Source organism: Tiliqua scincoides, chromosome 6 (genome assembly GCF_035046505.1).
Source record: "Tiliqua scincoides isolate rTilSci1 chromosome 6, rTilSci1.hap2, whole genome shotgun sequence".
NCBI classification, from domain to species: Eukaryota; Metazoa; Chordata; class Lepidosauria; order Squamata; family Scincidae; genus Tiliqua; species Tiliqua scincoides.
The window spans coordinates 10,616,674-10,751,911 of NC_089826.1; the positions used below are offsets into that span (position 1 = coordinate 10,616,674).

A 135,238-nucleotide genomic window follows, 5' to 3' on the forward strand; every position below is an offset into this window, starting at 1 on the left:
GCCCTACAGGTAGACCACAGCTGCAATACAAGGACATCTGCAAGAGGGATCTGAAGGCCTTAGGAGTGGACCTCAACAAGTGGGAAACCCTGGCCTCTGAGCGGCCTGCTTGGAGGCAGGCTGTGCAGCATGGCCTTTCCCAGTTTGAAGAGACACTTGGCCAACAGACTGAGGCAAAGAGGCAAAGAAGGAAGGCCTGTAGCCAGGGAAACAGAGCAGGGAGAGACTGCACTTGCTCCCAGTGTGGAAGGGATTGTCACTCCCGAATTGGCCTTTTCAGCCACACTAGACGCTGTTCCAGAACCACCATTCAGAGCGCGATACCAAAGTCTTTCGAGACTGAAAGTTGCCAGCAACACAACCACCAGCATTCATTCATTCATTCATAGTATGTATATCTCTCCATTCCCCCTAAAACAGAGGGTGCTCAAGGCAGTTCTTGGTATAGGGAATTCATGGATCAGCTTTGTCAGGTTGGCTGTCTGCTGAACTTGGGTATTCAGTCAATGCCTAACCTGGCCTGACCTCTGACATCACCCCTGGAACAGAGGTTTTGTTATGTCAGTCCTAACAGAATGAGTGCCTCAAAAGATTGGCCCTTGTCTTTTCTTCCTCCTTCTCTGATCTCAGTCTTCAAGCCTTTGAGTTGTTTGTCATCCCTGTATTTCTTTCTCCACCTTTCATCCACTTTCCTCCTAGTCTCCTCTCATCTGCCTTCCTTTCCCCTTTTGAATTCTCAGCCTCCACCTTTCCTCCTGCTCCTCAGATTTGCCATTGTACAGCTGCCAGTGTTCCAGCCTAGATTGCTTAGTGATGATTTAGATTTCTCTCAATGGGCTATTCCCAAGTCTTGAATTGAGCTGCTGTCTAGTATCTCAGTTTTTTTCAGACTTTCCTTACTGGATCAAAGATTTAATGTGCCAGTATCAAAATACCACCACAAGAGTTTGTGAGAAAGGAAAGCAATTCCAGTGGTTACTGGACTGCAACTTGTCTTTCTAATGGCCCAGTCCAATCAGGGCCTAACACCACCGGAACAACTGTGGTCAGGAAGGGTATTGGCAGGACTGGCGCATACTGACATCCTATTCATTCCCAGCCCAATCCCCTGACCCAGGTCCACACAGACTTGTGCTAGCAATATAGCTGGCGCAGGTACAAGTAGGCCCAGTAGGCCAGCACAGGCTTACCCTAAGGCAAGGGAACAAATGTTCCCTTACCCCAAGGAGGCCTCCAGGCACTGAAACTCCCTCATGGGATAGAGCACACATGGTATGGCTGCATCGCTGTGCAGGGGATTGCATTGGATCAGGCTGTTGGGCTTGAAAATGACACACATGAAAGTTCTAGTCTTTGCTTATCCTCATTCGAAGACCCCATTCAATTCATTTGAGACACTGCTGTTTGCAGTATAGGCTGCCCTGATGGAAAAGAGACGCCCATTGCATATTTCAGTAGGAAGCCAATCTTGCACCATGAAGAGAGAATTCTTGGTCGTTGTGAAGTCCAGAGGCCCCTTCCACTGTTACTTACTTGGGAGGAAGTTGTGGTGAGAGCAGTTCATTGCTGCTTGCAATGGGTACTGCGGTTAAAATGCTCTGATGACAGGTAAGTAGCCAGCTGGTTGCAAAAGTCACAAGAAAAGGACTTTGGCACACACAGGCCAGGGGTAGGGCCTGGAAATTGTCCAGCTATGCCTGTAAGACAGTTGATTCATAGCCAGGAGCCCAAACAGTTGAAAGAGTCTGGCCACTGAGTTGCAGAAGTCCTACATGTGACTCTGTAGCATTTGACTGTGAACAACTGAGAGATTTCTAGAAGTAGGTTCACCCTGATTTCAAAACCAGGAATTGATCCACAAACTCAGCCATACCATAAGAAATGGTTATGCCACAGTGAAAGCTTTCTGGTCTCAGTGGGAGAGGATAGAGATAAAGCATGATATATTGTACAGAAAATTAGTAGAAAGTGGAAGGGTTTAAAAAGTGGCACCTGCCAAAATGCCCTCTTCTGTACAATGGTTAAATGTAGAGGCACACTGTCCTCCATTGTATCTGGTAATCCTAAGTAATAAAGTTTAGGACTGCAACATAAGGGGAGGTCCCCACCACCGCTAGCCCAGAATGGAAGTCCCCTAATAGCAAGCTTTGGGAGGGGGACAAAATATTTTTGTCCAGGCCACAGCGCAGAGGAACAGCGTTCAATAATCTCCTCTCCATGCACTACTGTCTCATTTCTGATCACTGGCCCATCCCACTTTGGAGGTGCTTTTAAACTTTCAGGGCCGAATTAAATGTCTACCTAATAGTGCCATGTGGCCAGATAAAGAGTTGTGTTTTCTTTTTTGAAAACGGGACTACAAATCATGTCAAATTCATGATGGAGGTATAGGGGGCTTTGTGTCTGGCATGGTTTTGATTCTTATTATTGTCCACCACTCTATTTTTGGAAAAAAATGTTTTTTTCCCAACAAAAAACAGTGTATGGGGGCAATCAGAATCAATACTGTGGCCCTATCTCCTTGCTGTTGCTTCACATGGGGGGCACTTGCTAGTTATATATAATGCTACTGCCATTATATAATTGCCATCACATCTGGTGATGTGGTGCAATTCGACTCTCCTCCAGTTTGGCCCTTTAAAAATGCAGGGCCAAACTAAGATGTTGTACGTCATGTAGCCTTCAGCATAGCCAGGTTGCCAACAATTGGTCCACAAAATATAATGCTTACTTGTAGAGAAGGGTTCCCCTACACACGGACCAGGATGGGGAATGCATTATAACTGAGGTCAGCGGTCACTCCTGAAGCATCAGATGTGTTACAAATCGGTTTTTGTTTTTGTTTTTTTTTACTTTCTCTTACTTTCTGGCTCTGTCATGTACTGGCCTTATGATAAAGGACAATACAAACCTTGCTTCCAGACAACTTCTCACTTCTCACTTAATTAAGGACTGTAAATCCAGGAGTGGAAAACAACCCCTGTGTTCTGGCAAAGGAGGAGGGGTCCATTTAACAGTAACTGAAATGCCTAAAGACTGTGTTGATAACTTTGTTGTGGACAGTGGGGCCACTGTAAATATTTGCAATGCTAAGAGACTGTTCAAATCCTTTCAGCCCATACAGAACCAGTACATCACACTGGCAGATGGGGTCACAGCAAGTGTTAAAGGGAAAGGTGATGTCTTTCTGCCTATGCTCAAAAGAACTCTTGAAATGGTTTTTGTCCCAAATCTCACCTACAATCTCCTTTCTGTTGCTGCACTAACAAAGGAGGGTTATACCCTGCATTTCTCTGCTGAGGAATGCCAGATCAAACAAGCTGCTGGGCATGTGGCCACTGCTCAGTTGCAGGGAGATCTATATGTGTTGCAAACCCCCAAAGGAACGGTGGGGTCTGTTTTTGCAAATAAACTGGTCATTTGGACTGCATACATAAGCTACATCGGAAACTGGGTCATGCTTGTTTCCCAGCCCTCAGGAGAACTGTTGAACACTCTGAAGGGATTAAGTTGAAACCATGTGGCTTATATTTGGACTGTGAGGTGTGCAGAGCAATTAAGTCAAAGGCTACTCCCACCAGGAAGCCTGGGAATTATCATACAAATGACATACTTGATTTAGTGTTCATGGACTTGATTGTGTTGTCCATAGAAGACCATCATTCGCGTTATGGATTCTGTTATTTGCTGCAAACAAAGGGTGAAACCTGCCAGAATGTGGAAGGCTGGTTGAAATTTGTGCATAGAAAGACAGGGAAATTGCCTAAATGCATTATTACTGATCATGGGGGAGAATTTGTGAACCAAAGATTTGAAAGGCTGCTCAAAGACAAAGGGATTGAGCACCGCAAATCAGCCCCATATAGACCCCAGCATAATGCACACTGTGAGAGGCGTGGACAGACACTGCAGAACATGGCGTTTTGCATGCTGAAGGACAGTGGATTACCATTCAAGTATTGGGGTGAGGCAATGATGTGCGCGTCACACAATCTGAACGCTATTTGGCATTCTGCAACCGGCCAAATACCGTATAAACTCTGGCATGGGAGAATACCATCTTTAGACTACTTGCATGTGTTTGGTGTACCTGCATTCGTACACATCCCCAAGGGGCTGCGACGGAAGGGGCAGCAGAAAAGTAGGAAGATGTACTTCCTGGGGTACGAATCAAACCATAAAGCATTCCGGTTTGGTTACTTGCACTCAAAGGACATTGTCATTAGTGCGAGTGCAAAATTCCTAGAAGATACCACGGGCTGGGATCGCTTGGGTCCCTGTGTCACATCCTCATTCCCAGTGGTAGACAGAGGTGAAGTGCAACGATCTACCATCCCTACCCGGGAGAAATCGCCAAAGAAATTGCTTCCCCAACTGAAGGAGGAGCACACTGATAGTGAAGCATCACAGGAGTGGGCATCAAGAGGAACCTACACCAATTGACAGTGCACCGCAACCCAAGGATGAGGACAGCTTTATACCTCGTAGGTCCACCAGGGAAAGGAGAGAACCTGACAGGTTCAAGCCTGGAACAGTTTGTTAGGCATCCATTGAACCCGTGTCATTTGACTCCATAAAAGACATGTCCAGCAATGAACAAGCAGCCTGGAGAGAGGCCATTGACTCTGAACTGAAGTCCATGAGTGAGTTAAAGGTGTACGAGGAAACTGACCTCCCACCTGGAGAAAAGGCAATTGGTTGCAAGTGGGTATTCAAAGTAAAAAGAGATGCCAATGGTCATCCAAAGTGCAAGGCAAGGTTGGTTGCACAAGGATTTGGCCAAGATGCCAATGACTATGATGAACTTTTCGCACCCACGCTCAGAAATTGTTCGTTGTACAGTGCTCTAGTGCTAGCTGCAAAGGAAAATTTCGTAACAAAACATTTAGATATAAAAACTGCATATTTGCATGCGCCCTTGCAACATACCATTTTCATGAGGAAACCACCAGGTGCCTCTGAGAACGGAAAGAATTATTGGTTGCTGAAAAAGAGCCTGTATGGACTCAAGCAGGCAGGGTATGAGTGGAACAAATGCCTATCCAATGTACTGAAGGGTGAGGGATTCCGCCAAGGGATAGCGGATCCATGTGTTTTTACCAGGGGAAAAGGCCTGCAAAAATGTATAATACTTTGTTTTGTTGATGACTTAGCCATACTGTGTAAAAGTGATGAACGAGCCAATGATGTGGTAAAGATGTTAAGGGAAAAGTTTACTCTGCATGATCTGGGTAAACTGCGTAAGTATTTGGGACTAGAAATAACTAAGGTGTCACAAGGGTATAAAATATCACAAAGGGAGAAAATAACCCAGTTGCTCCAAAGGTTTAACATGGTGCAATGCAATGGAGTAAAAACCCCTATGACTCCAGACTTTGAAAAGGATGAAACACCCAGTCCCATATTTGACCCTAACATGTACAAATCCCTACTGGGAAGTCTTATGTACATCAGTCAGTGGAGCAGGCCTGACACTGCGATGGCATGTAATTTACTGGCCAGAGCAGCAAGCCAACCCACTCAGAAACACTGGTTGGCAGCAAAAAGGGTTCTGAGGTATCTGAAACAAACCATAGACATGGCGTTATACCTCGAGCCAATAGGCGAACTTCAACTCACAGCGTATGTTGACGCCAGTTTCGCCTCAGATACGGAGACTAGAAAGTCTACGTCAGGAGTACTAGTATTCCTAGCAGGATTGTTGATAGGATGGAAGACTGTAAGGCAAAGTCACTATCAACCTGCGAATCTGAATTCGCGGCATTAAGTCTGATGTGCTCAGAACTTGTTTGGTACAAACAGTTAATGATAGATCTTGGGGTACAAATGTCAAAACCAATAACTGTAATGGAAGACAACCAGGCCGCCATTCAAATGGCATCAGCTCCTGGTGTCCGGGCCAGATCTAAACACACGGATGTACGTTTCCAGAATGTGAAACAGTGTGTGACAGATGGGTTAATCACCCTGACTTATTGTGAGTTGAGCCAGAACGTGGCGGACGCACTGACAAAAGCGCAAGGAACCACAAGGCATCATGAGAACTGTAAGATGCTGGGACTAAGGGTCTAGATATAGTAGAGGACCTGAACCAAGGAGGAGAATGTCAGCTTGTGTTCTGAGTAAATGCAGAACCAAGGCTTACATGTTGGTTCAGGGAGCAGGTGTGGACTGATGATTCAGCTGGAATCAGCAAGCACCTGGGACAGGCACACCCTGGGTGTGACCAAGGCCAGTACTGATTGGCTGAGCTGACTATATGAGGATAGTCAGAAGGAGCCTCAAGTGCAGCAGTAGGAGAGTTGATGGTGATTACTGTTAGGCTGCCGCCAGTGACTGAAGAGGCTGGATACTGTATGTATATGATGTTACTGACTATGGACTGAACTTTGACTGTGTATTGTGGAAAGCTGATTTGGATTTGTTGCTACTGAACTGACTGCTCCAAGTATATGACTTGGACTGTTTGCTGACTACTCTACTTGTAAAAACCCTTGCTCTATAATACAACTGCTGCATTGAAAGGACTCTGCTGTATATGCTGTGTTTGTGCACCCTGCTCACACCTGGGGAAAGCCAAGGTTCCATCTCTTACAACTTTAAAAACCATCACCAGTTTTGTACACCAATATCAACAGATGTCAGTATCAACAGATGCCAGTTCTGTGTAATGGACGGTTTAGCAAAATGGGCATGCCCTTGGAGCCCACCAAAACTACTGTCCTCAGAAAAAAATGGGCAAGATCCTAAGCTAGTAAAGCCTTAGGAAGAAACTGATGCCATACTCAGAAAAACAACTGAAGTGGTGTACCAGATTCAGCTGTGCCCTGCATATGGTCATTCATAAGGATCATTGAAGGAGATTGGCTCCACCAAATTTCATCACACTAAGTTCTGAAGCCAGAATGTAGAAGAGTCACACTCTGCTTGCATTTGTAAATGCAGTGGCGTCGCTAGGTGGGTGGGTGCAGGGGGTGCGGGCCGCACTAGGTGACGTGCCCTGGGGGGGTGAGGCACTAAAATCGCGCCTTTACGAGCTACTACATCACGCCATACATCGTTGGATGCTGAATGGCCTGTTGAGATCGCTCCTTTCATTCAAAAGTTATGGCCAAAAAACTGGAAGGAAAAAATGCATGGAGCCCTATGGAAAGTGAGCCGTATCACGTGTTTACTCATGGGTGGGCAAACCTTCCTTAGTGCATCGGAAAGGGTAGGCTGAGAGGAATCCAACGACACCAGAATGGTCCCAATCCAGTAAATGCAGCCCCAAAAAACATCGGAGAAGGAGGTCCCTATTCAGCCCTATGGAAAGCAAGCGAAACCACGTGGCTGCATTTACTTGTGAGTAGGCACACTTGAAGGGGCAGGCTGAGAGGACTCCAAGGATGTCAGAATGGTCCTGGTCCAATGATCAGGACCCAAAAAACACCCGAGAAGGAGGTTCCTCCTCCCAGCTGCCAGTGCATTCAGCTCTATGGGAATGGAAGGGAAGCCACATGGCTGCGTTTACTCACGAGTAGGCAACCTTGCTTAGCTCCATCCAAAAGGGCAGACTGAGAGGACTACAACATCAGAATGGTCCTGATCCAATGAATGCAGCCCCAAAAACACCTGAGGAGGAGGTCCCTCCCCCCCAACTGCGAGTATAGGGAGCCCTATGGGAAGTGAAGCAGCCTCACGTAGCATTTACTTGTGAGTAGCCAGACATGCCTTGGCTGGTGGTCAGGCCAGGCAAAGAATGTGAGGACACCAGAATGGTCCCGATCCAATGGAGCTGGAGTGCAACAAAAGCCCCAGAAGGCAGCCTCCCCCCCACTAGAAAGGACCAACAAAGAGGCTTGAACTGAGAAGGGGAAAGTTTTCTTTTTTGCACTTGCAAAGTTTCCCTCACAGCCCAATCCGACCCACACTTTCCTGGGAGTAAGCCCAACTGACTCTAATGGGACTTACTTCTGAGTAGACATGCATAGAATTGGGCTCTGAGGCTGGACTCCTATCCCCACTTTCCTGGGAGTAAGCCCCATTGACTCTAATAGGACTTACTTCTGAGTAGACAGGCATAGGATTGGGCTCTGAGACTTGTAAAGTCAGGTGGGTCTTTGTATTGATGTGCTTGAAATAGAAGGACTTTCAACTGGGAGGGCTGAAGATCTCACTGATTCTTGGGGGGGGGGTTACTTCAGGCAGACTACAGAGAAAATTCACTTGGTGGAACAGGCCTGGCTTCCCCTTTAATTTCTTTTATTTTAATTTGCTTGATGATGTCACTCTGGCCATGACATCACTTCCAATGGGTCCTGGACAGACTGTCATTCTAAAAAGTGGGTCCCAGTGCTAAAAGTATGAGAACTGCTGCAATAAGATGTTAGTAAGTTGACATGGGTGAGAGAGAGAGAGAGAGAGAGAGAAACTCCACAAGTTTTCAAAATCACTAAAATCAGAATTGGAGGAATAATTCCATTATGTTATATATCAATCAATGCGTAATTTCATGCAGAATACAATGAAACAAACCACATTTAAATATCTGTGTTCTATCAAAAGGTACTGCCAAAAAACCAGTGGGGGCGGGGCAATGGTACATCATCATTCCTACCATCTGGGGTGTTGCCCCACCCACTGCATGGGGTGACACGCAGGCCTCCCGCACCGGGTGACGCGAATCCTAGTGACACCACTGTGTAAATGACAAGGGACCCAATCCTATCCAATTTTCCAGCACTGGTGCAGCCACAATGCAGTCCCAAGGTAAAGGAACAAATGTTCCCATATCTTAAGGGACCCTCTGTGACTCTTGCCCCACAACAAGATGCAGTGCGTGCCCCATTGGCACAGTTGCATTGGAAAATTGGATAGGATTGGGTCCAAAGTCATCTTAAGCAGCAATCCTATCCTCACTTTCATGGGAGTAAGCCCATTGACTATTATGGAACTTACTTCTCAGTAGACATGTGTAGGATTGGGCTCTAAATTGTCCAATGTTCTCTCATGGAGAGGAAACTGAACCTGTTAGCATTGACTCTGGAACTTCTCACCATTTGGGGAAGTGGGGAATGGGAGAGGCATCTCAATATTATTTCATATGTCCAACTTCCTTAAACTGAAGTTTCAGGCGCATCTTTACAAGGTCAATTTTCTTTTGAGGTGAAAGTCCTGAAGATTTCTGATGGCTTTGCAACACCTATTTACAAACGCTCTGTGTGTGTAAGCAGGAAGACAGATGTGTGCAACATGTCCAACATAGGTTGGCATTACTAATCTGAATGTATCATTATTCCCTAAAGCAGCCATTTTCAACAACTGTGCCGTGCCACATTGGTGTGGCCGTGAATGGCCCACAGGCATGCCACGGGAATTTGGAAGAGGGTCATTTATTAGTAGGAGCATTGGAGATGTGAGCCCCCCCCCCCCCCACTGGCAGTACAGTATGCCTTGTCAATTGTCAAAAAACCGATGGTGTGCCTTGTCCATTTTAGTGCCTTGCCAGTGTGCCGTGAGATGAAAAAGGTTGAAAATCACTGCCCTAAAAGCAACAGCAAACCCTTGCAGTATACTCCTTTGAACTGCTTCTTGTCAGCCAGCTTCAGGAACCCAGGCCATTTCTCTTAACACAGCTAGATGGAATATTTCCCCCTCCTCTTTTCACAGGAAATATTCCCAGGCAAAACACAGGTCTCAGCCCCACTCTGCACTAGTGTGCATTTCAGGTAGTTGGAACAACTGACTGTGACTGCTCATTTAACAAGCCATTGGATAAAACCTAAAGAGACTGTTAAAAATATATCTCATCTCCTGTATAAATATGTTGCACAAGGCTACTCTGATTGCATGGCAAAAATAATGGTTGCAGCTTCTCATGATGCAGCATAATATCTACATTGAGGGCATATCCTCAGGATTTTACATGCAAATGCATTTTCCAGCCACAGCCGACCCATTTCCAGCAAGTATTATATCAACTACAGACCTTGTGTTATCACAGTGGTACAAAAATGCACCCGAGGATGTCGATATCTATGCATTCTTGTATGCAGGTCCATCAGCCAATTTGGGAATCTGCATGTAAAAATCAGGCATCCAGGAGCATCTGTGCCCTAATTCTAGGTTTACGTACCTAGATCCATGCTTTCTGTCATGTAACATCAGAGTAACTACATGCAAATATTTTAGAGGATGATTTCATGTGGCTTTGATTAAAAGGTTGCCAAGATTCAGGGAAAGGCTTTTTTTTCTGAAAAGGAATACACAAAACAAACATCAGAAGAGAGTCCCTTACCCTTTATGCTTAGCCAGGTGCTACTTTGATGTGCAGAAGGAACAACTGAGTCGCTCTTGCAGGAGGGATGGCTATTTGGCAGATTGGCTTTTCCACTCCACCTCTTTAAACTTTTATCATTTTCATCTTCCTCAAACGTGTTTCCTAATATGGACAAGAGTCTAGACCCCCACACTCAGACAGAAAGAGAAAGCAAACTTGTTTTTTTTTTCCAGAAAACAGGTACTGACTCTCTTCAGTGTGCTGCCTATAATGAAGGGAGATTCAACAAGTAAGAATCATTATCTGTTCTTGTTTCAATTCCATTTAGACTAGAGGTTCCCAAACTTTATAGCACCAGGACCCACTTTTTAAAATGATAGTCTATTGGAATCCCTCTCAGTTTACTTTAAAAAAAGGAGATCTCAAAAGAAATAATACAAGTCCAGCCTATTTATACACAGATTTTTTATACACGGATTTGACTCAACACAAATGGCCCCTGCAAATGAGAAGGAATGTGCTCATCCCTGGAAAAGGGGAAAATGCACCCCTTTAAAATCAGTTTAAAACTGAACAGTCCTTTAACAATAGCCTCCTTAATGAGAGGGGGGGGGGCAGCTGGCTGACAATCCATCAATCCTTCTCTCCCCAGTGGACCCCTCCCTTCCCCCTGTGAAAGCAGTGAAAGAAAGGTGTTCATTTTGCATTGGTGAAGGGAGGGGCTGAGTGAAGCGCCTTTGTAAGCTCTTGCAGGAGGACTGATTGATGGATGACAAAGTCTTCTTAATGACTCTTATCTTACATCACAAAGGTCAGCAAGGCTGTTTTTAAATCACTGGAGCAAAGAAACTTTGTTTTTTAAATAGATTTGCTATAGTGCATTTTTAGTGTTATAAATAGTGTTATAGTTCCATCTAGGTGAGTGCTTGGAACGGAACCCACATGAATAATTAGTCTCTACCTGTATTTATTTATTTATAATAACCAGAAAAAAGACCCTCAAACATTCATCTCCCTTTATTTACACAGGCTTGCAAACTGTAGGAGCTCAGCTCCTTGCAGGAGTATTAGCAGCCATCTTTTTTTTTTTTGAAATGGTCATCCCTTGTTCATTCATTGCAAAGGATTTGGATGAAGACATTGAGAAATAATTAACATACAGTGTTTTTTGTGTCATATTTCTGTGTCTTTTCTGTCCTGATTTGCACCAGTTTCTTTGCAATGAAATGCAATTTCCTCACCATTAGGTTGGACAATCAAAGCAATATTGCGACTTGAAGATCTGCTCTGCCTTCATTTAAAAGATCCGTGTTTGCAGGTTCAGTTCCTTCTATTTCTTCCTCTGTATTTTGGCTGAGGAATCAATTGTGAATTGGACCTTAACTGGCATTCAATTAGTTAACTTCTGTTCTCCAAAGGGAGTCTTTAACTACTGGTTTCCTTGCATTATTTTTTCTTTTTTTTGTAAAATGGTACTATATTTCATTGTTTTAAAAAGGAAAGGACAAAAAAGAAAGGAGAACAGAAATCAACTTCTTATTGGAAACAGGGAAGTGCTTTGTCCACAGAATCTAGTGGCGAAGCTATATGCGATGGTGCAGCCACATTTTGTAGTCCTGTGAGATGCTGGGAGTCCCAAAACTGAGACTCCAGCAGCAAAACCAAAGTAAGCACCCCAGTCCCTCCACCACAAAGCCAATTCACAGGCTGAAGGAAACTGGAATTATCAATTTATTCTCTGCTGAGCTGCAGCACCACCCATTCAATAGCCTGGTATTGCTGCTTTTTTGGGGGGGGGGGGCATTGGATCAATTGACTGGAGAAACCAGTAGTGACCCAGTTGGCCTTTATAATCCCTGCTTTAGTCTTCTATCCCTCAATCTGAGCAACTGGTCTCTCTCTCTCCCTCTCTCTCTCTCTCTCTCCCCCCCCCCTTGCTTCAGAAAACCTGGCTGCAGCAGTGGCTGCGGGGAGGGGACAGCTCTGAATATTTGTGGGTGCTCTTGCAAGGCACATCTGGCTGACAGGGAGAGAGGTGGCCCTGCTCCATCAGTAGAAGCAATGGCTTGATGGAGCAATGGCCAGCGATGCTTTTGACTGCTGCCCACTCCCAGCTATCCTACCAATAGCTAGACAAGCAGCAGCTGGCTGTTGGGGGGCTGGGCTCATGAAAGGGCTTCTCTAGGAGGCAGGCAGGGAGTTGGGAGCTTCCCAAACACACAGCTGATTTATAAGGAAAACCCAAGTCTATGGGCTTTCTGCATCAGTGGGGTCTTGCGATCCACTGAAGCAAAAGGCCCAGCAGCATTGGGAACATTGGGTCACCATCCGGTCACCAGTGGTGGAACCACTGGAACTGGCGGAATCAATGGAACCACTGGTGGAAACGGCCAGTGGCTCTGCACCCACTCTGGACTCAACTGGATGCTTTACTGGTGATGATACGTTGGTGGTGGGGGTGGGCCATGAGCAGCGAGGGGGAGGATTGGGGTGTTTCAGAACAGGAACTGGGGGCATGTCAGGGTCGGAGGGGTGGATCTGACAGCAGTCACACATGCCAGATCCCATCCCCATAGCCCTGTCCAGAATGCCCCCTGATTCTCCTTGGACTTACACCAGCTTCATAGTGTGGGTCTGAGACCCATAGACAGCCAGAAGTCTACATGGAGGTAAGTAAAAAAGTTTTTGATTGACCTCCAGTTTGCCTTCTGGCAGGGCTGCAGGGATAGGACAAAACTCAAGAGAAAGGGATGAGCCAGTATTTACTTCCACAATGAAACTAGAGACAATTCTGCTTGGAGGATTTTTTTTAAAGTCACATTGAGACTGCTGACAACCATTCCTGTACTCCACGTGGGGGTTGCAACATCTGTCACCCTCTCCCTGGGTGCAGCAACCTTGTTGTCACATGGACTGTCTCCCTGCACGCCAAATGACTCCTTCAGAGGTTGCTGGGATTGGGCGAGAGACCTGCCCATGCAGCTGCACCTGTTTGCAGAGGTCAAGAATTTTTAAATAATAGTCAGGTATTTGAAGCATTCATTTATTAGAACAGTAACAAAGAACCGAGATAATTGGGCTGGTTACAAAAAAACAACCGGAAGACTCCAGGATGCGGCCCCTTCCAGAAGCATTTCTTTTCAGGATACACAGAAGCCCCTCTTCACCACAGCAAATGCCAAGGACTCAGGGGTAGACTTCACTCCTGAGTATTTGTGACGTAGCTCGCTGTGATGATGAAAGGTGCATGATTGCTTGAACCTGTTCCTCCGGTTCAGCAACGCCAATAAGAGAAACTTCACTGTGTGCTTTAATTGAGAACGTGGAAGCTTTAGAAGGAGCAGCTGGATGGGGTGCCTGAACTTAAATGAAGGGTGTGTGCTTGAAACTAATCCAGCGGTGTAGGCAAGCAAGACGCCAGTGTTTTAAGATGATTCCATGATGATGCAATTAAAAAAAGATCAGCTGCAAAGGACACAAGGACGTCCTTGACTTTGGGGATTATTGGCTCATGGTGGTCAGTCCTGGCATCTCAGTCTTGCCTGTAGGTCATCTCAACAATTGATACAATAGCTACAACAATGCATACAGCAAGCAACTGCTTGCCTCGTAGGGGCCTTCTTTAATGCTCTGAACTCATGCAAAGCTCAACCTATGACTGAGGCTTTGCAGGCAATCTGGCCACTGGTATCACTGCTTGACATTTACTCTATCAATTCTGGTTTTGCTACAATAATTCTGGCAATTCGATCTCCAAAATTAGGCTTTTACTCAAAAGATTCTGATTGTAAAGAGAGCCAAGAAACCGTCTGGGCCAGATTTTTTTTTCCCCCCCGTGGTTGGATGGCAACCCTAGTATTACAGCGTGATTGGAGGACTCAGCTTATGATACTGGAATGACTGAAATGGTTGATGCCGGGACACCTGAAATGGGAAAGAAGTGACAAAAGTTGCTCGTAATTCTGCTAGGGAAGTGACTAGTCAAATAGTACATTGCTAAGCACTTGGGCAAGCTCCTTTTTTCTCTAAATGTGGCAATCTTTTCCTGGCAATGGAAAGTGAAGCTCTGCTGTAAGGCTCAGTGGATGGTAGCAGTTCCCTCCTGGGACATGGAGCAATGCAAAAGCAATGTGGGAGCTGTGCTTCGTGGCTGTGTCTGCCTGCAGTGGCTGTTAGAACTGGATGCCACTATAAGGTTTGCCAGCTTTTTACTGAAGCTATTCTTGGAGAAGTTTTTTTCTTTCCAACATGAGGGACAGTAGCATAGTTAGAGGAGGTGACAAAATGGTAAGTACTGCAGATGCTGCAGAGTTCTGTCTAAATGGCCTTCCCATTTGCATGTCGCTGCCTGGAATGGCTCCAACAGCAGGTGGGGGGGCATTTAAATGGCACATCATGGTTCCTGCAGTACTTACCATTTTGCCCCCTCCTCTAGCTACGCTACTGATCAGGGAATGTCACTTTGCTGGGGAGGCCCTGTTAAAATCTCCGTCACTGCTTTCAATAGTCACCTGGAGATTGATCCTGATTCCTGGAAGTTCTAGGCCAACCCTAAAGGATTGGAACCCTAGATCACTATAGTATGAATGCAAGCATGCCCGTAGTTATGTATGGTAGCATTTCTATGCCAATTTTATATCAGTATCGCCCCAAAGCAGTTCAGAGTAATTTAACATAAAACTCAGTTAAAATCAGACCAGCTCAGCTCCAAACATAGAAACTAAAATATGGAGGGAGGGGAGAAAATAAACTCCTTTATGACGGTCACACATGGACCAGCTCTTAGCCTCCATATTCCCCAGCTGTAAAATGGGACTAACAAGAGTTTGTTGCATTTCCCCTTAGAATGGTGTTTTAACCAAACACACATATAACTGCTTGTGTGCAGAAGGCCTTAAGGCTCAGCTTGCTACAGAAAGAGTGATGGGGTTGCTGTTCAATTTGGATTTTTTGTTTGATGCCCATGAGGCTGGCTTACTGGCTAAAAGCTGTTCTCTCCAAAGGAGCCAAAGAGCAGAGAGGATGAATGGCTTGGATTTCAGTGAGCTTATCAAGCTTCCCCAGGCCAGAGCATGTTAACCAGTTTTTCTATGAGTGCCTTGTTTAAGGCTTTGATTAACCTGGCTGATTAGCCGGCCAACCCTTTTATCAGCTGGACCGCAGGTATATTGCATTGTAGCATCATATAGATAGGTAAGACACGCATCCAAAGAAATGCTCAAAAAGGTATGTGGAACTAAATTCTGTCTCATTTCATAGTGAAAGAAGAGCCGTTGGTATTTTGAGGAAGTAGGAGTATACTGCTGATGGGTCAAATTATTTAGAGATCTTTTGGGGCATCATGAAACCGATGATGAACTTGTAACCAGTTTGTTCTTTTGACCTACAAAAGGTTTTGTTTTCAGGAGAGTAATAGAGCTGTTCCTTGAAGGTTGTGGGTAGGGTGTGTGTCCAGGGCAACTCAACCGATGTGGGCCCCCCTATTATGGCCATATATTGGTCATGAAAGTGCGAGGCCCAGGGCAGCCACCCCAGTTGCCCTACCCAAGGGACGACTATGAGTGGAAAAAATATCTAAATCTAAGGCCAACCATCATGCATGATTTAGATATCATGCAAACTGATGTAGGAGGGCAACTGGCAGGCAGCAAATTGGTAGGAGGGTGTCTGTCTATCCATTCACCTCTTCTTTCTCCCACTCTCTGAATTAGAAAAAGAAAAGAGGGCAGAGTCGCTCTAGCCTGCCATTCTTTTCTCCTTCTCTCTTCCTCATCCACTTTGCCCTCCTCTTCCATTTCCAGTTCTGGGAGTGGGCGGAGCAGAGGCTAGTACCGCACCAGGTAAGGGGGGCGGTATTTGACATAACCCTCACTCATCGGGAGATCTTGGGCCAGCCCTATCCTAATCTGATCGCCAGAAACTGTCCAAACATTCCTATCTCTAAGGGTGAAATGTTCCAGGCCACCCTAACCCTGGAGAACACTCCCAAGAGTACAGACACAGTTGATTACCTACTGGGGGCTCTTGCTATGCAGAAGTCTGAGACGGGCATTTTGGGGTTCAGGGAAGTTAAGATCCTCCTTAACTTCTCCCCTGTGGGATAATCACACCTAAGAGACTGCACTGGAAAACGTCTCCGTTTTACCGACACACAGCAGCTCAGCAGTAGTACATAAATGATTACAAACCTTTCTAGAATATCCCCAGTTCTTGCCGCCTGATTATATCTCTCTGGAGCTGACAAATATTACACGGAGCACAGAAGGTCACCGCGAGGCAGTCTGAGCAGATGCTTCCCTGTTTGGCAAAAGAAAATAAAAAATTTAAAAATTTAAAAAGCAAAATATAAGAGATCTGCATGTCTGGTTGATGCCACTTCAAACTATGTCTTCCATACAGGAGGGGGAATTTCAGGTGAGTCTGTACACAAGGCAGATGTCTGCACTCCTGTTGGGCTACTATTGTGCTAATTCAACAGGGCATGGATGTCTCTGGAACAGGCCGTTTCCCTGACACTCCATGCTCAAAACTGGGAACCAGTTTTGCAAAGGGGAGCTGTGGCTCAGTGACAGAGCACCTGCTTTGCATGTAGGGGGTTCCTGGCTCAATCCTTGGCATTGTCACATAGGGCAAGAAACTAGGGCAAGTGTTGACAACGCTAAATTTGATGGATGAATTGACTGACTTCAATTCATCCATCCATCATTCATAGGAGGAGCCATCTTCCTATGTTCAAAGTGCGCAGTCCATGCTGGCTTCATCAAACCGAGGACAAAGGACATGTACACAGCATGGAACAGCTACCCCGAAGTAGGTTTCAACCACCAAAATGTCTGAAGCAGCCCCGAAACACAAAAGCCGGACATGCTGCAACATCGTTAAAATCACATGGGAACAGCATGGATTGGATGCTAAGGCCACCCACCCTGGATCGCCACCTTGCATTGGATTTGGCACAGCAGGAATTGAACAGGTTAAAATATATATAGAACCACCCAAGTGCTTAAAATCTGTGCATGCGTACAGTAAGGGCTGGACGTCTTGAAACATATTTAAAACCAGACAGGTGGACACATTACGCTCAGCGAATGCTCTTTAGCAGGAATGACCAGCTTCTGCCTTGTCAAACATCAGTCTTATTCTCCAGTTGCTGGTCCAGGTATTTTGCCATACAACCTACCTCCTCAACAATTCTGGCTATGGACAACCAGATGGCCGTTCTTAGTATTTCCCTGGCCCTGGGATTAAGCCTTATAGCAGGGGTGCCCAAACCCTGGCCCTGGGGCCACTTGCAGCCCTCGAGGCCTCTCAATACGGCCCTCAGGGAGCCCCCAGTATCCAATGAGCCTCTGGCCCTCCAGAGCCCACACTGGCCCGATGCAACTGCTCTCAGTGAGGGCGACTGCTTGACCTCTTGCGTGAGCTATGGGATGAGGGCTCCCTCCATGCTTGTTGTTTCACGTCTGTGATGCAGTAGCGGCAGCAAAGGAAAGGCCAGCCTTGCTTTGTACAAGGCCTTTTATAGGCCTTGAGCTATTGCAAGACCTTCATTCATTCATGCAAGTTCATCTTTAGTATATTCATTTATGTAAATTTATGTAAATTTATTCAAATTTTAAATGTAAATTAATTATTTTCTTCCCCTGACACAGTGTCAGAGAGACAATGTGGCCCTCCTGCCAAAAACTTTGGACACCCCTGCCTTATAGCATTGCTCAAAAGCACCTTCATCAGCTCAGCAAAAGGAATCAAAACAAAACATGACATAACCTGAGTTCTCAAGGAAATACACTCTGTAGTTTCAAAGGAGCTCCCTGAGAAATGCAAACAAAAACAATTGAATAATTTACCGGGATCCTATATAGGGTCCGGTAGCGGGTCCTCATGGCAACACTTGTGCCACAGCAGCAGCACTCATTCATTTCCTCGGCAACTTTGCACCCCAGGCAAAAAAAACAGCATGCTCCACACCAACCTGGAGGGGGGAAAGTGAGAAGTAATAAAGGGTTATTCTTTCTCTAATTCAAACAAACTGAAATTTCACTGCTAGCTTTTAGGAGAAAATGTTTAGAGGAGTGGGAGACTCTAATGTCAAATGCTGTTCAGTCGTTGCATGTGGTTTGACCCTCAGAGAAAAGGGAAGGAGCCCTCAGATTTGCTCAGGGATCGTGCCAGGCCTCAACATCTTTTGAGTCAAGAGATGTTTCCTCAGGGCCAACTGAAGCCATTTCTTCAGAGGTATTGCTTAAACTGTCTCGAGTTCACTCTGATAAAGTAACATGGAGTTTCCCTCTTGTCTTCATTTCCTGTCCTTGATCCTGAAAGTGCTCAGTGCTTACCCACAGCATGGCAGTTGAGGGCTGGGTGGGGCAGTTGCGCAGCGCTAAACTTCGGGTACTTCCTTGCATCTGCCTGCCTGCAGGATTCTCTCCTGTTCTTCCCCACTGAGCACCCCTCAAGATCTCTTTCAGCACACCCAACACCCTCTCTCCGAAGCAGATACCCAACTATCGAAGAACTTGGGCATTGTCCCATCCTGGGCTCAGCTTGTGTGATGGAATGCTGGGAACTGCCTTTCACTGATATCGATTTAATAGTGGTTCAAAGTATACACAAAGCATGGCTGCAGTTCAGAACTTCCAGGGATATTTCACATCAAAAATCAACACTCCACTCACAGATACAGCAGTTGCTGCCGCAGTCGCAGAGTCCAGTCTGCCACTCAAAACTCCGCGTGGTTGTGTGGCACTGTGGCTGATTGACGATAGGTGCCATTTCCATTCCTTTCAAGTCTGGCCTGATGTTGTAATCTAACAGAAATAAACACATCAATCCATTACTTAATTTCAAAAGAGGCAACTATTTGCATGGTGCCACTCAGGTGACATTATTCAAGATGTCGTTGAGATAGTCTGATCGTTGGAAAGGGATTCCCTTAGGTGAGATTGGAAAGGTCATACTGTCCTAAACATGTAATGAGTGGCTTGGATTACTTGCTTAAACAATTCAAATCTTTATGGACCTCCCTGTGGCCCTTCAGCCTTTGGTTGGCAACCTTCAGTCTCGAAAGGCTATGGTATAAGCCTATAGCACCCGGTATTCCCAGGCGGTCTCCCATCCAAGTACTAACCAGGCCTGGCCCTGCTTAGCTTCCGAGATCAGACGAGATTGGGCATGGAAAGACTATGGTATAAGCCTATGGTATGGTATTCAGCCTTTACTATGAAGTTAAGTCACCACTTCTCAGTCCTCAGCGACCTATCTCAGTGTGGGGGGGGGATGCTTTCCAAATTGCTTTGACTGTTGAGGAGTTTCTGAGCATCTATGTGTTGAGAGGTGTTCTTGGGCACCTCTCATTCAGTTCATGCTTGGAGTTGTGAAGCCTATTCAGCATCTCTGTTGCTCCACATGAACTGAGAGTGCTCCATCATGCTTACTTGCACATTGCTGGGGAAGACTATGAGTAGAAAGCTGTCTTTAAGGGACATTGTCCACCATCACTGATCTTCTTATTGAAGATAAACTTCCAGTGAACCTCAGTGTTTCTCAGGACACAGTCTAAAAACTCACAGTCAAAAAACTCAGCATGGGCTAGGAGTAGTCTCATGAGATTATTGTTAGGATGACTACAAAGATGTATTTACTTATTAAAACATGTCTATTCTGCATTTTGACCCCCTAAAAGGGCCCACGATAACAAACATTATACTACAGTCAAAAATATAAAGGAGTAAAGAACTGCAGAGAAGCAAGAAAGACTAAAAAGTCTCAAACCAGATTTCAAACCATTACAACTCGGGGACTGTAAATTTTCCCCCCTCTGACTGTAAAGTTTGTGAGCCTGTAACTCACTGCACATGAAAAGTGCTTTGCAGTAGTATTTGTCACACTGGCACCTAGGTTTGTGAATATTTGCACCATTGACTGGAAGCCTGGAAGAACTTCATGGTTTCCTTGCGTGGCTCCTTGGAGGGAAAGCAGCCCCACAAGGCCAGTTCCTGCACTGGCTGGCTCCTTAAAAGGGCACACAACTTTGTTTCTCAAGAATGCACAATCACATGACGGTGCACTGCAGATTTTCCTTCTGTAGTTTTTTTTTTTCCTGCAAAATGGTCAGTTTTCTGTTCTCTTTGAAGCATGGCTGTGGTTATCACCAGCACCCCAGAAAACTAAAAGTGCTACTGCTGGAATGTCACACAGAAACCTTGGTTCCATTTTGATAACCAAATTCATCTACAGCTTCTTGTTTCTACCAGTGTTTGTGTGAATAAAATAATGTTTGTGTTCAGTGATGCTCAGCCGTATGCAAAGGCAGCCAGTCAACCAGTTCCTGCGCATTGCTCCAATAACAGCAGGTGCTTGGGCTTGGAGGTCAACTGAAACTGAAACGAGGGCGTTAAGTACATTCTGTTCTGCCCTCTCTTTAGGTTGCCTGCTAAGGACAGGACACCAAAAGTCCAGCTCCTCTGGAAACATCACCTCGCCATGTGTTTTGATTTCTGATTCTGATATCCTTTTTACAGTAGAAATGACAATTATGTTTTGTTTTGTTTTTGGTCCAGCAACAATATCTGTTTTTCCCAGATCAAGCATGAAAAATGTTAGATGTTAAAGTAGATGTTAAAAAATGTTAAAGTAAAAATGTTAACATTTTAAAAAATGTTTAAAATGTAAAGTAAATGTTAAATGTTAAAGTTAAACACTTGCGACTGGGCTTTGCAAACTGGGGCGTCGTGATGCCCCAGCCTGCGGGCCCTGGCCCCTGCCCCCTTAAGGGGTGGGGGCAGCCTGAAGGCAGAGAGGAGGCATTGGCGTGATCCTGGGGATCACACCGCTGCCTTCCCCCGCCCCTGCTGCCTCCCGCCTCCTGCCCACGCAAGAACTTAGTAGCTCTCAAACTCTCCCAGAGAACCACTGACTTGGGACATGCTCTAATTGGCTGCAGGTCCCTGGCACGTATTGATTGCATACCCAAGAATACACATTTGGCTCTTGCTATGTACTTGATCGCACTGGGGGGAGGAGCTCTGTGCAACAACTGGTCCAAAATGGTTTGGTGCGTCGGATAGAAAAGCCGAATGGTCCCCTTTGGTGACAAAATACAGTAACTAACATCACATAATACTAAAACAGGGATCACAGGAATTTCTCTCCTATGGGGTCAGGGCAGGCTGTAGGAACTGTGGGGCCCAACTGGAAACAATTTTTGCAGGCCCCAGGCGCACAGCTCAAGTCTGTTGAATCTTAGAGATATGAATACAATTTATTACAGACCTTATATCTCTACGGTAGAATGGAAAGCCATCAAAATATGCACTTAATAAGTGCTTGTGAGTTAATGGACCAAATGGATCTACACACATTTTAATAGAAAATCACATACACAGAAGCCTGCAAGTAAACAAACAATATGTGTCGATTACTTTAATAGTTAACGTCTTTGTCTTTTTAACTTTTTCAGAGAAACAAATTTTTACTCGATTCTATAATTAACATATTATGTAATTCAAGTATGGTAAAAATATTAGAAAATATAAACAGTATAAGACCAACATTAGTAATTTTTTAAGAATTCAGAAGAAAATTAAAATTGTTGCTGTTCTCTGTGACAATCAGGTGTCTGCTGCAATTCGTTGTTGTGTATTTGACAAGACTAAATTATGACAGCTCAGAGGATCCTTAGATGCAAGATCAAGTTGGGAGCAATTGGTCCAACTGACTTTAAGCTAGCCCTATATGGATAATCGTTGATTTCCCCCACTATTGTAATGTAAATGTGATAGATGTACAAACAGTGAATCAAATGCTGGATCGGTCCCCTGCCCTTTCTGCACTCTTCACAGGATACCTTTCATTATTTTTTTTTCATGTTGCAAGTGCATTAATTAATTTAAACATTTGATCGCTGCCATTTTTTTTTTTCAAGCACACACAATTTCAAAAGAGTTGCAAAAATATTCTGGGCATGAGCAATGTCAGGTTTGTCACTTCTCAGGTGCTGGGCAGTCAGTGCTGTTTGAAACTGGCCTCTCTGTCTCTCTCGGTCTCTGTTTTTTTCCAGTGTTTTCAATCCTGGACACAATGCACTCTGGCATGTCCAGAGCAGCCCTACTGCTCAAACAAATTAACTTTCTACAACATACAACAAACCTTTATTAGGCATATAGTTTTACAACTAATATCTCCAAACAGTCATGTATGAAGGTATATATTAAAAGAGAGATAGGAAATAAGAGTTAAAACACACCAGTTTGCTTACACAGTTACTCCAAGTTGCTTAGAACCAGCAACTTAGCCCGCTTCAAGTTGCTCACATGTAGAAATTTAGCAACTGGAAGGGTCACAGATTCACAATTTTTTGTTTCCAGATAATGAGGGGAGATACTGGTCTCTGAGCACCTGATTAAAAGCACAATGCAGAACAATGTGTGGAAGAGAGTCTACCTCTCTGAGGCCACAATTGCAAAATCATTCTTCCTTCGGGGGCATTTCTAAACCTACCAAGTAGGTCATTAGAAGGCAACACTGTTGCATCGGGCTAATGTAAAAGCCCTCCTTTCAAAGGGGCACTCTAAGAAGGACAAATTAACTTTCTACTAGAGAATGTTTCGCATTTACAAAGAAAAGCAACTGAGTAGCAAATATGAGGTCCTGAAACAGGATTACATTTGTGGGGAAGATGATGGTGATTACAAGCACAGAGCTTTCAAAGGCACAGTATGCAAGTCAGTTTCAGGGGGTTATAAGTGGCGCAGAGCCCAAATAATTGACTGGTTGCTGCCCTTAAATAGTCTCCTGCCTACTAAAACCAGCGCTGGCTCTGTGTCTTTGATGGAGATCACCTACATCAGTGTCAAACTTTTTCTTCATGAACATGCAGCTACCAAGATACTGTTACCATAGTCCTCAGCTACCAAAATAGCTGTGGTGCTACCTTCTACCCCAAAGGGAAGATTTTAACACAATATGGGCACAATCCTAACCCCTTATGTCAGTGCTTTCCAGCACTGACATAAGGGCAATGCAGCTATGAGGTAAACATTTGAGGTAAACAAACATTCCCTTACTTTGAGGAGGCCTCCTTGAGTGACACCCAACTGCAGGATGCACCACACGTCCCGTTGGAAGCGCTATGCCAGCACTGGAAAGCACTGACATAAGGGGTTAGGATTGTGCCCTAAGTATCTAACACCCTGTGGCTGCAGATCCCATTGGACCACTAGCAAAGAATTTGTTGAGCCAACATTCCACAGTGGAAATCAATTTGATGGGATATAGTAATGGTCAGCAGTGTCACAGAGGATGCAATACAGCCATAATTAAGCCATTTTGGCCCATATATGCAACAGGGACCAAATGTGGCCAGGCAAAATGAGTTAAACACTTTTCTGCCCCACTGATTTCAATGTGAGAAAGTTAAGCAAATGCTTTGATCTGGTTGAAATTGGTGGGAATTCAAGCACTTAATTGGTTGGATCACACCTGCAATTTTGTTTTTAAGGTGTAGACAGATTCATGAGGGACAGGGCCCAACTTGTGAGATTTCACTTTGTGAGATTTCAACTTGTGAGGTTTTAGGCCAAGCACACATAGCTGGGAGATCTCAAGAAGCCAACGATGATTCACAGATAATGAAATGCTAGTTAGTGCTCTGTGCTTTCATTAATTTCATCTGAAGTTTCCTCATCTAGAGACTGCCTAGCATTCAGGAATACTACTTTTGTAGGGAGATGCTTCTTTAATTAAAACAGAGCCTGCCACCTTTCAAACATGCCACCCCTTTCACTTCCCTCCCCAGCACAAAGTTATACAATCCCGGGTTTCCCTATTGATTCTACTGAATGTGTCAGCATCAGAGGTGGAAATCCTTGTGCTGCTGACAAGGACTCCCACTTCCAGTTGTCAGTCCATTCCCAACCCCCTCCCCCCGGCCATAACTTTTCTAGAGATGAAATGATTCTCTCAGCTGAGAGAGCCGTCCCTTGTCTCTCACATTCCACCCGCAAATGGGAGCTTTCCTTCCAGAGGATCCCATGACAGTGTAAGAACCTCAGGAGAATAGGTGGGGGTTATAGATGGTGGCTGTAGATGGGGGTTGTCTGGAGGGTTGTGGTGATGGAGCTCTGTCATTGCTTTCTCAAAATCCACCAGACCCCCAGTTAGTGATGTATTCAAGTTCCTAACCCCAATCAAGTCTCTACCCTCAAGTCTCAAGTCCTTGCTCAAAGTTTCAAGCCAGGTCTGAGTCTCAAGTCACGACTCAAGTCTGAGACAAATGTAAAGAAACAAGGGAGGTGGTGGTGGGGTGTAAACACCTCTCCGAAGACAGGCACTTCTGGGAGCTTGCTCCCTAGAAGCAACGGCAGTGCAGCAGGCAGCCTAGAGCTACTGGCCTGCAGTGGGTAGGTGCCTTGCCTGGGTGATTGTGCTCACTCCTGGATTGCCCAGGAGGTCTTATGGCACTATGCAGAAGTGCTGGTAAAGTACATTAGCAAGAATACCTACACACACAGCAACTCAAATGGAAAAAATGGCTTCCAGTCCCAAGTCGAGTTCAATCCCAAGTCGAGTCCAAGTCAGTGATGGATGGGTCTGACTTGGGAGTAAGTTGTGGGACTTGAGTCTACATCACTGCCCCCAGCGATGCCAAGGGAAATTTCCCACAAGTCTTGGGGGAAGGGAGTACCCAGGTAGGTACCCAGGACAGGTTCGTGGAGGACCCTTTCCCATAAAAGAACTAGCCCTGCATGGACTATGAAAGAGAGTGGGCACAATCCAGCGAATAGTGATTATAACTAAATCCCATTCATTTAAGGGACATGTGGCTGGACTCCTATGCACACTTAAGAATATAAGCACTTTGGAAGAGAAGGAGCCCTGCTCGAGAAGGCCAAGTCCATTATGACCAGCATCCTGTTTCAACAGTGGCCAGTCATGTGGCTCCAGGAAGCTACCAAGCAGGGCACACCAGCAGTAGCACCTCCGACTGTTGCTTCCCCATAATTGTTATTCCGGGACATATAGTCTTGGAACACAGAGATTCCTTCTAGTCATCATTACTCATTGCTGTTGATAGACTTGTCCTCAATAAATTTGTGTAATCTTTTAAAATCATTGAGGCTGGCAGCCATCACCATCAGACCAAGTGGCTATTGTCACCTCTTCTGGCAGCAAAGTCCATAAATGAATAGCACATCATGTGAAGAAGCCCGTCTTTTACCCATGCTGAATCTCCTGCTAATCAGTTCCATTGCATGAGACTGTGTTCAAGGATTATGAGAGAGGGGAGGAAAAGCATTTCTCTACACCACTTGGAAGTAAGCCCCATTAAACACAAGGGAACTGACACCTGCGTAAACATGCATTAGGACTGGGCTGTTTGCGTGGACTTACTTCTCTTGAAATGTACCCACTGTTTGTTCTTGTAATTAGTTTGCTAATGTGAACATTAAATATCATCCTTCCCAGAATATACACAGATCAAAAGCTTTCAGACTAGTCAGAACAAAACTGTACACGTACCTCTTGCTGAATTATCATAGAAGGCAAATTTTCTTTTCCTAGATTAAATTCAACAGACACGTCTCATGTATGGATAGCATCCAGCGAGTGGTGGATTCTTCTATTGTGGGTGCTATTTATATTAAGGGAAGTGAATTGTTGGTTACCATAATTGATCTTAATCTGATAATCTGTGAACACAGTCATTAATCCTTCATGACAAAGCAGTCAATGAGATGGTTAGGATGTTCTTCTTGCACAATGGGGGAACATGTAAAGGTTGGGTCCCACAGTCACTGCTGCCTTGCACACACCTCCAGAGTTTGGAGTTTCTATATTTAAAGATGTTTAACCGGCTTCTCTTCTGTTGTGGGAAATCCAAGTTGGAGGAATCCAATATTAAAAAAATTAATTAGCATGACTAATTTTTCATTTAGCCAGTGACAAAGGATTTCCCATTCAGCCTTAAAAAAAAAGGAGTGACAATATAAATATAAAGGGCCGGATAAATATAAAAGAAGAAAAAACTCAATGTCAGGGAGACCAAGAACTAGATTGTTGCAGTGGGCAGAGGGATAATAATAATAATAATAATAATAATAATAATAATAATAATAATAATAGTGATGATGATGATGATGATGATGATGATGATGATGATGATGATACAGCATTCATATTTATATGGCATTTCGTACCTGATAGCTACAACAGCAACTATCAGGTTGGTCCCTGTTATGGTGATTTCATGGATAATAATTGAATGGAGGTATAGACCACTTGGGCTAGAAAGTTAGCTTTAGAGCAGGGGTGGCCAACTTCTCATCTTTAGGGCTCCTGGACCTTTAATGATGTCATCTGTGAGATGACAAGCTGCACCTGCTGAAATTCCCTCTCCTGCACAATTGTTGAAGGTCTAGGAGCCCTAAAGTTGAATGCTTGGCCACCTCTGCTTTACAGAAACCAGTCATCATGTAAAGGGTAGTCATTCAGACCTTCTTAGCACACAGACTGGTGTATCCTTACTTGGGAATAAGTTTTGCTTAAACCCAACTGAACTTACTGAGACTTCCTTAAGAGCCATTAAACTCAGTGGGTTCTATATAGATATTCTATGTATGTATGCATAGGATTGAACTGTCACCTGTTACACTACACCAGCTCCAGAAGACCCATATTCTAGTTTCTGTTCAGTTGAGGATGCTCAACACTTCTATAAACAATGCTTGAGATGATCTCAAGTTTCATCAGGAAGACATTCAATACAAAGAGATGAGTGCAACAAAACCACAGAACCAAACATCAAGGCAGGCATTGGAGACCACATCCATGGCAACTTCCCCTCTTCTCCCTCTAGCATTACTACAGCTGTTCTGCAAGGAAGGGAAGTAAAAAAGGATCCCCCCTCTCCTCTCCATCTTCCCCCTTTATTTGAAGGGAGTTGGGTGTTTCGCCATACTGAATGGGAGGCCTTTGTGCCCCACCTCAAAGGGTACTTGGGCTCAGGCCTCACTTGACTGCACCCTAGAGTACTGAATGATCCTGCTGATGTACAAATCTGGGAGCCACTTTTGGTCATCTTTGAGAGCTTCTGGAGAACAGGTGATGTGCCTGAGGACTGGAGACAAGCAAACATTATTCTATCTTTAAAAAGAGATGGGAAACAGCAGACAGATCAGGTTGATGTTAGTGCAGTACTTGGAAAATGTCTTTCACCACTAAGAAAATGATGGGGTGGTTTCTAGGAGCCAGTGTGGGTTGTCAAGGACAAGTTATGCGGACAAACTTCATCACCTTCTTTGATAAAGTGTCTAGTCTGGTAGACTGTGGGAACACTGTGGACAGAGTGTACCAAGATGTCATCAAAATATTTGGCAGGCCTCCTATGATATCCTGGCGGAGAACATGGTAAAATGTGGGCTAGATTGTACTGCTATTAGGCAAATTCACAGTCGGTTAAACAACCATTCCCAGTAAGGGCAACTAAATGATGTCACATCAGTCTAGACCATGGGTGCCCAAACCCCGGCCCTGGGGCCACTTGCGGCCCTCGAGGCCTCTCAATGCGGCCCTTAGGGAGCCCCCAGTCTCCAATGAGCCACTGGCCCTCTGGAGATTTGTTGGAGCCCACACTGGTCCAACACAACTGCTGTCAGCGTGAGGGCGACTGTTTGAACTCTCGCATGAGCTGTGGGATGAGGGCTCCCTCCACTGCTTGTTGTTTCATGTCTGTGATGCAGTAGCAGCAGCAAAGGAAAGACTGGCCTTGCTTTGTGCAAGGCCTTTTATGGGCCTTGAGCTATTGCAAGACCTTCATTCATTCATATAAGTTCATCTTTAATATATTCATTTATAAAACTTATGTAAATTTATTCAAATTTTAAATGTAAATTAATTCTTTTTTTCCCCTGGCCCCCGACACAGTGTCAGAGAGACGATGTGGCCCTCCTGCCAAAAACTTTGGACGCCCCTGGTCTAGAATCTAGCAGGAAATACTGTATTGAGAGGAGCGCCAAAGCACTCTGTCTTGGACTCTGCAAAATGTCTACACTGGATGAGGGCATAGAGGGGATCCTTATCAAACCTGCAGAAAATACACAGCTGGAAGGAAAACCTAATACCCTGGATAGACTGAATCAGGATTCAAAATGATCTTGATGGGCTCAGTCGTTGGGCCCGTACCAACAAGCTGAAGTTCAGCTGAGACAAATGTGATGTCCTGCATACAGGAACAAAAAAATCAGAGTAACATACGGGGTGGGGAAAACCTGTCTTGGCAGCAAAATGATAAAAAATTATAGGTCTCAGGCAGCCAAATCCAATCCTACCTGGTGCCTGGAGGAACAGCAGCACCAAAATGGTGCCCACTGCATCCCACATGTGCTGGGAAGCTGCTGGAGGTCTTCTCAGGGGAAGGGGACTTTCATTTCCTGTCCCAGAGGGGCTCATAATCTGAAAACAAACGCAAGAATGGTGCCATCAAACAACCTCTGGGATGAATTTTAGCTTAACTGCTATCCAGACATGTATGTGACTGGTAAGAACATAAGAAGAGCCACACTGGATCAGGCCAAAACACGTCTAGTCCAGCTTCCTGTATCTCAGTGGCCCACCAGATGCTTCAGGGAGCACAAAAGACAACAAGGGTACCTGCATTCTTTTGCAACTCCCTTGCATTCTGAGGTAGCCTACTTCTAAAACCAGGAGGTTGCATATACCCATCATGGCTTGTAACCTGTGCTGGACTTTTCCTCCTTAAATTTACCCTAGCCTCATTAAAGGCATCTAGGCCAGGTGCCGTCACCACATGCTGTGGTAAGGAGTTACACAGATTAATGACACAATCTAATTAATTAATTAATTAATTACATCACCACTGCTGGTGGTGGTGCTTCAAAATGTACGTGTGGGATAGCTGAAGTCTGTGTGAAATGATTTCTTTGTTTGTTTGCCAGCCAGCAGAGGCCCCTGCAAGCATTAAACAGGCCAGAAGCGTCTCAAAATACGGCAGGCATACCAATGGAAGGACCACTCTAGGGGAAGCTCTTCTCTGAGTTCTCCCAACATCTGGTTTGCACATGGCTTTGTTGGGCCTGGAGTTGGAATAACCCACTACCACTCTCATTTGGCATAAAACATAGACTGTGACATCCTTTATCCAAGGGTGGCAAAGGCCAGTGGCATGGTGACAGCCTCAAACTTGTGCTCCGGTGTGGTGTCCCCAGGAGATCCACTGTGGATGTGATCAGACAGCCAGTGCTGCGCTGTGATGAGGGCAGCGGGAGCTTCTGAACTGCTGTGTGAAAAATGAAAACTTATGGCCAAAGGAGACACGATAAGGTAGTTGCAGATTAGGCATGACAGATAAGACATGCAGTTGATAAGGGATGGTAACCATTTGCCTCCATACATGACTAGCACATGCACACAGATCTGAATTTTTTAGAGTTCAAACCTAGGCATGTCTATTCAGAAGTAAGACCCATTATAGTCAATGGCACTTACTCCCAGGTAAGTGTGGATAGGATTGCAGCTCTCTTTATGAATGTGGAAAGATGGCTCAAATTGTGCCCAGAGGTTTTTACCCCCACAGTTAATACCAATTTCAGGGGACAATTTAGATCAAGCCTACAATTCCCCGTCCCTCTAGCTCTTTATTTAAAAAAGATATTGGGCATTTCCATCTTCATGTTGCATCTGACTCGGCCTTTATTTTTCATGGTTCTTTCGCTTCTAGAAAGGCATTTTTTAGTTATATATAAAGTAGGCTCCCATGACCCTCTCCCAAGACCACTCTCTTCACTTGAACCAGCTGTAAACAGAGTGCTACTAAGCCTAGCAGTGTTGCTTTCCCCTCCCCCACATGAGGGCTCTCTGTCTTTAACAGCGCAGTCAGAAATTCTACAGGTGCAGCTTCTCAAAATAGGTACCATGCATACTTGCATATAAGTCTATCTCGCTTATAATTTAAGGGCAAGTTTTGCATCCAAAATCATGGAATTTGCTCTGACCGGTGTTGTTCAGTTGTTAAGTCATGTTTGACTCTTCGTGATCCCATGGACCTCAGCATGCCAGGCCCCCCGTCTATCCCCTGTATGACTGGCACATGAGTGTAAAACTTAAGGACTTATGAAATGCTTTGAATGAGATAATTTTGTCTGATTTTACCAGAGGCCAGATCCTGGAAAAGCTGTCAGTCACTCTTGCACATCAGACAACTTACCAGTAATTGTTACTTAAGAACTCTACAATCAAATTGACTGAATAGTGGTAAAAAAGTGAAATCATAAGGCACACAGACACTATTACAAATTGGCACTTAATACCATAGTGCCACCACTATGGGTGTTAAGTGCCACTTTGTAAGTGTGTTTTAAATGAAGACTAAAATTAATAAAATTAATGAAAATATACCTTATGATTTCACCATCCAGGGTTTCCCCAGCCCTCCCAATGCCTTATAAGGCATGAAAAACATCACTTCCGGTTTCATGGAGAAACCAGAAGTGATGTTTTTTTAAGCTCTAGGGCTCCATCTAAGCCCAATAGAGGTCGGTCATCCATGGCCTCTGCTGGGCTCAGAGGACCCTCTAGAGGGGAGGACCCTCCACAGCTCCCCTAGGCTCCGTAGGATGAGGGGCAGGCGTTCACCCATATCCACAGTTCCACTTGACCCATGGGGGGGGGCACGCCTGTATACGGTAAATAAATTTGTCACCATTCAAAGTGCCCAAGACCAGCTACAGCATGAGACAGAGATAAAGCTATGGCCTTGTGCAGTTGAAGAGCTCCAGAATTTGCTTCCCTTTTAAAGGGGTTGTTTTTGACAACATCAAACTGCTTTCAAAGTGGAATAGGGATGGGAAATGTTGACATACCAATTGTGCATGCATATAACCTGGAGAAGCCATGTGCCCATAAGCATCACACCCCTCGCAAACAGGAGATCAAACTGATGAGTCCTACAAGGGTAGCTATGCTAGAAGCGGTCATCAAATGCTCCTGCCACAGGTGCATAACAGTACCAGTGACTATGAACAGAATTTCAGAGGCGAAAGCTCCAAATCAAGTATTTAAATTTGGGACAAACAAATGTGCCAATTAATGGATTACTGCTTTTAGCCCATGTTGCTACTAATTCTTTTCTAGTAGTCTGGCTCCTGCAGGAAGCAATTTAAGCTGCTGTAAACCAGCCAGCTTTAACCTGGCCTAGCAAGTTGACTGCAGGAGCTTGTTGTTCACATCCAATTAACAGATAATTGCATTAACCTTATTGCTCCAAGTGGCTTAGAAGTAGCTTGATCTTCAACTTGTAAAAGAGCTCTACTTCTGTATAGTAAGTTGCCAATATTTCATGGACCGGCACAGTGCAGAGCGGTGGGTCTCAAGTGACTAAATGTATGTGTCATTTAGTGTTCGATGCAGATGGCTATTTTTTAAAGCTAAACTACTAACCTGAGCTCCCCGTACCACCAAGAAAAAGAAGATATTGCACAATCAGTCTTGGAAACAATTTCTTGGAAGGGTGCAGCACTCCTTTCAAGTACAGCAATAAGGTCACTTGCACGATAGTATCTCATTTGGGTTTGGAATTTCCTGCTGCGATGCAACTACCCAATTTCATTACCGAAGATGAATAGGGCTGGGTGTGGTGTCATAAAAATGACACAATTTCCACCAAAACATGGTTTTCACATGGGAAACCTGGATTTAGCCGATCCAGAAATGGCTAAAGCATTAACAACTGTAAAATATTTCTGGCTCTTTACCCTTGAAATTTCATCCCATCTGCCTTTGTTTCAAGGGGACTAGAATTTTGGCTGCTGTTTTGAGATCTGACGCATCCCCAAGCACATGCATATGCAGTAAGTGGGTGATGATGAAAGGGATGATTTCACTGCCTTTCACAATGTTTCACGTATCAGGATCAAGTTACTCATCCCACACAGCGAATTGTAGGCATAAAACAGCAAGGTGATGCCATCTTCTATAGGAAAGGCACATTTTACAAGCAATAAACAACTGATCAACACATTGAGACAAAGTATAAACCAAATTGTATTTCGATCAGTCATAAGCTCTTACTAAACCATTTCCATCTTTCAGGATTTTTCTCTTCCTAAAGGTTTTGACACAGGCCTTGTCATCTTTGGAGCACAAATGAGTATGTTTCGAAGCATTAAAATACAGAAAACTGGACCTGACTCCAGTTGTAGCAGTACCTGGGCCCACATGGAAATGAGAATCTCCATTTGCATCAAAAGATGTGTCCAGTCAGTTCAATAAAGCTGACAGGAGTAGCACATCAAAACCCACATCTACATGAAAAGCTGCTGCTGGCCTCAGTGCTTCCTTCTCAAGTAGTTGCCTTAAAGGGCTTCATGGCAGTGTTTTCTGTAGCCCAGGGAGAAAACAGGTATCTCGGGTTGTGATTTTTCTCTTAATTTTTTGAGCACTACAGTTTCTAAAGGAGTGTTAAAAAAATTAAATATAAATGTGCTATAGGCTGATGTGGCAAGGGAATATGGGGGATCAAAGAATTGTATCGTTCTTCCTCATGTGGCATCAGCAGCACTAGCCACTGGGCACTCATAAAACTTGTGCAAACACAGACCAAACCTTGCACATTGTTCCATTTTAAGTGCTAGCAGGTGGTCTGTTTTCCCAACACCAAATGAATGTTTGGAAAGTGCTACAGAATGTACATTTCCAGGCACAATCCAAAGTGCTAGCAATGACCTTTAAAGCACTTAACAATCCAGGACTTAAAGGACCATCTGCACCCACATGAAGTGATCTAGGAAGAAGGGTCTCTTACAAGTGCCGTCACTACTGACAATAGAGGTGGTGACAACTCGCAACAGGGCTTTTTCTGTCTAAACAGACAGCCCTCAACATTCTATACCAGCAGAGATCAGGACCACCCCCTCCTTTTTGGTGTTTAGGAGAACTACTCAATTTTAGCCAGCCTCCCCTGATTTAGCTTATTTCTGTTCTAAATATCTTGGCTTTTGCTGGTTGTTTTTGCTCCTCTGACTTCTTTGTGGTCATTAGCTGGCTTGATGATGTTTTATAAAATGTAAGAAATCAGTAAAGAACAAGCTTGCCTTGAGCTTTCCATTCTGGTTAGGAAAGGCAAGATTAAGATCTTTTTTTTTTACGAAGGAAAAAAGGGTGTATTACACTGAAACGCTACAGAGGAGAACATGACAAAACATTACCATATCAAAAGTCATTTTATAATTTGCAATTCTGAACAGCTCTGAAGACATAACATAGAACAGGGGTGGCCAACCTGTGGCATGCGTACCAACTAGTGACACATGGACACTTACCAAGTGGCACGTGCAAGTCACCTGTCATGACTATGACAGCCAATGCAGAGCTCCATGGCCACAAGTGCATGGCGCTTTTCCCAGCGAAAAGCCCATAAAGGAAGAGACAAGGCCCAAGGTGGGGTGAAGACAGCCAAGGCTCAGCAGATCACATGGGCTGGCAAAACCAACCGAGCAGGTCTGGAGAGGGCCAAAATATGGTGGAATGGCATGCTCAAGACTCCGTATATTAAAAAGTGGCATGTGGCAGACTGGGTTGGCCACCCCGGCATAGAATGTAACAAAAAATATGATTCTTTTACACAAACTCAGAATATTAATTCATAACATGATTGCAAAAGCTATTTGTCATGGTATATTCTCTCACACAGTTACAATTTTATAATGTTTAAGCTAAGGTGTAGACTTTTCCCCAAGGTTGCAACAAAGACATCTTAAATACAGCCGCTATATTTCCAAGACCATATACCAACTGTAAGAAATTTATACATAAATATACAATGTTTGAAAAATGGCCACTTCAACCACACAATCAAAATACAAAGACAGTACTAGCTGAGTTTCTTTCATACTCCTGTTTTCATTTCCTTTCTACTCAATGTTTATTGCTTCCACACTACTTGGTGTCTGAAGGTTTCTTCCTTTCTTCTGGATTTTTCCTTTTCCATAAGTTTCCAAATACAATCCCTATGAAGAGCAAAAGTCCTACTGTATGGTTGGAAGCAAACTTTTGCCAGCAACTGTTGGGACTGTTTATGTCCAAAGTATAGATCTATGAAAGAAGACAATATTTGTCAATACTGCAGATATTCAGTTTTTATTTTTTGTCAAATCAACACCCTCTCCCCCAAATTGTTTTTGTGAAAAGTTCTCCCTGAGACCACAATAAATGTACCTGTTGCTGTTCCATCCTCTACTCAGTGTTTTCCCACTGTTTTTCAAGAGTGACCTTTTCCTTTATCTCCCCCCCCCCCGTCAAAACAATCAATTCTACACATGGAAATAGCACAGCTAACTTATGGCAACATAAGCCACAGCAGGAGCTTCACTTAGCTGCAACAGCAAAACCCTTACAAATTCAAGTCAAATTAATATAGTGTCCATCCATTTAAAGCATCTACTTGCAAAACAATATGAAAGTGGATCTAACCTGATGAGCCAAGTGGAGGCCTACAGCACTCACAGCTGCATAGTATGGGAACGTCTGAGCACAATTTGCTCCCGTCACAGTAAGCCCCAGAAGCATCATAATGTTGAAAGCACTGAGCCACTGCTTTGTGTTTTCCTGGAACCGGAGGGCTGTTGATTTCACACCTATAATGAGATCGTCTCTTTTGTCCTACAGTGAAAGGTTGCAAAGTTTTTAAGAATTCTAACAGCAGACTGATGTAAGGAGGAATGGTGCTTTTAGGAATCAAATCAGGCTTTGTAGCCACAGAAAGGAAGAAGGCCAATATAAAAATGTAATTTTATACCAAACACATTTTGAATTAATAGAAACTTATTCAAGACAAAAGTAGGTGCAAAACAGGAAAGAATAAGGAAGATGGAGAGCCATGGTCATGGTTAGGAGCATAAATAAAAAAACCCAGCTCAAAGTTTAGAACTGAACTCACTGGGGAGCTATAAGACAAGCAATTAAGGCAATCTCAGCCTCCCTTCTGTAATAAGGGGATAATAAGCTTGATTTGCAAGCTTGTTATCCAGCTGCCTGAGAAGAGACATGTAAATATTTTGACAACTGAAGAAATTACATAAATATTTATGAATGCCCAGAGCAACTAATGGACTTTTGAGTCATCATTCCCAAATCATTCAACAATATTCCCGAATGTTCATCATTCCCAAATCATTCAACTGTTTTTATAGCTTTCAACTGCTCATGTATTGTTTTAATTTTTTTAAGTGTTTTATTTAAATAGTTTTTACTTCTTGTATTTTCATTATTGTACACTGTTTTGTGCATAGGAAAAGTGGTATAAAAATCTTTTAAACAAGCTGTGGGGACAGAGGCAAGCATCTGAAGGCTCACATCATCAAGAAAAAGCAAGGAAACTAAGATAAATATTTATATATCTGCTTATGAGTTACTTATTCTTTCATGTATGGCCTTAAAAAAAGCTAAGATTATTTACACAAATAAAAGCACTTCAATAAAACAAAAACCATCTATATCCACTTTCCAATTCAGCAGGACTGTAGCACTGCTCATAAAAAAAAAAAAAATCACACAGTGCCAGTCCCTCATCTCAAAGGATTCCTTAAGTACTAAGCAAGTAATATACCTGATGGGCATAAATTGTGTCATAGATCAATGTCCACATAATTCCCGAAAAATATAGGGGCAAGCACACAGACCAGTCACAGGAGCCTCTGATGGCTGACCATCCAAGTAAGGCACCCCAGTTGAAGGCCAGGCCTAAGAGAGACAACGAAGAAAAACAGAATGCAACAACTAATTTTTCAAGGACATTTCACACCTTCCATCCCAAAGAGATCCAATGGAGCAATCAGCAAGGTAGCGAAACATGACTTGAGCATCAAAATGTTTTGCTGCTTTCTGAAGCAACTGTGGCTGTTTTTATAAGCCCCAGAGGACCAGTTATGTTTGTCTGGAGCAAGAAAGTACCACTAAGTTGTGTGGCAGTGTAGACAAGCTGTCTTACTGTGGCATGAGATTTGCTAAGAACTACTTTGGCTTTTGCGATAAAAAAACTAGTTGATCACAGTTCTATTTCTACTCCATGTTCCCAGCACAAAAAAAAGTCAAGTGCTACAATATGCACAGGACAACAGTAACATGAGGGGGAAAGACCATGTCCTGTGTTGTGCAGTTCTTCTGAAGTGGCTGTCAGGGGGCTCAGGGAACTATAACAGGGAGGAGGAAGAACCCTTGTGCAATTTTGCTCTCTATGTAAAAATTTGGATATCTCCGGCATAAGCTTCCACACTTGTTTGGAGAACGTAAGCCAAGAACCATAAGAAAAGGACTCCAGTTCATGCAAACAGAATGTTCCCATTGTTCCATTCTGAACAAGTGTGCCTTTGTCGAAGGATGGCTAAAGTCGAAGGATGGCTAAATTTCTTTCACTATATTCTAAGGAAGTGAGTCAGGACTGCGCAACCAGGTAAATCTTTCTCAGCAGAGCAGTACTGCTCCATTTCTGCCCCTCCCATTTATGAGCCTTACTTGTGTTTGCTTAAGGAACATAAATGGATTCTATCTGATCTACTCACCCCATGGGGTGACAAGATACTAAAAGAGGGCAGGGTATATTCATTGGTTATGCAGGTAGTTTTGGCAAGTGGAGCCCTATGACTGAATAGGCTGCACCCTCCCACTGGCACGGACAGTAACTGCAGCCTTCTTTTGCATCTAGTTGGCAGGAAGTGTACTCAAGAGAACAGGATTCTATCTTCAAAATATCTTGTCCTCTTGAGTACACTTCCTCCCAAACAGATTCAAAAAAATACCAGCATTGCTGTCCCTGCCAGAGGGAGGGTGTGACCTATTCTGTCATAGGGCTCCACTTGCCAAAATTTGACTTGCCAAACAAAGAGGAAAATCGCATCTGAAGGATGGCTAGGTTTGAAAATTCCTTGGCCAGTGTGGTGTCATGTCAGGCAAGGTGTAGGTAGACCAGAGTTCAAGTTCTCCCATGAAGCCATGAAGTCAAACAGGTCAGTCACTTTCTCTCAGTCTAACCTACCCAGAGGCTGTTATGAGAATGAAATAACAGGAAGAGAGAAAGGTAACACAGCTAAACACACACCACCAGGTTCCCCTTAGAATGTTCTTTTTACATTTAATACCTTTGTGGCCATGTATAAGGCTTAAGCTCTTTGTTGATTTGAACAAATAAGCTGGGTAAATAGAACAGATCTATGATAGGTAAATAGAATGCTATGGTATCGTAGGTGAATTCATCATAGGAGAAGCAAGCATTGCAACATTTCTGACTCAAGTTCCAAGAAAAGTCTCGCATAGTTCTGGATGCCCCAGGGAGGTTTCTCAAACTGTGGATCAGAAGGTGGGTCGCAAACCAACTTCAGGTGGGTCCCCATTCATTTCAATATTTTATTTTTAATCTCTTAGACTTGATGCTACCATGGTATATGACTGCATTTGGGGAAATGTTACAGATATGTACCTTTAACAGGCTACTATGTATACGCTTTTAACAATGATAGTAAACGGGCTTACTCCTGGATAAGTGTGGGTATGACTGCAGCCTAGGATTGTTAAAACATTTTCTGCCTGATGATGTCACTTCCAGTCACAATGTCACTTCTGGTGGGTCCTGACAGATTCTCATTCTAAAAAGTGGGTCCCATTGCTAAAGGCTTGAGAACTGCTGCCCTACGGCACTGCCATGCTGCAGGGCAAACTGCTATTCAGAAAGGAAGAGGGTGTCAATAGCAATGTATAGTGTGACAGAGCCGTCTATTGCCCAAAGAAGAAAAAAAATAACAAAATCCAACTGGATGCATGCACACTTTGGGGGGTGGCTCAATAGCTCTTTGGAACTCAGTTTATTAAATCAAACAAAGGTGGAGAAACAAGAGACTAAGGGCCCAATTCTATTCAACGTCCTAGTGCTGATGCAGCCATGCCAATGTGGCATGCCCTGCTTCCAGTGCTGGGGGGACAATCACAGAAGCCTCCTCAAGGTAAAGGAACATTTTTTCCCTTATCTTGAGGCTGCACTGAGGCTGCAGAAGTACTGGAAAGTTGGATACGATAGGGCCCTAATTCAATGTTAATTAAAATAAAATGAATTCACATCATAGCTTCAGGTGTTGCCAGTGCTCACTGGAGCTCAATTGCCAATCCTATCAAATTTATTTCATACATGAATTTGATTTTTGTTAGCATGTTTGCAATATGCTAGCCTCCCTCCCCAAAGAACGCAATGGAGGATACTGCAGATGCAGCAGCTCCAATTATGAAAGAAGGCCCTGTGGTTTTGCATAGTTGCCAGAGTTTGATAATTTCCCCACTGACTGTTTGTTCACACCAGCTTTATGTGGCACTCCAATGTACACTTGCCTGGAAATGAGTTCCACTGACCACAGTGGGTCTTATTTCTCCAGAAAAACCCACAGAGTTGCTTTATTACAACTTTACCCAGAGGAGGGAAAAAAACAACTCCATAATAAGCTGGTGTTCTGAGAATGACACATTAACTCTTGTGACACCAAAGAAAGAAATAAAGAATTCTTTGTCAAATTAAGGGCACAATCCTTACCAGGTCTATTCAGAAGTAAGTCCTATCTTGTTCAATGGGGCTTACTCTTAGGAAAGTGTGGTTAGGATTGCAGCCTAAGCGTACCAGTGATCAACCTGTGCGAAGAATGCCCCACACCAAACTGTCTGGCCTTAAGTCAGCAAGAACAACTCATTTGAAAAAAGAAAAATGCTATACTCACCCAAGACCAACTGTGGCCAGTAGGTTATTCTCTTCATAAAAGGATAAATCACCACAAGAGATAAAGAGGCTGCTCCTAAAATAATACTAGAAAAGAAGGTGGGGGTGCATTACAGATTTTTAAATATAATTTATGTTGCATATTTTATTTAACAACTGCTATTTTAATGGTTGTATTTGTGCCCAGGAGATTCAGGATGACAATGATGCATTCCACAACATCATGATAGCACCTGTTTGGATGCAGCCCCCAGACTTTGGAGTTCCCTCAAAGGGAAGGCTGCCTGCCTGCCTGGACCCTCTCACAGGCATCATATTACTGTCTGCCTAGTGAAGACCTTTTTCTTCAAGCAGGCTTTTGGTTAAAATGCAGCACCCCTGCCCCCACATATTTGTTTTTCCTCTACTTGTTATCTTCTTCACGTACTTGGTAACTTTGGTCTGGGAACTGTTTTTATGTATTTTGCTGATTTTTATCATCATACTTGTATATATTTTTAAAATTGCTATAAACTGCTTTGAGGACCTCTTCAGAGGCAGAAAATTGAGGTGTAAATCAATTTATATATTCAGTTTCAAAAATGAATATAAAACAACGTAAAATCCACCAAGCTAGAATCCGTGTGCTCTTGCGGATGAAGGACAGGATATAAACCTCTTAACCCACCCACAACTTCTCTTTATAATTTCAAGAGTCTGCATCTGAAATATGTTTCATATCTGAAATAGGCTTCACTACACTATAATTAATTTACAGTGTAGTGAAACATACCTGTTGTACACAGCTTTCGTTCAGCAAAATTATTTAGGACGGAAGATTTATCATCCCTTATGTAGAGCTTAGTGACAAAAGGTTGCATCCCTTCCGAGGCTTGCCTCTAGGCAGGGCCTGCAGCTATTATTATATCTGAATTGGTTGATCATGTGGATTGTTAGAATGTTGTAACACAACACTGGATTCTTGTCAACACCTGCCTCACACATCTTTCATTTAATAATCCATATCTGAGCAATTCTAATGTAGTGTTTCTTATATTTAAGAGCTCACAATAATATCAACATGTATACCCAGAAGATTAGCGAAATCACTAATCGTGTCTAACCTACCTGTAATAGTTTAAACATAAAAGGACACAAAGAGCCAAGCTAAGCTGTCCTCCAAGAAAAACAAGAGACTGAAAGCTTGAAATTTCTCCAGCAGCCAGGGGTCGACTTGCTGTTCTTGTAACCTGAGCACAGACAATTATTTCAGGCATGCTACTATATCATTGAAAATGAAATCAGACTGTACACAAATGTGAACACACAAGCTACAGAATTAAAATTTCATGCATCAGAATAATTCAGTGTCACAGAATTATGCATTTTTAAAATGATTCTAGACTCTTGATGTGCTGCACCCCTGATTCCACTAGAGGGCAGGCACACATCATAAGAGTCAATAGGATCCAAACAGAAAAAAAGGCAATGGGATCCTATATAAAACCATTACAAACAGCTACAATCAAGAACCAGAGTTATGCCACACACACATCCACATTCCTTCCCCCCCATAGCTCCTCGATAACAGCTTGTCAAGCATCACACTACTTAGAGATGGCTCCAGCTTTATGGGGGCCTTGGACAAAACACCCTTTAGGGAGCCCACAGTGGCATACTAACTCAGTGTTTTAAAAAGCGTGTGCATACACCAGCTACTTCCTCACAATGCCAGGAATCAGGCAGCAAACAGTCACAAGTCCTCCATGCCAGCACCTACAACTACAGCAATGGTGCAACGAAGAGTCCTTCCTTGCCTGCTGCCCAGTTCCCAGTTACTTCTCTCTTGCTTTGTTTTTCTTAACTTGCTTTAGGAGACCAGTTTACTTACTTATCAAACATTATGAGCTTGCCTGCTCTTTTCAAGTCCATGGAGTTCTCTCTACCTTTTTGTCATAGTCCTGATCCCACATGTCATTAATCGTACAGCCTGCTCCACGCATCAGGAGCGCTCCAGTACCAAAGAGTAACAGCATGTCCCAGGCTGGCAAACAACCTGGTTCTGCTGCAAGACCTATACTCCAGGTGCATGGGAGATACAGCAGCCAGGTTCCTAAAAATATAAATTGCAAAAGGATTTAGGGAATGAGAAATACAGGTTAAAAAAAAACAAAACTGTAATATAAGCATGTCAATTCCTTCATGTCATGATTTTCACTACTTTGCTTTTTTTAAGCTGGTAAATATCAAATATATAGTTAAGAAAAATACTTTCTTAGTGAGGAAGAAATAGAAAACTGAAACACTGAAGAGTTTAACTTTAAAGTGTGACTAGTGTAAGAAACCAGGCATAACCTACAGCAAGGACAAAGAGAAAAAAAACTCTTAATTGCCACAGATAGCTTTGCCTAAAACATACCTTTCATAGATTTCTTTTTTTTAAATTTTTAAATATTTTTCAAAAACAAATATAAGCAAACACACAACACATAACATAAAAAACATACTTCTCTACACAAAACAAAAAAGGGTGCAGGAAATCATATATCATTATCATATATCACTAAAAACTAAAACTATCTTAATCAATTTCCTCTTCTAAATTTAGAAAATTCATTTTTCATTCATCATTCATCTATCATATCATATCAAGTTATATATGTAATACAATCATCTAAATGCCCTATCATATATTTCTAAAACTTCATTTTCAACCAAAAGTTTCCATTGTTCAATTTGTGTCGATTTTCATTTGTGATTCAAAATTTCTGAAAGTCTGCCCATTTCTGCCACATTCATTATTTTCTCTTTCTCTTCTTCCTCACTCTCCATGGAACATATCTCAAAATTTTGACTTTATTATCATCCTCTAACCATTCCTTTTCCTGTGAGGCCTTCAGTAATTTATCTCTGTAAAGGGTTCTGATGAATTTCACACAAATTTCTCTTGGTAATTCATGTTTTCTCAGATAAAAAGTGCTCACTCTTCTCACTGAATCCAATTCTTTAGATATCTCCTCCATTGGTGTATCAATCCATTCTGATATTAATCTGACAATCCGTCGCAACGTATCTTCCCCTTTCTCTTCTGGTATATTTTGTATCCTCACCACTCGAGCTGCACTATCCATCTGAATTTCCATTGACGTTGTCTGTGTGTCTTGCTGATTTTCTTCTGTCTCCAGTATTTCATTTTGATCTTTTCTTATCTTTTTTCCCAATCTCTCAATCTTTTGTTTATTTTCTTCTGATCTAATTTTCACATCCATCAGTTGTCCACTAAGCTCATCTAATTGTTTAGTTAAAGCATCTACACTGGCATGGGTCTGTACAGATTGGTTTATTTGTTACTGTACCATTGCCAACAGTTTTTCCATGTTATCTTGCATACACTGTTTCCAGTCTTTCCCTTTCGTTTCCTCATGTATTAATTTTCCAAGTCCCATCTCCGATGCTGGCGAGCTTCGAACCTGCTGGCGAGCTTCGTTTACCCACCATCTTCGTTCTTCCTTCCTGTAAATCTCAAATATCTGTTATCAAACAAATCACTTTCACTTTCCGTTATCTATACATCACATCAACAATCAATCCTCTAATCACTCATCAACAATAACAAAATAAAATTAAAAAGTCAAATAAAACCTTTTGCTTGCAATGTTCTTTTAAACCACTAGATGTCCTCAGCATATTATCTTCTTTGTGCCACTTATAAATAAAAATCCAGTTCTTGCAATGTCTTTTTAAATCCACTAGATGACACTGGTGCACTGTTCTTGTTATTTCATTTAAGAACATAAGAACAGCCCCACTGGATCAGGCCATAGGCCCATCTAATCCAGCTTCCTGTATCTCACAGCAGCCCACCAAATGCCCCAGGGAGCACACCAGATAACAAGAGACCTCATCCTGGTGCCCTCCCTTGCATCTGGCATTCTGACATAACCCATTTCTAAAACCAGGAGGTTGCACATACACATCATGGCTTGTACCCCGTAATGGACTTTTCCTCCAGAAACTTGTCCTATCCCCTTTTAAAGGCGTCCAGGCTAGACGCCATCACCACATCCTGTGGCAAGGAGTTCCACAGACCAACCACATGCTCAGTAAATAAATATTTTCTTTTCTCTGTTCTAACTCTCCCAACACTCAATTTTAGTGGATGTCCCCTGGTTCTGGTGTTATGTGAGATATATATTGGCAACCTTCAGTCTCGAAAGACTATCGCGCTCTAAAAAGGTGGTTCTGGCACAGCGTCTAGTGTGGCTGAAAAGGCCAATCCGGGAGTGACAATCCCTTCCACACCAGGAGCAAGTGCAGTCTGTCCCTGGTCTGTCTCCCTGGCTATGGGCCTTCCTTCTTTGCCTCTTTGCCTCAGTCTGTTGGCCAAGTGTCTCTTCAAACTGGGAAAGGCCATGCTGCACAGCCTGCCTCCAAGCAGGCCGCTCAGAGGCCAGGGTTTCCCACCTGTTGAGGTCCACTCCTAAGGCCTTCAGATCCCTCTTGCAGATGTCCTTGTATCGCAGCTGTGGTCTACCTGTAGGGTGCTTTCCTTGCACGAGTTCTCCATAGAGGAGATCCTTTGGGATCCGCCCATCATCCATTCTCACGACATGACCGAGCCAACGCAGGCGTCTCTGTTTCAGCAGTGCTTACATGCTAGGGATTCCAGCACGTTCCAGGACTGTGCTGTTAGGAGCTTTGTCCTGCCAGGTGATGCCGAGAATGCGTCGGAGGCAGCGCATGTGGAAAGCGTTCAGTTTCCTCTCCTGCTGTGAGCGGAGAGTCCATGACTCGCTGCAGTACAGAAGTGTACTCAGGACGCAAGCTCTGTAGACCTGGATCTTGGTATGTTCCATCAGCTTCTTGTTGGACCAGACTCTCTTTGTGAGTCTGGAAAACGTGGTAGCTGCTTTACCGACGCGTTTGTTTAGCTCGGTATCAAGAGAAAGAGTGTCGGAGATCGTTGAGCCAAGGTACACAAAGTCATGGATAACCTCCAGTTCATGCGCAGAGATTGTAATGCAGGGAGGTGAGTCCACATCCTGAACCATGACCTGTGTTTTCTTTAAGCTGATCGTCAGTCCAAAATCTTGGCAGGCCTTGCTAAAACGATCCATGAGCTGCTGGAGATCTTTGGCAGAGTGGGCAGTGACAGCTGCATCGTCGGCAAAGAGGAAGTCACGCAGACATTTCAGCTGGACTTTGGACTTTGCTCTCAGTCTGGAGAGGTTGAAGAGCTTTGTGAGAGTGTAAAGAGCATCTCCCTATCCACTCTGTCCATCCCCTGCATAATTTTGTATGTTTCAATCAGGTCGCCCCTCAGGCATCTCTTTTCTAGGCTGAAGAGGCCCAAACGCCGTAGCCTTTCCTCGAAAGGAAAGTGCCCCAGCCCCATAATCATCTTACTCACGCTCTTTTGCACCTTTTCCATTTCCACTATGTCTTTTTTGAGATGCAGTGACCAGTACTGGACACAATACTCCAGGTGTGGCCTTACCATCGATTTGTACAACGGCATTACAATATTAGCCGTTTTGTTCTCAATACCCTTCCTAATGATCCCAAGCATAGAATTGGCCTTCTTCACTGCTGCCGCACATTGGGTCGACACTTTCATCGACCTGTCCACCACCACCCCAAGATCTTTCTCCTGATCTGTCACAGACAGCTCAGAACCCATCAGCCTATATCTAAAGTTTTGATTTTTTGCCCCAATGTGCATGACTTTACACTTACTGACATTGAAGTGCATCTGCCATTTTGCTGCCCATTCTGCCATTTCTCTTTTACTTATCTGTTTATACTTGTAACCTTGACAACCAAATTCCTCCTCAAGAATGTCAACACATCCAGCTGCTCTTTGAGGCAATCCCAAACAACAGCAACCAACCAAGGCAATAAATGCTCCAATACACAAACTTTATCCAAGGACAGTTAATTTGTAATCCACCGAAATTCAAAGTTGTAAAGTTATAGTTATATTTTCATATATCCATAACAAGCTTGGTAAATCTCTTCTACGATTTCTCCTCACACTGATAAACAGCTGGGAGGGGAACCTTCCCCCCCCCTCTTTTCATGGCAAGAAAACAAATCAGGCAATCAAATTACTCAGTCCACGCCAGGCATACACAAACAGAACAACACTTATTTACGTCTTTAAACGTCTTTCCCTGCTGGGGCCTTCAGCTTGATTCAACCTGAATTCTTCACCATTGCTGCCAAGATGGTGGAATCTCCTGGGAAAGCCCCCTTGGCCAGGCCTTATCTCCTCAGGGATCAGCCATCACATGGAGGAGTTTGTCTCTCCTGACAAACAATCCTTGGATCTCCTCAGATCCACAGTTTTTGGGGAAAAACAGCTTGAGAAAGCTGGCTACTCAGTTGCTGGCTAGCCCCTTCCCCCTCTTTAATATATTTCTGATGGCAATTTATTCCAACAGGAAGTCAAAGTTCAAAAAAAAGGGTACAGAAGAACTAAGCATAGCAACAGAGGAGCACAAGATAGAAAGAAATAATGAGTAGGAAAAGGCCAGCTATGCAACATAGATAAAGCATGTGAATAAAGAATTAGAGAAATAAGATAGAAAGAATACTGTTTTCTCCCACCCACTGTTTCTCCCATGGACAACTCAGTGTTGACAGTGTTTTCAGAAGTAATTACGTGACCTCTCCTGCCTTATTTCCTTCAGATCTCTTCTTAAAATGTATCATTTCTGCAAAGACTTCAGAACAACCTCCCAGTCCCCCATCCTACTGAGACCAAGTGTAAGGACCTGTAACTGAAATGCTTGTATGTTTTTACCCATCTTTGTTTTTACTTTGTGTTTACTTCATCTCTCACCCCTTCCTTTTTTGTCTCCCTTGAACCAACCATAGATCCTTGGGGTAAGTTCCTGTCTTTCCATCTTATCTAAAGTGCCATGTACATGGATGGGACAAAGTCATGTTGCAACTTATTTTGTATGTTTGCAATATCATTTAATACAACAAAAAAGTAAACTTTTTGGATCACTCTCTCTTACACCTTCACCCATACTGAGACATCTACTGTTACTAACAGTGAGCACCTGTGCTTTCTAGAACACCTCCTGCTATAAATGACAGTTTGGAACAGTTTGAATACTTTACTTGGAGGCAAGTTTCAATGAACTGAATGAGACAGCCCAATCCTATCCAACTTTCCAGTGCCAATGCAGCTGCAATGCAGCCCCGAGGTAAGGGAACATTCCCTTACCTTGAGAATGACTCTACCCTCCCCTGATTGCTAGATGCAGCATGCACCCTATTGCCCAGCGGCATTGACACTGGTAAATTGGTTAGGATTGGCTGTCAGTTACCCCAGCCCATAGCATCATGAGAAAATACGCACATTTAAACATGAGTGGGTTTTCCCATTCATTTTGTTTCTTAAAAGAAATGGGTAAAACACTGAGGAAGGAACTCAAAGGTCAAGTTCAAGAAAAAAGGGCTTATCAGTCTAGAACAGGGGTGTCCAAACTTTTTGGCAAGAGAGTCACAACATCTCTCTGACACTAAGTCGGGGGCCAGAAAAAAAAGAATCAATTTACATTTCAAATTGAATAAATTTGCATAAATGAATATATTAGAGATGGAACTTAGAGATGGAATGAAGAGAACATTAGAGATGGAATGAATGAAGATCTTGCAATAGCTCATGGCCTATAAAAGGCCTTGCACAAAGCAAGGCCGGCCTTTCCTTTGCTGCCACTGCTGTATCAGACATGAAACAGTAAGCAGTGGAGAAGCCCTCGTCCCACAGCTCATCCGAGAGATTGAACTGTTGGCCGTCACTCTGAGAGCAGTTGTGTCAGGCCAGTGTGGGCTCCAGCAAGTCTTCGGAGGACCAGAGACTCATTAGAGACTGGGGGCTCCCCACAGGCCAGACTGGGAGTCCTCGAGGGCCGCAAGTGGCCCTAGGGCCGGGGTATGGGCATCCCTGGTCTAGAGAAAAGGTGCCTGAGGGGGGACCATGATTGAGGCATACAAAATTATGGATGGGATAGATAGAGGGATGTTCTTTTTCCTCTAACACAATCCCAAAACCAGGGAACAACCACTAAAATTCAAAGTCGGGAGAATTAGAACAGACAAAAGGAAATATTTTTTTAGCCAGCATGTGATTAGTGTGTGGAACACCTTGCCACAGGATGGAATCTGGACTAGATGCCTTTAAAACGGGATTGGATGGATGGATGGAGAGAAGGCCTATCAAGAATTACAAGCCACAATGGGTATATGCAATCTTCTGGTATAGAAGTAGGCTACTACTTCTATAGTGGTGCCTCGCATAACGAATGCCTCGCGCACCGAAAAACCTGCATAACGAAAGCGGTTCGCGAAGTTTGGTAACTCGCATAACGAATTTTTGTGACTTATGCTTCGCATAACGAATTTTTTTTTATTGTCCTGGTTTGTCTTAAGGGGGGGGGATCTTCATGTCCCTTTATGATCCCGTTTACCCTAGTAAGGGGCGGATCTTCATGTCAGCTTGCTCCCAGGAAAGTGTGCACAGGATTACAGCCTTCAAACTTCCCACTCAGCATCCCCCCATCGCTCATTCACCCTCTCACTGCCCCATTTCCTTCACCTTTCCCCCCATGATCACGGCAAAAGCAAGCAATTGAATGCAGCTGCTGTGTCCTCCCCAGCTTAGAGCACAATCCTGTGCGTGTCTCCTCAGAAGTAAGTCCCATTGCGCTTACTCCCAGGAAAGTGTGCACAGGATTACAGCCTTCAAGCTCCCCACTCAGCACCCCCCCCCCCGGTTTTTGAAATCCTCTGTACAGTATGTATGCCTTTAAAGAACACTTAATAAACACTTTGTAAACCAAATTTGACTTTGTTTTGACTTTTCTTGCCCATAGGAACGGATTAATTAAATTTCAATGCGAATGCATTTCCTATGGGAAAACGCGCTTCGCAAAACAAAAAACTTGCATAACGAAAGGACTCGCGGAACGGATTAATTTCGTTATGCGAGGCACCACTGTATTTAGAAAAATGCCAGATGCAAGGGAGTGGCAAAAGGATTCATATCTCCTGTTGTCTTGTGAGCCCCCTGAGGCATTTGGTGGGCCACTGTGAGATACAGGAAGCAGGACTAGACAGGCCTTTGGCCTGACCCTGCGGGGTCCCTCTTACGTTTGTAAGAACTTGACTGCAGAAAGCTTCCAGTTCAATTCCTGACATTTCCAGTTCACAAACGGGGACTCATGTAAGAGGTGTGAGGACACAGCTCTGTTTAAAACCTTGGACAGCTGCTTTAAGTGTAAACTCCTGCAAAAGCAATAGAATTTACACCCAAGCAAATGTGACACCATACTTACAGGGAAGAAACCCTAACTGGGTTCAATGTGAGCCTTAGGCTGCAATCCTATCCACACTTACCTGGGAGTAAGCCCCAATGACTATAATAGGACTTCCTTCTGAGTAGGTGTGCATAGCATTGGGTTCATAGGCTACAGTCCTATCCACACTTACCTGGGAGTAAGCCCCACTGACTGTAGTGGGACTTGCTTACTTCTGAGTACACATACAGAGGATTGGGCTCATAGGCTACAGTCCTATCCACACTTACCTGAGAGTAAGCCCCACTGACTGTAGTGGGGCTTGCTTACTTCTGAGTAGACATGCAGAGGATTGGGCTCTTAGGCTACAGTCCTAACCACACTTACTTGGGAGTAAGCCCTATTGACTATAATGGGACTTCCTTCTGAGTAGGCGTGCCTAGGATTGGGCCCTTGCTTCGCGTAAAAGCACACAAACTGGACCGACTGTGGGCACCCAACACCTGCATTTGTTCCAGCAGGAGCAGTCAAGCTGGTGGGCGGGGCCTGTTCGTTCGGGCCCGCCCTCCCAGTGAGTGACAGCCACACTCACCAATGGGCTTATCCAGCCTCATGAGGCGCAGGTAGGGCTGAAGCCGGGCGGGCGCCGCCTGCACCAGAGCCGCCGCGGAGACAGTGTGGAGGGGTCGCTCGCTGGACCATGACAGACCCTGAGCGCCGTGGGCCACTGGGCAGCCGGAGAAGACGCCCAGCGCGGCCGCCGGTGGACGGTGGAAGGGCCGGAGGCGGACCGACCCGCCCACACGGCAGATCAAGCGGGCAGCCGCCATGAGGCGCCTCATGTCGCCTGCCGCCTTAGTGGCGACCGAGAGACGGGACGGCACCACGCGGATCCTTGGATGACTCCGCGGCCTTCGCTTCCCACCGGAACGTGCCGCACGCGCGTCTCTAAGGTGAATGAATGCTTGCTGGGGCGGGGCACAATCGACGCATGCGCCGTGCGCACGATCACCAATCGTAGCTGAGAATGTGGATGCTGGCGGGGGGGCGGGGCACAATCCACGCGTGCGCCCTGCGCACGCTGACTAAGGGTAGCTTAGAATGTGGATGCTTGGGGCACAATCCACGCATGCGCGTCCCTCGTGCTGGCCAACGGTCGTTTTCAGCGATTGTGCCCACAGTCTCCTCAGACAAGCGTGCCCCACCCCCAAGAGTCTAAAGCTCTCAGCCCACATGAGGTGGCTGTGACGCATCTGCCCTCTGAGGCAGGACTGGCCATCCTCCCCTCCAGGGTTTCTGTCAATGCTAATGGGGAACAGTCGTTTAAACTGCTTTTAAAGTGTATCAACACAAGTGTAACACAAGTATGCAACACAAATATACATATATTAACATAACACAGGACCCCAAAGACTCCCAGCGCCTGAGGGCGCGCACATGGCCAGTGCTGTCAGGAGGCCAACTGAGGCAGCCGCCTAAGGCACAAACCTCAGAACCCTCAGGAACTCTGACAGGGAGTGAAAGTTTCATTTGGGCCCCTTCTCTTTGTAAACACAAGTATATAACAAGTATATTAACACTACACAGGGCACCAAGGCTCCTGGCACCTGAGGGGGCCTAAGGCACAGACCCCTTAGGAACTTTATCAGGGGGTACAAAGTTTCATTTGTGTTCTCTCTAAACACATGCATATAACACTACCCAGGGCACCTAGGCTCCTGGCACCTGAGGGGGCACACAAGGCCAGTGCTGTCATGAGGCCAATTGAGGCAGCTGCCTAAGGTGCAGACCTCTGAGGATCTTTATCAGGGGCTACAAAGTTTCATTTGGGCCCCTTCTCCATAAACACAAGTATATAACACAACACAGGACCCCAAAGACTCCTGGCACCTGAGGGGGCATGCAGGGCCAGTGTTGTCATGAGGCCAACGGAGGCCACCACCTAAAGCACAAACTTCAGACCCCTCAGGAACTTTATCAGGGGGTACAAAGTTTCATTTGGGCCACTTCTCAATAAACACAAGTATATAACACAAGTATATTAACACAACACAGGGTACCAAAGACATTTGGCACCTGAAGGGACACGCAGGGCCAGTGCTGTCATGAGGCCAACTGAGGCAGCTGCCTAAGGTGCAGACCTCAGGCCCCTGAGGAACCTTTTCAGGGGGTACAAAGTATCATTTGGGCCCCTTCTCTTCTCAGTTGGATCATAATGTTATGTGTAAAACTTGAGTTTGTCTGAGGAGGACCAGGGGGAAAACTGCTGCAGGAGAGGAGGCTGCAGTACCAGCAGAGGGAAGGTAGAGGCTGCTGTGTGCAGAGGCCTATAAAAGGGGCTGCACAAGCAAGGAGGGATAGACCACCAGGGAAGAGCTGCTGTGAGGAGCCTTGGTGAGCAAGCTCTGCAGAGGAAGAAAGATCACCAGGTGAGCTGGGAGAGGAGGAGCTGCAGAGCGGAGCTGAAACCTGAGAGCTGAGGAGACCAAGCCAAAGGAGGAACTGAGGAGAGAGAGCTGCAGCAAGGAGCCCCTGGGAGAGCCACTGAGAGCCAGGGAGCAACCAGCCAGCCTTTGCCACAAGTCCTGCTTCCTCCTGCCTGCCTAGTGCCTGCCTCAGGTCCTCCCTCAGTCAGGGAATTTGGAAGGAGGGTGTTGTCATTTTGGTTCAGGTTCCATTCCTCACAATAAAAGTCTTAATGTTACGTTGGTTTCAGTGGTCTCTTTCGATCCTGAATAACAATAATTATGATACAAAATTATGATATATAAAACTATGTAGGTAGGAGCCGTGGTCTGGTTAAGCTGAATGATGTCTGAAGAATGCTAAGCAGGAGCAGTCCTGGTTGATACTTGGATGGGAGATTGAAAATGACAAAGGATGGGAGACTTCCTGGAGAATGAAGCTGTCTTGAGAGAGGAAAAACCCAGGCATCACTGTTGTGACCTTACTGTGAGAAGGTGATGGACTTGCAAGCCATGCTGAGGCTGCAATCCTAAGTCTGCTGGGTAGACTTGGGTACACTGTTCTCCGGTGCCCTGTTTTAGGGAAGGTAGGCAGTTTCTTCAGAACTTAGCTAGAGGCTGTCCAAGCAGGCAACAACGTCCCTGAAACAGAGTGGTAGTCTGGAAGGGGGAAAAAGGGGGGGAGCAGTACCTGGCATGTCTCCTGGGAAACTGCCTTTCCACCTTGCTTTCTATATCTTCCCAATAAAAGGGAATGTTTTGGGATGTTCCAGTGTTTCCAGTGTGTGTGGAAGCGGTGTTGGCAACATTGGTTCAGAATGCTATCAAGGGCCCCAGGTAGTCTTCCTGAAGCTACTTCTGGAGTTTGTTCTTTCCAATGCAGTGTAATACCAGACATTCCTGGAGGCCCTCTTAAAATGTTAGGATTGCCCCCCTAGCCACCTGGAGATTGATGCTGATTCTTGGAGGTTCCAGGCCTGTCTTGAAGGGATAGCAACCTTGGGTCCTGGAGAATCAACAAGTCACATTCCACATTGTTGTGACCTACCAGCTTGGCCAAGGCTGTTAATCAGGGCTGAAAATGAACTCAAAAGTGCTTGACTGAAATATTGATCTAGAAGCGCTGAACAACATTGAGTGCCTGCCTGTGCTGGAGGAGCTTGACAGTGAACCAACCCTAGAAGAACTTCACGTGGCCCTGGACTCCCTTGCCTTTGGCAAGGCACCTGGAAAAGACAGCATCCCTGCTGAAGTCCTAAAGTGCTGCAAAGAGATCATCGTCACTGAGCTGCATGAAATCCTCTGTCTCTGCTGGAGAGAAGGTGGAGTACCTCAAGACATGAGGGATGCAAACATCATCACGCTGTACAAGAACAAAGGCGAGAGGGGTGACTGCAATAACTACCATGGCATCTCTCTCCTTAGCGTTGTAGGAAAGTTGTTTGCCCGAGTTGCACTAAAGAGGCTCCAGGTACTTGCAGAGAGCGTTTATCCAGAATCGCAGTGCGGATTCCGATCCAACAGGTCCACCACTGATATGGTATTCTCCCTTAGACAACTGCAGGAGAAATGCAGGGAACAGCGACAGCCACTCTTTATAGCCTTCATAGATCTCACGAAGGCCTTCAACCTGGTCAGCAGGGATGGTCTCTTCAAGATTCTCCCCAAGATTGGATGTCCACCCAGGCTCCTCAGCATCATCAGATCCTTCCACAAGGACATGAAGGGCACTGTTGTCTTTGATGGCTCCACATCAGACCCCTTTGACATCCGAAGCGGCGTGAAGCAGGGCTGTGTTCTTGCACCAACCTTGTTTGGGATTTTCTTCGCTGTCCTGCTGAAGCATGCCTTTGGAACCGCAACAGAAGTCATCTATCTCCGGACCAGATCAGACGGAAAGCTCTTCAACCTCTCCAGACTGAGAGCAAAGCCCAAAGTCCAGCTGAAATGTCTGCGTGACTTCCTCTTTGGCGACGATGCAGCTGTCACTACCCACTCTGCCAAAGATCTCCAGCAGCTCATGGATCGTTTTAGCAAGGCCTGCCAAGATTTTGGACTGACAATCAGCCTGAAGAAAACACAGGTCATGGTTCAGGATGTGGACTCATCTCCCTGCATTACAATCTCTGCGCATGAACTGGAGGTTGTCCATGACTTTGTGTACCTTGGCTCAACAATCTGACACTCTTTCTCTCGATACCGAGCTAAACAAGCGCATCGGTAAAGCAGCTACTACGTTTTCCAGACTCACAAAGAGAGTCTGGTCCAACAAGAAGCTAACGGAACATACCAAGATCCAGGTCTACAGAGCTTGCGTCCTGAGTACACTTCTGTACTGCAGCGAGTCATGGACTCTTCGCTCACAACAGGAGAGGAAACTGAACGCTTTCCACATGTGCTGCCTCCGACGCATTCTCGGCATCACCTGGCAGGACAAAGTTCCAAACAACACAGTCCTGGAACGTGCTGGAATCCCTAGCATGTATGCACTGCTGAAACAGAGACGCCTGTGTTGGCTCGGTCATGTCGTGAGAATGGATGATGGGCGGATCCCAAAGGATCTCCTCTATAGAGAACTCGTGCAAGGAAAGTGCCCTACAGGTAGACCACAGCTGCGATACAAGGACATCTGCAAGAGGGATCTGAAGGCCTTAGGAGTGGACCTCAACAGGTGGGAAACCCTGGCCTCTGAGCGGCCCGCTTGGAGGCAGGCTGTGCAGCATGGCCTTTCCCAGTTTGAAGAGACACTTGGCCAACAGACTGAGGCAAAGAAGGAAGGCCCATAGCCAGGGAGACAGACCAGGGACAGACTGCACTTGCTCCCGTTGTGGAAGGGATTGTCACTCCTGAATTGGCCTTTTCAGCCACACTAGACGATGTTCCAAAACCACCTTTCAGAGCGCGATACCATAGTCTCTCGAGACTGAAGGTTGCCAACAACTTCCCGGACCCTAAACTAAAACAACAAATGAAATACTTTTTGTAAGATAAAATAATCAGGGAAGTCATAAGAGTTTTTCCACCAGAGGGAGCTCAGCAGTAAAGATTAAAAGCAAAACAAAACAAAAAAACTTTATCATCTGTTTTCTTTCCTTGCAGATGACCTTTCTGCAGGCAATATAGGCACTGGTGTTATTACAGAGGAGTGCAGGTGTTTCCCCTCAAGCTGTTTTTGTTGTGGGTGTATCATATTGTATAGGCTGGAACTACCCCCAGGAATAATGGATTAAATTGAATGTATAGCCCTTTATAGAATACTGTGGCTATAATCCTATCCACACTTTCCTAGGAGTAAACTCCATTGACTATAATGGGACTTCTGAGTAGACATGCATAGGATGGGGCTCTGAGTTAATTAATTTTATGCAGTTGGCAATGTAGTTTTATAGATTGTTTTACATATGTGGATTCCCCTCCCTTTTGCATACCTTATCATCTTTGGTCATGGATGGCAGCCAGTTGGAATGGTTGTTTCAGTCTTCAGATAAATGGCACTCATTTATTTTGCAGTTTTATGCACTGGGCTTTTCCAGTGAGTTATAAACCATTAAGAGAGTTATTAGGAGAACTCTAAAATGTAGTACAGTCCCACATATACAATACAATAATTTCCTCCTTTTTAATTGATTTTTTGCTGTCTTTTTAATTCTACTGCTGTTGTTTTGGTTTGTAGTTTGTTTAAATCATTTTGTTTATAACCAATGTTTAAATTGTTTTTGCTTTAAATTTTGAGTTCATTTGAAAGGTAAGTTAGATTAACAAAAGTACAAATAATGAGGAATAAAATGGTTTATAAGAAAATTGAGGCTTTAAGGATATTCAGGGCTCAGTCCTATCCAACTTTCCAGCACCGGTGCAGCTGCAATGCAACCTTGAGGTAAGGTAACAAATGTTTTCATGCCTTGAGGAGGCCTCTGTGACTGCCCCACCACCACAGGATACAGTGCATGCCCCATTGGCATGGCTGCATCCACACTAGAAAATTGGATAGGATTGGGCCCTCAGATGTTAATTCAGTATGTACTGTATAGACAAAGATGGGATAATCATTTGAGTTCCCCCACTCTGAACTGACTGACAACAATCTTGTAATGCAAAGTCAAAAGGAGACCTCTGCCTTGCTACTTTTTGAAAGAGCTTTCTTAGCAGAATTCAGACATGCACAGGATCCTTCAATTTGGCTGGAGAAAGGTGCTCTGCATTCATTTTGCTTTGTCTACCCCATTAAAAAGTAACAAAGAAAACTGGTAGAGCAGAGAATGGTTTGCTAGAAAATTTAAATGCAGAAAAATGACAAAGAAATAAAGTATTTTACTGTCACAACATAGTCAACTTCTCCTTATAAAAATGCAGGAGCAGGCCACCATGGGGGTGAGTCAGGCATGCACCTTAAAGATCACTTTTTGATGCTACTTTTCAATCAGTTAATGCTACTGATTCAATGGACTTACCCTCCATATATGTACATGAGGTTGTGAAGTTTTACGCCTCTTGTATGAAAAACAGGCTATAAGTTTCTGCTTTTTATATGCATCTCTTGTATTTTCCTGGGAAACTATCAAAGAGTATTCAATGGCAGCTTTAGCACTAAGGATGCTGATGTGACAGACAACCCCAAAACAGCAAAGATATTCATATAAATTAGTTTTATTTCAAAAGTATAAATATCAGAGAAGTTACATACATACTTCATACAACATCAAATCAAAGTAAAACATGGTTGTCTAGGATTTTTTTTTTTGTGAACTTAGTATCAAAATCTAGGCCTCTTTCTATTCTAAAAGGATAGCATTTCCTACAATCTAGCTGGTGTAGTGCAAAGTTCTGCACTGTTCCACTGGTGTGGGTTTCCCAGGCTAGTATGTAGGACCATGCTGTTAAAAGGTGTGTTTAAATAAATAAATAAATAAATAAATAAAAAGCAAAATACAGTACTGGTTTTCTGAACCATGAATGTATACAATTGAATGCCGATTGTCTGAACCTCTCTGCTTTTATCCAGGTTCATGGTGTCCATAAGCCACCATCAATATAGCCTGATGTAGATAACACTACTATTTAAAGCAGCCTTCTGATCATCCTGGGCTGCAGTCTAAAGGCAGAATGGTGAGCTTTGCACATGCATCAGAATTTCCAAGCTCACCCTCTTCTAAAGTTAGCCCTGGATGCTGCTTGACCTGAGCAACCTTCAGTGCAAGAAAAAGAGATGCAGGTGGGGCAAAAAAAATCCCAGAAGATACGTGGAAGCACTTGTGGTATACTCAGAATAGCTCTTTGGATTGGAACTTAGATATGCTCAATAAATTCAAGTTAGTGGGATTTTGCAGTATACGGGTGAGACAGGGCCATAGAAGCAAGCCAAACTTATGCTAAGATCAAATCAAATGCCAGGCTCATACATTATAAGGATATGTTTTGTTCAAATGTTTAAAAGCATAATGTTTAGCAAGCACATTTGCTTAGCAGATATAGGGAAAATGTTTGTGGCTAGATATTCACAAACAGATTTGGGCTGACAGACCAAATGCTTAATGTATTTGTATTTGTCATGTATTTTGAACATGCATCACATGTTCAAAAGTCAGCTAAAATCCATCTCTGAGTCTAACAGAAGCAATTTCTGTTAGAGTCACATTCAGTAAATGCAGGCTAATTAGCAGTTTAACAGGAGAAAATGAAAGTTTGGGTCCATTTGTGCTTCTGTTGCAGCTGACTTTAGGAAACACATGGCCCAGCCTGGATATAAAGAAATCCCTTTGATTCTTTAGAACTTTTAGCAAGAAAAGGCTTTTTAAATAATATATTTGGGTTTCTTCTAAAGTTAAAATATATCAAAGTTCCATGTTAAGATTGGTTAGATGGATTAAAATAAGGTAAAATCAAATGAACTTGAATTCACCCCTTCCAAAGTGCTAGGCTGAGATGGCACAAAAGACCTTCCTAAAACAATTTGACACATCAACAGATAAGATCAGGCTAGCTGTCAAGCCTAATTGAAGAAGAATTAGAAGCCCTCCACTAATTTTAATAACTTTCGGCCGGTCTCGAATATCCCATTCCTGGGCAAGGTGATTGAGCGGGTGGTGGCATCCCAGCTTCAGAGGGTACTGGAGGAAACAGATTATCTGGACCCATTCCAATCTGGCTTCAGGCCGGGGTTCGGGACGGAGACTGCCTTGGTGGATGACCTTCGCCGGGGGATGGACAGGGAGAGTGCAACCCTGTTAGTCCTGCTGGACCTCTCGGCGGCTTTCGACACCATCGACCATGGTGTCCTTCTGGGTCGGCCGGCCGGGTTTGGGCTTGGAGGCACTGTTTTGAAGTGGTTCCGCTCCTTCCTGGCTGACAGATCCCAAAAGGTGGTGCTGGGGGACACCTCTTCAGCACCCCGACCTCTTAGGTTTGGGGTGCTGCAGGGTTCCATCTTATCCCCCATGCTTTTTAACATCTACATGAAGCCGCTGGGAGAGGTCATCCGGGGGTTTGGAGTGGGTTGCCATCAGTATGCTGATGACACCCAGCTTTATCTCTCCTTTCCCCCTGATTCTGAGGAGGCAGTTGAGGTCCTGGATCGCTGTCTGGAGGCGGTTAGGGGCTGGATGTGGGCGAACAAGCTGAAATTAAATCCGGATAAGACAGAGGTGCTCTTGGTTTGGAAATTCACAGCTCGGATACTGGACTATCGTTCTGCTCTGAATGGGGTTGCGCTCCCTCTGAAGGAGCAGGTTCGCAGCTTGGGGGTTCTCCTGGATCCACAGCTGCTCCTGGAGTCCAGGGGAGCCTTTGCTCAGCTTTGGCTGATTCGCCAGCTGCGACCATACCTGAGCTGCGCGGACCTGACCACAGTAACCCAGTAACTGCCCTAGTGACAGCTAGATTAGATTATTGCAATGTGCTCTACGTGGGGCTGCCTTTGAAGACAGTCTGGAAATTACAACTAGTACAGAACGCGGCTGCTCGTGTGGTTGCTGGGGCACGTCCGTTTGACTCTGCCGAGCCGTTGCTTTGGTGGCTACACTGGCTGCCGGTTCTGTTCCGGGCCCAATTCAAGGTGCTAGTTTTGACTTTTAAAGCCCTTTACGGCTCGAGTCCGGGTTATTTGAGGGACCGCCTCCTTCCCTACAATCCTGCCCTTGCTCTTAGATCAGGGGTGCTCAATACGTCGATCGCGATCGACTGGTCGATCGCGAGGCAAAATGAGTAAATCGCAGGCTTCTCTCCTGTCCACGCATTCCTGGGAGTGAGCCCCTTTGACTCTACTGGGGCTGACTCGTGAGTAGACCTGGAGAGGAGCCGCTCGCAGGCTTCTCTCCTGTCCACGCATCCCTGGGAGTGAGCCCCTGGCAGGCTTGTGAGCCCAGGGAGTGAGCCCCTGGCAGGCTCCTCCATGGGAGAGGAGCCACTGGCAGGCTTCTCTCCTATCCATGCATCCCTGGGAGTGAGCCCCGTTGACTCTACTGGGGCTGACTTACCTTTCCCCTGTTTTTGCACTGGTATGTATGGAGATCTGCCCCCCCCAACTTCCATCTGTTGGTTCTGTGTGCAAGGGGTTTTGCACTGGTCTTGCTGTGATGTCTATATAGAGATCTTCCCTCCACCACACCTTTCCCCTGTTTTTGCACTGGTCTGTATAGAGATCTGCTCCCCCCCCCACTTGCATTGGAATCCAGGAAGATCTGGTGAGGAGGTAGATGTGGTGTCAGCAGTGGCCCCTTTAAGGGTATTCCTGGGCATCCAGCAGAGTTTGCTGCACAGCTGCAGCCACTTGAAGGCAATAGGGCCCTCAAGGGATATAAGAGCACCTGAGGCAGGAAGGGCTCCACTTATTTATGTGAGTCAGCCTTTTCCTACATGAAGATCATTAAGTTCCACCATGACTGATGAACATTTGGAAGTGAGCTTGAGGCTGGCTGTCAGCAGCTACTGTCTGGACTATGCATCCTTGGCTGATTCACTTCAGTGCAAGTCATCAAAGTAAACTCAAGTAATTACAAAAAATGTTTATAGTTAATTATGTTGTGTTGTGCAATATTGGCTCATGCGGTTATGCAAGGTACACCAACATACATTGTACACATAAATGTTATATGTTATGATGGCGTGGACATTGTGAAAAAAACTCTGGTAGTTCTCTGGGCCTTGCTGGGTTTCAAAGTAGCTCTCGAGCCAAAAAAGTGTGAGCACCCCTGTCTTAGATCATCTGGGGGGGCCCTTTTGACTGTGCTGCCACTAAGAGATGTGAGAGGGGCGGCGGCCAGGAAGAGGGCCTTCTCGATGGTGGCCCCCGAACTGTGGAATACTCTCCCCTTAGAATTGAGAACTGCTCCCTTGATGCTAATATTTCGGCGTGGACTGAAGACCTTTTTATTCCAAAAAGCTTTTAATTGTTGACAGGCTGGCTGGCGTTCCTGCTTTTTTTAATATGAGAATCCACGGGCTTTGTTTGTTTTTTGAGATTTTTAATTATTGTAATTGTTTTAATGATTGTTTTTAATGTTGTATTTTAAATTGTTTGTAAGCTGCCTTGTGTGCCCTTTGGGCAAAAAGGCGGGGTATAAATTAATAAAATAATAATAATAGTAATAATCATAATTGATATATAGAGCTAGGCAGCAGCTTCAAAAGAAGTTAGGAATGCCCCCCCAAGCCCATAGGGCTGCATTTAGACAAAGAGAAAAATAGGATTTAAACAGCGAAGATCCAGTATTTTAATATAGCTAAATAAGCTTTCGTTATGAACCCAAATGTTAATGGGTGTTATAGCTAAGTTAGTTATTTGTCTCTATGATTCAAGGAATAGGATGCTTAGCAGTGTTTTAGAACAAAAGAGAGCATTTATGATCTCTGAAGCTGTAGCAAAATAGCCAAACAATAAATTTGGGATAGTGTTACAGATCCTTCTACCAACGGCCACTGGGCACTAAAGATGCCTAATGAGGATTGCCTAATAAGGTTGTAAATAACAGAAGCTGCTAGTCTTACACCCAAAATACACAGAGAGTCAAAAGATATTTTTGTATTCAGGTTCTTCTTAGAACCAAATGCAGTTTGAAATATGTTTGCAAATATTTTTAATCAGAGTGAAAGCTTGATTGCTAATGTTATTGAAAGTTAGATTATAGAAATATACAGAAATAATTATTGAAAAAGGTTCAAGCCTCAAATGTAATCCAAAATTGCAGCTCTAAGCAAAAGCAATCAAAGCTGCTTCCAGCCATAAATTAAAAGTCTAACAGAGACCCTACAGTTCTGTATATCTCTGTAAGATTTCAAAGTGGCACGCTTAGATATTTGAATTGGAACTTCTAAGATTGGAAATAAGAAAGGCACCTAAAGCAGGATGCATAATAATAAGATTAACAATACAAATGAAACAGTTATTCAGGTTGCTAAAATTAGTTAGATTTAATAATGAGAAAAGATTTAAGTCTCTAATATGCCTCAAATGAGCCTTGAAAAACAGATGCAGCACAGTTAAGTAATACAAACAAAGCTCATGGATTTGGAATGTAGTACCCTTATCTAGGCAGAAAGCATATTCAGCCTTATATCATGCCTGTCAATTAGAAAAGGAGCAATAGTATTAGAAAGAGGCCAGACAATTAATGACTTTCCCTTGGCGTCAACGCATTTTTAATGAGAGGATAGTTAATTTTGTATGACAGGACAAGATATGGAACTTGGTAAGAGGCAGACATCTACAAATCTTGGTTGACAGGAATCCATAAATAAGGGCATCTGGAAGATATCAAAGGGGCCCAAATTAAAAGAGACGCTGCCTGCCTTCTGAAAATGAACAGAGAAATCAAGGATTCTAAAAGGAAAACACTCAAAAACCTTGTTTTTTAAGCAAAATTAGGATTGTTTGGTATGAAATTAAAGCTCTACGTCCACTGGGGATCAAAAAGAACCTAAAAATAAGTTCTTAGGAGGTTCAAATTAAATAAGAAAAGTTCAAGATTTAAGCTCTGGATAGGTACAGAGTGCCACCTACAGGTTGTTGGAAACAGTGTTTTCTGGAAATATGCATTTTCCACATATGGCAGTAACCTGAGATAATCAAATACCTGAAAGCTTGTGCCCAATCAAAAGAGAGGCCTCATTTCTGATGTCACCCACTCTTGGCCAATGGTAGTGAGACTTTTCAAACAAAGAGACCAGGACTATATAAGCTGAAACACACATTGGAACATTGCTATTCTCTGGAAGCACTGAGAATTGACACAGCTCTCTGTGCTCCCCATTTTGAACAACAAGAGAAGCCCATTGCTGGCAATGAATAAAGCTTGCAGATGACCACAACTCGAGTCTGCTGAGTTTGTTCTTGAACCTTGAAGTTACCTCGCAACACGGGCAAATCAATCCTAATCTTAGCAGGGCCGCCATCTAAGCAGTGGCACCAAAATGGCAACCGCTGTATCCTGTGGAGGCTGCCAGAAGTCTCTCTTCCCCTGAGTAAGGGCGCAGGCCCTCAATGGGGCTACTCGAGTCTGCGTTGACTGTTTTGGCCGGCACAGACTGGAGAACCTCTGTGATGATAGGATCCTCCGCCAGTCCCACCCCTCCCGATCAGTTCCTCCTCCCTCCCTGGAACGTCTCCCTGTGCCCCCCAAACCCTCACTGCCACCCAGCAGTTATCATTGGGTGCTCCTGCAGTGTCCTCCATCTGGTGTTGGGCCTAGCATCAACTGGTGCTGGCCTGGTGTCAGCACTCCCTACTCTTAGGGTGCTGTAAACATGATTTATGGCACATTTCCAACATCCAGTGCTAGCTCCAGATATGATTGGGCCCTTAATAGAAACTGAATGAATTCAGGTGACCCCTCAAGTCAATTGGCTTCAACCTCTGGTTCTGTAAAAGGAAGTAGAACAATCTTTCTGGCAGGCTATCAACAGCTCCTGGTTCCTTGGCTATGCCTTGAATCTATCTCTTAAATGGTTGCAAAGCTCTGCCGTTATATCCCTGAAAATGGCCTGGTCTGTTTGTTTATCCACAGCTTCTCCATAACTCACCTGTGTCAGCCATGTCCTGCCATGTCTGCTGACAATGCCCTTATTGTATTTTTTATCAGAATCTCTGCTGCAGGAGAACTTTCATTCTTGGGATAACAATGAATGAAACAAGTGTTGCTAAGTAAGCTTTATAGGCTGGAGACGAAAAAACAAAACCAGAACCAAACACGCACATATAGTACAAAGTCAAGCTCATGATATTCCCTCCGCTTTGGATAGTGTTATTCTTGCCATCAAAATATTTGAGGCAGGATTGCTCAGAAAGAAATCTTACAAGAACAATGTCCTCCAAACAAATGCTGGGAATGTGCTTTTAATTGTTAAGAACATAAGAACAGCACCACTGGATCAGGCCATAGGCCCATCTAGTCCAACTTCCTGCATCTCACAGCGGCCCACCAAATGCCCCAGGAAGCACACCAGATAACAAGAGACGTCATCCTGGTGCCCTCCCTGTTAAATGCAGGCCATCATTTTGGCATTTTTTATTACATAAAATCCATATGAAAAAGCTGGAAGCCCAAGACTGCTCCCTGGACTGAGAGGTTTCTCCGTGAGATTTGGCAGTGTTTCATCATCCAGCATTTTTAAGACATGACCATTCAGCTGAATTGACCTGCAAGCAGAAGATGAAAGGAGGCACATTTTAGACACAAAACTCAGTTGGAAAACGTGTAACCACAGAACAAATTGTATTTAAAGATAATACTTGCAATCACCATTTCTAGAATGAATACATTTCTGACATTTACAGCGTAAACCTAGTCAACTTTCCAGCGCTGATACAACCACAATGCAGCCCCAAGGTAAGGGAACAAACATTCCCTTACCTCATGGAGGCCTCCATGGCTGCCCCCCCCCCGCCCCAAGAATCCAATGAATGCCCAATCAGCACTAGAAAGTTGGTTAGGGTTGTTGTCGAAAATCAGTATATAATTGTTTTAAAATAATAATTTAAAAAATTATATTATCTCTTCCTTTGTATTTTTCAATTCTGTATCTTTCATTGTTCAGAATTTAGAAAATGATGGGAACATGTAGATTGCTTACTTGGAAAGGATGTTCTCTTTTCCGTACGGCAGTAAAAGATATTCATCTACCTGCTTGTTGGAGAAGGAAGAGGGTAGCTGCAAGTGTTTTGTGCTATTATAGAGGTTTAAGGCAAACAGAGTGACGTCACCATCCCTGTACTTTGGGCTAGAATGAAAAACATGGAAACACTCATTAATAATCACATATGACAAACCAACAACAAAATACAAATGCTTCATTCGTACTTGGGAAGACTGAATCCTGTCTGGGTTCGATGGAGCAATGTAAATAAGGTGCAATTTGGGTTTGGGGCGGGGAACCTGACCCTCAATTCACTAGAGCTGCCAAGGGGAAGGGGCAAGTTAAGTCCTCGCAACCCAATGTTATCCAAATGGGTACCTCTTGATTTTCTCCTGTATAAGTGATTGGCTGCCATTTACTCCTGGGAGAAAAATTAAGACCTGTGCTGGAGACAAAGGTGCAAAGTAGGGCAAACTCTTCTCTCCTTCACAAAGTCTCACAGTGCAATCCTAGGGTCAGTGCAGTAGCTGCTGTGCTGACGCTAGCCATTGTAAAAATGCTGTAAAGGGCTTTCCAACAACTTGCATGTAAGCAATGCTGGCAGGAAGGTCTGTGCCATCCTGCCAATGCTGTATCCTGATCCCCAGATGTAAATGAAGCACAGAGCGGTATAGGGGCTGGGAGACAGTAGGTGGAGAGGGTGGGGGGATCAGGCCCAAGAGGGGGCAGGATTGGCAGAGCAGACCTCCACCATATGCTATTCTCTTGCCTGGACCTGGAAGCCCTACATGGGGCTTCATGGACATGCATTAGCTAAATAGCTGGTGCCAATCTCATTAGCCCCATTGGGCAGGCTGGGGTGTTACCTGGGGTAAGTTGGAAAACATCCCCTTACCCCGAGGAGACCTCCAGTCTGCTCCTAAGCTGTGCTTGATACGGCAGAGCCCTGCTGCACCAGCACAGGTTAGGATTGGGCTGCTGCCCATCTCCTCCAACATGTATTCCATAGGGACACAAATACAAGACCTGTACTCCACCCACAAATTCTCTATCATAATAGTGGACATTTAGCTAGCACCAAAAACAAAACCCATCAGGTTCCTGGCCCAGGAATGCATTTGCAGAGTGAGGCTTCCCAGCTCATTTGGGAGTTTTACGTCTAGTGCCAAATTTCAGAAGCAGGAGGAAAAAGTCTTCCTTTGGTGTTATAATACTGTACGCATTGATTTACCTGTCACCTGTTCTTCCATCACCTGCCCTTCCCCCACCCCCTTATTTTCCTACATCTGACCTGTGCAAGACTTCAGCACAGCAATACTATCCTGCTGCAGCAGGGCAGCATTGGTTGGCAATCTTCAGTCTCGAAAGACTATGGTATAAGCCTACAGCACCTGGTATTCCCAGGCGGTCTCCCATCCAAGTACTAACCAGGCCTGACCCTGCTTAGCTTCCAAGATCAGACAAGATCAGGCATGTGCAGGGTAACAGTTGCTTCCAGGGCAGCATTACAGCTTGTGATGGTGCACTAGCAAATGGACTCTTGCACCTCATCTTAGCTGCTTCTTGCCTTTGATCGCAGTTAACAAGGCTGGGCTATTTTTTAATGTGTTCAGTGCCTTCTGGATGTTATGCTGAATGCTTACTGGAGATCATTTGTGCAGTGAAGATACACTCGAAGCTTCCTTGGGTCTTCGCCTGTCAGGTTAACATTCAGGACTTTGGTGCCCACCAGTTTCTTGTATAGCACAGAGAGCCAATAATCCTATATTGCATTAAAGAAAGGACAGCTTTTATCCGTGACTCTCCCTCAAATAACACCTGACATGAAATATATGACATTACTCCCTGAATTACTGTAATAAAGTAATGCCTGGGATGTCTAATCAGCAAGAAAAGTTACTTGTGGTCAGACAGCCAGGAATAAGGTGTACTTAAGTATATAAAAGCAGTTTCCCCCAGGAATTGCTAAGCTGGAGACAGAAACTCAGGGCCAAACTATGTGTTATGGCAAGTATGAGTTTGACCCTTGTTCTTTCTTTTAAATATACAGGTTGTGTCTCGTTATCTGCTAGGGTTCCTTTCCAGAAACCCTAGTGGATAAAAAAATCAGTGGACAAAAAAAAAGTGGAAAAATAGATTTAAAGACCCACTTCCATTGGTCCTAATAAGGTCGTATCTCGACATTCACAGGGGTTTGATTCTGGGACTCTCTGCTGATACCATAAAAACACATAATGTGTTAATGAAAGTAATTTTAAAAAAATTAAAAAGTGTGTCCCTTTACAATTGTGGTTTTAAAACAGCTTTTCTTACTATTGTAGAGAGGCAGTCAGCAATTAGAAATGCAAAGGACCCCTTGCTTTTGCCTGGCTCAGCTGAAGAATGGAATGATCACTTGCATGATTGTCTCTCTACCACAGTAAGAAAAGCAGTTTTTTAAAACTGATTTTAAAGAGATGCATTTTCCCCTTTTCCAGGGATCAGCACATTCCTTCTCATTTGCAGTGGCCATTCGTGTTGAGTCAAATCTGTGTATAAAAAATCCGTTTCTAACAAGGTTGGACCCGTAGTAGTATGTGGCATGTGTGTAAAATGCCATAGAACTATGGTGGGGTGGGGGGGGCTTTACCTCTGAACTCTCACAACACTTTAGATTCTGATCATGCCCCCGACATGCTATTCACACTTTTAAAATCAGTTGAAAACCACTGATATGTAAAAAAAGAACATTATAGCATACAAGGGATGTACAATTGGGATAGGAAACATGGTGGGGGCTAAGAGTTTTGACTGCCAACATGGTTTTGTGGTATGTCACGTGCTCCTCCATGGTCTTTAAAAGAAAAAAACGTGAGAGAAACACTCATGCATTCATTATAAAATATAGTTTGGTCTCCAGACAACTTATATCTAAGAAGTGCTTTTGTTGTAGGAAAAATGTCATTTTGCCTGCACTCAAAATTGGAAAACAAACAAACAAATAAGCAAAAAACATTATTTATGGCAATCATTTATGCAGTTTGAAAAATGCAGTGGCTGCAAAATGTCACCAAGGCCTATTGGCTAATGCCCATAACATCACTGGTGATAGTGATCGACGCTACTCTTATCCAACACCTGCATGCCCACATCATATTATATATTTTTGTCCTGCTTTAGTGCTTGGTCCTGCATAATCAGGGACACATGGGATCATTTCTGAAATATTTTTTTTTTAAAAATGTTCTGATCATCACGAAGTACATTGAACACCACTGTAGCAAGACCCCCCCCCCCAATCTTGAATTTACATCCTTGCAACTTCCTGGTATCTCCTTGTTTAGATTCAGTGGTTTTGACCTTAGAAGCACCAAGAAAAAGATAAGTCCTGTTTTTGCAGAATCATTGTTTTGACTTATGACCACAGTGTTATGGACCTTGAGGAAGCTCACTGTTACATGGTTAATTAAGCCGGGCACATTATCCAGAATGTGTGGCCCATCTGGGTAGAAGTACAATGTACAGCTAGGCACAGAATAATAAGCAACTGGTATGGATGTGCAAGTTTCTCTGTATCATGTTGGACCACTAATCAATCTAGCCCAGTAGTCTCTATTTTGTCTGGCAGCTGTTCTCTGAAGTCTTGGGCAGAGGTCTTTCTGCTGCCTTGAATCTTTTTAAAAGGAAATAATGGAACTGAACCTGGGGCCTTCATGAAAAGCATGTGACCACCCCAACCTAAAGCCGTTTTCTGAATGGCACAGTTATTGCATACATACTGGCAAAGGTTCAAAGTTGTAATCCACCAGTTGGTAGGAACCTGCTCCAAACAAAACCTGCCTCATCACCACATCGATACCCAACCTGGCTGACTGTCCGAGTTTGTCCAGCCACCTGCCAAATCAAACAGGATTTTAAAAAAAGAGAGCAAACTTTAATTCATACAGTTGTAAAGCAATTGGACAGGGTGGGGGGCTTCTATCCAATGTGTGTGCATGTGCATGTGGTAGCAATGAGAGCAAAAGTGCTACTCTTGAAATATTCAGCACAATATTCAGCACCTGTGCTCCTGGGTGATATAACATATTGCAACACTGACCGCTTAATAACTTGAGCTGAGAAGAGTACAGAAAGCATCGCAGAAGAGCATTATTGGTAGGGAGGAGAGAGGACAGTGTTATGGAATGGTCTTTTATAACATAAATATAATATTTCCTATTCTATACAGCAGGGGTGCTCAATACGTTGATCGCGATCGGTCGATTGCGAGGCAAAATGAGTCGATCGCAGGCTTCTCTCCCGTCCATGCATCCCTGGGAGTGAGCCCCGTTGACGCTACTGGGGCTGACTGGTGAGTAGACCTGGAGAGGAGCCTCTGGCAGGCTTCTCTCCCGTCCACGCATCCCTTGGAGTGAGCCCCATTGACTCTACTGGGGCTGACTGGTGAGGGGACCTGGAGAGGAGCCTCTGGCAGGCTTCTCTCCCATCCACGCATCCCTTGGAGTGAGCCCCGTTGACTCTACTGGGGCTGACTGGTGAGGGGACCTGGAGAGGAGCCGCTGGCAGGCTTCTCCCCCGTCCACGCATCCCTGGGAGTGAGCCCCATTGACTCTACTGGGGCTGACTCGTGAGTAGGCCTGGAGAGGAGCCGCTGGCAGGCTTCTCTTCTGTCCATGCATCCCTGGGAGTGAGCCCCGTTGACTCTACTGGGGCTGACTTACCTTTCCCCTGTTTTTGCACTGGTATGTATGGAGATCTGCCCCCCCCCCCAACTTCCATCTGTTGGTTCTGTGTGCAAGGGGTTTTGCACTGGTCTTGCTGTGATTTTTATATAGAAATCTTCCCTCCCCCACACCTTTCCCCTGTTTTTGCACTGGTCTGTATAGAGATCTGCTCCCCCCCCCACTTGTATTGGAATCCAGGAAGATCTGGTGAGGAGGTAGATGTGGTGTCAGCAGTGGCCCCTTTAAGGGTATTCCTGGGCATCCAGCAGAGTGTGCTGCACAGCTGCAGCCACTTGAAGGCAATAGGGCCCTCAGGGATATAAGAGCACCTGAGGCAGGAAGGGCTCCACTTATTTATGTGAGTCAGCCTTTTCCTACATGAAGATCATTAAGTTCCACCATGACTGATGAACATTTGGAAGTGTGCTTGAGGCTGGCTGTCAGCAGCTACTGTCCGGACTATGCATCCTTGGCTGATTCACTTCAGTGCAAGTCATCAAAGTAAACTCAAGTAATTAAAAAAATGTTTATAGTTAATTATGTTGTGTTGTGCAATATTGGCTCATGCGGTTATGCAAGGTACACCAACATACATTGTACACATAAATGTTATATGTTATGATGGCGTGGACATTGTGAAAAAAAACTCTGGTAGATCTCCAGGCCATTTCTGGGTTTCAAAGTAGCTCTCGAGCCAAAAAAGTGTGAGCACCCCTGCTATACAGTGTACACAGAATTCTGCAAATCCCTTTAATTCATTGGAGAAACAAAATAGGTAAGAAATCCCTTTAAGGACAACTTTCTGTTATTTTACAATATGGAAGCACATGAGTTACACAGAACTCTTCAACAAGCAGTGACTAGAAGGGATACTATTATGTAACCAAAGTTTGCAGGTTTGGGGTGAATACAGTGGTATTGGTATCTTCTTTTGTTTCCCTTAGGATTTGTCACACAGATGAGATCCCTCACGTGGCATGATGAGTTTCTGCAACAACACCATGTTGCTAATGGTGTTGGCTTGCACCTGTTGTATGTTAATATTGGGCTTCAGTGAACACAATACCTCTTTCCAGTTTGGACAAAGGAAGAGCTGCTGGTGTGCATGGAGCAAGAGATTTTATGGGTGAGATCTTGACATTCCGTCAGAGGAAAAAGTACTGCTCTGTCAGCCAGAAATTAAGCATTATACTTACATAAAACCCGCAATATACGCATTAGACAATCCTGGAGTACCACCTCCATGTGCTGAACTGGTTTCTCCCAGCCACACTTTCTTGCCTGGAACTGTAGCATTAACAATCTGAAAAACATCACCAAATTAAGAAGACCATAAAGGAGAGTCAGTACACGGGTTAGACCTCGAAGATATGTTAACTTCTCAGCACTCTCAGATAGAAGGAAATGGCGGTTGAATGGAGCTGAAGAGCTGTTCACACAACCATGAGTAGTGTGGTAACAGCAGAAAAAGCATGTGACAAGGCTGTGTATATTGGTGAGTTGGTTGTTTGCATCTACTGGCATGCACAGGAGACAGCTTTTGGTACATCAATTCATGACAAGTGCTCTAAAGCTGTTTGCCAAGAAGCTGGGCCGCAGACTTGTTGTGGCAGGTGGACACAGTCAATTCAGAGACCATTGGTGTCAAGGTCATGCTCTGTAGTTATCTCACACCCCGTTCTTGTGAATGAGTCCCAACTGAGGCAGGAATCAGAATATTATTATTATTATTAACAGTATTTATATACCGCTTTTCAACTAAAAGTTCACAAAGCGGTTTACAGAGAAAAATCAAATAACTAAATGGCTCCCTGTCCCAAAAGGGCTCACAATCTAAAAAGATGCAAATGAATACCAGCAGACAGCCACTAGAACAGACACTGCTGGGGTTAGGTGGGCCAGTTACTCTCCCCCTGCTAAAAAAAGGAGCACCCACTTGAAAAAGTGCCTCTTACCCAATTAGCAGGGGTTACCTACATTGCTGTTCCTAGAGCCTTACCAGATGATAATTTCATTGTGCTGTAAATGGACAGCTCTTAATACAATCACATCAGTAGTTGAACCTGGTGCTAACCTGTTTTTTTTTCTTTCCTTTTCTAGAAAAGGTCCCTACACAGAAAAGCAAATTAGAGAAACACAACCTGCATTTCAACAGAAGGGCATATGCCTGTGGGGGAGGAGGGAAGATGAAAGAGGGAAGGACACAGGGGATGAATAAGTATATGAACAAGTATACTTATGAAGGTTTAGTATCAGAGTGAAAACTAGCGGTGCAGTGAAAGACTTCATAAAAGAGAAGGTTTTGAGAAGGGAGAGAGAAGAAAAGAGCTGACACCATGAGGTGATTTTAAGGTAAGTATTAGAGGATCCAGACCCCCCCCCCAAGACAGTACTTCTCTTGTTGGAATATGTTCAGTGCATTACCCCATAATCCACCCAGCCACACAAATGACCTGTACCTGAAGAACCTCCTTTACAGCTGTGATGAAGGTATCCAGCACATCTGGACTAAGGAAATCTTCTCTGGTAGCGATTCGTCCATTCAGATAATAACTGTAATATCAAGACATTCATATAGATCTGAAGCTCATTGCCTGTCTTTTATATTCATGCCACAACTGGTTTTTCTTCTGATTTCCTTTCTATTTTCTTTGCAAGCCTGTCTGCAGTAAAAGGAACAGCTGTCCTGCAGTTAACATTTCTCTGCACCCACCACAACCGTTACTCCTATGTCAATGAGTCCAAATACAGAACACACTTGGAAGGAAAGCAAAGAAGGGCAATGGGGTGAGCTGCTTCTATAAAGTCTGAGGTCTGTGGGTGAGATGAAACTGAGTGATTTGGGGAGAAAGTAGACTTTTTGCAGAGGTTTGAAAGGCCTTAAAAGTTCACAGCATCAGTGTTCTTGGAAGGCATTTCAGCACTGTAAGGCATGCTTCGTGCGCTGTAGGGAGGGGGACATCTGAACCTCAAGGTCTCAGGTGCGTGCCAGCAAAGCTTGAACCTGGCCTGTTTTCTTCCAAGAATGTCCATTGATTAAACATTTGTTCAGTGCCTTTAAAAACAGGTTTTTTTTTAACTTGAAAAACCAGTCTGAGGAGTGGGGGGAGGGAGGGTGGTAGCTTTGGGACTTGTTATGAGGCCAGCCAAACAGGGCTAAGTAAAGCCCCTGCGGCTGCAAACAGGGTTTTCTCTGAGCTTGGTGGGGGGAAAAAATTGTTTGTCGGCAGAGCTGCCAACAGATGAAGCAAGTGCTTTGAGTAGTGTGGTCTGAAAGAGGAAATGAACTGGCAGGGGATGCCCTGTCACCTCCCTAGCCCACCATCACTGGCAGGGGATGCCCTGTCACCTCCCCAGCCCACCATCACTGGCAGGGGATGCCCTGTCACCTCCCCCAGCCAACCATCTACTGAGGTGCTCACCTAGCCACTGCCACTGTATTCCACTTTTTAATGTGGTGGATACATAGATGTGTTGTTGATCACCTTGAGCATTTGCTGGAAATCGAAAGGTGGGATATAAATATTTATAATCAAGACATTCGTACTTACTGATGCCATGTAACTGCGTCAATTGCTTTTCCTGCTGTTTTCAGGAATCTGCAAAGAAACAACAGGGACAGCTTCATCACTTGCACTTTCTTTTTCCTCATATTCTAAAGCAGGGGTGCCCAAAACCTGGCCCTGGGGCCACTTGTGGCCCTCGGGGGCTCCCAATCAGGCCCACGGGGAGTCCCCAGTCTTCAATGAGCCTCTGGCCCTTCGGAGACTTGCTGGTGCCCGTGCTGGCCCGATGCAACTGCTTTCAGTGTGAGGATGAGTGTTCAACCTTTCACCCGAGCTGTGGGATGAGGGCTCCCTCCGCTACTTGCTGTTTCACATCTGTGATGCAGCAGCAGCAGCGAAGGAAAGGCTGGTCTTGCTTTGTGCAAGGCCTTTTGTAGGCCTTGAGCTACTGCAAGACCTTCATTCATTCATATAAGTTCCATCTCTAATAAATTCATTGATGTGAATTTTTCAAATTTTAAATGTAAATTAATTCTTCCCCCCCCCCCCCGAAACAGTGTCAGAGGGATGATGTGACCCTCCTGCCAAAATGTTTGGGCACCCTGTTCTAAAGGAACTGCAAAGTTGTAAGAAGCGCAACACATAAAACAGACAATTGTTTTCAGTGAACGTTGTTCCCAGGATCAGATCAGCAACTGAAAGTCACAGGGCCCAAAGGGCAGCCTGCTGGTTAATGGGGATTCATGGAGAGTGTGGCATGTAATGAAATGATGTGACTGCTTGACCACAGACCTGGCTCACAAATCAACCCACATTGCTTAGCAATCTCATGACTCCTTCACCAAATGCCTAATGCTACACTGACCCACTCAGCCTGTATCTATGAGAGCAGGTTCACATGTGATGTTTTCCCTGCCATTCACAGCTATGAAGAAAAACTTTGAAGTGTATCAGAACTTGGGGTCATCCAATTAAGGGCACAATCGTAAGTGCCCCTTCAGCTAGTGCGAGTCCCTTTCGCCAACTGAAGAGTGTTGCAAAAGTGCTGTAAAGCACTTTCGCACCACTGTTCAAGGAGATAGGCCAGCTCACAGATGCTTTACTCCACCGGATCCTGAGTCTCCGTGTCGAGCCAGTGGCCTGACACAGAGGCCCTTGATTCTACGCTGATCCTTGGGTCACCGTAGAATCGAGTGGCCCCATTGCAGGGCTACTTGCCTTACCCAGGGGAAGGGGATGAATTTCTCCTTCTCCCAAGGAACGACCAGCACTGCCCATGTTGCATGTTGGATGCAGTGGCAGCCATTTTTGATGCTGCTGCAGCCCCACAAGCTGAGCAGCTCATGTTTGGGTTGTTAGTTCCCAGGCTGGTGCATTTACCATCTTCTTGTGAGTCCTGAGTAGACAGAATGCTTAATCATGGTTTGTTTTCCAGAACAATAGTTAAGTATTATGACTGAGCACCCTAACCATGCTTAAAGATTTACCAAAACCAGGATATGAAACCATAGAAGTGAGTTTACAAAGCATGGTTGCAGCGTAATCCGCAATGAGCATACCACAATGAATACCCCTCACTGATAGCTCCCTATCTGTGCCCTGCAAGGATAAGGCTCAGCTTGCCAAACTGAACTATGGCTAACCATGCCTAAGCATGATGTCAGTACCAAACCAAACCAATCAGCTCACTGAGCCAGCAATACCAAATGCTTTCTTTTCACCTCCTCAGCAGCTTCTGAGTGTGCTTCCGAGGCGGACCTACATCAGGGCCATAGAGCTTGGCATTTCTGTAGATGCTGTAGCTGTTCAGAAGACGGCGCAGCTGTTTGAAGTCCTGTCCTAGCTGGATGCCGTCGATAAAAATGTCAGCCTTTGACGGGTAGCTGTTAGGCTCTGAAGAAAACATACACAGGCATAGCCTTTCCTTAGGTCAGGGGCAGCCATGACTCATTCAAAATGTGCACAGTGGTAATCATCAACCACAAGCACAGAACATTAAACATGAAAATGGTTTTGAGATATGCCTTAAAGCAGGGGTGTCCAAAGTTTTTGGCAGGAGGGCCACATTGTCTCTCTGACACTGTGCCAGGGACAGGGGGAAAAAAGAATTAATTTACATTTAAAATTTGAATAAATTTACATAAGTTTACATAAATGAATATATTAAAGATGAACTTATATGAATGAATGAAGGTCTTGCAATAGCTCAAGACCTATGAAAGGCCTTGCACAAAGCAAGGCTTGCCTTTCCTTTGCTGCCGCTACTGCATCACAGACGTGAAACAGCAAGAAGTGGAGGGAGCTCTCATCCCACAGCTCATGCGAGAGGTCAAACAGTCACTCTCACTGAGAGCGGTTGCGTCGGGCCAGTGTGGGCTCCAACAAATCTCCAGAGGGCCAGAGGCTCATTGGAGACTGGGGGCTCCCTGAGGGCCGCAAGTGGCCCCAGGGCCGGGTTTTGGGCACCCCTGCCTTAAGGCAACACTCAGAACTGGAGATATGTCAAACTCCAAAAGGCACATTCTCGCTGTTGCCTGCCCTACACATATAGCAGACTGCAGAGGTAGTAGCGTTTCAGACAAAAGGACGTGATTTTGAAATGCTCTCCATGTTTAAACATATACAAACACACATTCCATGCAATAAAAATCCAGCTCATCAGGGAGAAAGTTCTGCTGTGCTAAATTTTATACTTTCAATAAGCCTTTCACATAGGGGAGGATTCATAAATAGGAACCCCTACCTGCCCAGGGAATCTGAAGTGGTACAGTCAATTCTACTATCACATTCTACTCTATGCAGACTAAGCCTCCGTGTAGCTCTCAGAAGTGCCCAACCTTGTATTGTTCGAGCCAGCATGTAGAAATAGTCCCTGGATGATAGCCCAGCCCAGGTAAACATTTTATTTCAACTGATCCCTGGCCATTCTAGCTTGGGCTGCTCATAGCCTCCATCACTTCAGGCTCGGAGCCCATTCAAGATCAGAGCTCACAAAACTGGATATCCCTCTGTACCAAGTTCTTCTTTCCTGCCTTGATGGCATCTGTTCACAAAGCAGCAAGAGGTGCACAAAGTGTTCTTTGAAAAACTCTGTGTACCCACCACCCAATAGTCTGTGCAACCCAGGTCTGCACCTACAGAGAGGTGAAACCTCCAGTGTAGCTTTGTGCATAATATATACTCCAACATGTGAGAGCACGTATATGATTCCCGTACCATTTCCAAGTTCCCAAGACATGCTGTAATTCTGGGAACTGGTATAGTCCAACAGCAGCTGAGCATTGGAGCTGTCCCACTCCAAGTTCCCTTTCCGCAGCAAGGCATTGAGTCCAAAGATCAGATGGAAATCTGAGCACTGTGCAAAATTGTACAGAATGTCCACTGTGCTTTCTGTGAATAGGGGGCAAATAAAAACAATAATGAATCAATGAGTTACGGCTGACATTTATCCCCACCCAGTCCTAGATGAGCTAATTCAGTACTGAATGTGGGGTAGGCGCCCCAGCAACATGTCAGCACAGTGGGGTCAATATGCTTCCGCTAGCCCTCTCTTACCCCTATGTCTGAACAGTGAGTGGGTTGTATTTGAATCTTTCCCCTGAAGTGCTCATTTTACACCTTGCAAGTAGAAAAGCATGCAAGAGGAAACATGCAAAAATGGAAGAACCCCCCCCCCCACCTGCAGCATGAAGTGACACGGCCTGTTCTACCACCTCCTTTGGCTGCATGTGGCCGCAAAGCTCTCTGCCAGCCAGTGGCATCATTAGGGTTTGAGTCACCCAGTACGAGAGGCCAGAGCATCACCCCCATGATGGACTTCCTCCCATGCTGTGGGTGGGGCAAATTCCGGGGCAGTGGGAGTACTGTTGCACTATCGCTACTTCCCTGCTGGTTTTTTTGGCTATAACATTTGATAGAATACAGATTTTTAAATGTGATTTGTTTAGTTAAATTCTGCATGAAATTACGCATCAAATGATATATAACATGACGTTACTATTCAAAAATACCAAGATATTAAAAATTCTGGTCGGTAGTGGTGTCACTCCTCCCCCCCATGCACATCATCTGTTGTGGCCTGCACCCCCTAGTGATGCCACTGCTGCCAGCTGCTCTGAGCTGACAGAGCAAGACTTTCCTAAAGCCTCTCACTGAGAAGGGAAGGCAAAAGGGTTCGGCTCTGTTCTGTATTTCACCTCACTTGGGAGAAGGCAGCCAAGGTGCACAGGAAGGAGGCCGCAAGGTTTGGGGCTGCACTGGAAGCCTGCCCCATGGCCACCAATGCCCTGGCCCTCCTGACCGGTTCATGAGCTGTGTTACTAAGCTTCTAGGTGTCATTATTTTCAGCAGCAGCAGCAGAGAGACCAACATGTAAGGAGCACAAATGGCTTACGTGTAATGGTGGTGTTTTTATGCTTTCTCCTGTACTGCTCCTGAAGGATGACCATCTCCTGGAAGGGCCACAAAGTCTGTAAGTGCTCCATGATGCCCGAAGGAGTGGATTGAAATCCACAAACATCTACAACATGAGAGGGGGGGAGGTTTCAGGATTACATTGAAAATATTGACAAACTGACAAAATTAAATTAACTTTTGAGCAGATAAATACAGCTGCTCCAATGTGCCCATAATTGTGTGCCATTTCTCAAGAGTAAGGTTAGGTCTGTACCTGCAACAGATTCAGTGTTAAAGTTTAGAGGTGGTGAGTTGGACTGTGCCATTTCAGTTTGCAGGTACTGAATCAAATTTATTCATTGTCCCCCAACGTAAACATCTCCCCGCAGGTAGAAAACTAGCATGACAGGGAGTAGGCTGAACTAGAGTCTTTCTCCCTGGAATGCTAGCTTTCTACTTACATGGAAGTGTTTGTGTAGGGGAGCATTCAAAATTACCCTCCATTCCCAGTCTGCAATCTGATGTGGTACAAATCACCCCACCATCTCAGGACTCTACTATTTCATTCCGCTTCGTGTGGAGAATAGACCACAATCAGGTTACTGAATGCCAAGCAATCAGTGTTTTAAAGGTATTTGAATATTTCATCTAAGCATCAGAAAACTTGTTGTCCCAGATTTGCTTCTTGCTAGAATCTTCTTCTGCATACCTAGAGGAGAGAAAAGTGAAATGCTGTAAACAAATAAATAACTATGCCTTTAATATTGAAAACTAAGGCTGCCATCCTAGTATACACACTTTCCTGGGAGTAAGCCACATTGAATGCAATGGGATTTACTTCCTGGAAATATGTACAGACTATGCTCCACTTGCTTGGTACAAGGAATGCATTTTGTGCCAAGGAAAAGGGATTAAAAGAAGGAAGGTGTCTACAGTACAGTAAAGTGCATCCTACCCACATTCAAGACAATGGTGGCTCTTTATTTTGATTCACACTTGGCTAGAGCTGTTTCTGGGGAGGGTGGAGTAAATATAAAGAAATTAAAATCACTGGACATAGAGAAGGAATGTAACTATTAGCGAGCTGTGTTAGGTCCTTGAATCCATCACCACAATTGCAAGTGTCAAGAACCATATCCTGAGGGGTCCCAGCCAGTCTGGCAAGCAGTGAAGACTCTGGACAATTCAACTGGCTTCACATAATCTTGTCATCATTCCATATTGATCCAGTAAACCAAATATACCAGCACATACTGTGCTAGAGTGAAGAGAGATTTCCAAAAAGTATACAAGATTGTTACGTTCTCTGCCATGTCCAGCACATTACTGAGGCAGAATCAGTTTTGCAAACTACCCGTGTACACCTCTTGTTTCAGGTGCTTATTTCTCCATCAATACATTAATTTCTCTGTGTTGCTGAGTCAAAAGCAAAAAGCTTTACTTCAACAACTTGAGAAAGTATTGTCTGACAGCACTGTTGATTTTGCTGATTCAGTTAAAAACAATTTTAAAAAATGCTACTATATCCATCAAAAATGCCCCATGCTTGATTGTCCTGAAATAACCAGGAGCACCGTAAATGATGATGCTAAGTGTTCAATAGGCAGACACTTGAATAAATTATAGCTCCTGGTGCAGGCATACAGAATTGTCAGCAGCTCTCCACGGCCTGAAACAGTATGAAATCAGCATGTACACCTAGCACAATAGAACCGCTGACACCCCTTTCTGAAAAGCCTCTCTGAAAAGCCTGAGCAGATGTTCTAGAAAGAGGATTTTTTCCTCCCACTTAAATGTATCATGTAATACTATCCGCAAACACAACATGCAAGGAGGGGTATGGGGATTTTTTGCTAGCTCCCAAGAGAGGAATTCTCACATTTGTTTGCAAAAAGACCAGTCTCCTAACCAGATCTTAATTCCTCAAAAGAAAGGTGACCTGAAAGTCAGGTGATCTGCTTGAAAGTCCTTTTCCTTTAACCACAGGTGTGCATGAGACTGATTGTGGCTACTCAGTCACAAAAGAGTACTTGGTATCTGCCCAAATGCACATTTCTAAGAAGAAATGTGTAGTTTTTGTATTATTTCACCCATCTGTTATAAATGCCCAATCCTATGTGGGCCAGCTGACAGCAGGACATTCTGCTGGCAGCAACTTCCTTACTGCAGTCATAAAAAATACTCTGGAAATGCGCAGAGTAGCAAGCTACAGGAGCACCAGTGGGAAGGTGGAGCCATCCCGCACCTGCTGGTGGAGTGACGTGGACGCTGCAAGGTGAATAAGGACATTGGGGGAGGCAGAATGGGATGGGGGAGGTCGGAACGAAGTGGTAACAGGGCAGGGAGGATGCAATGGGGTGTCAACAGGGGCAGAGGGAGGTGGATTGAGTCCAAGAAGGGGTTCGGATTAGGTGACAGGAGCCACTGTAGAATCCTAGACCCCTTCCCAGACTCAATTGTGCGGCGTGGGTCCATGTGGGCCTGCAACAGCAAATTTGCAAGCATCGGTCCAAGTGGACCCCTCCATGATGAAGAGGCTTACCCTTGGGCCGGGGTGCCCAAACCCCGGCCCTGGGGCCACATGCGGCCCTCGAGGCCTCTCAATATGGCCCTCAGGAAGCCCCCAGTCTCCAATGAGCCTCTGGCCCTCCAGAGATTTGTTGGAGCCCGCACTGGCCCGACGCAACTGCTCGCAGTGTGAGGGCGACTGTTTGACCTCTCACATGAGCTGTGGGAAGAGGGCGCCCTCCACTTCTTGCTGTTTCACATCTGTGATGCAGTAGCGACAGCAAAGGAAAGGCCAGCCTTGCTTTGTGCAAGGCCTTTTATAGGCCTTGAGCAATTGCAAGACCTTCATTCATTCATTCAAGTTCGTCTTTAATATATTCATTTATGTAAACTTATGTAAATTTATTCAAATTTTAAATGTAAATTAATTCTTTTTCCCCCTGGCCCCCGACACAGTGTCAGAGACATGATGTGGCCCTCCTGCCAAAAACTTTGGACACCCCTGCCCTTGGGTAAGGGAACAAATGTTCCCCTGTATCCGCCCCCCCCATAGGATGCAATGGTAGCCATTTTGGTGCCACTGCGTTGGTAGTGGTGGGGAAAAAAGGACTGAGCTGTTAGACTAGTTGTGTGAGTTCAACTCAGTGACCAGGCTCAGCCAACAATGGCATCCCACTGCGCATGACTCTGGTCAATGTGTTCAATTGTACACTATGAATGAAGGCCTCAGATATCCATTCATCTCTTCTTATGTCTTAAAATCTTCTGTCATGATCATCTGAAATAGCTTCAACCTCCAACCTACCTTCTTGTGCCAGTGAATCTTGGAAGATCTCTTCTTCTACTGTCGGCGATTTGTTAGGATCGAAGATCAAGTAGTCAGTTTTGGTGCCGCCAAATCTCAAAAGGCCCGGAGACAAACCTCTTGCTAAGGCACGCAACCTTGTATTGCTGGGGAAGTGAATTTCAAAAAAGCAATGAAATGCTGTCCCATCAAAGTGGCTTCAATTCATCTCAACCCAGCAGTTCCCAAACTCTGCTCCTGTGACCTGCTCACACAGGAGACTGTCTGCTTGAAGGTTCACTGCTCTGGCCAAGGCTCACCTCAGTCAGCCTCCACTGGGAATCCATAAAGTGGTTCCTTCTTATTGACATGTTGGATGATCCAAAGAGGGACAGTGTGGGTGAAGTTATAGCCTCCAGTTGCACAGTTTCTATAGAAGTGTTGCTGGAAGAGCATAAGAAGAAGCCCCCTGTACCATTCCAGAAAGAATGGACTAGCCCTAGCTCCTTTGCAGCCTTGCACAGTTTATTCCAGGTTGAAAAACTGGGTTTTCCCATCACCAAAATCAAGAAACCTCAATGCTGGTATGAACACAAGCTAAGCTTGCCCCTGATCATGCAGGAGTATCCTAAGATCCAGCAAATATTGCCCCTAATAGACACTCTTGGCTAAATGAAAATAATCTAAAATGGACATTTTCCATTTCCTCATCATCACAGTCTGAGACTGAGGGCCAACTGGCACAAGATGCGGGGCATCCGTGATTAGGTCTCTAGAAGTTTGTTCCCTTGTTTAAAGTTGCTGGGGGGCAGGAAAGAGGTCTGAATTGGAACAATGGACTTGCTAGGACAATGCTGTCAAACTCATGGACTCCTGCAGAGAAGATCTGTATGGTCTTCTTCACGCAATGGTCTTCTTCGCGCAATGCATCACCTGAACCAGAGCAGTGGTGCTGGGCAAGTTGCTGAACCCTTTCCCTCCCACTACAACACCATTTGTACATAATTTTTCCCACGCAGAATGAACAGTGGATCAGGATGTGCAATTTAGACTACGCAAATAGCATGGAGGAGAGGATTAAGCACAAATCCTCAGGGCTAATGGAAGCCCCACCCTGTACCCAGCCTTGGGGGGGGGGGGCAGGAGAGGCAGTGGAAGACCTGCATCATGTACAATTTGACCCAGAGCCTTTTCCTCTAACAGGAAGAGTTCAGCTGGAAGGCACATGGTCTGCGAGGAGACCAGTGAACTGAGGATTTCCCTTGACCAGAATGATGAATCATGAGTTCAAGTTTTTACCAACATACAAACATTTCAAAGTCTAAATAAAGATGTCATTTCAAATCAAAGTGCCCAAAGCTTTCACCAACAATTTATCAGACATAAAAAAAAACTTGGATGACTGCTCCTGAAATTAGGCTCAGTTCTTAGCGAGGATATTGCTATCAAATAGTTTGAGAACTTGTCTGCAATACGTAGGCAGCGTTTATTGGGAATCTGGGCAAGGCTCTGGCATTGTCTTGCCAAGTTTTGATTTAGCTTAACAACTGCCATTACTGAGGTTTGCTTCTCTGGGGCCTGAACTTGGGTTAGGGTTCAACAGAGGTCAGTCCCAGTATTTATTTTCAGTGCCAATGCCTGGGCTACATGAAGAAACAAGAAAAATGCCTCTGAGCATGTGCAAAGTGACCGTAGCCTATCTCCACACACTTGGGATTGCACAGCAGCTGAAAATGCTTGCTGGCAGACATTGGTCCTTTATGCAACTTATGTTAGATACTCTCTAGACCAGTGTTTCTCAAACTGTGTGTCAGGATCCGCTAGGTGGGTTGCCAAACAATTTCAAGTGGGTCCCCATTTATTTAAATATTTTATTTTGAATATATTAGACTCAATGCTATCATGGTATGTGACTGCATTTGGGGAAATGTTAAAGATCTGTACTTTTAACAGGCTACTATGTATACACTTTTAACAAAGTTAGTAAATAGAACCTACTCCTGGGTAAGTGTGGGTAGGATTATAGTCTAGGATTGTTAAAAATACTCCTGCCTGATGATGTCACTTCTGGTCATGACATCACTTCCGGTGGGTCCTGACGGATTCTCATTCTAAAAAGTGGGTCCTAGTGCTAAAAGTTTGAGAACCACTGCTGTAGGGAATCATCCCCTGCTCATACATATTTTTCAAAGGCTTCTGATGGCTAAGCCAGAACTTTTGTCCCTAATATATAATGTTCTGCACTTTGTTTGGAAGCTTTGTGGGATGCCATTATGCATTTACAGGTTTGCCACCCAAAAAAATCATGTTCACTTTCTGAGTCTCCCTACACATACCATGCCACCATGACTACTAGCTAATTACACAGGCCTACAAAATTGAGGGTCAGAGAAGTTTTCCCCAAACTTTATGGTGGTTTGATATAAATTGGACGTGATAGGACAAAACAGATTCCAGATAGGGCAAAACAGATTTTTGGAATCAGCACTCCAGATATACCCAGGAATTGGTGTAACATTTAAGGAAGCAAAATGTGTGTTGGCCTGTGTTATTTTCTTCCCTGCAAGTCTCTCCTCAAAGCTCATATTTCCCATGAATGCTTGACCCACTCTGTACCCCTCTCTAGCCAAAACAAAGTCAAAGTGGCTCAGTTCAGACACTGCACCAAACTTTGAGCTGGTTTGAGCTTCTCAACGTACAAGCAACCCATGATTCAGAGCTGTTTATCTGCTTTCATACATCTGCTCTACCTTCCACTCTTTAGATATAGCAATCTCTAGCATCAGAGCAACTGGTACAACTACAGTTTGCCAATTCCAATAACAAGCTAAATCCCTCCCCCTCCATCCTGCTATTCCCTCTTCCCAGCTGAAATCTAGATTGTAAACTACATGGGGCAGAGAGCTATCCATTTTTGTTTATTTACATTGCTCTATTGATGGCACTGTATCAATGAGTAGTAATTCTCCCTGGGAGGATAAATTGCAGGATATTAGACACTCCCACAGCATGTGAACCTACCTGGAATGTCCTTGCCTGCCTTAGATAATGGCAGATGCCTGAGAGAGGCTACAGCTGAGCCAGCTGACCCAAGGTTGCATCAGTTAAAGGCAACAGATAGCAGAATATCAGCCACCCACAACTTCCTCATTGAGGTGATAAGGCACCAGAGTTAGTATCAAGGAGTCTTGGTTAGCAGCTGTTGTTTTTTGCTCCACTTTCCCTTTGCTCCTGGAGGCTTGAGGATCAAAGGGCATTGAGCAAACAAGAGCTATGATGGATGTAGTCATCCTTGACTTTCCATGAAGTCTTTGCATGAAGACTTCATGCAAAGGTGGGGGAAAACTGAGTGAAGACCGAAGGGAGGTGTGCAGTGTCGGATTTAGGAATAAGCTGAACAAACTACAGTGTAGGGCCTCATAATTCTCAGGGCCTAAACAAAAAAAATTCAGAATTTTTGGGGAGAGCTTTTAAAATGTTATGTGTGCTGAATACGCTGTGTGTGTGTGTGTGTGTATGTGTGTGTGTAAGTAAAACGTGGACCTTTTCAAATGGCTCGTGAAGCAAGTTTTGGTGTAATTTTTTTTAAGGACCTCCAAGCTTTATATAGCTTAAGGTAGTGGTTCTCAAACCTTTTCAAACCTGGTTCTCAAACCAGGACCCACTTTTCAGAATGCAAAACTGTCAGGATCCACCGAAAGTGACATCATCAAGCAGGAAGATGTTTTAACAATCCTAGGGTGTAATCCTACCCACATTTATCTAGGATTAAGTCCCATTCATTTATATGCTTGTTAAAAGCATAGTAGCCTGTTGAAAGTACGTTCGGATGTGTAACACTTCCCCAAATGCAGTCACATATCATAGCAACATCAAGTCTAGTATATTAAAAATAAAAAAATATTGACATGAATGGGGACCCACCTGAAACTGGCTCGTGATCCACCTAGTGGGTCCTTACCCACAGTTTGAGAAACACTAGCTTAAGGCCTTATGAAGTCTAAATCTGGCACTGGATGTGTAGATTCATTGCCTACACAGAATTACCAGATACCCATACCTCCATATGGCATATTATCTAATATCGTTAGAGCAGCAGTGTTATATTTTGTAAAGTGCTTTAACGGCCCAATCCCAGCTTCGAGATATGCTAGTGGATCTCCATGTATGGTGGTGGAACGACAGCCCCACCAGTGCAGATGCCCACCTGCGATGGCCAAATCTTCATACATGGAGGGAAATTGCTCTTTTTGCTGCTTCTCCTCATTATGGGAAGGGCCATGGAGTTATGTGACTCGACTCTCTAGGGCCACTGGCACAGCTCTCACACTTCCAAGTGCACTTGCACAGAAATAGGCTTTTGAAAAATGCTGAATTTTAATACAGCCATTGCCCAAAGTGGAAGCTCTGTGGCATACCATCCTCCATCTACCCCTCTGTGCACGCAACATTTATTTGCCAGTTCTGTCCTTTAAAAAAGAAAATGACCCAGAATCTGGGAAGCAGAAGAAATTGTGTATAAGATCTACCTATACAGCTTTGTATCTGTGGTTTCAAACACAGATACAGACCCAAATACATCTGTGGTCACATATAAACTGGCGCAGTGACGTTGCTAGGGCAGTGCGAGGGGGTGCAGGCTGCACCAGGTGACACGCATGGGGGGTGACACCACTACTGGCCAAAAAATTTTAAATCTTGGTATTTTTTAAATAATACAACCATGTTGTCTATCAATTGATGTGCAGTTTCATGCAGAATGCAATGAAACAAACCTTGTTGAAATATTTCTGCCTGTTTGACCCTTGCCCAGCTTGGCTGATTAGAGCTGCCGGGGGGGGGGGACTGGCTGAGTGGACGGGGAGGGTGGTCAATTCTTCCTTGGTGGAGGGGACGTTGCCGCTCGCCTTGAAGCGGGCGGTGGTTCGCCCCCTCCTGAAAAAGCCCTCCCTGGATTCCACTGTGTTGAATAACTACCGGCCAGTCTCCAACATCCCGTTTCTGGGCAAGGTAATTGAGCGGGTGGTGGCGACCCAACTCCAGAGGGTCTTGGATGAAGCAGATTATCTGGATCCTTTTCAATCTGGTTTCAGGCCGGGCTTCGGAACGGAAACTGCCTTGGTCGCCTTGGTGGATGACCTACGCCGGGCACTGGACAGGGGGAGTGCGTTCCTGTTGGTCCTGCTGGACCTCTCGGCGGCTTTCGATACCATCGACCATGGTATCCTTCTGGGCCGACTGGCCGAGTTGGGAGTTGGAGGCACAGTTTTGCGGTGGTTCCGCTCCTACTTGGAGGGTCGGTCCCAGATGGTGGTGCTGCGGGATGCCTGTTCGACACCCTGGCCTTTGAGGTGCGGGGTGCCGCAGGGTTCAATTCTGTCCCCCATGCTATTTCATATCTACATGAAACCGCTGGGAGAGGTCATCCGGGGGTTTGGAGTGAGGTGCCATCAATATGCTGATGACACCCAGCTCCTCCAGACTCCAGGATGGCGGTTGAGGGCCTGGAGCGCTGTCTGGAAGCAGTGAGGATCTGGATGGGGGCTAACAAGCTGAAATTAAATCCGGATAAGACAGAGGCTCTCCTGGTTCGGAAATCCTCGATGCAGGTGCTGGATTATCAGCTTGCTCTGAATAGGGTTGCACTCCCTCTGAAGGAGCAGGTTCGCAGCTTGGGGGTCCTCCTCCTGGACTCACAGCTGCTCCTGGATTCCCAGGTGGCGGCTGTGGCTAGGGGGGCCTTCGCTCAGCTTTGGCTGGTGCGCCAGCTGCAGCCGTACTTGGATTGTGCAGACCTGGCCACGGTGATCCATGCCACGGTGACATCGAGGTTAGATTATTGTAACGCGCTCTATGTGGGGCTGCCCCTCAAGACGGTTCGGAAACTGCAATTAGTGCAGAATGCGGCAGCCCGTGTGGTCACCCGTGCAGCAGCCCGTTTGACTCTGTCAGTCCGCTTCTCCGGGGGCTACATTGGCTGCCCATTTGTTTCCGGGCCCAATTCAAGGTGCTGGTTTTGACCTTTAAAGCCCTATACTGCTCTGGGCCAGGATATCTTAGAGACCGCCTACTCCCGTACAATCCGGCTCGCCCTCTCAAGTCATCAGAGAAGGCCTTTTTACAAGTGCCACCACCCAAGGAGGTCCGGGGGGCGGCTGCAAGAAATAGGGCCTTCTCGGTAGTGGCACCAACATTATGGAACTCCCTTCGCCTTGGCTTGAGAAAGGCTCCCTCTCTTGAGAGTTTCTGGCGAGGCCTGAAGACACTGCTATTTACACAAGCCTTCTGATTTTTTGGCCTTTTTAACATTTTTTACACATTTTGTAGTTTTTACAGGCCTGATTCCTCTGTGACTTGCTCTTTTGTACTCTTTTTATTCTGTCTTTTAATCTGACTACTGTTTTTATGGTCTCTGTTAATGTGTTTTTAATGTTTTTATTTGCTATTTGTCTTAATTTATGTTTTTAAATGTGTTTTTTACATGTTGTTAGCCGCCCTGGGTTCCTTTAGGGAGAAGGGCGGGATATAAATAAAGTTTATTATTATTATTATTATTAACAGTATTTATATACCGCTTTTCAACTAAAAGTTCACAAAGCGGTTTACAGAGAAAAATCAAATAACTAAATGGCTCCCTGTCCCAAAAGGGCTCACAATCTAAAAAGATGCAAATGAATACCAGCAGACAGCCACTACAACAGACCGTGCTGGGGTGAGGTGGGCCAGTTACTCTCCCCCTGCTAAAAAAAAGGAGCACCCACTTGAAAAAGTGCCTCTTACCCAATTAGCAGGGGTCTAATTATTATTATTATTATTATTATTCTATCCAAAGGTACAGCCAAAAAACCAGTGGGGGTGGGACAATGGTGCATCACCATGCCCACTCCCTGGGGTGTTGCCCCACCCACTGCATGGGAGCAGGTCCATGGTAGGGGTGACCGCACTGGCCTCCTGCACCAGTTGATGCAATCCCTCGTGACACCACTGAACTGGTGCAATGTAGCGACTGGCTACATGCACAGCAAAGACAAGCTCACTATCTTGACTTCTAGGAAAACAGGATTCCTGTGACGTATCTCACAAGCCAAAATGCCAGGAGGGAACCACAGGAAATGGCAAAGCAAAATATTTTTGCCAGGCAGATAATTAAGATCACAATTACTCCTTAAAGGCATGGATGTCGGCTCATTCATCCTCCCCCACTTTACAACCGAAAGATGAAATGATGGGTAAGGAAAAACATTACAAAGGAAGTCCTTATGGGGTAGCCACCAGGAAAGGCAAGGCGGACTCCCCATTGCAGCTTAGTCTGGATTCGTTGCCACTGAACTTGCTTTGACTACATGTTGCAAACACAACTAAGGTACAAGGTTGTGCGATTCCCTCTACTGTTTCAGCACATGTTCAGAGATGAACATTCATTTTAACAGATGTGAAAACAGGGTTGTAGGTTTCCATCTTAATCAAACTTCTCTAAAGGATGAAATATTGAACTGAGGGTCAGAAAACCCTAATTTGATGCAGGGGTGAAGGAATCAGGACTGGGACTAAGGTCTGGGGGGGGGGAGCGGTTTCAATCATTTGTCCCACAATAGTCCCAATCTGGATCAGGCCCCTCCGTGGATAGTATTTGCCCCAGCTGGGAAGCCGGTGACAGGGGGAAGATGCAATGACACCTTTGCAAGGGGGGTGGATATACCGCACCCCCAGGGACAAATTGACTGGTGAGAATCAGCTCCCCTAAGAAGAAGCTGACCATTCCTGCAGCAGAGAAACTGCCATTGGCAGGCACGCCCTCGACAAAATTCATCAGCACTGGAGAGACTGGAAAGCACCCACAAACTTTCAGGCTTGTTTTTAAGGCTTTGGGCAAGAGGCAGACCATTGCTTGCACAGTGCAGTCGGTGGACATGGCATTTGCAAGAGTTTTTAAAATAAAACCAGAGCCTGCACACTCGTGTGAGAAAGAGAGAGAGAGACCCAATTGTTTAACAAAAAGCAACAGCTAAAGGGATTTTCACATTGGGGGTGGAAATGAAGAAAAGCCGAGTGAAAACAGAAGTGGATTTTCCTGTGCTCAGAAATGCTCCTTTTATTCTGTGTCCACCCACCTGAGCCACTCTTTTGCATCTGGCTCTGGCCTTCAGTATTCTAGCAAAAAAATCAATTAGGTTCTGGTAACCTGAAGTCTGCCCCCCCATCAACTTTTTTCATGCCATGATCCCAATCAACCAGAGACTGGGGGCCCACCATTGGTTCCACCCACTCTCCACACTCGTTACACCCTCCCATCACTGTTCACTGTAACCAAATATTATTACAAATATATAATTTGTATATTTTTACAAAAAATAAAAATTTTGCTTTTTTTACATAGCAAAAAAAGGTTACTATGAAGCCTGGCACCAGTGAAAGCTATTTTAGCACAGTTAAGAACCTGGAACACCATCTCTTGATACCTCAAGGGGTACACCAGATACCTCCCCCTCTTTACCTGGTGGTGCTCTGGTCCAGTGGTCTTCAACTTTTTTCATTCCCATTCCTAACTATTTTCATTCCCTGTTGAAGACTCAGTTGCGAGACCACAACTGAGGCTTTGTGACCCCACTGGGGTCCCGACCCCAAGGTTGAAGAACGTCGACCTTGGTGGGCCGCTGTGAGATACAGGAAGCTGAACTAGATGGGCCTATGGCCTGATCCAGCAGGGCTCTTATGTTCTTATTGACCTAAATAAGCATTTCTCAACATTTGTCCCCTGCTGTACCACTTGATCCACCTGTTGGTAGTACCCACCTATCCATTCTGGATTGGGGGCCCTGATGCAATGCAACACACACTGGTAAGAGGCTCAGGGTGGATGGGAGGGCTTTTTCAAACACACAAAGTGCACACTGGAGCTCTGCCTACCAAGTCAAGCCTCCTCCTGCTGCATTGTGTTGCTGGGTCTGGGGGTCCTGTGAGTACCACTGCAAGTAAGTACCACCACCGCTGCCTGAGAAACACTGCCCTAGATGGTGGAAAGAAGAGTGCCTCTGACCTGATGCAAAGTGCTTTTCAGGACTCACCTCCAGTTTCCTCCTCCCCACGTCCTACTGAGGTTAGGGCTGCAATCCTAGGCGTCCCTTCCTGAGAGTAAGCCCCGCTGAAGACCATGGAGCTTACTTCTGAGTAGGCTAGCATAGTGCCTTCTCTCCACCAACCCCCCTTGCCCAGGTGCCCGCGAGGGGTCTCCTTACCCCAGGAAGGTGATGTAGCGGGGGTCAGTGGCCAGGTTGGCATCCAGGGTGATGGATAGGAAATCCGGGCTCACCTCCCGCTCCGGGGGGCCCTGCAGCTGGAAGCTCAGCCTGCCCCCCGCCGCCCGGCATTCTCCCAGCAGCAGCGCCCAAGAGAGGAGGAGTCCCGAGAGTGGCGGCATCCTCCTGGCCGGCTCTGCCTCTGGGAGCGCGGGAGGAGCCCTTTTCTGAGCCCGGCAGCCCTGCCCAGCCGCCTCCCGCCTTGATCCCCAGCCAAGCCGCCCCGCGGCGGGCACAGAGCCAGCCGGGGGGGAGGCCGGATCCGGGGCAGGATCCCCACTTACTCAGGCAACAGCAGAGCACTCCCCCCCCCAGCACGCACCAGAGGGTTGGATGCTGGCGGGAGCAATGGGAAAAGCAAGGCATAAGAACATAAGAAGAGCCCCACTGGATCAGGCCAAAGGCCCACCTAGTCCAGCTTCCTGTATCTCACAGCGGCCCACCAAATGCCCCAGGGAGCACACCAGATAACAAGAGACCTCATCCTGGTGCCCTCCCTTGCATCTGGCATTCTGACATAACCCATTTCTAAAATCAGGAGGTTGCGCATACACATCATGGCTTGTACCCCATAATGGATTTTTCCTCCAGAAACTTGTCCAATCCCCTTTTAAAGGCGTCCAGGCTAGACGCCATCACCACATCCTGTGGCAAGGAGTTCCACAGACTGACCATACGCTGATTAAAGAAATCTTTTCTTTTGTCTGTCCTAACTCTCCCAACACTCAATTTGAGTGGATGTCCCCTGGTTCTGGTTTTGTGTGAGAGTGTAAAGAGCATCTCCCTATCCACTCTGTCCATCCCCTGCATAATTTTGTATGTCTCAATCATGTCCCCCCTCAGGCGACTCTTTTCTAGGCTGAAGAGGCCCAAATGCCGCAGCCTTTCCTCATAAGGAAGGTGCCCCAGCCCCGTAATCATCTTAGTCACTCTCTTTTGCACCTTCTCCATTTCCACTATGTCTTCTTTGAGATGCAGCGACCAGAACTGGACACAATACTCCAGGTGTGGCCTTACCATAGATTTGCACAACGGCATTATAATACTAGCCGTTTTGTTCTCAATACCCTTCCTAATGATCCCAAGCATAGAATTGGCCTTCTTAACTGCCGCCGCACATTGGGTCGACACTTTCATCGACCTGTCCACCACCACCCCAAGATCTCTCTCCTGATCTGTCACAGACAGCTCAGAACCCACCAGCCTATATCTAAAGTTTTGATCTAAAGTTTTAAAGGCAGCCTCTAGGCATGTGCAGAGTGCGAAGTGGCTGGCGAACCGGAGCCCAGCTAGGAGGGGCCAAGCCCAGTGGGAGGCTTTGGGCCAGTGTGGTTGCCTTTTGGGCTAGTTACCTCCAGGGGGGCTATTGTGGGGAGAAAAGGAGGGGGACGTGGACACCTCCAGACCTCCCAGTGCCTGAGGCGGCATGCCAAATGCTATCTCCCCCCCCCCCGCACTGCTGGTCCAGTAATATTGCTGCCCCCACTTAATCAGGCAGCAACGGGACCCCCCACCACCCCATCATGCACACCACCCTCTTTGGCACCAGGGCTTAGTCTGGGTTGGATGCTAGCTGGGGCAATGGGAAAAGCACAGGCAGCCTCTGGGCATATGCAGAGTGCACACGTCACCCTCCCTGAATAATGACACCCTGGCCTGAAGGGCATAGCGGCTGGCAGAGTGGAGCCCGGCTAGGAATGGTCAAGCCCAGTGGGAGGCTTTGGGCCAGTGCGGGTGCCTCTTGGGCTAGTGGCCTCCATTGGAGCTGTTGTGGGGAGAAAAGGAGGGGGACACAGACCCCTCCAGACCTCCTAGTGCCTGAGGCGGCATGCCAAACACAACACCCCCCTCCCGCTTGCCCAGTGATGTGCCAGCCTCTGCTCCTTCCACTTGCAGTGGGGGGGGGCAAGTAAGCGGACAGAGAAGATGCCCCCACCAAGTCGCTGCCTGAGGCAACAGCTTTGGGTTGCCTCATGGACGGGCCGGACCTGATGCTGGCTGCCTTGAGTTCTTCAGGGGAAAGGTGGGATTAAAAGGAACACAGCAAACTAAGTGTTTGTTCATCAAAGCAAACAATTGGCAGTTCCTGGTGACTGCTGCACTCAAGAACATCATTGCCCACCTGGCTTCTTCTTCTGGCCTTCCTGCCAAGATACTGGGGTGCCTGGCACTGAGCCCCCAACGCCACCCCCATCCTCCACAGTACATCAGATTCCACCATTGCTATCAGTTCAGGGGGTGAACCAGGGGGTGAACAGTCCATTCATGAGGTTGATTGAGGCAGCCTCCTCAGGGAGCATATTGGCAAGTGGCACCTACCACTGTTTGCTGCTCTTCCTCCTCCCTGGATTGAAAAGGGAAGCAGAGACAGAGCAGAACTGTAAGCATGCAGAAGAATGGCAGGCTGGGCTGGCCCAGACTGGTGGGCCTTGTGAGAGATGTTGGCCTTCGACTGGCACCTGATCAGGCCAACCATGGATGCCACCCCGTTTCTCAAATTGGGGGAAAAAAGTGATGTCACAGCATTCTTGAGAACTCAGACCCTTTTATTTTCGATCAGGGGTGCCCAAACCCTGGCACGGGGGCCACTTGCAGCTCTCGGGGGCTCCCAATCAGGCCCTTGGGGAGTCCCCAGTTTCCAATGAGACTCTGGCCCTCCAGAGACTTGCTGGAGCCCATGCTGACCCGATGCAACTGCTCTCAGCATGAGGAGACTGTTTGACCTCTCACCTGAGCTGTGGGACCAGGGCTCCCTCCACTATTTGCTGTTTCACATCTGTGATGCAGCAGCAGCAGCGAAGGAAAGGCTGGTCTTGCTTTGTGCAAGGCCTTTTGTAGGCCTTGAGCTACTGCAAGACCTTCATTCATTCATATAAGTTCCATCTCTAATAAATTCATTGATGTAAATTTATTCAAATTTTAAATGTAAATTAATTCTTTTTTTTTCCTGGCCCCTGACACAGTGTGAGAGAAATGATGTGGCCCACCTGCTGAAAAGTTTGGACACCCCTGTTTAGACAGACATAATTCCTGGCGTGACATCCCACGCAACGTAAGAAAGTTTGAAAAGTTTACATAGCTTACTCATAACTCTTTCTAATGGACTAAGAAAACACCTTCTAAACCTGCTTAAACCCATTTTTGCCCAGCCCACAGGTGTACACATTTGCGTATGTGCAACGTTGGTCAGAAATGGCTTAACTTTACACTGAGATCTTACTTTATCCAACCATGAATCAGGCTTGTGCAACTTCTGATTCAACCCCTCATTTATTTACTGTGTCTTTTTGCCAGGGCAATCAAGGAAGTTTACTGTTGAAAGTATGCTGGTCCATCAGGTGCCAACTACCCATCCTCGATTTTTGCCATCCCAGGGAGGAAGACAGTCAGAAGTTACCCAATGTTGGCCAGAAACCAGTTTCAGCCGCATTACAGGAGGAAGCCATCAAAAGCAAAGGTCGATCTTTCCACAATTGGAACAAACCCAAATGTGCCACCTGTTTGGGAACAGTAAGACACTCCGATGGTACACACCAAAAATTCCCATAACAGTATCTGGAACATCACAAGAGTACCAACAGTGTTCTCATAACATCAGAAAAGACTTCCACAACATGTTGATCACAAACATACCTGAAGGACAAATGTCCTGAAAGCATTCCTTGAAATAGGACTGGTTAACTGCTGTTGCGGAGACAGGATGAGTCCAGGGGTACTGATCCACCCCTCCCCACCATGAAGGACATAAATCATTTTTTTGTTTTGTTCAATGGCGACAATAATTCTCTGTACTTGTTTTATTTTGTACTTGAAAATCTGAGTGGGTGAGCAGGATTATGTATGAGAAGACAGTCCTTGAAGTATCAGAGGCCCAAACATTGGAGAATATAATTTTCTTTTTAAAAAAATATCTCTGTTTCCAAACTATGTAAAGCTTTAATGGTCACGACCAACACTTTGAATTGGCCTTGAGAACAGAAGGAAAGCCAATGAAGCTGGTACAAGCTGGAGTCACCCCCCAAACCAGTGCCGTCTACACTTTGAACCGGGTGAAGTTTCTGGACAATTTTCAAAAATAACCCCACACAAGGCATAATTGAAATAATCAGGAGATACGATAGTTTAATGATTCTAATTAACTGCCTTGGATAACAGTTTTGGTACAAATGTGGCATCAAACTATTTCACATAAATGTGAGAGTAGTACAAATTGGTACTCATCCATCTGACACACTGAAGATGCAAAGAGAGTTCAGGCACCTCTACAGGGTTCTTGGGTCTGGTCAATGAGGAAGACTTCTGCAAGACTCAATCAGCTCAATTAAGCTTAATATGTGTGGTATTAAGCTTTGTAAACTCAAAAAATAAGCTTTGGTGGTTTACGAAAATACATCTGTTAGTGATTTTGTGCTCTTTTGCTCTCCTTTTGCTTATTGAGGCTCTGGTGGGAGACCATGTATCGTGTTTGGTGTTGGTTCACAAGTTGTATAAGTCTGCTCCTGATGATTGCAGCTCTAATTCATACACACTTTATTGTGGAAAACCTGCAACACTTGAACATGTATTTGAAGGGATGTGTGGAACCATCCCAGCACACACATTGGTGGATGTCTGCAGATCCCTCAGTCAATGGCGTCAGTGGTGTATAGATACCAATGGGGAGCATTTCAAGCACTTGGTCTAATTAACTGTCAGTCCAATCCTATGCATGCCTACTCAGAAGTAAGTCCCATTATAGCCAATGGGGCTTACTCCCAGGTAAGTGTGGATAGGATTGCAACCTCGGTCAAACAACTTCTTTGTATACTATACATGATATATGTGTGAATTATAGCATAATGAATTTTACACTAAAAGTGTGTATACATTTTCTTGGGACATTCTTGTATTATACAAGGTGAAATATACTAAACCAATGTATTCTATAGCTTAAGAGTGTGGGTGATGTGGTGGGCAATTCCTCCATCAAAAATTTAGATAGCAATCTATACTTACCTGTGTGTATGTGCTCTTTTATAAGGATGAAATTCTGAGGACTCTTAAGTAGCCTGAGAAACTGTGCTACCCTTCAATACCATGTACAGACGACTTTCAAGTGTGTTGTGCAACTTGAGTTGTCAAGCAAGCCATGACTACATTCCTATCAACAGCTGAAATTTACATCTTCAGGAGCCTGAGTTTATTCCATTCATCATAAAACTGAAGATCATGGGATTTCTTAGAAAATTAGAATGAAAGGGTTTGCTTAAGCTGCTTCAAAAGAAAAAGGAGTACTCTGTAAATTGAAGGAAGTTAGGTTCCAACTGATTTTGTCAGCTCTATTTACTTGGACACTTTGGCTAGCTTTGCCCTTATGGCAAAGAAGATCCATGCTAATTTTCTGTTGTCTAAATCTTAAAGTTTCTTCCTTTTTTTATCAGCCGGTAAGATCTTGAAAATTATTGAAGCCTGTTCCATTTTGGAACCACTTTAATATTCTACGTTTTTAGCCTATGTTGGGTTTCAATTCTTCAGTTTCATTGTGTGTTTGGAGGGTCGAATTGTTATCGTTTGTTTTATATGTGCTTTTGTGCTTTTATATCGTAATGACCAATTGGTTATATAATAAATTTTCTTCACTAGATCACTTGGTCATTTTGGTTCCACCTGGCTCTGTAATTGGTCACCAGTAGAAAAATCTGTTACAGGGGTGGAGACTAGTTGTGAGCAGTACATGAAATCATTGCAGGTGACTCTATGCAAAGAGGTTATATCAAACTTCTGCCAGCAATGCTGACGCAACTTCCTGTATTATGATTACAACTGCTGGAAAATATTTTACCTAAGGTCAGGGTGAACCTCGTGTCATTACAACAGACATCACAAAGTCTCTTGAAATCTGAATAGCTTTTCTTTTCCCAGACTGTAAGGCCAAGCTTTAACAGCAGCGGCCTTCTCAGATTCCAGAGACCACTTGTCAGTACCAAAATCTCAGTTGTGTACTAAGGAGCCCTGACTGTGCAAATATTCTTCACTTTCATAATACCACCTTACGGCACCACAGATACAAAGTGTTGCCTATATTATCAGATTGTTAGGCTGTTTGCCCTTGAATTATCTAGCAGCAGCAACTTTTCAGGCACTTAGGGCCGATTCTATCCAATTTTCCAGTGCTGGTGCAGCTGTGCCAATGGGACATAAGCTGCATCCAGTGGTGGGAATGCAGGCACAGAGGCCCCCTCAAGGTAAGGGAGGGGCTGAACCAGTGCTGGATATTTGGATAGGATCAGGTAGAAGTCCTCCCCACCAGCACTCTGATTACAAATCTTTTTAACTAAGAATGCATAGCACATATATCTATTCCTAAAGCATGGTTTTGCCCAATAATAACAGGATTTTTCTCCACTTATACTTGTCAATTATCAAGCATTTGAGAGGGAGTGCAGGGAGATGTGCTCGTTTGACAAAAGCTACCTGGTGCAATCATGGCTGATTTAAACCCAAGCAGCCCATATCAAACCCCATCCACCTCTTGCATTACTTTGGTTCCAACTGCCAGTGTTGTGGGATTTGGGGCAATAAAAGGGAAAAGAGAAAACTTGGCAGAACTGTCAAGTGGAAAGTGAATCAACCGGAACCTGAACCCAACTCTAAGCATAAACTGAGAGACATTGCCTGTGAACCAGAAATGAATGCAAATCTAAAATCTCTTGGCTGCCTTGAACCCAAACTGGAACCTAACCCCCAACCTCCCACAAAAAGTGGTAAGTGGTAATCTAGTATTGGCATACAACTGTATGGTTCATTTTGCATTTTCCTGTTTTCTTTCTTGCATGTATTTTGTTTGCTAAATCATTTTAAAAAATGATTTTTAATTTTTTTCTCAAGTTAAATCGTTCTTATTGTATCCACTTTATCGAGTTACACTGCAAGCAATGGATATTAGTCTGCGTGATATGTGTCTAAACTGGTTCAAAGTGTCTGAATAGACTGGGCATAGATTACTTTTTTTGATTCACAGTGCATTCCTATACATGTCTACTCAGAAATTGTATTCAGTGGGACTTACTGTTGGGTAACAGGGTAAGATTGCAGTCTTAATGTGTGGACTGGGACTGACCCACACAATTAAAAACCCCGATGAAACTGAACTGCAATTAAACCCAACATTTTAATGGTTGTAGTCCATAGGGGAATCACTGAAAGTGTTGAAGCTGGTCAGCATAAAGGGGTCCTTCTTACTGAAGTCCTGCTTGTTACCCCTCCTTCTTTTTCCTCTTCCCCATAGATTTGGGTTCTGATAATCCATGAATCTCAAATATTTTCCTCCACTTTTCCTGTTTCTGATGAAATAAAAAACACATGAAAACATGTTGCACCCAGTAAAATAATATGCAGGTTGACCTGAATGTCTGATGTGCCTTAATAAACAGGAAGTGGGTTTCCTGATCTCTCTCTCTCTCTCTCACACACACACACACACACACACACACACACACACACACACACACACAGAGTTTACAATGCTGGTGAGCAAAAGCAAGTATGTAACCCAAAGAATTCCACTGAGGTCTGCAATTAGAAAGTATTCTGACTGTAACATGTGGTTTTTTCTCTAAGTAATCTGTTAGGAACAGGCCTCCATGACCTGATCCACACTTTCAGGCTTTTTAGAGGCATGTCATTAAATCAGTCATCACCTCAGCTGACAAAACTATATGGTTTACAGGAAGTAGTAAATGACAAAGCAGAAGAAGAACACTCATAGAATAAAATCAGTCAGTTGCAAACTTGATTGCCTCCAAGTCATCTCAGACCAACCGAAGATCTCTTACAGGTTAGAGGCAGGACATCAGCCTACAGTTATTATAGTTTGAATTGGTGCATTTGGTAGGAGACAGCCTTTTCCAGCTGCATATAGGTTATGGGACTCCTTGCAAGATCCATCAAGTTTCCGCACTGACCTCCTGCCTTTATTTCAGGCAGGCACTTAATTTGGTTTGTGGATCATTTTGTTAGCTTTGCTTTATTTTTCATCTGCCACCTCTTTGTGTATGTATTGCACTTTGGAATTCAGAATACGGACATGGTGGGATACAGAAGAGGTGGATGTCTGTAATGTCACTGTTGGCCCTTCTCTACTAGTATCTTTTATTAACAGGATTCTGATAAATGACCATGCTTAGGGAGGTGGTAAGTCAAATACAGGCCACTCTTAGAGGCACTTTTATCTTAGTTCCTCCAGTGTAGCTAAGTCATACCCATATATTAAAAATATATATATATATATTACTTTCATGATGGCCTAAGAAACACATTTCTGGAAATCTGGGGGGAGGGAAGCACAACCAATTTCCTAATAAGGCCACTGAATCATGCTTGCAACAGATCAAAAGAGGATTTTCCACAAAGAGCGATATTTTACAATGAAGAAGAGATTCACATCCATAGCAAACTAGGATATAATTTAATGATAAAAAAGACAAGGCACCTGAAAGGGACAATGAAAACAAGTCAGTTTATAGTTAGCTGAAGTCTTAGTTTCATGCTATATAAGAAGAAAGCACAGGGAGAAGAACTTTTGGACTTTTTATAACTAAAATAAACTTACTTACACATATACAGCAAATTACAAATAGATATTAAGGTAGAAAATCATGATCTGTTGACTCTCAGATTCATAAAGAAGAATGATTAGGAGGTATATCTGTAGGTATTTTCAGTAATTCTTCAACCACTTCTTGTAAAGCCTCAGCCTTTTCAGCCAAACGCATCTGCACCCAAAAACAAAGTCAAAATTACCCAGATAATAGAAACACTGCCTGCATGTAGGGGTTGGGGGTGCTGGCACTTTCCACTGCATCACAAGCAGACACACAAAGCGACTAATCTGAAATACACTGAAGCTACGTATAATATACATCAAAGACCAATTTGGATTTGTTTTTGCAACATCCCCCACCCCGTTTGCAAGAAGTCTCTGAAAAATTCCATGACCGGCTGATTTATGAGCTTGCCGATTCAGGATGAATAGGATGCCACATTCTTCTGGCCCTGAGATAAACAGGCCCATTTGCAGTCATAAAGACTGTGTCATTAGTCTCTAGCTAGACCCACCAACTTCACTTACAAGTCCATAGAAAGTCTTATGGTCTCACACAGGTGTCCTGAATGATGGCGCACCCCAGCTGCAACATTCCCAGGAAATGGTCATCTCCTCCAGGGAAACCCACCAAGGAAAATCTCAGAACAAAGGGTTGGTCAAGGATGAGCTCATCCCACAATAGATTATGTTATAGTCTATGAAAAAATTCCTATAAAGGTCTGGACAGACTCCTTAAAATGCATTCAAAGAACTGCTCAGCCCCTGCCAAGCTGCCCCTCAAGAAACCTTCCTCTGGGAAGCACTCTTGGCTCCCTTGCCCAACTTCTCTTCCCTAAGAACAGTGAAGGCTTATCTTCATCCCCCATCAAGTTTGTTTACTGAACCCTATATCTTCCTCTCCCTTTTGGAATATTTTTCTAACTAGGAAGACTGTTGTTTGGGCTAACTAGCCCTATGACATGCATCAACCTGAGTCTTAAAACCATCTCAGCAGAAACAGAAAGACAACCTTGGTTAATGCTCCTACTGGTCCTGCTGTTGTATCTTCTGTCTCCTGAGCAGCCAAACTGACAATGCCCTTAGCATCTCTATCCCCTCCTCTGTCTGCCTGTGTGTCACACTCCATCAATCCCCCATCTCTCAGGGACTGGTGTTTTAGTTAGGAATAATTGTATGAGGAAGAGAGAAGCTCTCCTGCTGCAAGTGAGTGAAGGGGCCTGTTGAGGGGCTCACTCATTGCCTGTGGCCACTGGTCCAGATTATAGTGAACTCTGATATAAGTCACAGCCTGTTATGGCTAGATTGATTAGTTCTGTTTAGTTTCTTTCCCCTTCTTCTAGCTAGACTACTGAAGACTGAGTCCCAGCAGCTAAATAGTATTCAAGGCTTCTCACCTTTGCAGAGGAAACAATTCGTCTGGCCTGACCTCTAGACAAATGCTCAATAGATTTTACCAGCACTTCTGGATTTGCATTAGCCAAGTGTGCTAATGTTTTATATCCTGAGTTGTAGAGTTGCTTGGCTCGAGCCTGTGAAAGGGAACAAAAATCTAATTAAAGAGAGGGATAGCCTGTACCCTGTACATCACCAACCAAGTCTCTTCAACAACCTCTCATATTTCTAGCATCACTGCTGCTATTCTTGAAGAGATACTGGTTCTCTTTCGTTCAGATTGCACACTAATCTGATTTATTGGTAGAGAAAAAACTAATCAAAGAGCCCTTTTTCTTTAATCTTGTATATTATTTTTAATCTTGTATGTTTTCTCCTATCAAGATCTGAAATGATACAGAAAAAGATGTTGTATCATCATCATCATCATCATCTCCCAACTCTCATGAGAATTAGTAAGATTTATTTGGAACACTGCAATAAAAAATAAACACAGAACTTCTAAGGTAAACTTGGAAAAAATACCAATATGATTTTAATATTTATTCTCTTATTCCGCCTATGAATAGTTATGGTTTGTGTTGTGAGAGTAAGAACATGCATGTTCCAAGAAGACACGTACTATTTTACGTGATCAGACCATTGCTAATTTTGTTTGTCTTTGCTTGGCACCTAATTTAAGGCTAGCCCAATTACAAGCTGTGATAAGAGAGGGCAAAGCAGGTATATCCTGTTGCACTGAGGAAAAGTTCCAACCGTAGCAAGTTACCGTCAATTTCTTGGTTGCCACTAACATGGGAATATCTGCCAAAAAAACACTGGGAAGTTTCAATGCCGGTTCAAGTTGAAGCATTTTAACTCAGAAAGCCTTCCTGAACACAATGGGGCTTACTCTATCGTGAGCGTGTTCGCGATTGGTGCCTCAATGGTCTAATAACACTTTTTTCTAGATCTTGGTTGTTCAGGTTTTCTAGACCACAAAGGCTTATGCTTGAAATGAGTTGGTTAAGTTTTAGAGGTGCTATAAGGTCTTTGTTGTCTTTGCTATGTGGATTACCTTTGATCAAGAACTGCATCTCATAATAGCAAGATACAGTTCACAACTATTAGCCCACAGCAAAAGTACAGTAGTTGATCATCACATACCAAACAGGAGTACACATCTGTCACCATACTGACCCTTCCAAAAAAGGGACATTTTCTTGAGCTGCTAGCATGGCAGAATGAGGCCCAATGGAGCAACACACAAAAGTGCAAGCACAGACCTCAAAGGAGTGTTGTGGGAGTTACATTCTGAGGAACCTGCACGTGTGCTGCTCCATCGCCTGGGATTAGGTCCCAATTCCTAGTGAAGATAATGTTGCACCTGATCTCAGACAGTAGACACTAAATTTCTTCAAAGTAAATTTTAGAAATTATCTTTAATTCAGTTTTGATTTTTGAAAACTGTTAGAGTTATTCTGGCTTTTTTCTACTCATGCTTCTACTATAATCCTATGCATGCTTGGTAAGCCCCACTGAACACAATGAGACTTACTTTTGGGAAAACATGCATAGGATTGTGTGGTTTATCTTAAGAGTTCAGAAATGGGTTTACAAAAACCTGAACAAACTCGAGGTTTACTAACCTCTAAGACTCCTGCCACCTCCATAAGTGGGATGAGCTCCGCCTTAACACAATAGGTCAACCTCTAGGTAAGTTCTGTCAAGAGAGCTTTATAAACCCAAAATTCACTCAGCTCTTGCAAAAATTAAGACACAACAATTAAAAAATGTTAACTAAACTAACATTGCACTGTCTTGTCTCAAAATTCCTTATTGGAGAATATAATTAAAAACACACACTTACCTGTTTAAGATAGATCATCCAATTTGGGATACACTGAGAAATCATATCATAAGGCATTGTCAGGTAGAGTAAGTGAAGGCAGCTTTCAAGAATTAACCCCTCAAGCCCTTTCTTCAAGTCCTTATAGACTGTATTACAATATGCCAAATCAACAGAACCTGAAATGTATTTGAAAGCAAAAAAATATAACACACAAGACAATAGTCCTTTCCTCTCATGCTCTGAGGATGAGAGGAAAGGTTGCAGCAGTTCAGTGTGCAAGCATGTTGGAAGAGTCTCAAAGGCTCATAGATACCAAGTTGCCTTTCCAGACAATTAAAAATTCCGTTTGCTTCTTTTAGTGGGAACAGTTGCCAATTAAAGCCCCAAATATCCTCACATAATAGACATAGCACAGCCTACTTTGATTCAGAGTTTCAGTAAAACAAACAATTCAAAGTAGATTCTGCATTACTTCGTGCTGAAGCCTACCCATGTCTGGTATAGATAGATGTCTTACCTTTGTAAGTGGCTTGACCCAATGGAGTGATTTCTAGATTATGCTGACCATTTTGATCACTGTGACCGTTTGCTCTCTCTTTTAGGAGCCCGCTTTGTTTTAACCATTGCAACACCTCTACAGTTACATCCCACAGACTCTTTTCTTTAGGTAGAAGCTGTTGCTGGATACTAAACAAAGTCCCACACATAAACTGATAAACCTCCTCAGGGTTTGTTGCCATCTATAACAAAAAAACAAATATTATATGAAGTCAGACCAAGGACTGGGGGAAAATATGAGATCTGGAGAAATGAAACAAAATTTAATCATTTATTATTCCATCTGAAATCTCCTTTCTTTCAAACAATCTGCTCATAAAGACAACAACATTTAAAGCACACACAAAAGATTACCTTTAATCCAACTAATGACAACAGCAGGCTTTGGATACCCTTGTTGAATTCAAGATGGAGACTGCTGTAGCAGCTTTCTAAAGGACTGTGTACTAAGTTTTGAACCTGAAAAAAATGTTTACAACAAATATCAGCGAAATATCACAACTAAGTGGAAGAAAAGTTATAACCATGTCATACTTGTACCCAACATTCATAAAACTCTGCCTCTTTCAATACATCTGCCACTCTCATAGTAATACCATAAGTGTATGAAGTTCCCTGCTCTTATTGCTTCATGAAGGCTGCACTCCCAAGTAATTCTTTGAAGCAAGTTCAAGAAACTTTCAAGTAACATAGAAAGCTGCTTATAATGAGTCTACTACTAGTCCCTCTAACTCGGCACCATCTACACTGAATGGCTCCTGGGTTTCAGATGGGGGGTCTCTATCTGTGGATGCCTGGTATTGAACCTGGGACCTTTTGCATAGAAAGCAGGAGCATTATCACTGAGTTACAGCCTCCTCCTTTGAAGTAAACAGACATAAAGGGATGATAAGCTATAAAGAGAAATTATCTGCAGCTAGGGTGGTCCCAGGGCTGTGGAATGATTTTCTCAAGTGGTTTGATGGTATTTCTCCCCTTCTGGCTCTTTAGTGAATATGCAATGACCAGTCAAGGAAGCCTTTGGATGCTAAGAACTGCTTGAACTTTGGTACTGCAGTTGAGTGCTTATGTTGTGGGATAATTTAGATTGGGTCTTGCTCCTCATTTCTATTCGTATGTTTAAGAGCTGTGGTTTTGTTCTATTTTGTGAGGTTGTGAGCCATCATGAGCCTTTTTGGGAAGGTAAAGAATAAATGGTTTAAATATAAACAAACAAAGAATTCTCCGCAGAGGACACTTCGCAGGTTTGCACGCTGATTACTCTGTAGGTTTACTAAAGCTTGAATCTCTGTCAGCAATGATGCAAGGTATTTCAATAAGCATTTAGACAAAGAAAGAGAAGGGATTATTTTAGCCATGTATTTTTTTTTTAATAAATGAATAAAAAAATCCATCTTTTTAAATATGCAGATTTCTAATCAATATTTTAATTTTCTTAAATCAGATTGCGCTTAAAGGTTGCTACCCACCCTAAACCATGCAGATGAGGTTGGTTATCTATTAATATATATATTAATATATTCAACAATTATTTTTCCAAATTGAAGATGCTACGTTCTTGATAGTGATGCCATTTAATGAGGAACTAAAATAACCGTTAGCTTTCAAGAAGAAACTGGGTTTTGTTGCCCTTATTACCAAAGAAAAAATGTCCTTAAATATACTTACTAAAGGAAGAATCAAACTAGATCAGAGCAAGCTTGCATTTTAAAAATCTGGGCTCCTCCCTATACTATACAATCGACTTAACCTGGTGACTCAGAAGCCTCCAAATCGCCATTCTTTTTGCTTAAGTTACCAGCTCTTTGTCCTTCTCTTGCACTATGAGGATGCTTTCACCAGCCTTGTCGATACCAGCACGAACAGCTCTGCCAACCACCTGCTTATACTGGTTCTTCTTCAAGAAGTCTGTGGCAACATATGGCGCTCTTAAAATAACCCTAAGGAAACAATGTAAGTGCAGTTTAATTACAGTACTGATACGTCTAGATTTTTCCCCCTCAAGAGAAGGGGCACTACTAAGTCTTTCAATGGTCTGTGAAACAGGAAGAGTACTTAACTGAACACATTTGGGTAATTTGCTAAGCACCTTACAGTAAAAATTGATATCTGGGACCTTCAGGACCCAAGCACTGCAGGATACCAGAACATCTCCACTGCTACAGCTGTCAGTTTCACTTGGGATGCTGTCACTTTCATTGTGGATCTGTTCAGAATGCTCCTCAGTGGTTCCCAAGGTCAACAGCAAACTGGAAGTCAGGGTGGGTTTGCTTGCTGACCTAGTTAACAGAGCTTTTCAGATTGTGAAGTGCCAGATATTGCAACTTTTACAATATTTCTGAAACTAGTATTTGCTGAAATAAACAAAACAAAATGTACTGATGTCAATATTCTGCTTGATAAATGGTACATATTAAATAATGAGTAATCCTAAGCCACACAATCGTTTAAGTTAAAGTTACTTTTGGTTTTAGTGTACCAGGATTTCTGAAATATATTCCCACAACATCTAGGGAGCTACCCAAGCAGGATTGACAAGGAGCACTAAGGAAATCCTGGTTGGCTAATCTCTTGCCTTGTGCCATGCTGCTAGCTGGCACTGCTAAGGTAAACAAGAATCATCAGGCCAAGAAGCTAACAGTCCTTGTTTAGTATTCAGTCAGCATTCAGTCATTACATTTCAAATCAGGAGCTAAAGGGATTTAACAAGTAGCAAGTGGACAGCAAAGAACATCAATGCCAATGGTTCCCCCTCTAGGATATCACGTCCTTAAGGCCAATCCTGTGCCACAATCAATTTTCCTTCCTCACTCATGTTTGTTAGAAAGTACTACAAATAGGAATTAAAATAGGAGAGGAGACTGGAAAAATTACTGGTCACATTTGAGCCAAAGGAAGAGGAGCAGCAGAGCTTCTGTTGCGCAGAAGTAAGAGAGACCTTGGCCGCAATCCTAACCGGCAGTTATGCCGGTATAGGTGGCCCTGGAGGGTTGCAAATGTGCCGTAAAGCACGTTTGCGCCTCTTTAGGCGGGAGCTGCCCATGTGTGGATGTGCCGACGTGTGGATGGAGGCAGAAGCCTCCGCTGTGGCTCCCGCGCCGCCGCTTGTGTCGGTGCGTGCATGCCAACATAAGTAGCAAAGGTAGGCTTGGGGTGCGTGGGGAGGGGGTGTTACTGGGGGGGAAGGCGGGCCCAGGGGCGGGCTCGCGGGGCTGTGACCAGGCAGTTATGCTGGATTCCAACCCCCGTCCCCGGGGCGAGCAGAGCGGCTTCAAATAGCTCCGCTCTCCTTGGACTTGCACCACCTCCAGAGGTGGCGCAGGTCTGAGGAGACCCATTTGTTCAGCTCTCAAGACCATACTGTAGTTTATATCCCAGAAAACCTCTCAGAATGTTTCTAAGCTTTTTGCTAATGTAGGATTAGCAAAATTAATGTAACAAAAACCAAAACCAGTTCCCCAACTAACCTTCGGGCTGGCAAGTTAACTCCAGCAGCCAGAGTAGAAGTGCAAGTAAGGAGACAGAGGGTTCCTAAAGAATAAGCTTCCTCAATTTGTTTTCTTTCATCGCTGGTGAGGCCACTATGGTGATAGGCAATTCCAAATGGAATAGTTCGCCTCAATATTGGACAAAGTTTTCCATTACAGATGTTTGTTAAATCTTTAATAAGATCCTGCTTTTCTTTCTCTTTCAGCTTTTTATAATCTCTAGGGGGAAAAATAGATTATTCTGATATCATAAACTGAACCCAACAAATCCTAATCTTTTTTAACCACAGTTTATGAACAAGCTGGGACGGGAAACTGCAATTGTATTTGGATGTCATGACAAATTCCACTTTGCTCAAAATGAAGACTGAAAGAAACATGGAAGCCCAAGGCAATAACCATGTTTAAACTAGGGTTTAGTATGTATGAACCGTATCACTATTTTTAAGAGATATAATTTGCTGATTAGATTCTATAGTTCATTGTACACAAACACAAAAAGCTTCTCAAATTCAGTGCATCACATCATCAAGAATTACATGTCCATGATATGAAATTTATGGAAGCATGCAACAACAAGCTATTGATTTAATAGACTACTAAACAGTATCTTGTACTTTATTTTATGTAAAATATTTGTCACATTTCAGCCTGACAACAGGCCTCCAAGGTAGCCAAGATGAGAAAATTAAGAAACTCCAAACTTAATAAAGTATTGTAGGGGCCCATCCCTGCAGGAGCCTGGAGCAGGCTTGTTCCACCCCCAGCGAGGCCTCAGATTGGCTGGAGGGGGAGGGGTTCCAGTACTCTTGTCCTCCTTAGCAGAGCTACCACCCCTGGCTTGGGAGCAGGAGCTGTTCACCTCACAGCTCCCTACTTCACACTGCCTCCCTCTCATCCCTGGCTCCCGTTTTATGGAGCAAGCCCGCCCCTTTTTGCCCCTCCCCTTCCTCCAGGTGGGGCAGAAAAGGCCTTTCCTGTTCCTGGCTTGTTTCCTTCTGTGTTCCTTGTTTGCCCTGCCAGCCCCCTCTGTCTGGTTGGGGTGAGCCAACCTTCTTTGCCCCCCTCAAGGGCAGGAAAGCCTCCCCACCCTGAGCATGGGGTGCCTGCTCCAGGGTAAGTTGGGGGTCAGGGCATCTGGGAGGGGCCCCGACAGGTATCACCACCATAAAACCAGTAAAAGCTAACAGATGCTCTACTTCTCACTCCACAGACTTTCCCCGAATATAAGTAATCAAAAAGAAGGGTGGCACCATCATGCTAAAGTCAAAGGGATGAACTCTCACTTGAGGTAGTCATGAGGGAAATAGAATTGTAAGTGTGATTATACGCTTACACTGTTTTTAAGAAGTTTACCAAAGATGCACATGGTGAGCATCCGGTTTGGTATATAACCAGTAATAGGAATTATAACCATACATACTCCATAAACATATTGGCAACCTTCAGTCTCGAAAGACTATGGTATCGCGCTCTGAAAGGTGGTTCTGGCACAGCGTCTAGTGTGGCTGAAAAGGCCAATCCGGGAGTGACAATCCCTTCCACACCAGGAGCAAGTGCAGTCTGTCCCTGGTCTGTCTCCCTGGCTATGGGCCTTCCTTCTTTGCCTCTTAGCCTCAGACTGTTGGCAAAGTGTCTCTTCAAACTGGGAAAGGCCATGCTGCACAGCCTGCCTCCAAGCGGGCCGCTCAGAGGCCAGGGTTTCCCACTTGTTGAGGTCCATCCCTAAGGCCTTCAGATCCCTCTTGCAGATGTCCTTGTATCGCAGCTGTGGTCTACCTGTAGGGCGCTTTCCTTGCACGAGTTCTCCATAGAGGAGATCCTTTGGGATCCGGCCATCATCCATTCTCACGACATGACCAAGCCAACGCAGGCGTCTCTGTTTCAGCAGTGAATACATGCTAGGGATTCCAGCACGTTCCAGGACTGTGTTGTTTGGAACTTTGTCCTGCCAGGTGATGCCGAGGATGCGTCGGAGGCAGCGCATGTGGAAAGCGCTCAGTTTCCTCTCCTGTTGTGAGCGAAGAGTCCATGACTCGCTGCAGTACAGAAGTGTACTCAGGACGCAAGCTCTGTAGACCTGGATCTTGGTATGTTCCGTCAGCTTCTTGTTGGACCAGACTCTCTTTGTGAGTCTGGAAAACGTGGTAGCTGCTTTACCGATGCGCCTGTTTAGCTCGGCATCGAGAGAATGAGTGTCGGAGATCGTTGAGCCAAGGTACACAAAGTCATGGACAACCTCCAGTTCATGCTCAGAGATTGTAATGCAGGGAGGTGAGTCCACATCCTGAACCATGACCTGTGTTTTCTTCAGGCTGATTGTCAGTCCAAAATCTTGGCAGGCCTTGCTAAAACGATCCATGAGCTGCTGGAGATCTTTGGCAGAGTGGGTAGTGACAGCTGCATCGTCGGCAAAGAGGAAGTCACGCAGACATTTCAGCTGGACTTTGGATTTTGCTCTCAGTCTGGAGAGGTTGAAGAGCTTTCCGTCTGATCTGGTCCGGAGATAGATGCCTTCTGTTGCAGTTCCAAAGGCCTGCTTCAGCAGGACAGCGAAGAAAATCCCAAACAAGGTTGGTGCAAGAACACAGCCCTGCTTCACTCCGCTTCGGATGTCAAAAGGGTCTGATGTGGAGCCATCGAAGACAACAGTGCCCTTCATGTCCTTGTGGAAGGATCTGATGATGCTGAGGAGCCTGGGTGGACATCCAATCTTGGGGAGAATCTTGAAGAGGCCGTCTCTGCTGACCAGGTCGAAAGCCTTTGTGAGATCTATGAAGGCTATAAAGAGTGGCTGTCGTTGTTCCCTGCATTTCTCCTGCAGTTGTCTAAGGGAGAATACCATATCAGTGGTGGACCTGTTGGCTCGGAATCCACACTGCGATTCTGGATAGACGCTCTCTGCAAGTACCTGGAGCCTCTTTAGTACAACTCGGGCAAACAGCTTTCCTACAACGCTAAGGAGAGAGATGCCGCGGTAGTTGTTGCAGTCACCCCTGTCACCTTTGTTCTTGTACAGCGTGATGATGTTTGCATCCCTCATGTCTTGAGGTACTCCACCTTCTCTCCAGCAGAGACAGAGGATTTCATGCAGCTCAGTGACGATGATCTCTTTGCAGCATTTTAGGACTTCAGCAGGGATGCTGTCTTTTCCAGGTGCCTTGCCAAAGGCAAGGGAGTCCAGGGCCACGTGAAGTTCTTCTAGGGTTGGTTCACTGTCAAGCTCTTCCAGCACAGGCAGGCACTCAATGTTGTTCAGTGCTTCTTCGGTGACTACATTTTCTCTGGAATATAGCTCAGAGTAGTGCTGCACCCAGCGTTCCATCTGCTGCGCCCGATCCTGGATGACCTCGCCTGTGGCAGACTTCAGAGGGGCAATTTTCTTCTGTGTTGGACCTAGGGCCTGCTTGATACCATCATACATCCCCTTGATGTTGCCCGTGTCAGCTGCTATCTGTATCTCGGAACAGAGCTGGAGCCAGTAGTCGTTAGCACATCTCCTGGCAGTCTGTTGGACTTTGCTGCGAGCAGTTCGGAGGACCTGCAGGTTGCGCTCACTGGGACAGACCTTGTATGCTGCTTGAGCTCTCCTCTTTTCCTCAATGACTGGTGTCAACTCCTCAGAGTGGGCTTCAAACCAGTCTGCCGCCTTGTTGGTCTTCTTGCCGAATATGGACAAGGCGGTGTTGTAAACGGTATTCTTGAAATGTTCCCATCTGTTGGATGCATTTGCGTCGGCCGGGCCTGGAAGAGATTCCTCAAGCGCTTGTGCAAATTCCTCCACTTTTCTCTGATCCCGGGTCTTGCTGGTATCAATGCGAGGTCTTCCTTCCTTTTTCGTGTGATACAGTCGCTTTGTTTGCAGTTTCACTCTGCTGCACACCAGGGAGTGGTCAGTGTCGCAGGCAGCACCATGATAACTGCGTGTGATCTTGATGCTGGGAAGGCTGGAGCGTCTGGTGAGGATCAGGTCGAGCTGGTGCCAGTGCTTTGATCTTGGATGTCTCCAAGAGACTCTATGTTGGGGCTTTGTGTTGAAGAATGTGTTGCTGACACAGAGACCATGATGACAGCAAAACTCTAGCAGGCGTTGGCCATTTTCGTTCATCCTCCCAGTGCCAAACTGACCTAAGCAAGTGGGCCATGAACTGTTATCAGCACCAACTCTAGCATTGAAATCGCCGAGAATGAACAATGGCTCTTTTACAGGGATTTTCTTGACAGTGGTGGCCAGGTCATCATAGAATTTGTCTTTGGCTTCTGCTGGAGACGACAGAGATAGGTCCTGCTGATGACTGGAGCTGCAGGGACAAAATTCTTTCACTTCCCACAGTAGGTGGGATGATGGATTTCAGCAGGGTATTTCTGACCGCAAAGCCAACGCCATGTTCCCTGGTTTCGTTTGGTGGTTTTCCCTGCCAGAAAAATGAGAAATTTCTCTCCTTGACAGATCCGGAATCTGGCAGCCTAGTCTCTTGAAGGGCGACGATGTCCATCTGCAGTCTGCTCAGCTCCATGTCGATGACAGCTGTTTTGCGTGCGTCGTCTATTTCTTGCAGGTCATCAGAGAAGCCAGGTGTCATTGTCCTAACGTTCCAGGTGCCCAGCTTTAGGGCAGTAGTTTTCTGTTTTCTGTTGCATGGTGCAGAGTTGTCGATCCGCTTGTCGGTTTTCACCCTAAACCCCACGCACCCCATGAGGTTAACGGACCGTGGCAAGGCAACACCTTATTTAGCAACTGGACTGCAATCAGAAAACATACCTGTTCAAGTACTTGCATATCATTTCTGCTACATTTTCACAGTTCTTCTTAGTGGGGCAAAAGACAAGGCAGGAGTACTTTGGAATAACTGGCTGGGGACTGCCCAGCTTAAGGCGGGCGGTAGCTGCCCAATGAGATGCAATGATCTCTCCCACCGTCGGAAGCAGCCCCTGGCGTCATGCTCTACGCCAATCGAGCAAAGACTTATAACCGGTAAACTGCTGCTTCCCGTGTTGTGCCGACGCCGTATGGCGAAGTTGGAGTGTCCTCTCCAGTGCACGAAGCCTGGGTAAAGAAGGTATGGAGGATAGGCTGTTACCCATGCAGCAAATCCCCCCTCTCCACGTCGCTGGAATGGTCCAATGGAAAGGCAGAAGCCAATACGGTTGGTTCCAGCGGCGTCGCAGGAGTTGCCAGAACGTGACTGTGTTCAGCCATGAACTGCCTAAGGGACTCCGGCTCCTGATTTTGCCTCGAGGTTGACTCCTGAAGCCTTTTCCAGAACTGGATGTAGCCACAAGGCAGTGGAGGTTTGGGATCAGAGTTTCCTTCTCTTAGATGAGCTGCCTTCCTAGGCTGACGAGTCCCATCTACCCGGTGGCTGTTTAGTCGCCTCTTACGACAAGTACAGCCAAACTGAGGGCCTATTCTTGGCCCCCAGCCCCCAGGGGTAACTCCATAAACAGCTAGTGTTCTATTTAGCTAAGTCAGCCATGGAAAAGATACGACCATACAGAGCATGTGGTTCTAGATCCTTAAGACAGGATGCAATTGCTGCAACAAATATGGTTTGGTAGGGGAAAGGCTAACAGGGGAAGGCTAATAGGGGAAGGCTAATTTAGCAACTGGACTGCAATCAGAAAACATACCTGTTCAAGTACTTGCATATCATTTCTGCTACATTTTCACAGTTCTTCTTAGTGGGGCAAAAGACAAGGCAGGAGTACTTTGGAATAACTTCTGTCATCAGTGCAATAAGGTGGTCAGGGTCTGTATTCTGTAGACTGCTAGAATACTGAAAAATTACACAGGTTTATTACAAGCCTGAATTAAATCTTATGCCTCAATCGTCAGATATCCAGACAAAGCTTCAATATATTTGACAAGCTATAATGAAAAGTTATAAATTTGTTCTTTAAACTTCGACTTCATATAGGTGCTTCAGTGCTTTGAATCACATAAATAAAAGAAGAAATAAGAACTACACCTGCTTCTTCCCCATCTTGCACCTGAATACTAGAGTCAAAGTTATTTAGCCAATGCTGGTAACATAAAGCAAAGCATTTCTCTGCAGATAGTCCTATAAATTACAACAGAAAAAAGCTAAATACATGCTTATTTACTTGTGACTTATGGTCTTAATATTTTCCCATTTGTGACCTGCATAAGGAAGAATCTATTCCTGGAAAACAGTAACATAATTGCCTCTAACTAAATACTAAAATTATCCACAAAAAAGAAAAGCTTCACACATGCACATTACCTTGAAATCAAGGAGACGAGAAAATGCAAAGCCATTTTCTGCTTTGCTATCAACTTCATAGATGCTGTCTTGTATTTTAATGTATTCTTTTAGTTCTACCTAGATAAAACAGAAGTTATGTACAATATCCAAATTACTCTATCAATACAATAAGAAAGTTGCTTATTTCAATTATTCCCATCATTCTTTGCTGCCCTTTCTCCTCTATGACAAAATTAAGGGCCCAATCCTATCCAACTTTTCAGCACCAAAGCAGCTGCAATGCCCCAAGGTAAAGGAACAAAAAGGACTCCATGACTGCATCTCCCACAGGATGCACATACGTATCTTCTGATTGTGACAATGCTAACTAGAAGACAATTTAATTATTATCTTATTATTTAACAATTAAAAAATGTTAACTAGTCAAGTCAAGTCATGTCAACCTTTATTAGGCATAAACATTTGGTAGGTGAAGACTCTGTACGGAAACCGTAGAGAGAATATAAACCTAAGTAATACACAGATATATGTATATGTGCACACCTACGTGTACACACAGATACAAACGTACAATACATTTTACATACAAACATATAATATTTTAAAAAAAACAAAAACAATCAGTTACTCTGCAGATATTGCCAAAGATGTAATGTACTCAGTGATTACTTGCTACAGAAAGCTTGGCTCGATTCAAATTACTCAAATTTAGGGACTGTGCGACTGAGAGGGTTGTTTGCTCTACATCACCTGCTAAAAGGAATTGAATCATAGCTTTCACAGAATGCCCTGTTTTAGCATGGAGCAAGGGAGAGAGAAATTGCTGTCTTAGTGCTTGCCATCTGGGACAGTGCAACATAACGTGTGTGGATGTTTCTACTTCACCTAAATTGCAGCTACATAAACGATCTTTCCAGGAGGCATTTCTAAATCTGCCATGTAATTCATTAGAGGGGGTCACGTTACAACGTGCCAAGGTAAAGGCCCTTCTCTCCAGGGGGTGCACCAGGAGGGACAGATATTTTGGTTGTTGCCCACTTGTAATTTTAAGATGAAAATTCAGAGGGGAACATTTTTTCTGTGCTGCACTTAGAATCTCTTGCCTTTCCATATCATATAGTCTGGTTTTCACAAGTCTGGTGATAACCTCAGGAGAGGGAGCTCCTTGTAGATCGACCTCAAGGCCCATCTGTTGGGTTTTTTTATAAAATAGAACTAGGCAAGGGGATAACATTGAATCAGTCAACAGCCCCTTTAGCAACAAGTCGTGATCAGCCCTAAAAAAGACTTTGGCCCAGTATTTTAAAAAACTGGACCATGCATGTAACTCCAGCCTGTATTGACCTGATTCCAGACAGAGTGCTGCGTAGGGAACGCAATGCGGTAAGCCGAGAATTTTGTAAAGAAATTTGGATTGAACCCTTTCAATTGTGTTATTTAATGCCGGCATCCATACTGGGATGCCATATAAAATTTGTGGAATGACTTTAGCAATAAAAGCTTGCAAAGCAGCTGGTACAAACCGGTTGCCCCAGGAGAAGAAAAGCGAGTTATGGCTTGAACCACTGGTTTGGATGAATTAATTGCAATTGATCGATGAGAGGACCAGGAATGCTTGTAATGAAATCGAAGACCAAGGTACTTGACCTGCTGTATTAATTTTCCACTGAAAAGCCAAGATTGTGGTTTCCATGAGTTCCCAAATACCACAATTTTAGTTTAGCTGCAAAGACTTTGTTGTAAGATATCCAATGCAGGCTTTGATCAGTCTCCGTAAGCCTATTTTTATACGTGAGATCAGAGCCATGTCGTCAGCATATAAAAGTCAAGTCAACCTTTATTAGGCATATAAAAGTAAAGGGACGTCCACCGATCCTAGTTTGGGGCAATGCAAGTCAAGCTTTGATAAGATGGGAGCCAAATCATTGATGAGAAGGATGAACAAAGTGGGTGCCAGAACACAACCCTGCTTGACCCCCTTGTTGATCGGGATTGGAGCTGAAAGGTCACCTTGTGGGGATAATTTCACTTGACAGGAGGTGTTTAGGTGTAGGACACGAATTAGTTCTAATAATCTTTTGTCAAGTCCCATCTTCTCAAGTTTTTCCCAGAGTCTGTCCCTATCAATAGAGTCAAAGGCAGCCTTTAAATCCAGGAATGCCACATAGAGTCGAGATTTCTTTTGAGTCACCTGTTTAAAAATTAAATGGGACAGTATCACACAGTGGTCGACTGTGGACTTGTTTGGTCTGAAACCTGCTTGCTCTGGACCTATGATGTTATAATCAAATATCCAGGAAGAAAGTTTTTTCAGTAAGTGGGATGCGTACATTTTCCCTGCAACATCCAAAAGGCTTATTGGCCTGTAGCCAGAGGGAAGGTTCTTATTTCCTTTTTTGAAAATAGGGACCAAGATTGATCTGGTCCAGGATTCTGGAATTACTCCAAATTTATTGATTCTCGTGAATAGTTCCGCAATAATTGGTGCCCACCAGTCTGGTGCTGCTTTATAGATGTCTGAGGGAATTCCATCTGGGCCAGCTGCTTTACCCTGTTTTAGCTGGTTAATAATTGAAATGATCTCATCCACTGAGACAGCAGGCCAGTCTGGGAGGTCTGGCGGGATGGATGCCTGAACAGCAGAGGACTATTTGGATTCATTAAAAAAACTTGATTTAAAGTGCGATTCCCACAGTTTGGCAGGGATTGCGGTAGTACCAATTGACTCTTTGTGAAAACAACCTGATATAATTTGCCAAAAACTCTTAGCATTTTTTGATCTAACAGCGTTAATTAGTAGTGACCATCTTGCTTCTGCTATACAATGGATCGAAACTCTGACAGCTTCCTTCAGGTGGGCAGTCAGCTCAAAATATTGACATAAAAGTGTTTTACTGTTAGTGTCCCTAAATTTTTTGTAAGTGCTGCGAACGGCAGTTTTCAGAGATAAGCAGATCTGATCAGTCTTAGAGTCATCTCGCCCAGTCTCAACTCTTCGGGATGAGGGGATCTTACCTAATACTTTCAAGAGAGTAGATATTAAGTCCTCGAAAAAGTGGACAATCCCTGGTTGATCCAGAGTGGACAATAGAGGGATTTCCTTTGCTTGTATCCAGGCACAAAATGAGTTCTTAGAGTCTGGGTCCCATTTAATTCTTTTTGTTACATTTGGGTAACCTTCTTCCTCCTGGATGTTAGTGTTATGATAATGATTTGGGAGATAGTCTAAATCACACAACAGAGGAAGATGGTCACTAGACTGAGGGTATCCAACACAAAAGTTTGCTATCTGGGGAAGGAGTTGAGGAGGAACCAAGATATAATCAATAACACTTGCACCTCTAGATGAAATGTAAGTGAATTCTCCATTATCCCCCAATGCGTCTAAGCCATTTAGCCAAGTAAGGCCATAAGTGATACAAAATATGGCTAGAAGCAGCCCCGCAGCATTAATTATTCTATCTTTCGATTGCCTTTCGAATAGACAGGTCTCTGGCAATATCGTGTCAGTAGGTAAGCCCCAAAGTTGATGAAAGATGTCAGACTTGTGCCCCACCCTGGAATTGAAATCTCCTGCGATCAGAATCTTATAAGAGGGAAATTTACCAGTCAGGTCATTAATTATACCACTAAGATATAGCCATTGCTTTTCAGTAGCAGATTTATCTTTTAAAGGAGGCATATATATATATATATATATATATATATATATATATATATATATATATATATATATATATATATAAATTATCATTATGCTTTGGGGCATTAGCTTTACCTTGATCGCTTGTATTTTGCAAAAACTGTCAGCCATAAACAGCAATTCATGTTTGAAAGCAGGTTTCACTAATATGGCAAGGCCTCCAACTGGGCGGCCATTTACTGCATTCTTCCGTGCAGGTAAAGATATAGACAGAAACCCATCAAACTCAATAGGTCTAATTGCCCAAGTTTCCTGCAGTAAAATAATGTCTCGGTCTCTTAAAACAGTATCTAGCTCTTTTCCACGAGTCTTTGCAAACCAACCTAAGATATTCCAAGAAAGGATTTTCAGCTGGCCCCGTGGAATGCTCTGGGAGCGGGTAGGTGGAAGTCAATCTAATGAAGTTGAAGTTGAGAGAATTTGAGTATCTGGATCCCTCTGATTTCTTATAAGAGAATGTCGTGTCCCTTTTTCAGGGGTAGTGTCCTCAGACAGTCTTGACTTAGCATCTAGGTTGTTCAGCAGCTTTGCCCCTTCTGGGGTTGTTTTGGTTACTGGGAGAGGATGAGTGCAATCAGGTGTAGAAGGTATCTGCACCAATTGGCTAGATTGAATATCCTCTGATGACAGCTGTGGTAGTTGTGCTGCAGCTTCCTCTAGATTAGCAAATACTGTCTGTTGTTTAGTTGGTGGAAGAGAATTACATGTCTCCGCCGCTGCTTTCTCCAACACTACCATTGATTGGCAAGGGCCACTGACAATGGTCTCTGTATATGGTGAGTCCAGATTATTCAAAGGCAGTTCCATAGGCTCAGAGATCTGAGCCATGTTGACAGATGATAGACCTAGAGAGGAGGACAAACTACCTCCAGCTGGAGGCTCCTGATGAATCTCTGCCTGGATGGATCGCCTCTGAGGCGGGGCTGCATCTGGAACAGAAGTTGTATGGTCTCATGAAGGAGGTAAGCTCTTAGATGATGCAGAGCCGCAAGGGATCAATATAATGTCCGTTAGTTCTTGCCATACCATCTCCAATTTCTTGACCATCCTTAGTTGTTCCCATCGGGGAAGAAATCTGAAAGCCTCCAGGGCCTCCCTGGTCAATGTGTCCTCATCAATGTCCAGGTACAGCGATAGATCTATTGACTGGGAGCTTGTATTGCTGCTGAGAGAGCCAGTTTTCCGAGGAGACATCATAGTTTGTGGAGGGTCGTTAGGTGGACGCTGGGGAACATCACCAGTACTTGCAATCTCCTCGGAGCTGAGCACAGAGTTCTCTGAAGGATGTTTCCTGGCGCATTCCATATCTATGTCGGGCATCTCATCCTGTGGTTCTGTAGTTGAGTTAATGACCCTCTTAGGGCACCTTATTGAAGGTGAACCCATATGGTCCATCCTGACCAGTTGGTCATTTAGTGTTGCGGGGGGTCGTTGGTTCAGACCCGCAGAGGTGCTTGAAACTCTTTTAGCAGTCAGCTCTATGGATGAAAGAAAGTCTGGAGAAACAGACCCATCTGCCAAATTCCTTGAGTTATTGGATTCTTCAGCAATTTCCATAATATCAAGCTCAGTAGCATTGAGCTGTGATGAAAGGTCTTTCCTAGGATTTCCAGGCATTGTGCCCACAATGGCATCAGCTGTTTCATCAACATCCAAAGGACAGCTTACTGACTTAAGTTCAGTCTCCCTCATTTGTTCCTGCCGTGTGGCAAACGTATACATCAGATGGGACTCTGACAGAGCGGGTTGCGAAAGCTTTCCACATATGTCTTTGTCAGTCCCTGGATACCGCAGGTTGGAATTGCGATTCAGTTCAGTTAAGGCAGTTTCTAGGCAGAGGGTTAGGCTTTGCAAGGTAGCAGAGTCCCTTTCAGTAGTGTTCTTTATTATATTTGGACTATATTATATTTGGAGAGTTTGTCTGCTCATTCGAGGGGGATGTTGCTGCAGTCTTATCAGCTGTCTGGGCAGGCAGCCAAGAATCACTTTGTGCAGGGATGGAGGATGATACAGTGGTCAGAGGCTTGGAGCTATGTGTGGAGGAGGGCAGCAGCTCTTGATTAGTCAGAGAAATCAGAGAAGACTCTCTTCACTGTTATTTTGAATGTGCTGAGAAACCTTCTCATTCGAAACAGAGTCAGGGGAATTGTAGAGGTGTCAAAGGACAGAAGGAGTCTGACTCTACATGCAGGACTACTTAACCATTGGGCACTTATCATGCCAATCTGATTAAGATCCATACATAAAAGTTTACTTGAGGATATTTTTACACAGAACCTGTCCCTCCATTTTCCATAATTTACTGGCACTCTGCCAACCTCCAAGAGAATTTGGTTTGCTTGGAAACAGCGTGAGTGAGAGCCAGCAGTTTTAAGCAAAGACACAGGTTTGATCCTAGATTCTTTCGCAGAGACAGAGGCGTCCTTGGACATTATCTGCGTGTGGTTATAAGCTCAAGTTGTTGCTGGAAAACTGCCCTTGGGTCTTGGGGCTGATTGCTCCTGCAGCTTCTTTTGTAGTTTATCAATTTGGGAGGATATAAACTTAAGTTCCCGAAAGATTGCCAAAACTGTTCTAGCCGCAACAAGGGAGTGATCTCCCAAAAGAGTTAAGATGGAAGTATTGCTTGGTTCAAGGTCCACCTGTTCCTCTTGGTCTCTGTGAGTTAGGTCCTTATCTCCCAGTGCACTCTCATGAGCATAAACATTTACTGAGATCGCTTCAGGGCAGGACCCATGTTTCCCAAACATGGTATGCTGTTATGTTCTTCCCCCTCCAAATCAATTTCAGCCTCTAGACAGCTCGAGTTATTAGATGAAGCAGGGTTGGGAGTAACACTTATGGTCTCGTTCCAAGATGTTATTTGGTCCAGTCTGAGTTGTTTAGAGACCTTCGGAGGGGAACCGCTGCCAGCTCGCTGCCTTTTCTTTCTCCTGCCCATGTTTTCAATCCAAATCAATCCACAGAAGTAGGCACTCCAAAGCGGCAAAATAACCAGTATCAATGTTGTCAGCAGGATCTTCAGCTAGTTAAAATAACTTGGGAGAAGAAAAAACCTCCCGCGTTGCCACTAAGGCTAAAATTGAGCTGAGATTCTGCTAGATGGCAGCCATCTTTTTGTATCGTTAACTAAACTAACATTGTACTGGCTGATTTGGTATGGAAATTTTCTACCAAATTTTGCTACATTTCTAGAAGATGGAATATTATGCATCAGTTTTAATTAACTGCCAATTACTAATTTAAAGTTCAAGGTTGGCATTCACAGTGATGCTCATGGAAGGAGTTTTAGTGGTGGTGATCTGCAACACTGTGTAACCACTAGCAGAAGAGGAACTTTTCAGCTTGTGCTACCAGCTTGTGCAATCTGTTGAATGACATCTACTGCTAATGCAAGAACTGGAACAGAAGTAACTTTCTTTATGCAACAACCTTGCATAATATCCTTTTGCTAGCACAAGAAGGTATTGAAAAACTAAGGAGACATATGACACAAATGACATTTAAAATTAGTGAGGTGGTAACAACAGCAGCAGCCAAGATCAACACATTCTTTGCTTCTAAGAATTGCACTGACACCAAATAATTTCTGAACAGGTTTGATACTGGAACATATATGAAAACAAAATCAGAAGGACATGGTGAACCTGCTTTTATTCTCAGTTCAAAGATTCTATGTTTGTGAGTTAAGTAAAACAGAATGTGATGAAAGTGAACTACTTTTTGAAAAATACTACTCTGTTACGTTCAAGAATCACGAAGGGAAATTGCAGGAAAAAATCTGATTTTTTTTTAAGTTCATGGATGAAGTTTTTGTGTTCCACCAATCAAATATTCAGTCACCATACATTACCTCACAGAAATGTAGAACTGAAGAGGAGAATGAAGCAGTAGAATTAAGAAGAGTTTGAATAAATCCTCGTGATAAGTTAAATTTTTCTGCTACATCCCATATATTGTTCTCTTTTAACAAGGCGTGAAGAACAAGGGACAAGTACAGTCTACAGACAGTGCTACTGTCCACATCCTAAGAAAATATCAAATTTAATTAGCAGCTAAACTTGCAATCTAATAGAAAAATGTTTTGAGTGTTTCAATTTCTCTGAACCAGTAGAATACAGTTACAGTATTAATTAATCCAAAATTAATTCCACATTAATCATTATGGAAAGATAAAATATGGAAGGACAAAACGGGTAATAAGGTAATAAATATATGGAAGGACAAAAGACAGTAGCTTGATGGCAACATGTGTCTAAGAGCCATCAACACAGATATTAAGAATTTTACATACAAGTTACCTCTATGTTGTAACAATAAAACTTAGTGGGAAAGTTATTTTCCAGTCAGTTGGTACTTCATATTATGACTAATATCAAACGTCAGTCTGATATACTGAATTCTATTTGTCATCATTTATGGGCTGGGCTGGTCTGGTCTAAGGGCCCTGAGAAACTACTCTGAAACCACCACTCTGAGGGATCCATCCTTACAACAATATACGTATATTGTAAAGCACTCTGAACACTTAAAACAAAATAACCTCTATGTAATTAAATGTAATGTAAGTAGATTTAAATAATCAAAGATTTAAAGATTAAAAGGCAGAAGTAAAAAAAATGTGAAGAGGAAAAGAGTGAAGGGTTTCTTTTTAAACCTTTAAAAAGAATTTAACTATTACAGCTGTGAGAAAAGGTTCTAAGACTGCGGTCACAGTAATAACGGAGAATTGTTAATGTGTATTTTCTCCCCATGTTACTTTAAGACACCTCATATTAGATATAATTTCCTTTTACCTTCTTGATGACCTGTCCAGAAGCTTTCTTGGTAATAAAGTTTTCTGGCACTCCAACAAGGGCCGCTACTTGTTGTTCTCCTGGACTTAAGCAGCTGTACTAAAAAACAGAATGGATTCAGATCTACATTTAAGACTTCTTTTAAAAACAGAATCATGATCTGAATCATGATCAGAATGGATCAACAGTAGGCATGATCCATCCCTCCACAGACTGACACAGGAAACTGACACAGGGCTCAACAGCAGCCTACTCATGTTCATCATCTCACAGTATTACTGAGAACAGTAGGATTTTACATTTACAAAAGCCTCTCCCAACAGTAGATCTGATGTTGATGGACATTTAGTCATGTATGCTGAAGGGGTTTGAACAGGGCTGTACTGAGTTCCAAGGATCCCTTCTGTGCAAACTGACATCCTTTTAGGATAGATTGTGCCTGAAGATTCTCCACGTTTATTGTTGCTGCAGATACTTTTAATTTTATTTAGACAATGTGAGATATCAAAGAAATGGCTGTAGTTTCTGTAATGAGGTACTATACCTACGGTAGGCTTACTTTTACATTTCCTTCCATAAAGCTAGAGGATGAAAAGGCTGCAATATCAATCACTGTCAAAAAGGAACACTTATTAAACAGATCATCATCAATTTCAATAGAATGGCTGAAAAACCAAAGCCAAACCACCTGAAGGCACAGTAGTCATTCTGAAAGTCCATGACATAGGAAACTCTGTTGCAGGTACAGAGGGAGGAAAAGGAGATGTCAGCTTGCAATGATCGTTCAAGATGGCTGCTGCACCTTCAAGTTGATTGGTGCCAGAAAGAGCTTCCGCCAGTCCAGCATGGCTGATGAGGAAGACATCCTCTTCTCTTGTCTCAAAATTCCTTATTGGAGAATATAATTAAAAACACACACTTACCTGTTTCAGATAGATCATCCAATTTGGGATACACTGAGAAATCATATCATAAGGCATTGTCAGGTAGAGTAAGTGAAGGCAGCTTTCAAGAATTAGCCCCTCAAGCCCTTTCTTCAAGTTCTTATAGACTGTATTACAATATGCCAAATCAACAGAACCTGAAATGTATTTGAAAGCAAAAAAATATAACACACAATAGTCCTTTCCTCTCATGCTCTGAGGATATTAGTTGCAGCAGTTCAGTGTGCAAGCATGTTGGAAGAGTCTCAAAGGCTCATTGATACCGATGCCTTTCCAGACCATTAAAGAGTCCGTTTGCTTCTTTTAGTGGGAACAGTTGCCAATTAAAGCCCCAAATATCCTCACATAATAGATATAGCACAGCCTACTTTGATTCAGAGGTTATCAGAGTTTCAGTAAAACAAAAAATTCAAAGTAGATTCTGCATTACTTCGTGCTGAAGCCTACCCATGTCTGGTATAGATAGATGTCTTACCTTTGTAAGTGGCTTGACCCAATGGAGTGATTTCTAGATTATGCTGACCATTTTGATCAATGTGACCGTTTGCTCTCTCTTTTAGGAGCCCGCTTTGTTTTAACCATTGCAACACCTCTACAGTTACATCCCACAGACTCTCTTCTTTAGGTAGAAGCTGCTGCTGGATACTAAACAAAGTCCCACACATAAACTGATAAATCTCCTCAGGGTTTGTTGCCATCTATAACAAAAAACAAACATTATATGAAGTCAGACCAAGGACTGGGGGAAAAATATGAGATCTGGAGAAATGAAACAAAATTTAATCATTTATTATTCCATCTGAAACCTCCTTTCTTTCAAACAATCTGCTCATAAAGACAACAACATTTAAAGCACACACAAAAGATTACCTTTAATCCAACTAATGACAACAGCAGGCTTTGGATACCCTTGTTGAATTCAAGATGGAGATTGCTGTAGCAGCTTTCTAAAGGACTGTGTACTAAGTTTTGAACCTGAAAAAAATGTTTACAACAAATATCAGCGAAATATCACAACTAAGTGGAAGAAAAGTTATAACCATGTCATATTTGTACCCAACATTCATAAAACTCTGCCTCTTTCAATACATCTGCCACTCTCATAGTAATACCATAAGTGTATGAAGTTCCCTGCTCTTATTGCTTCATGAAGGCTGCACTCCCAAGTAATTCTTTGAAGCAAGTTCAAGAAACTTTCAAGTAACATAGAAAGCTGCTTATAATGAGTCATACCACTAGTCCCTCTAACTCGGCACCATCTACACTGAATGGCTCCTGGTTTCAGATGGGGGGTCTCTATCTGTGGATGCCTGGTATTGAACCTGGGACCTTTTGCATAGAAAGCAGGAGCATTATTACTGAGTTACAGCCTCTTCCTTTGAAGTAAACAGACATAAAGGGATGATAAGCTATAAAGAGAAATTATCTGCAGCTAGGGTGGTCCCAGGGCTGTGGAATGATTTTCTCAAGTGGTTTGATGGTATTTCTCCCCTTCTGGCTCTTTAGTGAATATGCAGTGACCAGTCAAGGAAGCCTTTGGATGCTAAGAACTGCTTGAACTTTGGTACTGCAGTTGAGTGCTTCTGTTGTGGGATAATTTAGACTGGGTCTTGCTCCTCATTTGTATTCGTATGTTCAAGAGCTGTGGTTTTGTTCTATTTTGTGAGGTTGTGAGCCATCATGAGCCTTTTTGGGATGGTAAAGAATAAATGGTTTAAATATAAACAAACAAAGAATTCTCCGCAGAGGACACTTCGCAGGTTTGCACGCTGATTACTCTGTAGGTTTACTAAAGCTTGAATCTCTGTCAGCAATGATGCAAGGTATTTTTAATTTCAATAAGCATTTAGACAAAGAAAGAGAAGGGATTATTTTAGCCATGTATTTTTTTTTTAATAAATGAATAAAAAAATCCATCTTTTTAAATATGCAGATTTCTAATCAATATTTTAATTTTCTTAAATCAGATTGCGCTTAAAGGTTGCTACCCACCCTAAACCATGCAGATGAGGTTGGTTATCTATTAATATATATATTAATATATTCAACAATTATTTTTCCAAATTGAAGATGCTACGTTCTTGATAGTGATGCCATTTAATGAGGAACTAAAATAACCGTTAGCTTTCAAGAAGAAACTGGGTTTTGTTGCCCTTATTACCAAAGAAAAAATGTCCTTAAATATACTTACTAAAGGAAGAATCAAACTAGATCAGAGCAAGCTTGCATTTTAAAAATCTGGGCTCCTCCCTATACTATAATCGACTTATCCTGGTGACTCAGAAGCCTCCAAATCGCCATTCTTTTTTGCTTAAGTTACCAGCTCTTTGTCCTTCTCTTGCACTATGAGGATTCTTTCACCAGCCTTGTCGATACCAGCACGAACAGCTCTGCCAACCATCTGCTTATACTGGTTCTTCTTCAAGAAGTCTGTGGCAACGTATGGCGCTCTTAAAATAACCCTAAGGAAACAATGTAAGTGTAGTTTAATTACAGTACTGATACGTCTAGATTTTTCCCCCTCAAGAGAAGGGGCACTACTAAGTCTTTCAATGGTCTGTGAAACAGGAAGAGTACTTAACTGAACACATTTGGGTAATTTGCTAAGCAACTTACAGTAAAAATTGATATCTGGGACCTTCAGGACCCAAGCACTGCAGGATACCAGAACATCTCCATTGCTACAGCTGTCAGTTTCACTTGGGATGCTGTCACTTTCATAAAGCCCCAATGTTCCTCAGATGTCAATATTCTGCTTGATAAATGGTACATATTAAATAACGAGTAATCCTAAGTCACACAATCATTTAAGTTAAAGTTACTTTTGGTTTTAGTGTACCAGGATTTCTGAAATATATTCCCACAACATCTAGGGAGCTACCCAAGCACATTTGACAAGAAGCACTAAGGAAATCCTGGTTGGCTAATCTCTTGCCTTGTGCCATGCTGTCTAGCTGGCACGGCTAAGGTAAACAAGAATCATCAGGCCAAGAAGCTAACAGTCCTTGTTTAGTATTCAGTTAGCAAACAAGAATCATCAGGCCAAGAAGCTAACAGTCCTTGTTTAGTATTCTGTCAGCATTCAGTCATTACATTTCAAATCAGGAGCTGAAGGGATTTAACAAGTAGCAGGTGGACAGTAAAGAACATCAGTGCCAATGGTTCCCCCTCTAGGATATCACGTCCTTAAGGCCGATCCTGTGCCACAATCAATTTTCCTTCCTCACTCATGTTTGTTAGAAAGTACTACAAATAGGAATTAAAACAGGAGAGGAGACTGGAAAAATTACTGGTCACATTTGAGCCAAAGGAAGAGGAGCAGCAGAGCTTCTGTTGCGCAGAAGTAAGAGAGACCTTGGCCGCAATCCTAACCGGCAGTTATGCCGGTATAGGTGGCCCTGGAGGGTTGCAAATGTGCCGTAAAGCACGTTTCCGCCTCTTTAGGCGGGAGCTGCGTTGGCGCATTCAGATGTGCTGGCGTGTGGATGGAGGCAGAAGCCTCCGCTGCGGCTCCTGCGCTGCCGCTTTTGTCGGTGTGTGCATGCCGACATAAGTGGCAAAGGTAGGCTTGGGGTGCGTGGGGAGGGGGTGTTACTGGGGGGGAGGGCGGGCCCGAGGGCGGGCTCGCAGGGCTGGGACCAGGCAGTTATGCTGGATTCCAACCCCCGTCCCCGGGGCGAGCAGAGCGGCTTCAAATAGCTCCGCTCTCCTTGGACTTGCACCACCTCCGGAGGTGGCACAGGTCTGAGGAGACCCATGGGGCGCGCAGCCCTTATCCATGGGTAAGGGGAAGAGCTTTCCCTTGCCTGTGGCTGAGCCGCTGCTCGCTTGCGTTGGATGCAGCGCAAGCATCCTGGCTTGCCTGCTCCAGCGCGGGATAGAGTTGCGCCCTAAAACTCAGGCCTACTTCTAAGCAGCAACAGATGTGCTGAGTCTTCCTGCTTCAAACTTTGAAGTTTTCAAACTTCAAAATTGTGTTTTCCAATTGCTCTACAAAAGCCGGAAGAAATGCAGGAACCAGACACAGTCCGGTAACCCTGCTGTTCTGCCATTCCCAAATTGGCGACAATAAGAGGGACTTTCTGGAAAAGACTTTTTAAAAAGCAGAGATACAAGAATATAAATATGGGAGATTTTAAAGGTTCGTTGCCTTAAAGTTTTGATAAGGGCTAAAAGCAAAAATTTAATGGATAGAAATGGCTTCCATTACAAACTTTCCTCCAAATATAAATATGGAAAGAGTAAACATAAGGAATAGATTAGCTATTTTGTTTGTGGCAAAAACACATTTAAGGATAATAAATGAAGAATTTTGTGTTTTACTTATGTTCTTTATGGTCAGAGTTACTCTGAAAATGTTATAATACAGGATATTTCTCCAACTCCAAATCAGAAATAAACTTACCCCTCTTGTGGTTTGTGCAAGGCATATTCAAGTTTGTAAGTGGATGAACTTGAAGAGGTGATGCTCGAAGTCAGTAACAGAAAAACTAGACCCTGGTTTGCCAAATGTGACTGTAGATGCTTATGAAGAAGCCGCTCTCGGAACGTCATCATCTGATTGGTATTTGTACCAGAGTTTGTACCAGCCCACCACAGTCTGGAAGAGAAGATTGAAAATTAGATATAGCTTATTGTGAAAAAAAAAATCAAAACCAATCCAATGAACTGTGCAAAGGAGCAGAAAAGCATAGCACCAGGATGAAGGGCAAATGGGAGTTATCTGGTGGGTTAGATATGTACTAAGTTTGCTAACTTTCTATCCATGCATACTTAAGCTATTTAAGAACATAAGAACAGCCCTGCTGAATCAGCAATAGACCCATTTAGTCCTGCTTCCTGTATGTCACAGTGGCCCACCAAATGCCTCAGGGAGCACACAAGACAACAAGAGACCTGCATCCTGGTGCCCTTGCATCTAGCATTTCTGCCCAATGCTGCATATACACAACAGGGATCAAATGTGTACACCTGTGGGCTGGGCAGAAATGCTTTATGTTTGCTACTTGCCTAAAAAGGGGAAAAACTTCCAGCAACTTTGAAGTGTCGCTGTCTGGTCACCTAGTCCCTGCTTGGGAGCAGCCCTGCCAACATGGCTGCTCACAAGAAGGTAATACAAGCAGACAAACTTGATGCAAGTTTTAGCAGTTCTGTGTGTTTTGAGGTGTAGGTTTCTTTTTGTTTGGTAAATAGCAGCTGTAAACCACCCATAGTGGGTGCAAAGGGTTAAATCCTTTCCCCATCCCACTACCACAGTCCCAATCACAGCCCTCCCACTATGGCTGCTATTTGCTAAAGTAAAAACACAAACCTCAAACACACAGAGCCAAGCACTGGTTCAAAATCACATCTAATTTGGCTTGCAGTATAGGTGCAACCTATTTATCCACAGAATTTTTATCTGTGGATTTGTCTTGGATGAGAATGGGGTGGGGGAACTGAAAGTCACACACACCTATGCCCTGCTTCTTTGCTGGCTTCTCACTCTGTTTCCAGGCAGCCCAACACACTGCAAAAAGGCCCTGCCTTGCCCAGGCAGGGAAATAGCCCTAGAGCCATGGAAGAAGTTCCCCTTTTGAAGGAACAGTAACACTCTTGGAGCCCCTGAGCCTGCAAAGAGGTGGGGAAGGGGGGGCTGAAAACCTCTGTAGCCAGAGCACATGCAGCAAGGTGGAGCTCTCTCACACACAGACACACAGGTGCAGTAGGCATTGGTTTAAAAAATCCCAGAGTGTGTTTGCCCAATTCCCCCCCCCATGGTGCAAAACAGCCTACGGTAACAAAAGAGTCCAGCAAGGAAGCCTTCCCAGCAAGCCAAAGCAGGAAATTTAGGCTACAATCCAATCCACACTTTCCTGGGAGTAAGCCCCATTGACTACAATGGGCTTACTTCTGAGTAGAAACACAAAGGACTGGTCTCTTAAAAGCTCAGCATCCCACCTGTGAAGGGGGGAGGAGGTGAAGTAGTGGAAGGGATTGATAACAGCTGCCTTAACTCTATGGAATTTAGCACAACTTGTTTTTTGTTAATTGTGCAGAGTCAGGAACAGAACTAAGGCATATAAATAGGCTCCACCTGTACTACTCTCTATTCCAGTTGAAAGACTGGAAATGTAAAAATGTTTATGTCTGCAAAACATGCAAGCAGTGAAGGATTCCACTGGGGTAAAATACCTTTTGGCATCCTGACAATATTTTCTTCAGCACTGGCTCATTCAATTCACCAGTTGAGTTGTAAAAGCTGGAAAAGAGAAGGTTGGTTGAAGAATTTTGCTGCTATGTTAGAACAGCATTCCTTACTTCACAGAGCTAAATAACAGTCTTTGACATTTTATAGGACATTTGCTGGAATTTTTCCTACAGCAAACTAACACAAAGAATAATTATTCCAATAATAAACCCAGAAAACAAACAGGTGAGCAAGAAGAAGGGAGCCATGGGAAAAAAACCCCACACAACATGCTCTACTGCCAAGCTGGCAGAGGGACAGACAATTTGTTACTACAGACAGTTTCCTGAGAAATAGAGCTGCAGAACCTGGAAGCCAGAAGTGACATCACAAGAGGTGAAGACCATAGGTCAGTGTGGCATGAAAAGAAGAATGCTGACAATTGCTGATAAAAACATTTTTAGCCCCGCTAGATCAGGCCAAAGGCCCATCTAGTCCAGCTTCCTGTATCTCACAGTGGCCCACCAGATGCCTCAGGGAGCACACAAGAGACCTGAATCCTGGTGCCCTCCCTTACATTCTGAGGTAGCCTACTTCTAAAATCAGGAGGTTACACATTCCCAACATGGCTTGTAACCTGTGATGGACTTCTCCAATCTCCTCTTAAAGCTTCTAGGCCAGATGCCATCAGCACATCCTACAGCAAGGAGTTCCACAGACTAAATATATGCTAAGGGCTCTGAGAGACTCCAATGTGAGAGACTTCACACAGCAGCTCCTGCTTGTGTGCTGAGCCATACATGCGTCAGAGCCCCTAAGTGTCCTCCAGAACCACATGATCAGAACAAGAGTCTTCTATTTTTAAGGAACTAATGTCATCCATAATTGGTTATATTTGTACTTTATGAAACAAACAAAAATAATTGTTTTTTTAAAAGGTTTATTACTTACCTGAAGGGCTGGTAGCAAGGAATGTGCTTTTGCATATCTGAAATGAAGCCAACACTTTATTTTTGACCTGACTGCTTGGTGCTGACATATTTCATATGGTTAACCGTATATGGTTAAATATATACCATACATTTTCAAACAAAAATAAAAACAGAAGGAAGTAAAATATAAGGTGGTGACAGCTTGCCTCATAAAGTTAACTTTGACTGTTTAAGAAATGGATTCGGTGTTCACTTTGCATAATAACCACACTTTGCTTTAATGCATTAATAAACAAAAAGTCTATCTCAAATGCTTTGAAAAGACAATATATGTAGCTGGCTGTCATGTTTACTTAGAAGTTTTTGAAATTAATGTGGGGAGAAGTTAAGATATAGAAAGCTCTACTGCTCTGGAAATGATAGCACATTGGAAGTGGGAACTATTTTCCTTCTGTAAATGCAACTTTAATGCACAAAAGAGAAGGCAATCCCTAAATGAAGGCCATATTTGCATCTTCTCTTCCATACCATAAACCTTTATTGGCATCTTCTCTTTGAATGCACTGAAGAGACAAAAACACAAAAGAACCACTGTGAAGATCTTTGGAAGTTGAAGGAAAGAAAATAAAAAAAAAAAAAGAGGAGCATCTTAGCCACAGAATCAAGGCTAGTGCTATCACTATGTCTTCTGGAGAACAGGCAGCTAGAATTAGAGTGGTGCAAAACATATCCTCTGGATACCATGGTATAGATCCTATATAAAACATAAAAGCATTGTAGCAGCAGCAGCAGTGCTATGTGCAAATGGTGCAATCATGACCTACAGGCAGTACACTTTTTTCTCTGTATTTTACAGCTGTAAAGTATCACCTAAATTTCTTATGGCCTAATCCTATCCCAACTTTCCAGCACTATTCCAACTTTGCATGCAGCCCCAAGGCAAGGAACAAATGTTCCCATACCTTGAGGATGCCTCTGTGACTGCCTCCCCGCCACAGGATGCAGCACACACCCCAATGGCACGCTGCACACAGGTGACACTGCTAAAATACCAAGAAGAGTCCACTGAAAAACAGCAGGTTAATAAACATTATGCAGATCCCATTCAACAGACTCACCAATTGTATAAACAACTTCAACGTCATCCATCTGAGAGTCAGTAATGCTGTTTTTGGCTTCACCTTTCACATCTCCAATGAGGAAGCCTTCCTTTACAGGCAGAGAAGAAAGACAGATTAAAGACAGGACAGTTGCTGGGAAATTTCAGGACTGCTCATTCAATTCAGAAATAGATCTACACTGGAAAAAAGTTAGACAGATTAAAACAAACAAGACATATTGCAACTGCTCCTTTCAGTAGAAATCAAGTAAATAAAGATGAGATCCTCTTTATTCCCATAACTTCACTAGCAAGAGCTATTTTCAGTCACTCTGAATGTAGAGAAATTTGAAAAATACATGCTGTGGAGAAGCACCAACAGTTTCCAGAAAGACAACGCTTTAAACAGCACACTTATAATTCAGCCACAGATGGGTATATATTGAGGGTTACCAAGTACAAAAGGGGACAGCGTGCCTATACCTTTAACCATTGTTTAGAACAGGGCAGTGGTTCTCAAACTTTTAGCACTGGCACCCACTTTTTAGAATGAGAATCTGTCAGGATCCACTGGAAGTGACATCATCAAGCAGGAAAATTTTTAACCATCCTGGGCTACAATCCTACCACATTTACCCAGGAGTAAGTCCCCACTGACTATCATTGTTAAAAGCATATACATAGTAGCCTGTTAAAAGTACAGAGCTGTAACATTTCCCCAAGTGCAGTCACATACCAAGTGCAATACATAGGCACACAGGTGTTCAATTATATAGAAGAGTGTCCATTCAAAGCACTGGATTCTGTAGAAGTTGCACTGACTTGAATGAGACTACTCTGAAGTAAAGGCAATGGGGAAGGGGTGTACTTCTGTCACTATACCAGGGTGGTCAGATTGTGGCTATAAAGCCACATGTGACTCTTTGACACACAATGTGCGGCTTGCAGAAATACAAAAGCAAATGTTCAAACTTTATAATTATTTACTGGGTATATATTAAAATGTAGGGTTCCACTAAAAGAAGGGTTCCACTAAATCCAGGAGGGTGCCCTCATGGCTAAGCAGCCAAGTTAGAGAGGCTGTGAAGGGCAAGGAAGCTTCCTTCCGTAAATGGAAGTCTTGCCCTAATGAGGAGAATAAAAAGGAACATAAACTGTGGCAAAAGAAATGTAAGAAGGTGATATGGGAGGCCAAGCGAGACTATGAGGAACGCATGGCCAGCAACATTAAGGAGAATAATAAAAGCTTCTTCAAATATGTTAGAAGCAGGAAACCCGCCAGAGAAGCGGTTGGCCCTCTGGATGGTGAGGGAGGGAAAGGGGAGATAAAAGGAGACTTAGAGATGGCAGAGAAATTAAATGAGTTCTTTGCATCTGTCTTCACGGCAGAAGACCTCGGGCAGATACCGCTGCCCGAACGGCCCCTCCTAACCGAGGAGTTAAGTCAGATAGAGGTTAAAAGAGAAGATGTTTCAGACCTCATTGATAAATTAAAGATCAATAAGTCACCGGGCCCTGATGGCATCCACCCAAGGGTTATTAAGGAATTGAAGAATGAAGTTGCAGATCTCTTGACTAAGGTATGCAACTTGTCCCTCAAAACGGCCACGGTGCCAGAAGATTGGAGGATAGCAAATGTCACGCCTATTTTTAAAAAGGGAAAGAGGGGGGACCCGGGAAACAATAGGCCGGTCAGCCTAACATCCATACCGGGTAAGATGGTGGAATGCCTCATCAAAGATAGGATCTCAAAACACATAGACGAACAGGCCTTGCTGAGGGAGAGTCAGCATGGCTTCTGTAAGGGTAAGTCTTGCCTCACAAACCTTATAGAATTCTTTGAAAAGGTCAACAGGCATGTGGATGCGGGAGAACCCGTGGACATTATATATCTGGACTTTCAGAAGGCGTTTGACACGGTCCCTCACCAAAGGCTACTGAAAAAACTCCACAGTCAGGGAATTAGAGAACAGGTCCTCTTGTGGATTGAGAACTGGTTGGAGGCCAGGAAGCAGAGAGTGGTTGTCAATGGGCAATTTTCACAATGGAGAGAGGTGAAAAGCGGTGTGCCCCAAGGATCTGTCCTGGGACCGGTGCTTTTCAACCTCTTCATAAATGACCTGGAGACAGGGTTGAGCAGTGAAGTGGCTAAGTTTGCAGACGACACCAAACTTTTCCGAGTGGTAATGACCAGAAGTGATTGTGAGGAGCTCCAGAAGGATCTCTCCAGACTGGCAGAATGGGCAGCAAAATGGCAGATGCGCTTAAATGTCAGTAAGTGTAAAGTCATGCACATTGGGGCAAAAAATCAAAACTTTAGATATAGGCTGATGGGTTCTGAGCTGTGACAGATCAGGAGAGAGATCTTGGGGTGGTGGTGGACAGGTCGATGAAAGCGTCAACCCAATGTGCGGCGGCAGTGAAGAAGGCCAATTCTATGCTTGGGATCATTAGGAAGGGTATTGAGAACAAAACGGCTAGTATTATAATGCCGTTGTACAAATCGATGGTAAGGCCACACCTGGAGCATTGTGTCCAGTTCTGGTCGCCGCATCTCAAAAAAGACATAGTGGAAATGGAAAAGGTGCAAAAGAGAGCGACTAAGATGATTACGGGGCTGGGGCACCTTCCTTATGAGGAAAGGCTACGGCGTTTGGGCCTCTTCAGCCTAGAAAAGAGACGCTTGAGGGGGGACATGATTGAGACATACAAAATTATGCAGGGGATGGACAGAGTGGATAGGGAGATGCTCTTTACACTCTCACATAATACCAGAACCAGGGGACATCCACTAAAATTGAGTGTTGGGCGGGTTAGGACAGGCAAAAGAAAATATTTCTTTACTCAGCGTGTGGTCGGTCTGTGGAACTCCTTGCCACAGGATGTGGTGCTGGCGTCTAGCCTAGACGCCTTTAAAAGGGGATTGGACAAGTTTCTGGAGGAAAAATCCATTATGGGGTACAAGCCATGATGTGTATGCGCAACCTCCTGATTTTAGGAATGGGTTAAGTCAGAATGCCAGATGTAGGGGAGGGCACCAGGATGAGGTCTCTTGTTATCTGGTGTGCTCCCTGGGGCATTTGGTGGGCCGCTGTGAGATACAGGAAGCTGGACTAGATGGGCCTATGGCCTGATCCAGTGGGGCTGTTCTTATGTAAGTTGAATGTTTGTGGTTTGTAAATATATTTAAGAACTTAAAAGCTTCCTTAAATATTGTGGCTCTCCAACAGCTGAAGTTGATGGCATGGGGCTCTTAAGCATGTCTGGCCACCCCTGCTGTACAGTATACAGTGGGAGGGCCATGGGTGCATTAACAGAGAAATGAAACTGGAACAAGGTGAGAAACTGACATCAAGGGGTGCCTGGGGCAGTTCTTCCTGTAGATTTCCTACACACTGCCCTGTGTATGCCAGTCATTCACACATGCAGACCCCAAGTGTTTTCCTACAAGCAGCAGCGCCAGGGGGTTCAAATCCTTTCCTGGGAATCAAGGGCTGCTAAGGCTGCAATCCTAGCCACACTTTCCTGGGAATAAACCCCATGGAACACAATGGGACTTACTCCTGAGTAGAAATATATAGGATTGTGCTCTGGGGCTGCAGTCCTATAAATATGCTTTCCTGGGAGTAACCCCTACTGAATTCAATGAAACTTACTCCTGAGTAGAAACGTGCCCTAGGGCTGCAATCCTATAATACTTTCCTGGGAGTCAACTCGACTGAACACAACGGGACTTACTTGTGAGTAGACCTGCCTAGGATTGTACCCTAGGGCTGTAATCCTATATCCACTTTCCTGGGAGTAAGCCCCACTGAACTCAATGGGACTTACTTGTGAGTAGACCTGCCTAGGATTGTGTCCTAGGGTTGTCACCTCTATCCACTTTCCTGGGAGTAAGCCCCATTCAACACAGTGGGACTTACTTCTGAGTAGACACACACAGGATTATGCTCTGGGGTTGTAACGATACATGCTTTCCTGGGAGTAAGCCCGTTGAAGTCAATGGGCTTTCTCCTGAGTAGACATGCTTAAGGAAGGCAGGCAGGCGAGGCGCTCTGCACTTCCTCAGGGGCACCCTCACCCTCTCTCCCGGGCTGAGTGGGGGCTGCGGGCCTGCTGGGGCGGGGGACGTACCGTGTCGGAGCCGGTGCTGAGGTGGTGGAAGGCGAGGGTGCCGAAGACGAAGCCGGGCAACAGCGCCGACGTGCTCGCGCCCTCCATGCCCTCGCTGGGCGGGGGAGCGCGCCACAATGGCCGTCCCGCCGGAGGGCAGGCAGCGCGGCGGCGACCCCTGGCGGCCGCGCGTGGAAGCGCAGCGAGGGAAGGAGGCGGCGGCGACCCCTGGCGGTCCCAGGTGGAAGCGCAGCAAGGGCGGCAACGACCCCTGGCGGCCGCGCGTGGAAGCACAGCGAGGGAAGGAGGCGGCGGCGACCCCTGGCGGTCCCAGGTGGAAGCGCAGCGAGGGCGGCAGCGCGCCAGCGACCCCTGGCGGCCGCGCGTGGAAGCGCAGCGGCAGTGTTGCGCCGCCTCTGACATGGACTGGAGCCCACAGCAAGGACTGCAGCAGCTCTCATGCAAACCCCCCACCCAGTGCTGCTGCCTCCGCCCCTGGCATCAGGTGCTGTTAGCAATCATAAAAAGTCACATCATTGTCATTACTGGGTCTTTTTATCAGTATCAACAACAACAACAACAACATCAATAACAGCAAAGAGATCAATATCAATAACAATCAACAACATATCTAACCCCTGCTAACTGGCTAAGAGGCACTTTTTCTAGTGGGTGCTCCTCTTATTTAGCAGGGGGAGAGTAACTGGCCCTCCTCACCCCAGCAGTGTCTTTTCTAGTGGCTGTCTGCTGGTGTTGCATCTTTTTAGATTGTGAGCCCTTTTGGGACAGGGAGCCATTTAGTTATTTGATTTTTCTCTGTAAACCGCTTTGTGAACTTTTAGTTGAAAAGCGGTATATAAATACTGTTGTTATTATTATTATTATCAATATCAATGACTATAGAGATCAATAATAATGACGATCAACATCAATATGAACAACAATATAGAGATCAATAACAATATCAATAACAATCAACAACATATCAACATGAATAAATATAGAGATCAATAAAAATAGCAATGACGATCGACAACATCAATATCAATAACAATAGAGAGATCAATAGCAATAAAAATAAATAACTCATAACTAACAATAGAGAGATCAATAATATCAATGACAATCAATAACAATGTCAGTAATATAGAGATCAATAACAAAAATGACAATCAATAACATCAATAACAATAACATTATAGAGATCAATAACAATATCAATAACAATAAACAGAGACATAAATATAAATATAGATATCAATAATAATAACAATAACAACAACATATCAATATAAATATATGTAGAGATCAATAATAATAGCAATGACAACCAATCACAATCAATATCAATAACAATATAGAGGTCGATAACAATATAAATAACAATCAATAACAACAATATCAATATTTTCTCTCTTTCAATAATATTCTTCAGCAATGATACACAACAAGCTGCTATTGGCCAAAAATAACCTTGACCAGGCTCAAAATGTATTCAGGATTGTTACAACCAGGAATTGCTCATCTTTGCATACCTTTGTCTTAAAAAATAATTGTTTTTATCTAATGGCTTTTTGATTTATCTCTATGGACTTTGAATTATAGATGCTGGGTTACTATTGGACATTTGATGTTACATGATTAATGACATTTGCAAGGATGACATTAATGACATTGCAACGCACATTGAACTTTCTCGTATTCACATCAACAGGAGGTGGAGAATTAGCTAGGAGGTGGCCGACTCCAGGGTATCCAGTGAACTTCATGACTAACATTACCATCCTAATGTCTCCTCAGATGTAAGTACTTCTGAATTCAGTGCAACCTACTCTCAGGAAAGTGTATTTAGAATTGCAGCCTCAGAACCCAATCCTAGGCATGTCTACTCAGAAGTAAGTTCAATTAGCTTTAATAAGCTTACTCCCAGGAAAGTGTGGATAGGATTGGGCTGTGAGTCCCATTAATCATCAATGAGGCTTACTCCCTGACAAGTGTGGATAGGACATAAGCTTTGAGCTTAGGCTCCTGTGAGTCCTGAAGCTTCAGTTATAGGTACAATCACAAAGTAGCCCACACAATTTTTTTAAAATCCATTTTAAAAAGGGGAACCACTTTTGATAGTTAAAAATGATGGTCACTGCTGCACTGAAAATGTTCTAGGTGCTGCAGATAGGTTCTACCTACAGGCTTACAATCCAATAGTCACAATATAAAAGGAACAAAGGGCAGGGACTGAAGAACACATGCCAATTCAGGTGGCAAAACTTTTGTTACATAATATTTTGAAGCTAGGTAGAGGCTGCTCCTAAAGAAGATTCTTATAAAAAACATCTTGCGGTGTTGTATCTAGAATGCTTCAAGGCTCAATCTGATGGTACTAGTCTGAGGCTGGCCTTTGGCTTTGTGTTTTTAAATCCACAGCTATTACCCCACCTTATCCTTTTGATGCCCCATGTGTACCACTTACCTTGCACCTGCTGTTCTCTCCCCTGCTGTTTATTTAATTGATGGAATTTACCTAAAGACTATGGTTCTTAAGGCTCACAGGATGAATGAGTCCACACAAGTTATCCTATCAAGCACCATGCATGATTGTGATCATAATGCACCTGGTACACCAGCCACAAGAGGGAGCTATGGGGCCATGGAACCAATAGTCAAACAGCCAAAGACTTTGATGCTCTAGTTCAGTGGTCTTCAACCTTCCATTACATACATACATACATACATACTTACATACATAGTGAGGATGGGAACCCAACTTCAATTCTGCCCCTCCTTCCAGGACCGTATCCTTCAGCCCCCATTGCTGCCCACTCCCTGCCCCCAATACACCCTCCCAGCACTGTTCATTGCAACTGAATATTCTTATTACAGAGAGCAGAACAAGTTCCCAAGAAGACTGGCACTAGTGAACGTTATTTTAGCACAACTGCTAAGAACCTGATCAGGACTGGGACACCATCTCCTGGTACCTGAAGGGGTACACCAGTACCTCCCCTTTACCTGGTGGTACTCTAGTCCAGTGGTCTTCAATCTTTTTCATCCATGTAAGTTGCTACAACTCCACAACTGAGACTTAGCAACCCCATTAGGGTCCTGCCCCCAAGGTTGAAGAACGCTGCTCTAGTTTAGCCCTGTTACTTTCACCTGAACACTTAATATAGAGCTGTCTGCTGCGGCTCCTCCTGGTGAAAGTGGCAAAAGGGGTAACAGGAGGCACCTGTGCTGGGAGGGCAGGCTGCTTCACTCTGCCCCCTGAGCTCACTGCGCTCCTCTCCCTTCACCCCCACATTGGTTTCCCTTTTCAATTTTGCCCGCTGTGCAAGCGGAGAAGATGCCCAGCGCGGCCGCCGGGGG

At 44.3% G+C, this 135,238-nt stretch overlaps 5 protein-coding genes and 1 pseudogene across 5 annotated transcripts; all 6 read right to left on the reverse strand.

The window, feature by feature from the left end:
- Positions 1 to 32,303: 32,303 nt before the first annotated feature.
- Positions 32,304 to 49,281, reverse strand: COQ2 (coenzyme Q2, polyprenyltransferase). Its single transcript, XM_066632180.1, has 7 exons — positions 48,909 to 49,281; positions 40,952 to 41,118; positions 40,134 to 40,255; positions 39,028 to 39,113; positions 35,883 to 36,016; positions 34,748 to 34,936; positions 32,304 to 34,369 (listed from the first exon to the last, which is right to left on the reverse strand). The coding sequence occupies exons 1-7, from the start codon at positions 49,156 to 49,158 to the stop codon at positions 34,214 to 34,216; spliced, it is 1,104 nt and encodes a 367-aa protein (XP_066488277.1). The 5' UTR covers positions 49,159 to 49,281; the 3' UTR covers positions 32,304 to 34,213.
- Positions 49,282 to 62,155: 12,874 nt separating this feature from the next.
- LOC136655690 (heparanase-like) lies at positions 62,156 to 88,161 on the reverse strand. Its single transcript, XM_066632291.1, has 12 exons — positions 87,980 to 88,161; positions 78,765 to 78,910; positions 75,450 to 75,575; positions 74,273 to 74,446; positions 72,778 to 72,949; positions 71,102 to 71,149; positions 70,010 to 70,103; positions 68,747 to 68,853; positions 66,606 to 66,720; positions 64,491 to 64,609; positions 62,845 to 62,991; positions 62,156 to 62,410 (listed from the first exon to the last, which is right to left on the reverse strand). Exons 1-12 carry the CDS (start codon positions 88,159 to 88,161, stop codon positions 62,251 to 62,253), a joined length of 1,590 nt encoding a protein of 529 aa, XP_066488388.1. The 3' UTR covers positions 62,156 to 62,250.
- Positions 64,227 to 64,363, reverse strand: LOC136656156 (5S ribosomal RNA; annotated as a pseudogene).
- Positions 88,162 to 96,508: 8,347 nt separating the features above from the next.
- On the reverse strand, positions 96,509 to 99,754 carry LOC136655993 (helicase POLQ-like). The gene is made up of 3 exons (XM_066632784.1): positions 99,644 to 99,754; positions 98,018 to 98,152; positions 96,509 to 96,792 (listed from the first exon to the last, which is right to left on the reverse strand). The coding sequence occupies exons 1-3, from the start codon at positions 99,665 to 99,667 to the stop codon at positions 96,697 to 96,699; spliced, it is 255 nt and encodes an 84-aa protein (XP_066488881.1). The 5' UTR covers positions 99,668 to 99,754; the 3' UTR covers positions 96,509 to 96,696.
- Positions 99,751 to 108,738, reverse strand: LOC136655692 (helicase POLQ-like). The gene is made up of 7 exons (XM_066632292.1): positions 108,655 to 108,738; positions 103,872 to 104,111; positions 102,203 to 102,344; positions 100,759 to 100,863; positions 100,364 to 100,586; positions 99,865 to 100,022; positions 99,751 to 99,756 (listed from the first exon to the last, which is right to left on the reverse strand). Exons 1-7 carry the CDS (start codon positions 108,675 to 108,677, stop codon positions 99,751 to 99,753), a joined length of 897 nt encoding a protein of 298 aa, XP_066488389.1. The 5' UTR covers positions 108,678 to 108,738.
- Positions 108,739 to 109,409: 671 nt separating this feature from the next.
- LOC136655694 (helicase POLQ-like) lies at positions 109,410 to 120,517 on the reverse strand. Its single transcript, XM_066632294.1, has 8 exons — positions 120,433 to 120,517; positions 120,038 to 120,260; positions 119,542 to 119,699; positions 118,619 to 118,717; positions 117,676 to 117,849; positions 110,138 to 110,236; positions 109,524 to 109,669; positions 109,410 to 109,428 (listed from the first exon to the last, which is right to left on the reverse strand). The coding sequence occupies exons 2-8, from the start codon at positions 120,258 to 120,260 to the stop codon at positions 109,410 to 109,412; spliced, it is 918 nt and encodes a 305-aa protein (XP_066488391.1). The 5' UTR covers positions 120,433 to 120,517.
- Positions 120,518 to 135,238: the final 14,721 nt, after the last annotated feature.

Coding starts and splice junctions, on each gene's coding strand:
- COQ2 (XM_066632180.1), bottom strand. CDS start 49,158: ATGAGGCGCCTCATGGCGGCTGCCCGCTTGATCTGCCGTGTGGGCGGG. Junction 36,017..39,027: donor CTGGCCACAGTTGGTCTTGG/GTGAGTATAGCA, acceptor TGTCTCTCTTAG/GCCTGGCCTTCAACTGGGGT. Junction 34,937..35,882: donor ACACAATTTATGCCCATCAG/GTATATTACTTG, acceptor CTTTCACTGTAG/GACAAAAGAGACGATCTCAT.
- LOC136655690 (XM_066632291.1), bottom strand. CDS start 88,161: ATGCCGCCACTCTCGGGACTCCTCCTCTCTTGGGCGCTGCTGCTGGGA. Junction 72,950..74,272: donor GTCTTGGGAACTTGGAAATG/GTACGGGAATCA, acceptor TGTTTTCTTCAG/AGCCTAACAGCTACCCGTCA. Junction 62,992..64,490: donor CACTGCACAAATGATCTCCA/GTAAGCATTCAG, acceptor TTTTCATTCTAG/CCCAAAGTACAGGGATGGTG.
- LOC136655993 (XM_066632784.1), bottom strand. CDS start 99,667: ATGGAGGTGGCAGGAGTCTTAGAG. Junction 98,153..99,643: donor AGGTGGCAGGAGTCTTAGAG/GTTAGTAAACCT, acceptor TCCCTTTCACAG/GCTCGAGCCAAGCAACTCTA. Junction 96,793..98,017: donor GAATTGTTTCCTCTGCAAAG/GTGAGAAGCCTT, acceptor TTTTGGGTGCAG/ATGCGTTTGGCTGAAAAGGC.
- LOC136655692 (XM_066632292.1), bottom strand. CDS start 108,677: ATGATATGCAAGTACTTGAACAG. Junction 100,864..102,202: donor AAGAGAAGGACAAAGAGCTG/GTAACTTAAGCA, acceptor CATTTTTTTCAG/GTTCAAAACTTAGTACACAG. Junction 100,023..100,363: donor GGGTCAAGCCACTTACAAAG/GTAAGACATCTA, acceptor AATACATTTCAG/GTTCTGTTGATTTGGCATAT.
- LOC136655694 (XM_066632294.1), bottom strand. CDS start 120,260: ATGGCAACAAACCCTGAGGAGATTTATCAGTTTATGTGTGGGACTTTG. Junction 118,718..119,541: donor GGATGATCTATCTGAAACAG/GTAAGTGTGTGT, acceptor TCTGTTTTTTAG/TACAGCTGCTTAAGTCCAGG. Junction 109,670..110,137: donor CTCGTCTCCTTGATTTCAAG/GTAATGTGCATG, acceptor GTAATTTTTCAG/TATTCTAGCAGTCTACAGAA.